The sequence below is a fragment of the Mustela putorius genome, unplaced genomic scaffold (assembly GCF_011764305.1).
Source record: "Mustela putorius furo isolate JIRA1106 unplaced genomic scaffold, ASM1176430v1.1 tig00000129_pilon_pilon_pilon, whole genome shotgun sequence".
Taxonomy (NCBI): Eukaryota; Metazoa; Chordata; class Mammalia; order Carnivora; family Mustelidae; genus Mustela; species Mustela putorius.
Genome location: NW_025421290.1, coordinates 23081032 through 23202927, shown reverse-complemented (window position 1 = coordinate 23202927; position 121896 = coordinate 23081032). Strand labels below are relative to the sequence as shown.

At 52.9% G+C, this 121896-nt stretch overlaps 1 protein-coding gene across 2 annotated transcripts; it reads left to right on the top strand.

Annotated features, from left to right (window-relative positions):
• The first annotated feature begins 733 nt into the window (after nt 1–733).
• RIN3 (Ras and Rab interactor 3) lies at nt 734–116571 on the top strand. Of its 2 annotated transcripts, XM_004739334.3 has the most exons (10): nt 743–1071; nt 36123–36330; nt 50061–50178; nt 72481–72553; nt 78634–78725; nt 85689–87248; nt 89230–89538; nt 105449–105580; nt 112515–112678; nt 115330–116563. In XM_004739334.3, exons 1-10 carry the CDS (start codon nt 1028–1030, stop codon nt 115642–115644), a joined length of 3015 nt encoding a protein of 1004 aa, XP_004739391.1. In that variant the 5' UTR covers nt 743–1027; the 3' UTR covers nt 115645–116563. The 2 variants fall into 2 exon arrangements, with proteins under 2 accessions (XP_044927016.1, XP_004739391.1); XM_045071081.1 differs by lacking the exon at nt 105449–105580 and having other exon boundaries at nt 734–1071; nt 115330–116571.
• The last annotated feature ends 5325 nt before the right edge of the window (nt 116572–121896 follow it).

The window sequence follows — 121896 nt, the reverse complement described above, 5'->3', positions numbered from 1 at the left end:
ACACTGCCAAATACCCTGCTGTGCACGGGGCAGTCCCCATAACAAAGACCGACCTGGCCCCAAATGTCAACATCACCAAGGCTGGGAAACCCTGTGTTAGACTGAGGTGGCCCTGTAAGGTCCAGTCTGTCTAGTCACTGTGAAATGCTCTGAGAGCAGTTTGGGCTAAGGAGGCATTTTTGAGTGCCCAGGCACTTAAAAGAGAGGCCTCCTGGTCCCTCCGCAGTTGCTGTGGCTCTTGTATCTATGCGAGCTCACTGGCTTTCCCACTCTGATCCCACCTAGTGTGGTAGCCAAGATAGGTGAATTGTATGCCTGGCTTGGTAGATGAACAGACTACCTGGTGAAGTAGTGAGTTCATCGTTCGTGGAGGCATCCAAGATGAAGCTCCCAGTCACCAGTCGGGGAGGTGGAGGAGGCGACCTGCCTCCGGTCTGGGGCTGCTCCTGGGTGAGTCTCCGGCTCCTGCGAGCGGGAGGCACGGCAGTGGCTCCCTGCCCAGCGACAGAGTGCTCCTTGCCCAAAGCTTTTGGCTTCCCCACCTGCCGGGCCGCGGCCGCGCGGGCGGGAGCCGTGAGCGCCTTCCTTCCCACGCGACTCTTCGCCCCGTGGGAGACTCGTCCCTAAGTTTTCCTCCCGGCCCCAGCCGGAGGAGGCGGCTCCGGGCCGCTGGACGCCCGCCGCCAGGCCCGGCCCCGGGGGCGCGGCCGCCGGGCTTCCGTGCAGCCCAGGGGGGCTCGGGGCCGTGCGCCGCCGCCGCCAGGCTTCTGACAAAACCCACTTGACCACCAAGGCCAGCCTCTTCCTGAAAGCCCCGCTCGCTCCGATACAGGAAGTGGAAGCGAGCAAGCGCCCAGAGCGCGGCGGCGGCGGCGGCGGCTTCCCACTCGGCGCGGGGCTGGCGGCGGCGCCCGGCCCGGCCCTTCCCGAGGGCCAGCGCCAGGGCAATGCGGGCGCCTGGGGCACCGCGGCCCGCGCCGCCTGGCGCCTGAGCCCCTCCGTCCACCGTCCCGGAGCTGCCGGCGGCATGATCCGACGGGCCGGCGGGCCCGCGCGCGGGGACCCCTCAGGGTAAGTCCGGGGCGAGTGCCCCTCTGCTTCCCCGCCCCCGGGCGTGCTCGGAGCTCCAGGAGCGGCCCCGGCTGCCCGGCCTCGGGGCGTCGGGGGACACCGAGCGCCTCCCCAGGGCGGGACTCCGGTTCTGCGCGGAACGGTGCCGCGCTGGGGGCTGCGGGACCCGGGGACTTGGCTAAACTTTGAAGCCCAGACGTCACTGCTCGCTGCAAAACCAACCGGCGTGTTCGGCGCCCAGGCGCCCGGGCGGGCGGGTGCTAGAAGGGCGTCTCTACCTGTCAGAGCCGGGGCGGAGGGACTGTGTGGACGCGGCCCATTCCCCTCGGCTCCTGTGCCACCCGAACTGCAGAAGCGATCACTTGGGGGTCCGGATCCCGCCGGCCTCTCGCACCCGCCGCTCAGCCTGCGCCACCGCGCGCGTCCTCGGAGGCTGACGCCCGGCAGGGCGCGGGCTGGGGGGCCAAGGTCCCCGAAACTTTGGGCGCCCGTCGCCCAGCGGCTGACAGGTCCGCCTGCACCGCGGACCCACCGGGATCCCCTTCCCTGTCCCTCAGGCGGGTCCGGGAACAGTGACCTTTGGACCGGCCTTTGTGGAGCCTGGTGCTTGGGGAGGGCCTAGGACGCACAGGCTTCGCTGAGGTCTGCGGGATCCCGGGGAGATGGCACACTGCTTGGCGGGCGTGAAGCCGAACTTGTTTGGGAACTGGCTTTCAAGCGGGGATCTCTAGTGCCTCGTTTTAGGCCCCCCACCTCCTAAGAACCCTAAGTTGTTTCTGGACGTTGCTCAGGGATGCGCACCCGGGGGGAGGATTCCCTCGCCCCGCCCAGCCCAGTGGGCGTCTCGGGAAACTTCGGGGGGTCGAAGAGGCTCGGATTCCGGAGGCAGATTCCCGGGAAAGCCTCTTGGAACCCTCTGGGTGTCAAGGTTTATGGGCGCCGCCGCCCCCACCCACCCCTCCCGGGGCTGCCATTCCTGGCTGTTTGGTCTAAAAATCCCGGGCCTACTTCTGTGATACCCAGATACTCCCTGGCCTAGCTCCCTGACCTCAGCTCCCAGGGCCTCAGTTCTCTACCTTGTAAAGCAAGAGGAATGGGCTGATCTTGTGCAGTTCTGGATTGGGGAGCAACTGGAGGTAATTGGTTCCTTCTCTGGTGGAAGGCGGGTGGCACGGAGGGGCCCTTAAACTGTTTGCATCTGAATGCCTCCCTCCTCCCTCTTCTCCCATCCCTGCCCCTCCCCGGAAATTCTGCCTGGATGCTTTCCCTTGGAAGTGACCTCTGCAAAGACAAATGTCATCCGGTGGGAAGAATTGGAAATTATGTTGGGGAAGGAGCCCCTTAGGGGCAAGTATGTACCACACCCAGTATTGCAGGGTGGAGCTAGGAGGAGTTTCCCAGGGAGGAAGGGGTGGTGGGGGGTCAGGGTCCTGACCTCTCCAGCTTCCCTTTTCCCACCCCCCCCCCCCAGGAATGACCTGGCCTCACCCACTTCCTCTTGCGTTTATTTGGTTAAACTTTTCTGCGCCTCAGTTTACTTACTCTATGAAATGGAGATGAATAATAGTAATCGCCCTCACACAGTTGTTTCAAGGATTAAATGAGATAATGCATAGAAGAGTTTTGCACATTGGAGCACCGGGGTGCCTCATTTGCTTGAGCCCCTGATTCTTGATTTGGGCTCAGGTCGTGATCTCAGGGTCCCAGGATGCAGCCCTGGGTCAGCCCCGCCTGGTGCTCTCCGCTGAGTGGGGAGTCTCTCCGCTGAGTGGGGATTCTGCTTGAGATTATTTTCCTTTTCCCCTCCCTCTGCTTGCTTATTCTTTTGCTCTCTCTCCCTAAAAATAAATAAATCTTTAAAAAAAAAAATAGGGTTTTGCACATTTGCCTGTAAACTACCCCCCCTTTTCTTTTTTAAAGATTTTATTTATTTATTTGACAGACAGAGATCACAAGTAGGCAGAGAGGGAGGCAGAGAGAGGGGGGAAGCAGGCTCCCTGCTGAGCAGAGAGCTGGATGGGAGGCTCAGTCTCAGGACCCTACGATCATGACCTGAGCCAAGGGCAGAGTCTTTAACCCGCTGAGCCACCCAGGCACCCCTCGCCTGTAAACTCTTAATAGTTATTTTTGATAATAGTAGTTATCTCTGTTTACCAGTTGTTTAGCCTTGGAAAAGAGACCTGGCCTTTGCCTTATCCGTAAGTTTGGGATAATAGTAACACCCACTTCATGGGATTGTTGTGAGGTTTGGATGACTTAGTATTTAAGCAGCTGCCTAGAGGCAGCTAAGGGTTAACATACCGGCTCAGTCCTGCTTAGAACAGTGCTGGCACATTCTAAGGAATATCAGTTTGCTGCTAAAAACATTTTATTTAAGAGGACCTCTTGTGTTGGAAGGGTTCCTAAATAGTATCTCACTGAACCTTGGACCTGGTACAGAAATCCCTTTGACAACATTTCTGGAAGGTACTCACATACCTTCAGGGACTGGGCCAGGCACAAACCTAAGAAAGGAATTTCCGAACTTGAGTGGCAGCCTGCCTCCTGCTAACTTCTACCTTATGATGACACCCTGCTCTCCCCTCAGAGAGCAGGGTGTCAAGAGCATTCCTTCTTGACTCTCAGGTCCTAAAAGGCAGTTCTTGGATGCACCCCCACACATCTCCCGTTCCCTGGGCCGTACCTCCACACTTTGGGTGGGCACCTTCCCGCCCAAAGATGACCAGGAGAAATCATCTAGGACTCCTCACCCCCAGGCCACCCCTGCAGACCCTGCAGACCACTCAGGGCTGAGACCTGAGTCCTACGCTGAGGATTCTTGGAAGCCCCCTCCTTCTCGCTGGCCAGAGATGATGTTCAGACAGCCAGGGGAATGCCTCCCACTGTCCTCCCCCTGGGAGCTAGGATGGTGTCGCTTGGGTATCAGCCCCTGGAAGAGGAGTGTGAGGATCTTGGCACACAAGCTCCATCTACTTCTTGTTGAAAATGTCAGCTGGGGCAAAAGAAAAGGCAGACGGGCTGCCCAGTATCCTTGGTGCGGACACTTCTTGTCCTTGTTGTTGGATAGATAGTGTCTGCATTGCGGGGGAGAGTGGGGAGCATGAAAGCAAGCCCCGGCCTGCTTGCAGCTCATGTTGCCAAAAGAAACAGACAATCAGGGTAAAGGGTGTGGGGACCCCAGGGAGGTGGTCCTGGAGCAGGTGGTTGGGAAGGCTCCTGCAAGGGGGTGGCGTTTGGGAGAGACCCAAAGGAAGTGGGCAAGTAAGGCAAGTCCCTGGGGGATACTCCTGGCGCGTTGGGAACCTCGGGGCTGGGGAACCTGGAGTAGAGTGTGGGAGAGGAGGACAGAAGGCGGTGTGGTCGGGTAACAGCTTTGGAGCGTGCAGGGGGCCGCAGATGGGGTTTGCACAGACAGGTGAGCTGATTTGGGATGGGGCTGGACTGTGGGCAGACTGTAGAGGGAACAAGTGAGGGAAACTGTAGGGAAGGAAGCTCTTCAGAGAGAGAGGGCTGCGGGCTGGGGGGCTGGGCAGTGAGGGGAGAAGCTGCAGCCACAGGATCTGGGGATGAATTGGAGGTGGGGGTGGGGGAGCGGGAGAGGTGTGGAGGGTGACGGGAAACTGTGACCTGCTGAGAGGCCAGGTGCCACACTGTGCAGGGGTCATAGAGGATGTGGACACTCAGAGCCCACACTTTTATGTCTGATAAATTGAGAGTCTGCTGAAGATTTTATTTGAAAAAGAATTCCACTCTTGGATCTAATCCAGTCCCCTAATTTGGCGACCAGGGAAAGGAGTCCCAGAAAGAGGAAGTGACTTAGCCAAGGTCTTAGGAGCTGGAGGTGGAGCTGGGCCTAGATATCGGGTCTCTTGAGCCTTGTGCCTGTAAGGGGTTGCCTGGGCCAAGCCCCAGGGTTTGGGAGATCCCTGGCTTTCTGCCTCATGCCTGACATAATGCAGGTGTCCTCCTGAACCCCTTGAGAGGGGTCCCTCAAGTGCTCCAGGCTCTAAGACTGGTGGCTCTTCTGGGCTGGGCCCCCCCCAGAGCAGTGATGAACTGAGTAGGGCTTCCTTGTTTCCTTGCCTTCGGGGTCTAAGGCAGCCAGGTGGTCCTGGCTGGCACTCTGCTGGGAAACCCACCCCCTTTCAGACCCCTTTCAGACCCCTTCAGAAGGGAGTGAGGGCCTGGGAGTTATCTTGTTCTTGGCAAGCTGGCTTAGAGAGAGTGAATGCTGCTCTGGCAGCCAGCTCTGGAACTTTCGGCTGTATAACTGTTCACCCAGTGACTTTTCTAAACTGTTGATCTCCCTTTGAGCTCATCCCCCCCCTCCCCGGGGGGTACCAAATGGGAATGGTTCTTTGCTGCTAGAGACAGAAGACAGCCATGCAGCCACTGTTGAGGTCACTCAGGCTGCATGGGAAAAAACAACGTAACCCCGATAACTGTTAATCACCACTGTCCTCCATACACTCTTCTAGGTCTGCATGAATTCGACACACAACTTTACTTTTTCTGTCCTCCCTGGACGGAGACAGCTGCCATAGGCTCCTGCCTTTGCCCACAATGTTCCTTCCCACCGGGATGCTGCCACCTCCCCCATGAAACCTTCTATCCACGCAGCTCTTGGACATTGTTCCTTTTTGAATACTCAAAACACGTTTGGCATGAACTACTTATTTACCGAGCAAGACACCAAAACTCCTTTAATGTCACATCTCGCTTAGATGTCAAATTTCCAAATAAAAGGATCTTTGATTTTATCCTCACTCGCTGGATTCCCCTAATTCTAGCTGTGTTCCCTTGCTTCTTGGGGAGAGAGGGTGGGGGAAGAGGCCTGTTCTGGACCCCCGATAGTGCATCCTCAGCAGAAAGAGTGGAGTTAGCTGGATAGATAACATCTGGGGGAGCCCAGGCTGGGTCACTGGGTCCCAAGTGCAGGTCTGCGGTCCTCTGAGAGACTAGGAAAATCAGCTGGTGGTGTGTGTGTGTGTGTGTGTGTGTGTATCAGCCAAGATCACCAAACACTCTCTTCTTGGGCAGAACTGTCTTTGATTCTGAGACTCAGGTTTGTTTACATGTTTGTTTTTGGCATGTAAAGCCTCCTTTCTTCTATGAAATGATGGGGTAAATGGATGGTGGTTGTTAGTCTTTCATGTCTTTTCAGCAAAATAAAAGATTGCAGAAGGAGAGGCTGAGGAATGCTGCTCTGTTTCAGTGGGATTTATCCCTCTTGTGCCCCCTTCACACCCACTTCCACCCCCCCACCCCCCACAACACACACCTGGCCATCAGAGAGCCCAGCTAACTGTATCGTCCTTTGCCGATCTCGAAGAGGCTTGGGGCCTTGCTGGCTGGAGGACATCAGTAGGGCTGGCAGATGTCTCTAGGGTCCCACCCCATGGTGATTTGGGAGCATACTCTAGGAAGCAAGTCTCTAACTCTCTCTGGGCCCCATTTTCCCCATGTGAGAAATGAACCCAGTGATCTCCAGGTCCCTGCTTGGTCTGACGTTCAGTGGTTCCCCAAATCCTGACTGAAAGGCAGCAGAAGTTGGTATCCTAGAGTAATGTTAGAGCTTACAGGATTGAAGTGCCAACTGGAGATGAGCTCACCTTTTTTTCCTTCTGATGGCTAGAAGGGCAGGCAGCCTGTGGAATAGTCTAGAAAATCGGGGTACACTTTCATAAGAAACAAAGACCCAGAAAGGAGACTCTGGGTCATCACCCTGACCAAGTGCCTGGAAGGAAATGCTTTTTCTCTTCTGTGGGTTTATTTTTGGAAAGCCATTTTTGAAAAAAACGCATCAGTTTTGGAAGCCCACTTGGGGCCTGAGCCCCTGGTACCCTATAGAGCTTGCTGGCTGTATGGTGGGTCGGGAAGGTCGTTCTGGAGTGGCGTCTCTGAGTGTGACTGGATTCATGAGGTGGTACCTGCTCTCGCCATTTTGTGTGTGAGCTGAGGAGATGCTGAGGAGGTCACAGGCAGCGTCATGAAACAGAGCTCCTGGTGGGAAGACTGTCCTGTCAGGGTTTGACAGGGATGAGGCCCAAGAGAAGGGGCTCCCTGTCGGACAGGCTGGTGTTGGGTGTCGGGAGGCTCCCTTGTAGCAGGCTTGTCCCTGTGCAGGTAGGGCTGCAGGTGACACAGTGTGCCCCCCCCCACACACACACTGTGTTATACAGTGAACCCAGACCTTTCCCTCTTGTCAGCAGGGCCTAGAAGGAGGAATAAGTGTTGGGTGGGTATAGAGGAACCCTCCCCTCTGCTTAGGTTCCACAGAGCAGTGGGGAGGGCCTTACTAACTCTGTACCTGTGTGGCTGTCTGCCTCCGTCTCTGCCTCTGATAGAAGAATCTGGAAGCCACCATCAGAGCCGCCACCTCCGGCTCACCCCACCTGCCAGTACGTCCTCTCCTCCCTCAAGCCCATCTCCTGTTCACAGGGAGTGGAGCTTAAGGAGGCTACTACCCCAGTGGCTACAATAGCTCTGGTGATCGAAACTCCTGCTGGTCAGAACCAGCTCTGGTGGTCAGCAGAGCTCCTTGCCCCCATCTTGCCAGGAATTCCTGGGAGTGTTCCTACCCCAGTCGGTACTTGTTTGAAAGACGAACCAGCCCGCTGTGAAATGTTGGTTCCATTTTAAAAGCAACAGCCTAGAGAGCGGTTGTGGTCAAGGCCTGTTGCTGCCGTGTGCACTGTGGCTGAGCGCACACTCAGGCCACATCCTATGGGCCAAGGGCACCAGCCCAGGGGCCAGGCCCCCCTGCACCCTCCATCCTGGTGCCAGGCAGAGTGACAGTTCCCACAGAACCTACACACAAACCTGGGGCCCAGGGGAGGTAAGGGTTCTAGGAGAGGGAGACCAAAGCAGGGACTTTGAGCCAGTCTGTGAGAGGCTGCCCTAGAGGAGTTCATCCTGTGGGCCATCTCCCCCCATGAAGGTGGCCCCCATTTCCTCACTGACTCTGGGATCTTTGTCAAAGCCAAGAACTTTTTGTCCCTAGTTAAGAGATGGGACCTGAGCTGTCAACACCAACCCAACTCCTTGATTGACATTTGAGAGGAGATCTCAGGGCTGATGAAAAAGCCTGTTTTCTGAAGATGGATCGAGGCGAGAGGGGGAGGGGGAGGAATAGCCCAGGAGGAGGAAAAGGGACCACATCAGTGGCAGAGAAGCCTTCTGCTTCCATACAGGTTGTCCCAGAGCTAAATTATTCCCTGGGTCTGAAGTGTGCTTTTTCACCCACCTCTGGAGACTAAAGAAATAAAGGACTCTGCATCTGAAATTCAGTCTGATGATCTCTGGCTAAAGGAGCAAGCTCTCAAGAAGAAATGCACCAGGGACTTTTCTCCCCAACCTCCATGTCTCCAGCTTCCTTAATCTCAATCAATATCTGATGGGTACTGTAGATTTCTCTAGGGATATTGCAATTCTAAGCAAGGACTTAGCTTCCTATGGATGGCATCTGATGATAGCATTTATTCATTTATTATGCTTGCTTCTTTCTGTTCTTGACATTTTTGATGGAGGATCCATCTAAAATATATTCAGAAATTCTTTTTTGGGCTACTAGCTTCTTTATCCATCGTCACCCATCTATCCATCCCTTCATCCATCCATACACTCATCCACCCCACCTCCCATCCACCCACTCATCTTCCCATCCTGCCATCCATCTATCCATGCATCTACCCATCCTCCCATCCATCCTCCCATCCTTACACTCATCCATCCATCCATCTATCCATCCATCCATCCATCCTCCATCCATCCATCCATCCTCCATCCATCTACCCATTCATCCATCCTTCATCCATCCTCCATCCATCTATCCATCCATCCATCCATCCATCCATCCATCTATCCATCCATCCATCCTCCATCCATCCATCCATCCATCCATCTATCCATCCATCCATCCTCCGTCCATCCATCTATCCATCCTCCATCCATCCATCCATCCTCCATCCATCTACCCATTCATCCATCCTTCATCCATCCTCCATCCATCTATCCATCCATCCATCCATCCATCTATCCATCCATCCATCCTCCATCCATCCATCTATCCATCCTCCATCCATCTATCCATCCATCCTCCATCCATTTATCCATCCATCCATCTATTCATCCATCCACCCTCCATCCATCCATCCATCTATCCATCCATCCATCCTCCATCCATCCATCTATCCATCCATCCTCCATCCATCCATCCATCCATCCTCCATCCATCCATCCATCCATCCATTCTCCCATCCACCTGTCCAAACACTTGTTCATTCGCCCTTCCATCTATCCGCCGATTCATTAATCTATCCATCAATCCATTTGTTGAACATCTAGGAGTTTCCAGTTTATCTGTTACAGACAATAAGAGAAATATGCACATAATTAAATCACAGGGCACTATATAAAATCATGCCTGTGTTCTGTTACACCTGCCTTATGATGAACAGGGAGGACTTTCTGGCAAAGGCGGCATCTGGATTGAGTTTTGAAGGATGAGTAGGATTTTAACAGCTAAAATAGGGCATTTGCAGAGAAGGGCATCCCAGATCGAGCAAAAGCACAAAGCAAGAAGGTGGAGAAGGACAAATTGTGTGTGGGAGCCCTCAAGAGCCTCATCTGGGGGCAGCAAGGAAGAGTTCTGTGTGTAGTGAACCTAGAAAGGGCCTTGGGGCCCGCGTGGCAACAGATGGAAGAGTTTGGATTTAACCACGGTGGGGAAAACCACCACTTAGAGCAGGGCAACCCTAGGCAAATCCTGTACCTGCCAGGACATCTTTCTCATTTTTCTGTGCCACATAGAGCAGGGAGGGATCCCTGCCTCCCAGGGTTGTTGTCACCATTCCACGAGAGGATGTTGGTTCTTAGCTATGTGGGCTGAGATTAGTTGGGAGTTATTACACGTATCCATAGAGGGGGTGTGTGCACACGTGCACTTGTGCACTATTGATTTCCCTCCCAAAGTCTGTTATATACCTAAAAATGGTCACACACCGACACACCAAAATAGCAACATTTAAAGCATCAAACATATTTCTATCTTTGAAGCTACACCCAGTCTGAGTGCCTGTTTACTTGATTTCGGTCTGTGGGCACAGTTTTGATCTGTGTGTATGTGTGTTTTAGTCTGTGTGCCTCTTTTCACACTGAGTGTTCCTTATATGCCTTTTTATATGCTGTGCTATGGACATACATTACCCACATACCATCTTGGATGGCCTTATCATATAATGACCATTTTATTGGTTGGAGTTTACTTGTGTCAGCTTCTTTCTCATTCCCTCTGTTTTAAATGAAGCTCCTGGAAACTTCTGTGGTTCTTGAGTTGGAGGAGGGTCTAGAGTTGGAGGACCATTTCCTTGAGAAGTATCACTATCCTGGAGTACTCGAATTCAAGGGTAAAGCAGAGCCTGTTGATTGGCCCCTGAATTTTAATTGGGTGAAAATTTTAGCTGAACATGTCCCAGTTTCATTGAAGCTACGTGTGGCCACATGATTAAGTTCAAGATGATGAAATTTAAGTGGGGAGTTTAATTTGCATGGAGATATCCTTAAAGAGAAGGGGCATGCCTTTCTCTCCTTTCCTCTTTCCTGTTGGCTGGAATGCAGATGTGATGGTTGGAGTTGAAGCAGCCATCTTGGACTCTGAGGTGAACTGAGAATGGAGGTTCCTAAACATGTTGGAGCATCATTCCACCCCAGACTACTGACTTGGACTTTTATATGACAGAGGAATACCCATCTGTCTTATTTAAATCACTGTTCTTTTAGATTTTCAGACACAGACAGACTTAATCTAACATAAAAAGTTTTCTTTCCTGTCACATAGTCCCAGATTATGTCAACAGTAATAAAGCTGCTTGGCAGGGCTGCCTGCAGGTCTTCATTCCTAATAGAGGTTGGAAGGAGGGAGAGGAGGAGAGAGAAAAGAGAGTTTTGTGTCGACCCAGGCTCTTATTTGGAAGACTAGATTGCAAACACTTTCTCCATCTTGGGTCTTTTGTGAGCTTTAGATTTCACCAGAAGCTGCAGACTTGTTATAGGGCAGAACTTTGCTGACCAACCGCGTCTCTTCTTTCAGTCTCAGTTTCCCCATCTCTGCCATAGAGAACCTCTCACAGGTTAACCCTCCCTGTGCTGACCCTCTGCAGCTCCTTCTGAGAAGGAGTCTTCTGTCACTCCAGCACCAGAAAGGCTGGGCCCAGTCTGAGCAGTGCCTGTGTCCTTGCTGGCTGCCACTGTCCATCCATCCATCCGTCCATTCATCCATTCCCCACCTCTTCTTTTTTTTTTTTTAAAGATTTATTTATTCACTGTAGAGAGTGTGTGCAAGCAGAGGGAGGGGCAGAGGCAGAGGAAGAAGCAGATTTTCTCCTGAGCAGGGAGCCTGACGCAGGGCTCCGTCCCAGGACCTTGAGATTCATGACCTGAGTCGAAATCAAGAGTCAGACTTTTAACCAACTGAGCCACCCAGGACCTCCCCACCCCCTCTTTCTTTTTTTAAGTAGGCTCCACACTCAGCCAGCGTGGAGCCTGCCTTGGGGCTTGAATTCAGGACCCTGAGATCAAGACCTGAGCCGAGATCAAGAGTTGGACTCCACCCAGGCGCCCTCCTCACTGCCTCTTTTTTGAGCACTTCTTGGGCACCAGGCTGGTGCCTCCCCAATCCAGCCCCTGCTTACAGATGATTCTGTGGCACAGTGAGGGGCAGGGATGGTCCTGAGGCCTCACAGCTGGACCCGGGCTCTTTCCAAGGCTCTGTGAAGGTTCCTAGGCAACACTTTTGCATGAGGCATCAGAGATGGGGGCTGAACACTGGTCACTGGAGGCCTGGAGTGATCACCTTAACCTCTCTGCCTGGCTCTGGGATAGGTTTGTCCTGAAAGGGCTTGGTTTTGACATCTCCTCCTGAGGATACCCTAGGCTTATTCGCAGCCTCTAAGAGCCTGCTCTGAGCTGCCCTGCACAACCCAGGACTGCCCCCTGGGCATGAGGAGGCACTCAGGGCTGGGTCTGGGAGGTCCTACGTGTGGCCTGGGATGGAGTGCGGTAGGCCACCTTGACAGGCAAGCAAGTGGTCCTGGAAAGGGTTTGAAAGACCGTTGGGTCTTCTTTTTACAGGCCAGAGCAGCCCCCATCCCTGCCGCTAGCATGGTCAAATGTCAGAGCTCAGTGTTTCCCTGGCACCTCCCCAATCCAGCCCCTGCTTACAGATGATTCTGTGGCACAGTGAGGGGCAGGGATGGTCCTGAGGCCTCACAGCTGGACCCGGGCTCTTTCCGAGGCTCCGTGAAGGTTCCTAGGCCACACTTTTGCATGAGGCATCAGAGATGGGGGCAGGGGAGACTGGCACATCAGTCTTCACTGGCTGCCTCTCCCTCCAGCCTCTGGAAAATGTGAGGCCTTTCCTGCCTCAGAGCACACAGGCCCCACCTCCAGCTCCTGCAAGAAATCTTCTGGGCTGTCCAGCCCCTAAGGCTGTTGCATACAGTTGTGCGGGTTGTTCACTGCACAGAGGCACCTGGCTGAGAGAGAAACCAGTGGGGGCTGAAATTTCCTTCTCTTGCCCAGGCATGTATGATGTCAAGCCATGGGTGGGTCGGGGGGGGGGGGTGCCTGCATTCATGGGGAGGAAGGACACCACATTCTAATGTGCACAGAGGAACCACACAGGCTGGCAGGAACCCTGGATGGCAGTAGACCCGTCAACACCCTTGCTCCTTGCACCTGTCACAGTGTGCTCTCAGTCCATGGCCCCAGTAGACTATAAGCTCCCAAGGGCAGAAAGAGGGATTCCCCTTGGCAGGTGTCATTGTCAGCCCAGCACACTGCTGGCCGGTACTCAGCTCCCAGAGCACAAGTGCTGAGCAAGAGTGGGGAAGAGTGTCCAGCTCTTTTTGAGTTTGTTGAGTGACTATGCGGCAGGTTAATACAAGGAGAGAGGTAAGGGGAGGTTGACCGGGGCAGAAGGTATCTGGGAGAGGGAAGGGGGCCACTGGGAAGCCAGCAGCTTGGGAAGGCGGTGAACCAGTATTATAAGGGGGTAACTGGACGAGCCATCGGGGCCCCCTTTGGGTGGGAGGCCTGAAGAGTAGAGCTGGGGCTGAAGAAACCAGAGGCCCACAGGCATGCCCGGCTTAGCCCCTGACCCCACTTTTGCAGGTCCTGGGCTGCTCTGAGCCCTTTGATGCCCTCCTAGTACCGTGTCCTGGAGCCCAGCGTTGGTCCAGCAGTGGCCCGATGGCTCATCCAGAGGGTCTTGTGGGGACACAGGAGGGATGTGCAGGGCTGTGCCTACAGGATGTGGGATGTCACCTAGAGCTCTGGGACCTCTGCTGACTGAGGGGTGTCCTGCTCAGACACAAGGGTGTCTGGGAGAGCTTTCTCAGGGAAGGCAGAGCCATGCCAAGTGATGTGTGGGAGTTTCCCAGGTAAACACGGAGGGAAGGAGCCAGCATGGCCATGCTCAGGGGGTGCCATGGGCTCAGCGTGACCCCCATTTGCACTCCGTCCAGATGGAGGGGAGTGTTTAGGAGAGAGACCAGACAGCAGGGGCCCTTTGGCTTGTCCTGAAGAGATGAGTGTGTTCCCTGTTTAAAAAACTGAACTGTGTATTCATTTCCTAGGGCTGCTGTAACAAAGTAGTGCAGGCTAGGGGGTTTAAAGCAAGAGAGATCGATTCTCTCATGATTCTGGAAGCCAGGAGTCCTACCCTGGCTTCCAGGCCCCTACGAGAGGGGCCATGCTCCCTCTGAGACTAGGTAGACCCCTTCTTGCTCTCCCCAGCTTCAGGGGCCCCAGGAAGTTCCCATTGAGTCCTGGGCTTATAAGCTGCCTGCCAGCCTCTGCTCCCTGTGTGTCTGTCCCTGTCTAGTCTCCTCTTCCAAGGAGACCGGTCCTGCTGGATTTGGTCCCAGCCTGCTCCAGGATGACCTCATCTCAACTCATTACATCTCCAACAACCTTCTTTCCAAATAAGGTCACACTTGGAGGTGCTGGCGGTAAGGACTTGAGCATATCTTTTGCGGGGACACAGTTCAACCCACAATGAACTAAAATTTATGTAGGGTAAAATTCACCTTCTTTTGTGTCCATTTCCAATGCTTTGTCACACATAGGTGGCCTGGGTCACTGCCACCCCAACCACGATATAAAATGGGCTGTCACTGTGTAAAATTCCTCGGTGCCCTTTTGTAGTCAGCCTGCTCCCCAGTCACTCATTTCTCCTGGGTCCTTACATTCTGCCTTTTCGAGAGTGTCACATGCACGCTGCCCTGTGAGTCTGGCTTCTTTCACTTAACTGAAGGCGTGTGCGATCCAGCTGTGGCTGTGTCTCAGTACCGTGTTCGTTTTCATTGCTGAGAGGATCTCATGGCTTTGGACGTGTCCCCATTATTTACCCATTCACCCACAGCAGCACATTTGGGTCGTTCCAGTTTTGGGCAATGACACATAAAGCCCCTGCCAACATAGGCATAAAGGGTATAGGTTTTGGGTAGGGAACTCCGTGGGCCAGCTTGCATATGGCAGCTGCCACGTGAAGAAGGACATGCGGGGAGACCAAAAGGAGGTGACAGCAGAGGTCTAGGCGAGCAGTGATGGTGGCCTGGACAAGTATCTTGGCAGCAGGGGTGGGGAGAAGTGGGCCCACTGGAGAGTAGAGTGGACAGTGCCTGGGGGTGGCCAGGGTGGGTGCCGTGCCATTGTAGAGGCCGCCGTGCCGGTGTGGAGGCCTGCCCTCTGCCTTCCCCGGGGCAGGACAGCTGCTGTAGCTCAGTGGGACAGTCTGGACCTGAGGAGCTGACGGGGGGGAGGGGTGCACTAGTGTAACGGGGTAGGGAGGGGTGTGGACCCTGGAGCAAACTGCCAGGACTCACGTTCTCTCCGCCTGTTTGCTCATCTGTAGAACGGGGATGCTAATGGCTCCCAGTTCACAGACCCATTGTTGGGTCGTGTGAGTTACTACCTGTCAGGAACTTGGACCAAGTCTGACCCGTAGAAGGTGTTCAAGAAACCCGAACCCTGTCAGTGGCCTTCTGAGGGGCCTCAGCTCCACACCCTCTTGTCTGCTCCACTCACCCCTTTGACAACAAGCCAGTCTGTGGTGCCTCTTGTGGCATTGTGAGGCCATGGATGACCCTGTCATCTGGGCCCTGCCCCAGGTCTGCCCTGACTTGCTGGGACAACATGAGCTGCCTCCTTTATCTCTCTGGGTGTCGCTACCTCTGCTCACCCCATGTGGAGGTGCAAAGCCCCATGGTGTGTGGGGCTCTGTGCAGAATGACGGCAGCATGGCAGCCACACACAGTAGGAACTTCGTAAAGACACACCTGTGAGGGGTGCCTGGGCGGCTCCGTCAAGCATCTGACTCTTGGTTTCAGCTCAGGCCATGATCGCAGGGTCATGGGATCAAGCCCTGTGTGGAGCCGGACACAGGGACCTGGAGCCTGCTTCAGGTTCTCTCTCTCCCTCTGCTCCTCCCCCTTCCTCTCTTAAAAAAAAAAAAAAAAAAAAAAAGATGTGCAGGTGACCTGCGAGGCCCAGGTGAGTGACTCTGGGTGCACTCCCAGGATTGCGGGCTGGCAGAGTCTCCACTGTAGTTGCCACAAATTTCATCCTCCTATTGTCCTCCCAGACCCATCCTCTGCCTTTGACAAGAGCTGACTTGGCAGCCGCGTGGGCTGTCCAGTTGGAGGTGAGCAGGTGCCTGGCTTGGGCTCCGCAGGGAGAGGTGCGGTGGGTCCTTGTCCTCTCTGTGGGAGACCCTTGCTCTGAGACCAGGGTTCACGTCCACGTCATGACCGGTGCCGGGCCTAATGAAGGAGCATTTGCAGTCAGCCGTCAGGACTCACAGAGTCCCTGTTTGTACATTCTCCCACTTAAAGTTATTCGTAACCCTCAAATCATAGCACCTCGGAAGTCATATGCAGTCGTGCTCAGAGTGGCGATAAATTGGGATTCCCCTGATGCACACATTGCCACTTGAGGCCGGATCAAGTGAGACGCTGCCTTCTTGTTTCAATGCTTACCCTTCTAACAAGCCCTTGTCGTGGTCTGTTGGGTGCCATGGTTTTCCCATTTTCTGTGCATTTTGTTGGTGATTTCACTGTTTACAGTGTCCCCCAACCACAGAGCTAAAGTGCTTTCTAGCGCTCCAAAATGCAAGAACACCGTGAGGGCCTTGCAAGAAAATGCGAGTGTTCGAGAAGCTTCTTTCAGGCGAGGTATATGCTCTGTTGGCTCTGAGTTCAATATTCGCGCGTTGAGAATATATACTAAGTGAAGTGTCTTTAAAAAGAAAGGAGCATAAGGAAGGTTATGTATTGGGGCGCCTGGGCGGCTCAGTCGTTAAGCATCTGCCTTCAGACCTGGTCATGATCGCAGAGATCTGGGAATCGAGCCCTGCCTGGGACTCTCTGCTCAGCAGGAAGCCTGCTTCCCTCTCCCACTGCCCCTGCTTGTGTTCCCTCTCTCGGTGTCTCTCTCTGTCAGACAAATGGTAAAATCTTTAATAAGAACAAAACAAAAAAACAAAAAAAGGAAGGTTACATGTTAATCAGTTGACAAAATGTTGTGACCAGCGGCTCACAGGAACCTCACCCAACCGTGCGTTTCCCCTGGACAGAGTGGTTCGGTATTCGCTAACTCAGTGCTCATGGTGACTTCATAGAACAGAACAACCACAGAAAATGAGAACTGATTATAGCTACATTGTGCAGAGAAATTGATCCCACATCTCTCCCCTGGACCGTCGGCACTCCGTGGAATTAACAAGTCCCTACTTTGTGTATGGTCTGTCCTTCAAATGCACAGGTCCTTGGGATTGGCCCTCTCCTTCTGTCCACTCCCACCCCCTTGGTCCTCTCCCCTCCAACAAAATTGAAGACTTGGAAGGTTTCCAGGAAGGGGAGTGGTCTGTGTTAGTGTTTCATATCCTGTGATTTGGATAGGATAATCTTTGTAGAGGCGCCTGGGTGGCTCAGTCGTTTAGGCGTCTGACTCTTGGTTTTTGACTGGGGTCATGATCTCAGGGTTGTGAGATGAAGCCCCGAGGTGGGCTCTGCACTTAGTGGGGAGTCTGCTGGAGATTCTCTCTCTCCCTCTCCCTCTGCCCCTCCCCACACATGGGCACGTCTGCTCTCTCTCTCTCTGTCTCTCTAAGATCAGTCAATCTTGTAAAAGAAAAGGATCTTATCAGGGAGCAGCATATCATTCAAAGCAAGTAAAAAGGGAGGATTCTTGGCATTCATAGACGCGTCCCTAATAATTATAGCCATTATGTCTGGAAGGCGTACATCAGGCCCCTTTGCTGAGAGTTTTTTTGTTTTTGTTTTTGTTTTTGTTTTTTTGAGTTCCTGATCACAGCCCTAGGAGGCTGGGGTTAGTGCCCAGTGTTCAGGACTTGAACAGTGTTCAGTGTTCAGTGACTCGATCAGAGCTCTCAGCAGTCAGTGGGAGAGCCCAGATCTGGATCCAGCACTGTCTGAGTCCAGAGCCATCATCCTGAGCCCCTGAGCTCCTTGCATCCCAAGGTTCCGGGACCTTGCTGCATCTCCTAGAGCCTGGTGTGGTGTGGACCCTCCCCTGCTTTCGGAGCCCCTCTGAAGGGTGGCCTCCCTGCCCCCTCCCTGATTCGGCCCTGTCCCCATAGGCAAGCCTGGTCCCACTGACTAGTGTCTCCCTTGTCGTCCTCTGGCACAGTCCCACCCTGGGACCCGATCCTGGAGTCATGGAGAGACAGTCTAACCTGGGTGGGTTGGCAGGTGCCTGTCAGGCCTCAGGACGGCTCCCTATAGCTCCTTGTGCACCCCGCAGCCCCTGAAGTCAAGGACCCGGCGTCTTGGGCTTCCCCCAGCCTCCTGCTCTGGAGGACTCAGCGCTGATGACTTCCCTCATGCTAAAGCATTGGGGATTGTGCACACTGTAAAGTCTGACAAGGACAGGTGGGCCCCGCTGGTTGCAGAGAACAAAAGCCTAAGTGAGGTGCCGCTGAAGGGTGGGATTTCAGGCAGGGAGCGGGGCTTCCCATTTGTGTTGCAAAGTGGGCCTGGGCCCAGGAGGCTGTAGGTGCCAAGAAGCCCCAGGATGAGTGAAACTGGCTTGTTCACATGACTTGCTCATCCCCCAGTAGAGGAAATGTGGTCACGACAACTGTTGGGTGGGTTGCAGGGTGACTCAGTGTCACCAGGGGTGGAAGGAGCGTGAGGCTGCCAGAGTTTCCTGCAAGGTGCTGTCTGGGCCCGTTGTCCGCAGCCCACAGCTGCCCCCTGCTCTGCCAGAGCCCCGAGGGAAGGCGACCATCAGCACCGTATATGGCCCCAGAGCCCTGGGTTGGCTCCATGCCAGACCCCACTTCCAGTTTAGAAATGGGGTTCACTTTGTCGAAGCATGTCCTCAAGGGTGATCACGACTCACCCTTCCAGCAACCCCCTAAAGTAGTGTAGGGCAGGGATAGTCTTCCACTTATTGCACTACTGAGTGAATGGAGGCCCAGAGAAGGACAGACACTTGTGCAAGGTCACACAGCAAGCCTGTAGGAGAGCCTAGAGCAGACCCCATCTCCCTTTCCCGGGCAAAGCATTTTCTGCACCACTGGGCTGTCCAGGATGAGTAATGTCACCAGCGACTGTTCATCGAGCCCTCATTAAGCTCCAGATAAAGTAGTCCGCCCTGTCCTCCCGGTGCGTTGTAGGACCAGTGCCGCTCTCACTGTCATTTTACCAACACTGAAAAGCCAGACTCAGAGTGGATTTTGGTCAGGCAGGGGAAAAAGAGAAATTCCTGCAGAGATCCAGCAGGAGGGGTGTGAGGGCACAGAGGCCCTTTGTCTCTCCTGGGTTGAGCCATGACCATCGTGGGCTGCTGCTGTCCCCCCTTGCCTCTCCCTCCCCAGCCCCAGTGTCAGGTGGGGGAAGGGAGCACTGCACTCTCCTTCCTTCTCCCCCCCCCCCCCCCCCCCGCAGCATGATGGGGAGCACTGAGTAAGCAGGAGGCAGGGCCAGAGGCCAGGTCACAGTGGGACACATGGGCTACCACGTGGTGCGGGTGCTCCTGGAAGTAAGAAGGCTGGCAGGGGCAAAGGACCCACCTTCCCAGAGCCATCTGAGCCCTGTTTTCTGAGCTGGGGCCTCCGCTGGGAAGGACAAGGCAGCAGAAAGGTGGGCAAGGACTCTGGGAGCTTCGTAGAAGCCTGGGGAAAGGGGGCAGGCCGTGGGGGCTGGGATCTGTGAGCAAAGCCAGACCTGCAGCCAGGTCTGTAGAGGAGGGGCCCTTAAACATGGGAACGAGGTGACCAAGAGCAGAATCTTCCCCTCGAAGAGCTTTCTGAACAGAGTAATGGCAGATGGTAATAAAACTGGACGTGCATGTAATTCTTCTTTTTAATCTTCTTTCTTCCTTCTAATTGGAAACAGATCCCCCACATGGTACACGAATTCACGTGCACTGAAAAGATTTAAACCAGGTAAAAGTCTAGACCTGTGTTGTCTAGAACCTTGGCCTCATAGAGCTATTTCACAAATTAAATTAATTAAAATAAAGTAATATGGGCGCCTGGATAGTGCCGTCGGTTGGGTGTCCGACTTTTGGTTTTGGCTCAGGCTGTGGTCTCAGGGCCGTGAGATCGAACCCCACTTCGGGCTCCGTGCTCAGTGTGGCGTCAGCTTGGGACTCTGTCTCCCTCTCTCTCTGCCCCTCCCCCTGGTGCTCATCTTCCCCCTCCCCTAACAAAATAGATAAATAAATCTTTAAAAAAAAATACATTAAAAAAAAATAAAATGAAGTAACAGTCTCACCGGCCACACTTCAGGTGCCCCCTCGTCACAGGCCACTAATGGTGACCACACTGGACAGGACAGGCACAGAACCTTCCCGTCATCTTCCACCATTCTTTGGCATAGCACTGACCACACCGGAAGCTGGGAAAACTCTCCTGGCTGGAAAATCGCTTTTGGAATCGGACTGGTTCCTTTGGACCCATTTTGAGTTACGTATGTCGGGGGATCTGCCTTTCTTCCCACTGAATTGCACCTGGCCTGCCCAGCTCCTGGGTCCTGTGGGTAGGAGGGTGACATCTCCCCTGTGTTCCGGATGAGAAGGAGGTAAGAGGGCCATGGGTAAGGGGAGGGTGGGGTCAGGTCCGTCCCTAGGAACAGTAGCCCTTCCCCTTGTTTGTCTCGGGTGGCTGAGGTGCGGCCAAGGGAGGGACTGGGGTGATCTGTCGAGTCCCCACACGTGGTGCCATCTTGTCTGTGACAGAGAGACACAGATGAGCACATGGTCTTCTGGGAAGACTCGCTCCTGGGCGTCCATTCCTGTACCTTTATTAAACCCCTGTAGTGTTTGCTTCTTGTTTTCTGAGTTTCATGAGGGTGTACAGACAGGGTAAGGAAAGAGAAAGAAGTCACCTAATCTCAGGATGAACCACCAGTGTTCGACCAGTTTATACTCTCATGGACAGAGCAGGAGGCCCTCGTTCTGCCGTATCCTCCTGGGCCTCAGTAATGCAGGTCTTCCGCATCACAGCCCTTCTTGTGGGCTCTTGGAGTTTTCTTCAAGATTCCTAGTTTCTTCATGCTGTGGGGAACCTTCCTGCACTTGTGGATGCTTGGGAAGTCCTCCGTGGGAAGTTCAAGCATCTTGTTCATTTTTTCTGTTTGCTTCTGTTTGTCTTGTCTCTTCCTTATTTGTGTGCAGAAGAAGTTCTGTGCTTAAGCTGGGTATCAGCCTGTTGCAATTCGAGTTACCAGTATCTTCTCCCACTGAGGGCTTGACTCGACTCTCTTAATGGTGTCTTGATGAACAGAAAGTCTTCATTTTAACGCAGTCAAATGTATCATTTATTTAAGGTTGGGGTGTGTGTGTGTGTGTGTGTGTGTGTGTGTGTGTGTGTGTTTGTGTACTGGTTAAGAAGTCTCTCTCTCCCATCAGATTATGAAGATACTCTTTATTTTCTTCCGAAGCTTTTGGTTTTGCTTTCCACCTTTAGGTCAGGACAGAGTCTTCCTGGAACTGATTTTTATATATGCCATGAAGAATAGTCCAGTTCCTTTTTCTGCCCACGTGGATACCCCGTTGTCTCAGCACATTTTGTTGCAAAGACTGTCCTTTCCTCGGTGTCCTATTGTGGCCGTGCATAAATCAAGGGACTGTGTATGTGTCGAACTGTTTCTGAACTCTTCTAGTCCACTGACCTTTGTGTCTATCCAGCACCAGTACCACACCATCTTAATCACTGTAGCTTTAGAATAAGTCTTGGTACCCAGCAAACGAAATCCTACCCTGTTCTTCAAGTGTGTCAGGGATACCCTTGACCCTTAGCATCTCTGCTTCCATTTTCACAGAACACCTTTGGGAATCTAACTGGAATTGCAATGATTCTTCAGATCAGTACATGTAGAAGTCATACTTTGGCATTCCATGGACAGGATCTGTCCTTCCATCTGTCCTCATCTTGTATGTTTACAATGTTCAATGTTTCATCTTCTATTACAAGCAGGAATCTGGAGGGTTTTGACAGAATGGGTTAAGAACTGGGCTATAGACTCAAACCAGCCAGGTTCAAATCCCAGCTCAGCTACTTACTAATTCCATAGCTTTAGTGAATGGCTTAACTTCTGTGCCTCAGTTTCCCCCTCTGTAAAATGGGAGGGATAACGAGTTATCTTATATGGTTATTTTAAAGGATTAATGTAGTTAATATAGAGCAATGCCTGGTGCATACATATCTCAAACATTATTAGTTTATTTTTGAGTATGTAATACATTCACAGGATTCAAAATAAAAAAATATTTTTAAAAAGATGTATAGTAGGGGTACGTGGGTGGCTCAGTGGGTTAAGTAAGTGTCTGCATTCGGCTCAGGTCATGATCCCGGGGTCCTCGGATGGAGCCCTGCATCGGCTCTCTGCTTCTCCCTCTACCCTCCCAGCCTGCTCATGATCTCTTTCTCTCTCCCTCTCTCTCAAATTTAAGGAAAATCTTTTTTAAACAATTGCTTTCTTTGTAGGTCAAAGATAATTGCGTGTTGCCAGTAGTACTAATCGTTCCTCAATCATTTCAATGGTTAATACAGTGTCATTGAGCACCTGTTCTGTGTTGATCCTGGGGCACCCAGCAGTAGATACGACCCACCCTGGAACACAGCGTGAGGGAGGAGAGTTCACGGGCAGTGACAGGCAGCATTGTTCACCGTTTGATTCTATTTTTTGATGTCTGGAAGTCACGTTGCAGTAAACATCTTTTGTTCGTGGAGCTTTATCGTACTTTTTTAAAAATATTTTTTAAGATGTATTTATTTGAGAGAGAGTGAGAGAGACCAAGTATGAGAGAGCACAAGCAAGGGGAGCGGCAAATGGGGAGAGAGAAGCAGGCTCCCGGCCGAGCAGGGAGCCCAAGGCGGGGCTCCATCCCAGGACCCTGGGAGCAGGACCTGAGCTGAAGGCAGACATTTTAACTGCCGGAGCCACCCAGGCACCCTTGTCATACTTTTAAAATATCTCTTTGAGATAGATTCTAGAAGGGAAAATGACCTATAATGGGCTATCCTAGCCAAAACAATAAAGTGGTGTTCTCTAGATCTGCTTGGACAGAACCCAGATGTGTTCAACATCTGAAATCCCCTTAATGAGAACTTTTCTTTTTGGAAGTTACAAATTGTTTTAATTATTTTTTGAATAAGTGATATAGTCCCGTGGTTCAAATTCAAAAGGTACAAAAAGGTATACAGTGACGCACCTCCCTCCCACCCCCAGCCTCCCAGTCCTTCACGCAGGGCACCAGGAGATCCCTCTCCCCTGTGTCTTTACAGAGGTGGCCTCAGCCCATCTCAGCATACATGTATCACATGTGTGAATGGGCCTGCCTACTCCTCGGTGTCCTGGGTTCTTGTGTCCCCACTGCCTCCAGCTTCAGTCCCAGGCAGGAAGTTTGTCCCCCAAATCCTGTCTTCTCCAGGAGCCATCTCCATGTTCAGTGAAGTTTCTAAGAATTTTTGGTAGGGGCGGGAGGAGGGAAATGTCAGCTGCTCTTTCACTATGTATGATTATTTTTGTAATTATTATTACGTAAGTCTAGAGTTTTGTCTGGTCCATAGTAGATGCTCAGTAAAAACCCATTGGATAAACAAATGGATGCTGATAACATCACTGAATGTTCACTGTATTCCAGGCACTATCCTGAACTCCTTACAGCAATCCCATAAGGTCGTAATGCTTGTATTTCCCATCTTAAGCATAAGAAAATTGAGGCAGAGGGAGCCTTAGACACTTGTCAAGGTCACCAAGTGGGATTCTAATCCAGATTGTCTGGTTCCCTAAGCCCATGCTTAAAGCACTAGTCACCAGGGCCCTTGTCATCACTCAGAACCTGACTGCACACAGCACTGTGGAAAGAATTGGTCTTCACGTCTGTGAGCTGGGTCCCGATGGGAGTGGACGGTCCTAACCCCGGACTGGTGTGGGGGAAGGTTGTCAGCAAGGCCAGCGGGCTGAGTCAGGTTCAGCCGCGTTCAAGGGGCTGGCTGGGATAGGGAAAGGGGCTAGGACCTGTGAGCCAGAGGAAGTTGCAGAGGGAGGCTGGAGGAATTTGACCCAGGTTCCCAGGAGGCCATGGGTGCCCAGGGCTATCAAGAACACAGATTGGCCAGGCCTCTGAGTCGGCAGTCAGAGCTTCTGAGAAACAGGGTCCGGGGGCAGGCCTGGGAGAGTGGGAGCAGCCGGCAGCGGGCTCAGCGTGGAAGGCAGGGGCCTCCTCCGGGCTCCTCCCAGGGCCCAGGAGGGGCTCCGTCTGGGCCGGTGGAAGCCTTAGGGCTCATCGGAGGAGCCAGCAGCCAGCCTGGAAGGTAGGGCTGGGAGCATGGCAGTGCTTGACACACACCGAGCAGTAGAGGTCTGCCGTACACGCAGGTGTGGAAAGTTTGAAGGCCTTTGACCTGCCAGACCCCTTGATGTGGGCTGTGACGTGCGAACTCAGCCAGCCTGACCCGTTCTCAGCGCTTCCGGGGTCCGGAAGACCTGCTTAAGCTGACTTCCCCTCTGAGAGGCTGTGGGTAGGGGCCCACAGAACCTCATCCCAGCTTCCCTGGGGCTAACCCACCAAGGGTCGGGGGTCCCAAGCTGCACCCTGCGTCCCCCCTCATCATGAAAGGCCTTTTGGTTTCTGGATGGAGAGGAGCCCAGGGAACTTTCACCCAACACGATTTCTCAGACACTGCCCTTGGAGCCCCAACCATTAGCGGGAACACACCAGAGCCTCACGTAGTTATTTAGCCTGTGAAACTGGGCTGGATGCATCTGCTGTGTGTTCGCACATTCTGTACGTGAGACATTCTGATTCTGAAACTGGATGCTAATCTCCCATCCGCCTGGGATGGCCACGGTCAGCCCGGAGCTGTGTTTTGCATCCCAGGGACACCAAGGGCTGGGCCAGAGGTGGAAGTCAGGCAGCAGCTGGGGCTCGGCTTCCGCATGTCGAGGAAAAAGCATCTGGCAGAAAGGAAGCCACAGAGAAGCTGCGCTGGCCGCCTGCATTTTCTCAGGCCATCTGTTGGGGCAGAGCCAGCCCAGCTAGGAAGAGAAGGCGTCCAGTGGCATCTAGCCAAAGGTCAGCTGAGTCCAGAATCATGGAATTTGTAGTGCTGGAAGGAACCTTAGTCCCTGGTCTGACCCATGTCAGTAAATCCCCAGCCCAGCTGCTGCGTGTCTCCCGTACAGAGCCCAGGGCAGACATCGTACTGCATCCCAGCATTCTTTCCCTGCTGAGCCTTCAGCCTACCGATCTAGGCAGCCGCTGAGTGTGGGCATCCGACCCCCTTGCCATCCCAGACCTAGTTCCGCCTTCTCATTTGACTGAAGGGGCTGCTGAGCTTCAAGAGGGGAAGGGAGTTACCCAAGGTCACGTAGTGAACAACAGGAGAAGAACGTGGTCTCCTGAGTGTGAGCTCAGGACCACTTCCTTCGTATCATACACCTGTTCTCCCCATGAATACAGCCTTTGTCGTGTCACTACTGATCTCATAAACTTGCTTTCTCCCTTCATTTCCACAATGGGATCCCAACCTCAGAACACAAAAAAATTTCCCACCATTTCCCCAGGGTGTTGCATAGGGAGCTGGAGCAAAACAGATGTCATCTCGTGTCACACTAATAGAGTAGAAGATCTAGATTGTGGAAAGTTATGGTTAGGCTTCTTTCTTGGCTGCTCAGGGCACACCTGGGGAATCAGTTCCCTGTTTGAGACTCCACATTTCAAAAATACAAAGACAGAAAAGACTCAGCATGCTCTGAAGGATAAAAATAGTGCGATGAGGGGGCTGAAAACCACTCTGTAATTTACAGTTAATTTTCAACAAGGGTGCCATGAAAATTCGAAATAACCTTTTAACAAAGGCTGCCAGGACAACAGGTTGCCCAAATATAAAAAAAAAGAGGTTAGACTCCTACCTCACTCCAAACACAAAAAATTAATTCAAAATGGAACAAAGACCTAAGTGTAAGAGATGAAACTATAGAATTCTTAGAAGATAAACCCATGATCTTGTATTAGGTCATGGTATCTTAGATATGAAACCAAAAGTATGAGCAACAAAAGAGAAAAAAGACAAATTGGACTTCACCAAATTTAAAGGCTTTCATGTTTCAAAGGACAACTTTAGCTTTTCACCAAGGAGATGAAAGACAGTCACAGAATGGAAGAAAAATATTTGCAAGTCATACATCTTATAAGGGACTTGTATAAAGCATATATAAAGAAAGTATAATTCAATAATAAAAAGACATAATGTTTTCCTAATACAGGCAAAGGATCTGAAGACATTTTTCTAAAGGATAATAATTTATAATATTATATAATATATAATACAACACTATATATATATGATATATGCAATATATATACTATATATACAATATAAGAATAATACATATATGTGTATATAGTTAGTAATTAAAAGGTGCTCAATATAATTATACATCAGGGAAATGCAAACCAAAACCACAACAAGATACCACTTCATACCCATTAGTATGGCCATAAAATAAAAAGACAGGCAAGAATAAGTGTTGATGAGCATGTGGAGAAATGGGGACCCTCACAGGCTGCCAGTGGGAATGTTAACTGGTATACCCCTCTGAAAAACAGCCTGGCAGTTCTTTAAGATGCTAAATACAGAGGGGCGCCTGGGTGGCTCAGTGGGTTGAACCGCTGCCTTCGGCTCAGGTCATGATCCCAGGGTCCTGGGATCGAGTCCCACATAGGGCTCTCTGCTCAGCAGGGAGCCTGCTTCCTCCTCTCTCTCTGTCTGCCTCTCTGCCTACTTGTAATCTCTCTCTGTCAAATAAATAAATAAAATCTTTAAAAAAAAAAAAAGATGCTAAATACAGAGTGCCCCTATGACCTGGCAATTTCTCTCCTAGATATACAAGCGAATTGAAAACAATGCCCATGCAAAAACTTGCACAGGAAAATTAGCAGCATTACTCATGGTGACCAAAGAATGGAAACAATCCAAATGTCCATCAGCTGGGGGAATAAGTATAACGGGGTGTGTCCATGCGATGGGATATTCTGTGCCAAGAAAAAAAGAAGTGAAGTACTGTACACCCTTTGAGCTATGATAATATGGTTGAGCCTTAAAAATTATGCCAAGGCGGGACGTGGGGGAGGGAGAAGACAAACGAGGAAATAGACTTAACTGTAGAAAACAAACAGAAGGTTGCCTGTGGGGAGCCGGGTGGGGAATGGGCCGGATAGGTGATGGGGGTTGGGGATATGCTTATCCTGATGAGCGCGGAGTGATCTGCGGAGTTGTTGAATTGCTCTGCTGTATACCTCAAACTAATAGAACACCGTATGTTAACTACACAGGAAATATGTATATATATGCCAAGTGAAAGAAACCAAACCTAAAAGACCACTGTGGTCTGATTCTGTATATGAAATAACCCAGAAGGCAAATCTATCAGGACAGCACGTAGGGCACTGGGTGGCTCAGTGGGTTAAAGCCTCTGCCTTCAGCTCAGGTCATGATCCCAGGATCCCGGGATCATGCCCCGCATCGGGCTTTCTGCTCGGCGGTGAGCCTGCTTCCCCCCTCTCACTCTGGCTGCCTCTCTGCCTACTTGTGATCTCTCTTGCAGATAAATAAATAAAATTAAAAAAAAAATCACTCCTGGGGTACCTGGGTGGCTCAGTGGGTTAAGCCACTGCCTTTGGCTCAGGTCATGATCTCAGGGTCCTGGGATCGAGTCCCGCATCGGGCTCTCTGCTCAGCAGGGAGCCTGCTTCCCTCTCTCTCTCTGCCTGCCTCTCAGTCTACTTGTGATTTCTCTCTGTCAAATAAATAAATAAAATCTTAAAAAAAAAAAATCACTCCTTGTGCAAATTCCCGGAGACAGTAAATATAATAAACCCAGCTCAGTGCCTGGCAGTGGGGACAGCCGCTGATGAATGTTACCTCGGGCCAGCCTTGTGGAGGCGTGGTGCTGTTCATCCCATAGAGGAGAAGACCTGGGGGAGAGCCTGTGTCAGCCCCCTTCCTACAGCTGGAGGGCTCTGGGAAGGGGGCAGGGTGAGTTGTCCTTAAGGCCCCATACGGCATGGAGAAAGCAACAAGAGAGAAGACTTCCTAGGAACACGTTTCATCTCCATAGAAACTCTAAATTGCTTCTCAGAATGGGTTGCCCGGTGAGATGGTGATGCCCTGTCCTTGGAGGTCTTCCAACAGCTATGGCAGTTCTCTCCTAGGGGGTGTACAGAGAGGGTTGTGGTGTCAGGGGATCATTGGAGGTGGAGGGCAGTGGCTTGGAAGGTCACAAAGGCCTCTGGGTAACAGTTCAGGACCTCTGCGAGCAGCTCATGGCCAGTAATGTCAGCAGTATTTGAACCACAGAAATGGCTTGCTGCACATCTGACGTCTCCAGCACTGTCCCCAAACGTCCCATCCCCTCGAGGAGTGACCACCTGTTAGGTGTCAGCTGTGGCTGAAGCCTTTCCTGATGCTGTCCCATGAGAGCCTCACACCACCGTTAGGCAGGTGTTTTCGTCTTCCCAACTACGGCTAGGGGGTGGTGCACTGAGGCTCAGACGGGCAGAGCAGCTTGGCTTTCCCCATCACACTAAGGCCTCCAGAGTGTCCTTCGCACTGGCACAAGCTGCTGCTCCCAGCGAAGTCCTATGGCTGCCAGAGAAATGAGCCAGTGACCTCTGGCTGCTTCTCTAGTGACCCTGGGGCGGCTGTCAGAGGATTCCCCCCAGAAGTCCCCTGGGGCCTGATTCTTTGGATGAATTGGTGGATGCCTAGGCTGGGTGTATCTTCATTGCCTTTCAGCACAGCCCTCAGGCTCCAGAATTGACTTTAAAACGCCAAAAAAATTTTTAAAAATTAGAAAATTTTTTTGAAAAGCTGGAGTATCCCGTATAAATTGCTCTGGCAGGAGGAATAGGCTTAGGCTTAGGTGCCTGGAGACTTCCCACCCAGTCTCTCCTCACCTTGTGACAGGTGCTAGGATATTGGGGGAAAGGCGTGTGGCAGTTTATCAGTGGTTACTGAGAGGGCTGAAGCCTCCTTCCCAGCCCTCCCTGATCCCACTGCCTGCCTCCCCCCTTCAGCAGCAACCATCACCCCGAAGTCGGTGCGTGTGCGCTCTCTACGGGGCATACAGAACTGTCATGTATGTTTCACACCGAAGTGTTTCTGTTCCTTCCGTGATTTGCTTATTGCATTCCACATCAGGTTTGTAGGATTTTATTTTATTTTTTTTAAAGATTTTATTTATTTATTGGACAGAGAGAGACACAGCGAGAGAGGGAACACAAGCAGGGGGAGTGGGAGAGAGAGAGAAGCAGCTTCCCGCTGATCAGGGAGCCCAAAGTGGGGCTCGATCCCAGGACTCTGGGATCATGACCTGAGCCGAAGGCAGACGCTTAATGATTGAGCCACCCAGGCGCCCTAGGTTTGTAGGATTTTAAAACTTTCTTTTTTTTTTTTTTTTTTTTACTGTAATTTCAGACTCCCAGAAAAGTTACAGGATGAGTATTGCAAATTTCTGTATGTACACTCTTCACCCAGAGACACTGATTACTTACATTTTGTCCCATCTGCTCGTCCTCTCTCATTTTTTTCCTGAAGCTTCTGAGAACAGCTTGCAGACATGGTGCCTCTTTACCCCCATATATCTTAGTGGGGGTTTCCCAAACACAGGGTCATTCCCTTACCTATCTATCTTCAGCAGAGGGACCGAAATCGGGGAATGAACAGGATTTTGAGATTTTACCGTGTAGCTTTGGCTCCTGCCTTTTAGCAGATGTGTGGTCGTCCAGGTGGATGGGATCACAGCCTGTGCACCCGTTCTCTTACGGATGGACAGATGGACGTTGGTCATTCCCATTTTCTGGTCACTACCAAGGCCATGGTAGGGCCATCATCATTGTCTCCTTGTGCCTATTTTCATCCTGGGAGGCCTGGGCTGCAGCATGCCTGTCTCCCTTGGATTTTGACAGTCATTTTCAGAGCAGGTGCACCTGTCTTCATTCTTAGTGGTGCTTTACCCTCTCGTGCTCCAGTGGCTTTTAGTGCACTATGGCTTCTGGCTTATCTCTGGCTGTCTCTTGCATTGCTGTCACAGCAACAGGTGTCCCTGGGAGAACCTGGGTGTGGCCGCATATGTGGCTCCCCACCCCCACCCCGCAGCTAGAATACAAACCTATTTGAAGTGCTACTATGTGCCAGGTGCTGCTTGAAATGTAGATGTTACCAGCTCCATTGCACAGATAAGAAAACTGAGGCCCGTAGAAGTTCAGTACCTTGCCCCCAGTCACTTGGCCAGGGCACGGCAGGGGTTGGGACAGAGACTGAATGAGTCACCCTTGCACTGTGCAGGGTGTGTGAAATGTCCGCTGACCCTCTAGTCGTGAGTCTAGAGAGAGATGGCACCGATGCGGGGTTGGTGTCCCTCCTTGCAATGTCTCACACCTCCCACATGCCTGTCCTTGTGTTGCTGGTCCCCTCCTGTCTGTGCAGGACTCATTTCCCGGAGGAGCAGTCTGCATGGAGGACTAGAAAATTGATGGGGTGTTGGGGGCTGCCGTGAGCAACTATCCTGTCCCACCCTGGGAGTGTTGAAGTATGGGTGCTTCTCGGGGCCTCCAGAGTCACAGGGGAACTCCCCTCTGGGACCCCTCTTCAATCCTGTCCCAGCAGGAGAAACAGGGGCTACTTCAAAAGGAAGGAAGGGGGCTTTGGGCCTCAGAAGTTTAGGGTGGGTGCTGGAATTGCTCAGCAATTCAACTGGCTTTTAGAGGTTAACTGTTAATGACTCCCATGAAAATCATGGTGCACGGAGTGCCCTCTTCTTGCCACGTGCCTGCCCACCTCATCTTTGCTCCTAAGAGAAGTCCTCTCAGCTGGTGGTGCCTACTCCCTATTTCACAGAAGAAGAAACTGAAGGTCATAGTGGTTGGATAAGGCATCCAAGCCCTACCCATAAGTCTGCAAAACCAGGGTACAAGCCAGGCCTGGAAGATCCCCAAAGCCAGCAGCTCTCCAACTCTCTGTGTTCGTTTATGTGGCAAACAGGGATATTTTCACACATTATTTAAGATGGGTTTTAAATCATATAAGTAATGCTTCATCAGTATTAAAAATGGAAACAAATCCCCTGAACGTCTCAGAGATAACTGTCTTTAATGATGTCTTACATAGCCTCCTGAAGTTATTTCTATGTATATTTTTATATGAGTCTGTGTATGTTTGTAGATATTCCAAATGATATAGCAAACATTATTGAACACTCTTTGCCGTGTACTCCAAAGGTACAGATACATGGGAAAAATTGTTTTAAATTTCTTCAAGAGCTTGAATAAGGTAGCGGTTTGAAGCACAAACTCTGAAGCCACATTGCCTGGGGTTTGAATCCCAGCTCTGCCCCCTACTGGCTGTGTGACCTTGGGTGAGCTCTTTAACCTCTCTGTGCCTCCGTGTTCTCATCTTGACATGGGACTTTTCGATGTCAGCTAGTCATTTCCCAGGACTGTGGCGGCTTACCGAAACCTTGCAGCTTGAAACAACAGACATTTATCTTCCCGCCGTTCTGGAGGCCGGAAGTCTAACACCAGGGTGTTGGCCAAGATGGTTCTATCTGCAGGCTCTGAGGGAGAATCCTTTCCATCCTCTCTCCTACCTTCTGGTGACGGCCCTCGGCCCTTGGTGCTCCTTGGCTTGAGACGTTCTAATCCAGTCTCTTCTTCTGCCGTCGGGTGGCCTGCTAGCATCTCTCCACCGCCTCTGCTTATAAGGACACCTCCCACTGGATTTAGGCCCCGTCTTCAATCTAGGATGATCTCATCCTTAATTTAGTAACATCTACAAAGAGCCCCTTTTCTAATAAGGTCACAACTTTAGGTACTGGGGGTTAAAATTTGCACAAGCCATTTTGGGGGACACAGTGCAACCCAGGTATACAGGTGGGAGGTCAGCCGAGTTAAGGGAGCACGTGGAGTACTTAGAACAGACCCACACGTGGTCGAGCTGTGGGCTCCTTGTTCATCAAACAGGCAGGCTGCTATCCTGCTTTCCCAGGACCCCCTCCCATGTCGCCCCCCACGTCACCTGGGTGCCTGTGCACCTCGTACAGAGTGATGGGGCCATCCCATAATATTATCACTGGAGCCACGTCTGGCCCCTATGGCCTAAGAGCCCGTGAGGGCAGGGACTAGGTCTCTCTGTCTTGATAGACCAGCTCGGTCTTAAAGCTGCTTGGGGTTGGGATCACGGGTGGAACCAAGATGGCCTTTTGCCAGTCCTTTCCCTCCATCCCATGTTCCGCTCAGCTTCTAGCTAAGTCTGCACAAGGGACCCTCAGTTCCCCTCACAAGGAGTCACACTGGAACTTCCCAAGCTCTTTCCCTGGGGCTGGAGCTCTCGTGAGCTGGGAAACTTCCATGGCTTCCTTCCCAACAGGCAGCATGGAGCCGGGCCCTGCCCTCCAAGCTGCCACCTTGCTCTGACCCCAAACTTAGGAGGGGCCTCCTGGGGCAGCCTCTCCACCCCAGAACAGAGCTTTTCTCTCCTCAGCAGTGACGGGGACCCAGACACCGGTCCAGCAAGTTGGGGACATGCCAATTGACTGCTCCTTCAGGAAGCTGGTGACAAAAGTCCCCCAGATAAAGCCAGTTGCTGCATCCAGGCTGGGTCCCTGCAGTGCAGGGGGAGGGTCTCCCGAGTGTCTGACCACCCCGTGCTCAGCCCAGTGTCCAGTGACACCTGGCCCAGAGTGGCGCTGTCCTCCCTACCAGCGAGCAGAAAGAAAAAGGCCATGAATGATTTCTCTTTTCTGATGAGTTGCACTAAAGTTTCTGAGGCTCCTTACTTTTTTGCTGACAGTCCTGTTCATTGCCCAAGTTTCCTGTGGCTGCCCTTATGGGACCTTCAGCTAGAGTTTGGCTGCTGAGAGCGAGGACATGGGTGTCTGGGTCACCTGCTCTGCCAGCAGATGCCAGTTAGAAAAGGAGCAGCTGAGGCTAGGGGAGCTTTGGGCCTCGCTCCGAGTCACAGGAGCACAAGAGCCCTAAAGGGACAATGTGACGAGGGCACCTGCTCTGACCAGGCCGGAGAAGGGCCATGGGGCCAGACCCTCGGATCCCTGAGTCCCTGCTGACATTGGGCATTGGGTCACTTGAGCTTCTGGGCGTCACTTGCTCTGCAAAGTGCCTGTACCATGATGGCGCTTGGGGCTGGGCCCTGGGGCTCCAGCAGAATGACAGAGGTAGAAATGCCCAGAGCTGACACCCCGTCAGGCCTTGTTTCACTGCTGTGATTAGTGGAACAGCCCAGCCACAGAAGCTGTAAACTGCTGGGGACTCTCGCTGAGCCCACACAGCACTTGAACTCTGGGTTCACATGTTGTCTTGGGTACAAGCCAGGTGCAACTCACAGACACCTACACGGTCATTCTCATCAAATGTGCTAAGTCCTAAAATCAAGGCCACAAAGTAGAAGAGTTATAATGAGAAGAATCCTAACTAGAGGGCTGAGATGATAGAAAAACAATAGTTAACTTTTATTGAGTTGTGCGAAGCACTCGACCCGTCTCTCTCTGCCTCGCTATCAGGTAAGGGTAATTTTTACCTTTTTACAGATGCTTAAACTGAAGCCCAGAGAAGTAGCATAACTGTCCAGAGGTCACACAGCCTGGATTCGAACCCAGGACTTCTAATAAAGCAGGCAGGCTTCTTCTGGATGGGTCTTAAGGGGTGGGGAGAACTTTATCCCCAGCAGTGTCCTATAAAAGATTTTAAACATGCAGAAGAGTTGAAAGAATTTTGCAGTGAACATCCATCTACGTACGGGTCTTTGCGCGGGCATTGACTTTCATCTTTCTTGGGTAGATAGATACCCAGAAGTGAGATGGTTGGATCATATGCGAGGTGTATGTTTAGGTTTACCAAAAAAAAAAAAAAAAAAAAAAAAAAAAAAAAAAAAAAAAAAAATTAAAAAAAAAATTTTTTTAAATTGTCTTTTTCCAAAGTGATTGTCCCCATTTAGAGTCTCTCCAGTAATGCCGGAGAGCTCTGGTTTCCTCCCACCCTTACCGGCGTGTGATGTTGTCTGTCTTTTTAATTTTAGCCATTCTCGTAGTTGCATCATGGTATCTCATTGTGGCTTTAATTTGCATTCCCCTACTGACTAATGATGTCAAGTAATCTTTCGCTGGCTTATTGGCCATTCAGATGTCTCTTTGGAGGTATTTTCAAATCTTTGGCCCGTTTTTAACGCGAGCGTGCTTGTTCTCCGTTTGATGTATGCTTTGCAAATATTTTTTCCCCGCCCGTGGTTTGCGTATTCCTTTTCTTCGTGAGGTGTTTTGATGGGCACAAGTTTAATTTGGTATGTTTAATTTATCCATCTTCCCTTTCATGGTTCTTGCTTTCTGGTCCAATCCACTAAACTTATGCCTGCCCATTGGAGACAATGTTGGTAACAGGGAACCTAAAGGAATCACTTTGGGCATTGGAATTACAGGTGGATAGCGCAGCCTGAGCCTCAGGAGTGCCAAGTGGGGAAATGCAGGTTTTGCTGAGGGGATGGAGGGCAGCTCTTTGTGAGGAGTTTATGGGGATGGGGGAAGGCAGGGGCACAGAATGGGAGTGCCTTTAATATTAGGAGACTGGATTGGATCCTTTAGGCAGTGCGAGCCATTGAAGGTTTTAGAGCAGGAAGTCTTTTGTGATCACAAAAGACTCATGGCATGGTCCCCATGATTCTGGAGCCTGGACGGAGTTTATCCTTGGTCATCCTGTCCTCAGGATGAAGCTGGGACTTCCAGGGAGCTGGGGGCAGGGAGCGGCCTTAGAGTCAACTCTGCCAGTCGTTCCAGCATCCTTATGGGGACACCCACCCTGCCCCCTCTGACCTCCCCTTGCCCCAACCCTCTAGCCCCAGCATCTGCCAGCACCCAGGCTTCCTTGAGGTTTCTCTGGGTCAGGTCGCTCAAAGGGCTTTGCTCTTTCCCAAATCTGCATCCTTGTTACAGCTCAGCACGACCTGACACACTCTAGGTCACTCATTCACCTTGTCTGTCACCTGGCTTCTCTCCTAGAGGTGAGGTTTGTTGATTTGGTTTGGTTTGGTTTTTACTCTTGTTCTCTGCTCTGACCCAGTTCCTAGAACAACATCTGGAGCTACAGGCCCTCGGAAAATATTCATAGTACAGGCGAATGGGAGATAGACCCCCCTCCTTCCTCCCAGAGCCTGTTTGTTTGATCATGGCTTTGGTTCTAAGGAGAAGATGAGGACCTTTGTCCCCAAAGCCCAGTCCCCGCGTAGGACCACCCAGTAAGTGGAGGAAGCTTCGGGGCTACCACCTGCCCACTGCATAGATGAGAAGACAGACTCAGAGGGAAAGGACTCAGCACGGCCTCAGCATAGATGGTGGCAGAGGGGAAGTGCGAGCTCTCACTCCCAGCTTCCATGAGAGTCCTAATGTGCCCCTGGGGGAGGCCCCTGGCCAAGTGAGGAGGTTTAAAGATGATCAGGAAGCCTTTTGGTGCCAGAAGATAGTTTTGGGTTTCGAGGGTCAGAGGAAACTAACAGGCCCCAGGGTGCTTCTTTCCAGGGTAATTCTGGCCTCCAGCCTTTTCACTTCTTTCCCAGCGGAGATGCTGTGACCGGACTTCAGGGCCTGGGAAGAGGTTACATCAGCATCAGCTGGGCTGCCCTGGACTTGAACTCCAAATGTGGCTCACTAAGCCCCAGTTCCACAGCCTGTAGCCATCCATGGGGCTGCCGCACCGCCCCTCCCGGCCCCACGGTGCCTGCAGCTGCCTCAGACACTCCTGTTCGTCCTGGGCACACTTTTCAGTGTGGACCCAGAGGGGAAATGCACAAGCGTCCCTGTGCACACAGCATCCATGAGAGGGACAGCTTCTGGGAGGATGTGGGAGTGGGCACGTCAGGAGGGAATTTTGGCCGGGGCCCCGCCCTTGCCTTTGGGAAAAGCTGTTCCCTCCTCAGGACTTCTGGATCTTGCAGCCCTTGAACCCCCTCTCCCCCACCACCCCGTTCCCCTCTTCTGTGCCTTTAGTGGGGCTCATCCTGACCCTCCCCAGAGCGGCCCCTTAGAGCAACCACTAGCCAGGGACGCAGGCAAAAGACAGGCACCAGCCACATCTTCCTACTTGTGTAACTACCCCCTCTGTCTGATGAAGGTTTTCACCCCTGCAGATACCCTGAGAGATATAGTTCCTTGGAGTCCCCTGTGTTTCCCTGAAGCTAGCCGGGGTTGGAATTAGCTGTTCCCGCCGCATGGTGTTCTGTTACATTTATCCCAATCTTCTGCTTCAGCTGGTTTCGTCTGTGTTGATCCAACCCATTTTATTATAAGCACCCCAAGGTGCGGATCATGGTTTGTCTCTTTTTTTAATTCCCCAGAGGACTGGTGGCTTCATAGATGCCTAATGAATGGGCACAGTGGAATTGACTGTCGGTCTGTTACACTCCGCTGTGTGGGCTGGCTGCAGCACGGCTGATCGTTTGATTCTGTTCTCAGTCCTGTTCCAGATGTTGGCAAAGGAGAGGGAGAGGAAGAGGAGGAGGAGGATGGCATGGGGCCTCGGCCCCCGGTCACTCCGAAGAACTGCCTTCCCCGGCGGGGTATCAGTGTCCTGGAGAAGCTCATCAAGACCTGTCCTGTGTGGCTGCAGCTGGGTCTGGGCCAGGCAGAGGCCGCCGGGATCCTGCTCCAGGAGGCGGCTGGGGTGAGTTGAGGTCTCTTCACCTCGTGGCTGGTGGTGGGCAAGCACAGCTGCCTGTTTCTGCTTTCCTTTCTTGGGTTGGTCAGCTTTTCGACTGGGGTGTTTGTTTCCAGAACTGAGGAGCGAGAGACTGGTGGGACATTTGGTTCCTGCTTTGGAGAGCAGGTGTCCCCCCACTCTGGAGAACAGGGGGCTGTGTGGCTGGCGGGGGCTGTCTGGGCACCAGGACCCCTGAGAAGCAGGACTGGCACTTGGAGAAGTCAGCCAGGCATCTGGGATGAGAGCTGGAGGCACCTGAGAGATCCTGTTTCACCCCCTTAGTTGATATAAGAGAACAGGGGCTATGTGACGCAGGCAAAAGCTTTTCTGGAGCCAGGCTCTGTGAGCTGAGCCAAGGGGCTAAGATTTTTCTGAGGCTCACTTTTCTCCCTTTGAAACAGGGCCATTCGTGAAGGTACTCTGGTCCTGTGAGCATCACAGGGGAAGATAGGGAGGTAGATAGTGAAACATGAGTCAGAACCCGTCAGGTGCCACCCACCCCACGCGCTTTCTCTTATGCACCACTTCCTTTTTAAAAAACATTTGATTTGTTTAATTGTAAAGGTGATAAACATGTGTAGTCACTGTAAAAAAAAAAAAAAAAAAAATCAAGCCGGACAGAAGTAAAGAGGCTTCTCGAAGTTTTTGCCACCTGTTCTCTGTCCCCTCACTGACTTCCCAAAAGTCTGTTTTCAGTTTTGTTTGTTATGGAAGTGAAATTCGCATCACAGAAGAGGAGCTGTTTTCAAGCACACTATGTGTGTAGTCTGTTCACAGTGCTGTGTCAGCAGCATCTCTGTCTGCTTCCAACACATTTCATTGACCCGACATAAAGCCCTGGGCCTCCTCCCCACGCCCCGGCAGCTGTCCACTGCAGAAACCATGTTTGCTCGAAGCTCATGGTCTGTCTTCACGGGCGTTATCCGCAGGGTCCCCCAGTGACCTCAGCCAGGGTCCATCGGGCACTCTGTCCTGGGCACTCAGCGAAGGTGTGCACGTGAATCAGCACCGTGTGTGCTCACGGCAGCCCTCTGACTTGGGCATGACAATCAGACCCATTTTACAGAAAAGGTAGCTGAGATGCCAAGAAGCTGTGTGACCTCCCTCAGCGAGCCAGTGCCTGAGCTGGAACTTGAACCCAGAACCCAGGCAGTCTGGCTGCTCCTGGGCTATGTTGTACCTGCGTGGAATCCCTACCTTTCAGCCGCTGGACGCTTCTGCTGGGCTCCCCTTCAGTGCGGTAGGTCGTGTTGCAAGAGTCCAGGCTCCCCTGTGGGGCTCAGTGGCTTAGTGGATTCATTCACCTTGGACTAGATAAAAATCTGTTGAGTAGCAGTTGTACCTAAAGATTGGAATTCCTGGGGCGCCTGGGTGGCTCAGTGGGTTAAGCTCTGCCTTTAGCTTGGGTCATGATCTCAGGGTCCTGGGATTGAGTCCCACATGGGGCTCTCTGCTCAGCAGGGAGCCTGCTTCCTCCTCTCTCTCTGCCTGCCTCTCTGCCTACTTGTGATCTCTGTCAAATAAATAAATAAAATCTTAAAGAAAAAAAAAAAGATTGGAATTCCTGCAACTTATGTGGCTTCCAACAAAGTTCCAACCTCTCCTTGCCACAGAGGTCCCTCCCACAGGGAGTGGGGACCATGGAGGCTCGATAGCCCAGCAGAATCCTGCTAAGACCAAGGCAGGGGGGTGTCTCTTCTGGGTATGGTGGCAGGTGCCCCCTGCCCCCAGGCCAGGCCAGCCCCACTGCGGCACCAGGGACAGCCTGGGAGTCCGTGGATCCCTCTAGAAGGATGAGTAGGGAGGGGGCTCCAGGGGCAGGCAAGCTGATGGTCATCCTCAAGTAAACAAGATCCCTTGTTTCATCCCGCCCCACCAAAAGGTTTTCTATTTTGAACTCACTGAGGGCTTCAGAGCAAATGAAGAAACTGTATGGAAAATAAAATCAGCGACTCATGCCAGCGAGTGTCCCAGTCAATGTTCCCAGCGTGTCTAGTCCACCAGCGAATCACCCACTTCCCTGTGAGGTTCGGAGGGGGTTAGCTTCCCACCCTTCCTGGGACGATGAGACTCAATGTAGACCCAAGTGCAAGGTTTTGATGCCAAGGGATGGCCATTTTCTGGGCATGGATGGACATGCAGATGGACAAGACAGCGAGGACCCATCGTGGGAAAGGCAAGCGTCTCTTTAGGGCAGGGTGGGTCGGCCCTAAGTCCAGACTGCTTTGCCTCAAGGGTCAGCCCTATCTTCAAAAAGTGAAGAAAAGCCCAAATCATTTTCAAAAAGTTGAAGATAAGCCCAAATCAAAATAACAAGAGTGGTTCAACGTGAAGATTCCTTCTCGGTGCTGGGCCAGGTACTGACGTTAATGGCAAGTCCTGTGTGATGTCCTCTCCTCGCATCTTTGTGATAATCCTGGGAGGCCTCTGAACCTGTTATTATCCCCAATTTACAGATAAGGAAACTGAGGCTAAGAGGAGCGCCCTAGTTTGGGCTTCCCTAGAAGCAAACCCCAAGACAAGGATTTGAGTTCAAGTAGTTTATTTGGGAGGTGACCCCAGGAGGCTGGCAGGGGAAATAAGACAGGGAAGGGAGGCAGCTAATGAAAGGTGTGTGGTCATGCACGTTACCACGGGCCGCAAGGGGAGCTGGATCCTGCCGGAGCATTCTGGGAACCAGTGTGGAACACACATCTTAAAGCCATCCCACCTAAGGACTAGAAAGCTGTTACTGTCCAACGACTTCTGAGAGCCCCACACCACGGTGGGGTGTGAGGATTTGTTGTGTTCCAGTACGTCCTCTCTGCCCTGAGGATGAGAAGATCTGACCATGGCCAGAAAGAGATGCCAAGCTCTGGGGCGATGTGGGCGGACTTCCTGGAGGAGGCAGACTCTGAGCCAGGTCATGCAGGGTGGATGGGACGGACTGAGAGAGCAAATAGAAAGCTGCTCCAAGGCTGGGTCCTAACGTGACACCCGCATCCAGAGAGAGGCCTGCATCCGATCCCGGGACGGAGAGAGCGCCCACGGTTAAGATGGAAGGAAGCTGCCCTAAAGGGGGTCAGCCAGGCCCACTCCCTGCTCCCACTCACTGCCCCGCCGAGGCCTCAGGGACAGGTACAGCCCTGAGCCATCAGAATTGGACCAGATGCACCTTCTCTTCCTTTCCCTGGCCCCTCCCTCTCTGCCCTTACCCGCCCCCACCCCCCTTCTCATCTCTGTTTTCAAGCAGAGGCAAAGCCCAAAGTTCATGCTCTGGTAAGAACATTGGCCAACTCTTACGCAGAGTTGGTCTTTGCACAGTCAGATCTATCCCCACCGTGATTTCCATCAGGTGCTCCATGCTGTCAGTGTCCTCCTCTCCTAGAGGAGACAGCAGAGGCTCTGACAGGTTCACTCACTTGCCTGAGGCCACGTGACAAGTGAGAGCAGAGTCTGCGAGGTGTGACCTTCAGCGAGGGCCCTTGGCCAGGTAACTTCCTCCCACAGGAGGGTGGGAAACAGCCCGCAATGCTCTCCTCATTTTCAGAGCGGCAGACCACTCAGTCAGTTAAGTGTCTGCCTTCGGCTCAGGTCATGATCCCAGGGTCCAGGGATCGAGTCCCACCTCGGGCTCCCGGCTCAGCAGAGAGCCTGCTTCTCCCTCTGTACCTTCCTTTACACAGGTGCTTTATCCTTTTCTCTCTCTCTCTCTCCCCCAAGTAAATAAATAAAATCTTTTTTTTTTTTTAAGTACTTTAAAAAAATGAAAACAAACAAACAAAAAAACCTACAGACACTACAGGTGGCCCCTAGGCTTTATGAGCTCCAAGGGTCTTCAGAGATCACCTGGATACCCGCCCCTCCAGAGGTGAACGGTCTGGAGACCAGGCTTCTGGCTCCACCAGGAGCTCCATGAGCTTGACCATGTCCCACCCCTCCAGCCCTCCAGCCCTCCCCACCTACCTTCCCAGCAGTCTGAGTCTCTGATACGTATTGGGAACATACTGGCCCATTTTTGATTTGTGTGTATCCAGCAACAAGGCAGTCGAAAAGCCATTTCTATTCTTTCTATACCCAAATGATTTTTGTTGTGTTTTTTTTTTTTTAAGTTTAATGTTAGAAATTTTGGATTTACAGAAAAGTTCCAAAGACAGTACAGGGAGTTCCCAGAGACTCCTCCCCCAGTTTAACAGCTGCTGTTAACATCAGACAGGAATAGAATACGCTTGTCACAATTAATGAAGTAATATTGATACATTCACATGCGCTAAAGCCCCCAGCTTTTACCTAATGTCCTTTACCCATGGCAGCCTCTCAAGCAGGTCTCCGCCTTACATTGGGTCCTCGTGTCTCAGGCTCTTCTAGGCTGTGACAGTTTCTGAGACTTTCTTTGTGTTTTGATGGCCTTGACAGGTTTGAGGAATACAGGTATTTCAAAGGCATTTGGTAGGGAATCCCTCCGTCGGCATTCATCTGATGCTTAGACTAGGCTTATGAGTTTGCGGGCAGAAGACCCAGTAGATTGTCTTTCTCTTGACATCATGTCAGCAGAACCTACTATCAACGTGACTTAGCACTCACTGTTGGCATTGACCTGGATCACCTGGCCGAGGTGCTTGTCAAGCTCTCGCCTCTGTAAAGTGATCCTTGCTCTCCCACCCCTTATGCTGCCCTCTTTGGAAGGAAGTCACTATGTGTGGCCCGTCCTCAGGGACTGGGGAGTCCTTGACTATCTACATTAATTATTTGGAGTTCTTCTGCACAAGAGATGTGTCTCTTCTCCATTTATTTATTTATTCCATCATTTACCTGTAGCAATATGGACTCATGGGTATTGTCTTTCTGCTTTGGGTTATAATCCAATACTACTTTAATGATTTTTTAAAAAGATTTTATTTATTTATTTGATAGACAGAGATCACAAGTAGGCAGAGAGGCAGGCAGGGAGAGGGGGTAAGCAGGCTCCCTGCTGAGCAGAGAACCTGATTCAGACCTTGATCCCAAGACCCTGAGATCATGACCAGAACTGAAGGCAGAGGCTTAACCCACTGAGCCACCCTGGCACCCCAATGATTCTTTTGCTCAGATTGTTCCAGCTTTGGCCTGAGCTCCATCAGTTGGTTCCCGTGTCCCTTTGACATACGGTCATCATCGCGCATGTGCATGTGTGTGTTTGCTGTGTGGAGCACTTCCTTCCTTTCTGACCCTGCACGCTCCAGGATTGTTTTGTGTATTTCTTGCCCACATCCTGGAATCAGCCATTTCTCCATGGGGCCCCCGTTTCTTTTATTAGAGAATAATATTAGAAAGCAAGATCTGGGTGTTTTGTATGTTTATTGAAACTGGAGTGCCATTGCTTGGAGGACAAAAGATAGTTTTTAATGAAAAAAATCTCTTGTGAGATTGCTTTTTGTAGTGGGGGGTTAGCTCAAGAGTTAGAATAGCCTGTATGGTGATACAGACCAGCCGTGTAGGTGGTTCAAGGCACCTTCCCCAGGTGTGAGCCCAAGGAATGCCAAATCCATTCAAGATTAGTTTGGCAAAAGCATCAGTGCAGCCTCTCTCTTGCCCCTTCCAGATGCTGGGGCCAGGAAAGGAGCATGGTCAGCAGTTCCCGCAGGTCTCCTGTGCCGTAAGCCCCCCTCTCTCATCTTTCCAACAGCCCTGCAGAACTGGGGGCAGGCTCCCTATTTTATAAGTGAGGAAAGTCAACTCTGGTAAGGAGCCTGCGTAAGGAGCCTGGTAAGGAGCCCATGTAATCAGCTGCTAAGTGCCGAAGTGTGATTTGAACCCATCAACTGACTGCCTTCAAAGGCTTGAAAAATGTCTCGGCCTCATTCCCAGATTTTTTTTTTTTTTTTGGTTTGGACTAGAGCTCAGGCAACAGCATGTTTTAAAAACTCCGGAGGTAGTTGAAAATCTCCCCTCCTTGCCGAGCTACCACTTCATTAGAAGTGATGTGAAGGGTGGGCCACATGAGTCCAGAGTGGGCCCTGGTCCCTGACCCACTGGACCCCCGGCCTCCAGAGGCCGAGCAGCCCCTGAGCTTCTGGCCTCTTGGAAGAACCGGCCACTTCTAAACCTGCTCTGATGGCCATGATTGGAAAGTTCCCCCCCCCAAAGCAGCTGGAAAATTGTCCTAAAATAACCAAAGTGGAAAAGCAGACCGCTCTGGATTGTCTGGGCAAAAATGGATAAAAGTTAAAATCATTATGGTGGTTTGGACTTTGGGTTTTTGTATATTTACTCAAAGAGGAGGAGGGGCCTGCAGAAGCTGTGTAATTCTCCCCCCAAGCATACTGTGTCCCAGCTGTTACGGCAATCAGTTGGTCTTTCCCAAAACACGTCCTGGCTAAGGGTGGACGGGGCGAGGCTCCTGCAGCCGGCTGTTGCAGCCTCGTGGACTGCAGTCACTTCCCCGGCAAACTCAGTGCCAGCCTCTCGGGATCTGGGAAAGAACCCCCGGTGCTGATCTGGGAGAGTATCTTCTAGAAGAAAGGAGGCCTGGGACCCTGCAGCCCCCTGCCCTCACTAGACTGGAAAAGCCAGCTCAAGAGAGGGGAAATGACTTGCCAAAGGACATGGCAAATGAGGGGCAGAGCCAGGAGGGACCCCAAGTGTCCTGCCTTTCAGCCCGGTGCTCTGACCTCCTCCCCACAGTTGTTTGGTGGGTAGGGACAGGAGAATCCCTAAAGAAAACTGGACCTCTAGAGTGGGCATGCCCCAGTCAGTCTGTGCAACTGGGGAAGAGGATTCTTTTGCTTTCTGAGAGTTCCTAATGCAGGGCACTGAGGAAGCGGACAAAAGATTGGGGAAAGAGGGAGCAGAAGGAGTGGGTTGACTTAGATGTCAGCTCAGCGTGGCACCAGACTGCATTGTTCCCACAGAGGCGAGAGGCTGAGTGGGGACACAGGGGCACATCAAGGTTTGTTGGTGGCGTGGTTAATTGGGGGAGACTTTTGGGAGCAGTGGGGGAGGAAGGGAAATGACTGAACTGTTCCACTCATTATCATCCTGGATAGTCCACAGGCAAGTGTCCTGCAGGGGGACAGAAAAGGCCCTCACGGCTACACTTGTCATCTGGTCCCTCACTCCCCACCTTGAGCTCAACAATTTACTCTGTGCAGAGGCCTGAAGTCTAGGGCTGCTGATGAGGGTATCTGTCCTTGTCCTTTGTGCCCGGTGTCTCACCAGGCTTCCTTTCTGACTCATGGAGCGGTCCATGAACCCCTGAGGGTAGGAATGCTACCTTCCTGCAGGAGGGGGTTCTGTGCCATTTGTTCTCAGGACGGGAGGCAGGTGGAGGGGCACTGGGGAAGGGAGGCACCGCTGACCTAGGGCCTCCATCAGCTGGAGGGTGGGGTCCAGGGTTAGTTTAGCAGTCAAGTGATGTCCTTAGAACCCAGGGTCTTTTCACCTTTCTGTTCCCCATCTGCAAGGTGTTGGCTTTAGTCCTCCAGTTGTCGCTTCATGGTGACAAACTGGCAGCAGGAGCTCCAGCCATCTCACCCATTCAAAGGCAGGAGGTCACAGGCAAAAGGCTTTCTTTTCCAAGCCTCGGTCTTTTTTTCACAGAACAAATTTATTTTTAGATGACTTTTTGGTCACCCCTAACTGCAAGGAGGGGGCTGGAAAGGGGGTGAATGGCAAAAAGGAGCAGAATAGCCATGATTGGCTTTTGACCAACTCCTCCTGAGGCAGGATATGTTGCACCCAGACCCAGATCAGAACTGGGGTCAGTTGTCAAGAAAGGGAAAAGACTCGTTGTCGGAGAGCTAACGGATAGCGACTGTCCCTGGCAGAAACTGTTAATGATTTCATTTTCCATATGAAGAAGCAGCTCCAGAGAGACCACACAGCTCAGAGTAGCCAAGCTAAGGACTAAACTCAGAGCATCTGGCTCCAGAGCCTGTGGGCTGAAGTCGTACATGGAAGGGCCCCAAGGCCCACGGCCCTGAGTATTCCCCTTTCCCTCTCTTTTTGCTGTTCCTCCCCCCATACTTTTTTCATCTGTGCAATGGGTAGAACACTCCCAAGCCCAGAGTACTACAAAGTATCTGTCTAAAACCTGTAGCCTGATGCCTGGCTCAGAACTCGTGCTCAGCTGACATTCAGTGAGTTGGTTGGGTTGGAGGAGGTGATCTGTAGTGGTCACACCACGGCCTGAAGGTCACTGGCCTTGCATTCTTGTCCTCGTTCGGCCACTAACAACTGATGTGGCCTCAGGAGGCCTGTTTCATCTCTGGGTCTTGGTTCCTCTGGCTGGAGAGTGGGGAACTGCCTCCCTCCCCCAGTGCCCCTGGCTTTCAAACTGCCCCCCCATTCCCTGAGCTCTGGGGATCCCTCCATAGCACCTTCTAGAAGGAAGAGAGGAGTGCGTACCTAAACGATGGGGCCCATGTCCATATACCCGATGGCTCTATCATTAGCTACTGTCACGTAACAAATCACTGACAACTTCAGTGGCTTAAAACAGTCGCCATTTGAGTTGCTTACGATTCTGTGGGTTTGCAGTTTGGGCTGGGTTCTGTGGAGCTGCCCTGTTGCTGGTCTCACCTGGGGTCAGCCATGCAGCTGCAGTCAGCCGGAGGCTCCGCTGGGGCTGGCTGGCCTGAGTTGGGCCCACTCGCTTGGCGGGCCGTTGGTGCCAGCAGCTGGCTGGCCACGTGACTCTGGCAGATTCACTCTGGGGGTCCTCACGTGACATCTGTGGTCCCAGAGGGTGAGCATGGAAGCTGACAGCCTAGCCTCAGAACCCCTCTTACAGCCTAGCCTCAGAACCCCACCGTGCCCTGTCTGCCACATTCATTTCGGTCAAAGCAAGTCCCAAGGCTACTCCTTCCAGATGTGGGGAATTTTGATGTGAGAAACTACAAGGAATTTGTGGCCATTTTTAATCTACCACATAGGAGAACATTCTGTGAGTCCCTTACTCCTATCTCTCCCTTTGGAAAAAGATACATAGTAATCATCTGGCTAATAATTATCAAAGGAGATGATGCCTCTAAAAATCTTAGCATGTGGGTTAGTGCTCGGTAAATGGGAGCAGTCTACTCTAATAATAAAAATTGTAAGTGCTTTTTATTAAGTGCACACTTGGTGTCAGGCATGTGATGTACCCAATCAACAGTTCTCAGAGCAACCCTGAAAGGTGGATATTATCATTCTCGTGCTCAGATGAAGAGATTGAGACCGAGAGAGCTAAAGGTGGCTTGTCCGTGGATCCATAGCTTGCATGTAGCAGAGCTGGGATTTTGGGTCCCCCAGCGTCTCTCGAAAGCTAGCCACAGCGGTTGGAAAGAGAAGCAAAGGGGGCTTGAAGAATTTGCACCTGGAACCCCCCAGGGTGTTGGAGCAAGAGCCCTGGGTGGCCGGTGCGGTCCTTCAGCCTGCTGTGTACTCACCTGCGGCCACCATCACCGATGAACCCCCTCTAACGGGATAAGCCAAGGCCAGCCCAAGGTGGAGCCCAGCAATTCCCCAGGACCTAGAAAGCCAGGGATCACTATGCATTTGTTCCTCACTTTGCTGCACAGCGACACTGTGTCTGGGGTGCTGTTTGTGGCTCTTTCCCAAAAGGGACCCGTGACTAGCTGAGCAGCTAATCCTCCCCAAAGGGTAGCACAGAACAGACTCTCTTGTTCCGAAGGACCGTGGTCCAGGCAGACCTTCTCAGTTTCCCCCTCCCTCGTGGCCATCTAGGCAGGAACGGGCAGAAGTCTCCTCCGGCCTCCCTCCCCATCCTTCCCCCACCCACTCACAGCCTCTGCCACCCCCACCCCACACCCCAGCTTCCCCCAGGGCCTTATCTTGGCTTTTCAGATAAGAGCCCCGGGACTTGGCCATGGTAGAAGGAAGTGCTGTGTGAGGCTTTGTGGCCGTGCAGAAAGGGTAGGTGTTGGGCATTAAGACCTGGGGACTGGTCAGAACCCAGCCTGGGGGACTTCCCATCCCTGTCCATGCCCCTACCCCGCAATGAGTCCATGACACAGGAGAGCAATAAAGAAGCAAGGTACTCCCAGTGATACCTGGGTCTCTGTCCTGCTTCTGCACGTCCCATCGGCATGGCACTGGGTCTGTGTGGCCTCTCTGTGCCCTGAGTCTTCCCTTGTCAAAGACAGATGGTCAGTATCTACCTCACCGTGAGGAGTGAATGAGGCCAAATGTAAGGAAGGAGCGTGGCCAAAGCGCAGGTGAGTGGGAGCCACTGTTCCAGTCTCCTGCTCCTCACCATCTGCTGAACCACTCTCCCAACACTCTCCCCAGTTCACCACAGAGCCTGAGACTGGGAGACTGAAGACCAAAACCCAGCCGTGGGGGGAGGGGGGCAAACGGAGAATTAAGCCCTAGGGAGCATCTGTGGAGGTCCGATTATCCCACTGGGGGCTTTCCTGTGTAACCTCCATGACTTCCAACCTGGAGGGGCAGGGCTTTGGTTCTATTCTGTTGCCTGCTGGGTGCTCTGGTGTCGTTCTCCCCTTTGACAGATGAGCACACTGAGGCTCGGGGACTACAGAATTACCCAGAGCCACCGCGCTCATAACTGGCTGCTCAGGGCCCTCTGGGAGCCCAAGAAAAATACAGATTGTGACAGATTGACCCTCCTTCCAGCCAGAGAAGTAACTGTCCAAGGGTTCCTATCTTCTTTCTTCCTCTCAGGGGCATTCGAGGGTGAAGCACAGGGCCAGTGTGTCAGCAGTGAAGAAATCTAGAAATGAGTATGTGCTGGGTAAGAAAGAGCTAATTAGTTCACAGGGCAGGGTCAAGGAGGTCCCCCGTGGAGACCAGCAACCATGCTTGGTCATCGCAGTCAACCGAGAGAGGGATCAGTGTGGGTCAAAATAGTCAAGGAAGAAGGCCAGGCCAGTAGAGTAAGAAAGAAATCTGTGTTGGACTGTGGCCCTGGCCCTTTGAGGATCTCTCTCTCTCTCTTTTTCCTCACTCTCTGACAAGGAGTCCATCCTTCTCATAGGCATGAGAAGGATGCTTTCTCATCTTCTGTTCTCCTCTGTTTTATTTTGAAAAAATAAAAATACTTAGTGGCATTTGCACTCACGGGTCGTGACCCACAGTTTGAAAAACCCAGGCCCTCCTTCCTGACACTCAAGGTCAGAGAGAGGCAGCTCTGCCTGTGCGTGGCCTCTGAATGAGGGACCCACCTGGGCAGGTGTCCCCAGACATGGGCACTAAATTGTAAAGCGTGTGCTTTCCCTGCACAGAGAGAAACCCTCCCCAGTTCGGTTTCAGTTTGGGGCACCAGCCTCATCACCCACCCGGGCTCAGCATCAAGGGTCCAGGTTTGCACTGCCGGCCTTCCTGGGGGTGCCGCTAGCTCCAGCTCAGGCCTCCCTTCCCTGTTCCCAGAGTTCCGGGTGGGAGGCCCTGGGGAAGCCCAGAGTTCACTCCTTCCGTATGCCCTATGCACACACACTCACTCACTTGTTGTGCTATGACAACAATTCTCGGACTCCAGCAAGGTGTCCCCCAATTCATCCCCATTTTGACACTACCCGGAGGCAGTGCAGGCCCCAGAAGTTAAAGGTCAGGGTCCTCAATAAGGCTGCCCTGACTTCAGGGGACAGACGGAAGGGGGGGGTCTCCAGGCTCCCCACACTCACACTTCTAACCCAGCTGCAAATACAACCCCCCTTCAGGGTTGACAGTTTATAAGAATAACTCTGGGAACTTCCTGAAAGCACTATTTCTGCTGACCCTTTTATTCTAAAGGGCCCAACTCAAGAGCAGCCAGTGTCAGGGACAAAGAAGGGTGAGGTCTGCGGTGGGCAGGGACACACACAGTCCCCCAGACCCTCCCCTGGGGGAATCCGGGCATATCTGCGTGTTCAACAACCCGGAAGCTCCTATGGCCTCCGCTGGATTTTGTCTCCTAGACCCCACGGACTAACTTGGTGGCCCTCTCAGTTCCAGCTCCTCTCTGCACCAGAGGAGGTTTGAGATAGGGATGGCTTTTCTGTGGCCACCCCCTCCTTTGACACCAGGGGCCCACTGTGAGTCACCTGTTAGTGTGAACTCAGGTCTGATAAAAAGCAGTTCATTATGAATAATAAAAGACACTTATGGCTCAGGAAATTCCAAGGGTTTTTGAAGCTCTGTGCCAGGAACCAGGGACAAAGACCAGATCTACTTTTATTAAATGGCACTCACCCACCCCACCCCCCACCCCCAGTGGAGACTTGCCCTGACGTTTCTTCATACACTGCAGGTTCCCACCCGCCTTGAGGGGCAAAAGACAGCTTGACCTTGGACCTCAGAAGGAGAGGCCAGGTGACTGCTTTTCTTTGAAGGGCAGCCTGTTCCTGGGGTCAGATCAGGTTCAGGGCAAAGCAGCAGTTCAGGGATGCCTTTGTTCCAGGTAGGGCGAGGCTGCGCCGGGGCATCAGGTGGCCTCCCTTTGTGCAGGGGCGACTAGAGGCCAGCTGACCTCCAGCTGGGCCCCTAGGGAGGACCACCTTCCAGGCTGGGGCACATTTGCAGGCAGCAACCCACCTGCATTTCTAACCCCAGAAGCCTCCCTCCCATCACCGCCCCCCGCCATCCACTCCAGGTTCTTATGCTCTCTCCATCCTGCCCTGCTCCAGGAGAGGTGCTATAAACTTTCAGCCACAGTCCAGTGACTCGTGGGCTCAAGGTGTCACTGCTCCCAAAGGAACACAGTCTCTCTGGGTCAGGTCCAGGGGTACAAGGGTGGTAGAGTGCCTAGGATCCGAGGGGAAGGACCTGAGCTCAAATCCCAGCTTTAGTACTTATGATCCTAGTAGTCTTGGGCATGGCTTGCCTCTCTTTACCTCAGTTTCCCCATCTATAAAATGGGGATAATAATGCCACCCCCCCCCATAGCTTTAATAAAAGAACTAAGTGAGATCATGGAATCTAATCACCTGGGATTAAGGCTCGAGGCAGACTAGGCAGGCAGTGTGTGTCAGCTGCTGCTAATCAATAATATTATGTTATATTAACAATTACAATAACATAGCAACAGGATAATAACAGTCACCAATAACAAGGGCAGAAAATCTGGAGCATCACAAAGCGGGTGGAGGACAGTGTGCCTTAGTGGGAAAAGGGAAGAAGCACCATCTTAGAGGTTCTCCAGAGCCTCTCACAGCTGGGGCCATGTCCGTGCGGATGACCCCTGTGGCTCCCCAGCCTTCATCCCTCAGCACCTTTGGCCAGACTCCCAGTTTCCCGGGCTCCAGCCTAGGCACTGGGGGCCTGGGTGGGAGAGGCTTAGGGCCCAGGGTGGGGATGACAATGAGGAGAGCATTCATACTGGGCTGTGAGTTCAAAATCAACATGACTCCCTGTGCCCTAGAGCTTTTCTGAGTGTGGGTGCAGGACCGCTGCCCTTATCAGAATCCCCCGATTCTGGGCCCCAGTGCTGGGGCACGGGAACCCACATGTGTAACACTCCTGCTGAACTCTGCACCTACAACACTGAGTTCTTTGGGAAGCATTGATTTAGTTGGATCCCCTCTGTGGGCGTCCGAGAAATGGACTCGAGAGCCAGGGGACCCGGGCCAGATGACACTTGGCTCTGAGGGCAGAATCCCCAGTTCTCTAAGGGGTGCTTGACTCCCCCACCCTGCCTCCTTGTTTCTGGAACATTCTGGATGACTTCTATCCCACTGTTGTCCTCCTGACCATCTCCCAAATCTTTGCTTCATGGAGCTCCCCCCCTTCTTCCATTGCAGACGTTCCTAGTCCGTCGGGACAACAGCTTGAAGCACTTGGTGCTCTGTGTCCACTTCCCTTCCCTGAACGAGGGCTCATCCGAGGTGCTCGAATACACCGTTAAAGAAGAAAAATCGAGTAAGTACCTGCCTTCCTGTGCTGGCCCCGACCACCCAGCAAGACAGCAGAAGATGCTATCCACATAACCACAGACCCCCACCACCCACACCCCCAGCAGGCCAGAGGGCTTTAAAATTAGAAGAGGGGGGAAGCTTTCAGGCCCCGGAAGTTATTTGGCCCGGTTTGTTGTGGACTCACTTTATGGCTCAAGTCAGCACGCGGTTCTGCGCACGCGTGTCACGGCATGGTGGCTTTGCTTCCTCGTGTACTTTCTTCATCTCAGCTTAGGCTGGAGAAAAGGAAGAAAAGGAGAGGAACTGTCTGGGCCCCTGGTCCTAGAGACAGCTCAGCACACACACAAACCAGGATTTCAGACGAGTCACTCAGCCTCCCTACGCCTGTTTTCTCATCCGTCAAATGCACATGATAGTCACTGTCTTGCCTGAGTCCCAGGCCTTTGTGAGGGTCCAATGGGCACATACTTTGGAAGCCAGAAATCCCGGGTGTGCACAGAGCTGCCATGAGCAGGCCTGGGCCCCAGTGGGAAAATTTTTGGGGGGCCTTTGATCAGGGGCAGGTTTGTATGGATACACAGTGAAAGGGTCCAGGCCTCTTATGGGTGTTTTAAGTATTAAGCTCCAAAAGCCTAGAAGTTAGAAGAATCTCTAGAACATTCCAGGCACCAGCTTAGGTCCTCTTATAAATCCGTGTGGCTGTGGGAACTTTTTTACCTTTAGTTAGAAGCAGAGTGAAAAGAGTTAAAGACAATAAAATACATATTAAGTATCTCATAAATATTATATATCCATATAACATACATATGATAAATACTTTAGAGACATTTGTTAAATATTTTGGACTAGTTGTTTCTCATGAAGCACTTGGCCCAGCCCTGGGAGGATACACAGTTGAGAAAGCCCCCGCCTCAAGGATCTCCCAGTCTAGCAGGGTTGGGGAACGTGATGGGGTGGAAGAGACATGGATGTCACTACTTGCTGTGCGGTGTGACAAGTGTGACTACAGAAGGACCCCTGGCTCAGGGACATGGGATGCCAGCCACCGTGGGAAGGATTCCAGGAGGGCCTCAAAGAGGAGAGAATGCAGGCTGGGTCCCGCAGGGTGACCAGCGGGTGTTTGTTCAGTGAAAAGCAAATCTTCCAGCTCCAGAGGTGGATGAGAAAGTGAAAGCAGAAACAGGTTGATTTTCTTGCTATAAGGGCCCTTTCCATAGAGACCCGGATTCACTGTGTGTTCAGCACAGGGTTATTGAGTGTCTCCCCTATGTCAGGAGCTGCAATACCGTTGGGGACACAGCAGGGGGTGAAACACAGCCCTTGCCCTTCTGAGCCCACATTCAGGTGGAAGGAGGAGACAGTAAACAAGTAACCATACAGGGTGACCTTGAGCTGAAGAGTCACGCTGTGCAGACCATGGAAGCGGGAAGATTAGCTAGTTGCCACAATAATAAAAAGTGTCATGACTTAAGTCCAGAAGAGCCTAGTGTCCTGCTCCTGGGCAAGATTCCTCATCAGTAGGGAGGACTTTTTCAGGATCCCCTGAGGAAGGCTCTGTGGCTAGAGCAGGTGGACTCCCCTAGTTCGTAGGGTGGACTCCAGCCAATAGGAAGCAGGAAGCTTGTGGGCGGGTCTTACCGAGATCTTATCCAGGAAGTACATGTGTCACCTAGGCTTGTATTCCACTGGCTAGAACTCCGTCATTTGACCACACCCAGCTGCAAGGGAGCCTGGGAAATGTGGTCCAGGCTTGTGCGCAGGCACAAGGAGAGGACTTGGATCCTGGTGAGCTGTTAGGACTCTGTAAGGGGTAGAGTGTGTGAGGTTGTTACTTTAGACAGCAAATCCCAGTGACCCCTGTCCTGCAGTGTCCTGCAGGGAAGAAAGTATAAGGATCTCAAAGAGGAAGAAGGGTCATAGGTTCCCAAACCAATACACAGCACCTCTAATGACTGCAGAGGGGTGAGGTTGTTGGGGGCACCTATGGCTCTCCAAGAACATGATGCTCTCAGCAGCTGCCTGGGGATGCACAGACCCCCGGGTGTAAGTTCGGCCATCAGCCGGGTTCAAAGACCTGCCTCCCAGGCCCTAGTTACCTACAGTCCTTTTAGAACCCAAGGGCCAGTTATGCCCTTGAATTTCAGCCCCAGCCTCTGGCATGTAGCTGAAGGTGGGCAGTGGTGATGTGCTGCACGCATCCACAGGTGCTCTAGAAGTGCGAGGAGGGAGCTTCATTCAAGGGCGGACTGGTAGGGGAGGCTTTTCGGAGGAAAAAGGAACCAAGCTGGACTGGCAGAATGTCTGGAAGATGCAATTTTCTCCTTTCCCCACTCTTCTTTCCCACTTCCCTGCCCTAGACTCCAGGGTAATCACTTGTAAGTCTTTCCAACTCAAATACAATCCCTGGCCTTTTGGGACTTGGTGAGAAAGGATGCATAGGTCCTATCCAGTGGACCCAGAATGCCCCGTTTGGTGGCAGTGTTTCATTTCCAATTAGGAGCCCGGGAGACCAACCAGGGCACCCAGTCATAGAGGCAGGTTACATCCCGGTGCATATCTTCCTCCCGGAACCATGTGGTAGAATCTCATTTCCCACTTTTAAATATTTGTTTGTTTCTTTATATTTTAAAGATTTCTACTTATTTATTTGAGAGAGGAAGCACAAGCTGGGTGAGGGGCAGAGGGAGAGAAGCAGACTCCCCGCTGAGCAGGGAGCCCCAGGCGTGGCACAATCCCAGGACCCTGAGATCATGACCTGAGCTGAAAGCAGACACTTAACCCACTGAGCCACCCAGGCACCCCTCCCAGTCTTAAACTTTGAAACATTTCAGTGCTCAACTTGCTGAAAAGACCATCAAAACAAACCAACATCCCTTCATGGAGTGTAGCTCTTCTAATCATGATTCACGTCTATTCACTGTGACTACCAGATGCCATCTATAAGTTTGTATGTATCTTTATATTATTCCACTGCTCCCCAAACCTCAGACTCCTGAACCCAGGCAACATCAAGAAAGTATCAGGTAATACGTTCTTTGCCTCAGTGATTCACTGCTCTGACCTTTTTGTTCTCTCTTCCTCATTCCGAACCTGCCTCCTTAACATGGTGACTGAACACAGACTTTGGAAGCCACATGGCTGGCCTCAGCTCTGCCTTTTCCTACCTCTCCAGGCCTTGCTTAACTTCTCGAGGCCTCTGCGATAGGGAGAGTAATGGTGTCTCTCCCTTAGGATGCTTGAAGGGGTTAGTGTATCTAAAATACGCTGGATAGGGACGCCTGCATGGCTCAGTCAGTGAAGCGTCTGCCTTCAGCTCAGGTCATGATCCCAGGGTCCTGGAATGAGCCCTGCATGGGGCTCCCTGCTCAGTTGGGAGTCTGCTTCTCCTTTTCCTTCGGCTGCTACCCCCTGCTCGTGCCCTTGCTCTCACTCTCTATCTCAAAAAAATAAAATCTTTTTTTAAAAAGTGACATACTTAGGACAGTACCTGGAGCACAATGGAGGGTTATAATCGTGTTTGTTTATTATTATTATTCTTACTATTACTATTATTATAACTATTATTAATCCTTCTGCAAGATGAAGCCAAAGGGAAGAGTAGAATGAGCCCACACAGAGGGTTCCAGGCTCTGGGTAAATCCCATCCGCCGTGTGCGCCTGATTTGTAATCCCTTATGGGAGGAGGGAGTCGCCAGCCTTCGGAGTCCCCCTGTGGCTGTGGTGGCCACAGAGGGGTCAGCCTGAGAGGAAGTGGGCAAGGGGAGGGCCCAGACCTGGAAGTGGGGCCTTTCGTTGGGATTCCCCACACACAGGCGAAGGAGGGGAACGAGGGGATCCCCCACGGGTAGTCAGCCTCATCTGTGGCCCCGCTCGTTTGCTTTCAGCAAGAACGGCTCACTTCAGCCGCCTCTGTGCTTCTGTGTGCTTAGATGGTCCTCTGGTTCCTTGTTAAGAGTTTCAAAACACCAAATCACAGGGTGGGGCTGGTGATGTTGTGGGGACCCAAAGCCCTGAACTATACGGCTGCCCTCTGTTCAAACTGGGGACTGCAGGGCCGGAGCCACCCCTTTGAATGAGCGTCACCGGCTGCTACATCGTCCGCCCTCCTCTTGCTGCACTGAGGGGAGAGGAAGGCCTTGCAGGGTCTGGGTGGCCACTTAGCTTCACTGGGACCTAAAGAGGCCCTGGGGCAGGGGACCCAGGGGACAAAGGAGCAGGACGCAGGATGGATGGAGGCTAGGCCAGCTGCCCCTTTATGGCCAAAGTTAACTCCCCAGCACAGCACAGGGACGCAAGCTACTTTTTCATTCATCTGCACCCTTGAAGATGGTGACATTGACATATTCACGTCATGGGTTTTTTTTCTGCTGGCTGCTAAAAAAGGAGAGAAAGAAAACCAGTTGTCCCCATCTCCAGAAGGGGAACCATCAGACAGTGACGCCCAGTGTGGTCTGGCCCCTACGGAAAGCAGCGGCCTGGCTCTCGGCCCCACTGTCTTCCCTGACTATTCCCTACCACCCTGGCTGAGCTGCTGGCTTTAGAAAAGCCAGCCTGGGGACACCTGGGTGGCTCAGTTGGTTAAGCAGCTGTCTTCAGCTCAGGTCATGATCCCAGCATCCTGGGATCAAGTCCCACATCGGGCTCCTGGCTCAGCTGGGAGCCTGCTTCTCCCTCTGCCTCTGCTGCCACTCGGCCTGCCTGTGCTCGCTCTCTCGCTCTCTCTCTGGCAAATAAATAAATAAAATCTTTAAAAAAAAAAAAAAAAAGAAAGAAAGAAAGAAAAAGAAAGGCCAGCCTGCCGAGCTCAGTTAGGCTCTCTTCTTGCCTTGAGCACCTTCCCCAGTCTGAGGTCTGTGGTTTTAGGCCAGGCAGTTGAAGCTAATAGACACACTTGTGATTAGGAGTAGAGCCCACCTCGTGGGTCAGTGTGGCAGATGCCGTGCTGATTGGCCCTGGTAGTTCTCACTACTGGCCTGGGGGAGCTTTTACACCAAGGCAGAAAGACGTTGTAGATGAGTTCTCCTGGGCAATAGAGATCTGTATGGATGGGCAGGTCACAGTATCATCCAGAATGCCTTTGAGGTCCACACACAGGGTTCACATTGCTGCTGCTGGGTCTGACCCCTTCTTCACAGTTGACAGTCCTAGGAAGAGCCTTCGCCTGTATTTGGACCACAGCGTATTTATTAATTCTGTAAAGAAGTAAGGAGTAGTTATTACTAACCTCGAGGTCGGAGCGGACAGGGCAAGGTTGCTATTTTATTAGGGAGGCAGTGCTAAGTTTTGGTGGGTCTTACGTGCTGGTCAAAGCAGACCTCTTGAGAGCATGTGCTTTGTTTGGGAGGGCAGAGAGTTCTACAGCGTTCTTCTGTCTCTGTCACCTTGTGACATCAGGCAAGCGACTTATCATGTGTCGGTTTCTTTGTGTGCAAGATGGGACCATCTGCAGCACCACTGTTGGAGGAGAGAAAAGCGATTATGTGTGGGGACGGGACAATATTGCCTGGAGCAGGGGAGCCACTCAGCAGCATCACAACTGTTATCATGATTAAGCATAAGAAATATATGTTTGGTCTCCATCGATTTGTGGGTGCAGAGCTCCCCAAACCCTTGGAATGTCCTACCCATTAGGAGCAGTAAAGGTGTCTTGATAACTCATAACAAGCCCTTTTTCAACTACACCAGTGTTTGTGGGGTGAGGGTTGGTTGCCATGGGAACCAACCACACAATGGGAGGTTGGGACCTTTTGGTCCCACACCCCGGCCTCCGGGGAGCAGTGAGGGGCTGGAGGGGGACTCAGTCGCCAAGGCTGATGATGTCTGTCATCAGTCATACCCATGTGCTGAAGCCTCCACGAAAACCCAAAGGACGGGGTTCAAGAGCTTTTGGGTTGGTAAGCATGTCAAGGTTGAGGGAGGGTGGGGTGCTCACAGAGAGTGGGGAAGCTCCCCTCCCCTTCCACATCCCCTGCCCCGGGCAACCCCTTCAATCCGGCTGTTCCTGGCTTACATCATTGTATAAGGAACTGGTGATCTGGTAGGTAAGACATTTCTCTGGATTCTATGAGTTGCTCTAGCAAACTAATCGAGGCTAAGACCGGAGTCATAGGAACATCCCACCTCTCTGCGTCTGATAGCCGGCACAGGTGATCACCAGAGCTGCAATTAACATCCACAGGGGCGGGGCAGAGGGCGCGCCTGGGGGACTGAGCCCTTAAGCCGTGGGGTCCAACACTACCTCCAGGTGAACAGTGCCAGGATGGAGGTGAATTGTAGGTCACCCAGCTAGTGGAGGAGAATTGCTTGGTGGTGTGGGGGGAAAAGACACATTGGGACCAACCTCAAAATTGGAGTAACTTCCTAACACCATCGTGTTACCTCCTGGATAGAATGGGGCTATTACTGGGGAAAAGCTATCACCGCATCCCTGAGAAAGAAGCACTGGGGAATGACCAGCAGTTATAATTCGCTATGGGGATTGAGTAACACCAACTTAATCCGCAGAACCATTGTTTTTTGCAATGCCTTGCTCCTGCTCCTGGAGAACTCCACTAACAAGCTGATTCAACTTGTCGAGCAGTGGTTGTTGCCCAGGGACGTTTGGGCTACGAGCTAACCACAGTTTGTTTCTTTCTGGTTTCAGCCATTCCCTTTTTGGCCTCCAGAGTTGGGGTTGGCCCAGGGGGAAAAAAAAAAATACACCATCGGATAATTTAACTCCGAGAACTTTATTGTAAAACTCTGGTGAATTTCATTTCTTTTCTTTTCTCTTTTCTTTCTTTTTTTCTATGCATTTTAAAAAATTTAATTCCAGTATAGTCCACATACGGTGTTATATTAGCTTTGGTGTACAATATCATGATTAAGCAATTCTGTGCATGACTTCTCATCACGGCAACTGGGCTCCTTGTCCCCTCCCCCACCCCAGTGTATTTTGAATCATGGTGGTACATATGGTTTTTAGCCTCCCTTTATTTATTTAAACAGTTTATTATGAGCTTTCTCTGATTTATTAAACATTTTTATAATATTGCAACCAACTGAATATGTGCCAAATGGTCCCGAAGGAAGACGCTTATGATGGGCTCTGTGAGACATGGCCCTGACGTTGGATCCGTAGGGCAGGCAGACAGACAGACACACATCCCTCCCCAGGAGTGCAGGCCACACTGTCATAAGTGCTGAATGTTAAGTGTGTACTTTGGGGGCAGCAGAGTGGATGACTTTTGACAGAAGGAAGTCCTCCAGGCCTCTTTGGGAGAGAATGAGAAACTGGAGACAAGGCCTGTTCAGCAGAAGCCATAGCCCACATCAGACTAAGGGGCAGGAAGGAGAATCTCCCTTCTGGGGGGCTCTGTTGGGGGTGAGGTGGTGGGAAGCGAGATCAAAGATGAGGCTGGGAAGGTGGGATTCAGCCGGGTCACCGAGGACCTTGACAGCCACCCCCAGGAGTCAGGGACCTCGTTTGCAGTCCACAGAAGGCCTGAACAGACTTGGAGCAGGAGGTGCGCAGACGAGACTGGTGCCTTTGAAGGGAGCGTGTGGGTGAAGGGTGTGACGGTGCACCCTCCCAGGAACAGCACAGAGCAGGAGAAGGAAAGGCACGAGAGACCTACCTGAGGGAAGGACCTTGATGGTGGTGGGGGATCTGGGACAGGCCAGCGAGGCCAAGGAAAGGGGAAAGGGAGAGAGGCCTTTTCAGTGGGTGAAACTTCCTGAGGAGCTGGGGTGCTATACCCCTTCTCTGGGACACGGGAACCCAGGGACTGCCAGGAGTTTATTTTGCCCTGAGCAAGTGGGACACAGGGGGATGTTTTATAGAGATAGAAGAGAGATCTAAAATGCAGGGTATTGGGGGGTAAGAGAAGGGGAAGATGAGGGAAATGGGTTTGTGGGGACGAGGGTTTAATGCCAGCATCAGGCCTGAGTGGGTGGCCCATGTATACAGGGAGCCTCGCTTTTGACCACAAATGGAGTGAATTATGCCTCCATTCCAACAGTGAATTGTTATGAGGAACAGACAAAACATATGTGAACATACCTGACGCCAGGCAGGAAGGCAAGAGGGACCCTCCACCCACCCATTCATGTGTGTATGAAGCTACTGTCTACAGAGGGTCATCCTAAGACCAGATTCTGCTCTTTTCTTTTTTTTTTTTTTTAAAGATTTTATTTATTTGAGAGACAGAGTAAGCGAAAGAGAGAGAGCACAAGCAGGGGGGAGAGGGAGAGGTAGAAGTAGGGAGCCCGATGTGGGACTCGATCCCAGGACCCTGGGATCATGACCTGAGCCAAAGGCAGCCACTTCCCCAGTAGAGCCACCAGGAGCCCCAGATTCTGCTCTTAAAAGGGTCACTGGGGAAGCAGAGCAGGTTGGGGCAAGAGTGGAAGAAACAAAGCAAAGTACTTTTGCAAGTGCTCTGTGGCTCACCTGTTGACCCTGTGTGGAGGCTTGGCTTGCTCTGGGAGGTTTAGCCCATGATCAGGACCTCTAAGGAGATATTCTTACAGGCTTTGGGGTTTCTCCTGAAAGAGAAAGCCAGTTGCTACCTCTGAATACCTCTAGAGCCCCTCACAGATTTGCTTTGCTCTGAAAGTTTCGAGGCGGCTTCACCCCTAGGAAGAGGGAGTGGCTGACTAGAGGGCCAGGGTGAGCTTGTGCCAAGCCATGGGTAGGTGTCATTGAACTGGGTTCTAATCTGGCTCTGCCAGTAACTGGCTGTGTGACCTTAGGCAAGTCACTCAGCGTCTCCGGGACTCCTAAGAGAAGGGACCCTTGACCTCACCTGGCCAGAGATGGAAATGAACTGCCTTGGAAGGGCAGAGCCCCACACAGAGAGGAGGCACTATTCTTTGTTTGCCTGACCCCAGACATCCTAAGCTCCTGGATTATAAAGCCTGGTCACGGGCTGAGAAAGATACATGCTACTCTGTCCAAGCAGCCGGGGTGGCCTCTTGGAAGGCCACATTATTACGCCTGTACCACCAACTTCTTCTTTCTACCCAAACTATTTAAGGAAGAAGTCAGAGGTGGGACCTTCTGGAAAGTTCTGTAGAAGTAGACTGGTGTCTTCTGAGGCTCTTTGTGTCCATCTCCCTTTATCTGTTGAGAATCAATGAATAATAGTTTACACTGCTTTTACCAGCAGTCCTGATCCTCTGGCATATGTTTTGTTGTGCTTATCACTTGTCTTGGTCTTGGTTTTCACAGTGGAAACTTTTAAGGAACTTGGCCCAGTACAACTTCCCCTGCTGGAATGTTCTTGAATGTAGTCATTGTTCCCCCGTGCAAGACTGCCCTGAGCAGCCCCCAGATGAGACCCAGTTCCCCAGTAACGAGGCCCTACCCAGGAAATCTCATACAGCTGTCAGCCCCCAGTTATTAGGGACACCGTGTGCCAGTCACTGTACCAGACTCCGGTGTGCCAGACACCGCATCAGCTTTCACAGAAGTTGTTCCTCTCAGGGGGCTCCTGGGTGGCGCAGTCGACTAAGCCTTTGATTCTTGGCATCGTGGTCTCAGGGTGCTGGGATCGAGCCCCATGACGGGCTCTGCATTCAGCGTGGCGTCTGCTTGAGATTCTCTCTGTATGCCTGTGGCTCTCCACGACAGGGGAAGTTGGAGGAGTGGGAGGGAGAGCAGACAGTCATTAAGCATACTTAGGAACTTTGGAATGACCCTCCAAATCTGAAGCCTGAGCTGAAATTTTATTCAAATGCTTCGTGTTCGTTGCACAGACCCAGAGCTGGACAGAAAGGGAGTAAACAGGGAGTAGGGGGCTTCGGCAAGGGCAGCTGTGCTGAGAACGGGTCCCTCTAGTCCTCTAGTCTGTGGGCCACCCGAGTCCCAGGTCTTTTGATGGTTTTGCTCCCTCAGGACCATCTGAGAGTGGCTTTATCTCAAAGCTGTGGCTCTGGTGGCACACGGGAGTCAGCTTGTTCTAGCCAGTGAGACGGGAGCGTGCACGTCTCATCGCAACTCAGTGCTTAAAACTAGCATGGTGGGAGCTCTTACATTATGGAAGCTGGTAAATGCGGTGAAACCGAGGTTTCTTTCCCTGGGCCGGGGGCTGGTCATTACGTGTTTACCAGCACGCTGTGGCTCAGTTTCCAAAACTGTAAATGGGGATTCCAGTGCCTCCCGTACAGAACCATGGGAAGCTGACATATATGTGTGTGTTTTGCAAACTAAAGCATGATGTGCGTGCCTGTGGATATGAAGTGTGTATTTATGGGTAATCAGTTACAATACTTACGTGAAGAGCTGTCTCTTTTCTTAAAAAGGTGGGTGCGTGTGTGCGGGATGTCTGCAGAAACAGGAAATGCATCATGACATTGACGGATTCCCAGAGAAACCGTGAATAATGTGAGACCGTCAGCTGGTCACAGGATAACCTTTAAGATTGTGAGGCACTTCCTGCTGGGAGCCGGAGAGTTTCCTTCTAATAGGTGTCAGGGTCCCAAGGACCAAAGTCCCATCGGTCATTGAGAAGACATAGTTGGGCATTTTCCATGGTTTTCTTAGCTGTAGTAGAAAGAGCCATCGGACAGGCAGACCTGGATTTGAAGCCCATCACTCACCATCTGGTTGAACTTGGACAGGCTCCTGAACCCATTTGAGCTCCGTTCCCTCATCTGGAACATGCAGGCTTGGGGGGCACCTGGGAGAGGGGCAGGTGGGCTCGGTAGCTATGCCCTCAGTTGGTGTTGGTTCTGCTCTCTCTCTCACTTCGTTTTCACGGTGCAGTCTTGGGACTCCAGGTGACCCCTGGTGTGCAGAATGTGGTTCAGCAATTGGGACAAGAAACTCGCTCTATGCCATCCAACCTAGAATGTTCTCCCTGCGCCTCTTCCTCTACTAAAGAGTGGGATACAGAATACTTACTGAGAACTTGCTGGGTACAGGGAGAGACTAAGGACAGAAGACACTGGTAGAAATCACTTGTGGAGCTTTTTATATGAATTAACTCATTTAATCTGCAGATCACCCCAAGGATAGAAACACTATCCTGTGGCAGATTCAAGATGGCGGTACTTTCTTTGACCCTCCTCCCATCAAGGGCTACAGCGCCTCCCCTTGAATCTGGGTTGGCCCGGCACTGCTTTGGCCAACAGAGTCAGGCAGTAGGGACACTCTGCCAGTTCCATGTGTAGCTTTTAAGAGAACTGGCAGCTTCTGCATGGCCTCTGGGAATCCTGGATTGCCCTGTAAGAAATCTGAGACCACCATACTGGAGAGACCACCTGGAGAGCTCTCCTGGAGACCATATAGACAGGGAGAGAAGCCAAAGAGGGCCCAGCTGAGCTTAGCCTTCAGCTTCTCCTGCCAAGGCACTGGGCCTGAGTGAAGGATCCTCTGGACCAGGACAGTCCCTAGGTGCATGCCACCAAGTGACCTAGTCAGTGCCACGAGGAGCAAAAAATTTCCCAGCAGATTTCTGCCCAAATTCCTGACCCATGAAACCATGAGTTACACAAAGAGCATTGTTTTAAGCCAGCAGAATTTGCAAGCAGTTTGTAATATAGCAATAGATAACCAGGACAGGTATAATCTTTATTTTACAGATGGAGAAACTGAGGCACAGAGAGGCTAAGTGGCTTGCTTGAGGTCATGCATCAGTAAGTGGTGGGTCTGGGGTTTAAACCCAGCAGCTTGGCCCCCTAGCATGTGTTCGTCACACTAGGCTATACTGCTCTTGAGTTGAAAACACATTCTGCTCTCAGGGAAACTTCTAGCTACTTCGGTTTGCAAAGACCACGCACACTACATAATTAGAGAATCGTATACCACGTGCACTTATGCATCTACTCCGTTTAAGGACATGGGGCTGTAGGGATACGCCCATGACAATATTAAGAAGGTGTTGGGCTTTTACTGCAATCGGGGAAGCTTCCTGACACTGGAGGGTGAGTGAGACCCCAGGGGGATGCCTCTGAGGAGTGAGGACATGTGAGCGAGTCCTGTTGGGAGAGAAGAGGAAGAGCACGAGAGGCGGTGAGACAGCATGAACAAGGACATGCGGGCTGTTGAATCCCAGGGCAGTGTGCACCTAGGGTCTCGATGCTCGGCCTTTATCTAGAAGGCCATGGGGAAGAACCCCTGACAGAGGACATTAAAAATGGGGGGGAGGGCATGATCTCATGTGCCTTTTAAACAGAAGCCCCGCTGGCTGGCTCAGTGGGTGGAGCATGTGACTCTTGATCTTGGGGTTATGGGTTCGAGCCCCACAGTGGGTTTTAGAGATTACCTAAAAATAAAATTGATCGATAGATAGACAGATGCCCCTCACTGCTGGGGGTGCAGTGCAGAGGCTGGAGTGCAGGGGAGACCCTCCACCCAGGATGAAGAGCAGAGGGGACTTGGCAGTGATGCTGGGGCAACACGGTGGGGCCTGCACCCAGCTCCTCCAGCAGGTGTGGGAGGATAAGACACACTCCCGAGATACTCCGGAGGAGGACTGACAGCACAGGTTGGCAGAAATGGCTGAGAAGGAAGAGGGATCAGTAGGCGCCCACTGTCAGGGCCCTGTGGCTGCACCACCCTCAGTCGAGGGGAAGAATGATTGGCGGGGGTGACAGCAAGGGATGGGGGAGCCACTGTACCTGGGAGAAAGAAGCCCATCGCCATCACCCCAGTGCCTAGCACAGTGCCTGGTACATAGTCGATGCTCAGCAATATTTGCTGATTGAAAATTGGATAAATTGATGGGTCCAGGGCTCAGGAGGGAGGGCAGAGCCCTAGAGCTTTGAGAGTGTCTGGAGCATGAGATGCTAACTCTCCAGAGTCCCTCTGGGGTGGTCACATCCTTTGGGGTCAAGATACCTGTTTCCATCACTGTTCTTACTGGGCTGTGGAATTGCCATCTGGTAACTAAGGGGAAATCTGAATGAGATGTTGGGCTGGAGAAACTGCCAGAGAGTTTGGAGCCCTGATCCCTGGGAGGTCACAGGAACCTCCCTGTGTCGGTGGAGACTCTTCTCTGTGCAGCAGCAGCGTGTCCCCTTTCCTGACCAGGAGCATTTATGGCGATTCAGGAGGGCACCGGCCCGATGTCTTTTGGGAGGGGGAGGTTTCACTTCTTAGCTCTGTGACCTCTGGCAAGCCACTGAACCTCTCTGGGCCTCCCGCTGCTTTTGTAAGTGGTGCTCACTTTTCTTTTGGACCTCAGATAAAGATTTGCAAACTCAGGGTTAAGATCCTGAAGTCGAACCCAGGTTGTTTTCTGAGCTGAGTTGTTTCTTGATGGGTCCTTCTCTGGAACTCGGGGCTGTTCTCGCCAGCAGGGCAATGCCGTGGGCTGCCTACTTTTTTTCCTTCAGCCCAGCAGAGCAAAGCATTTCTTTTTGACGGGGACCACCAAAGACACCTCCTGGCCCCTCAGTGTGAGCTGAGAAGCAGGCAGATGGCTTGCCCAGACTTCCAGCTCATTCTCTGTGAGTAATGAGACCCCTTGCTGGCAGACAGCCTGCCTCTGCTCGCCCTCCCCCACCCCTTCCCACCCCTGCTCCCCGAACACCTCCCGGCCTGCTTACTCTTTGGTCTCCCTGACACTTGGCAGTTCACTCCTCTGTCTAATGGGTCCCCTTCTCTTCTGGCATCTGAACCTTAACCTAGTTCCCAGGCAAAGTCCCATCTGTGTTGCGGCAGTTGATTCCGTATTCCTTTCCCAGACTTAAAGCCTCATCCACACGGTTGCTAAATATGGAAGAGCACCGTCCAGGAAAAGGAATCTTTCTTCACAGCTTGGACAGCCCAGTGGCAGCGGCTGCCGACGTGGCTGCCGGCATGGGGCTCCAAGGGAGCGCTGTTCGCAATGGGATGCTGAGGCTGCGTGGCATGCGTGGCAGGGACCTCGGAGAGGAGGACAGTTTGATAATGTGCTGGAGACAGATCCCTTTCTCTCTCCTTGCCTGGCACGGATGGTCCACCCTGGACACCCTGGTCTCTGGCTCATCGGCTGGCCCGGAGCCCCCGCACTGTCTATTTACCAGCCTGCTCGAGGCCACAGACCTTCAGACTCTACGCTGTCTGCGGTACGGGGGCTGTCGCTGTCTGTGGTACGGGGGCTGTCGTTCCTCACTCAGGGTCTGGGCGGGGCACCAGCCTCTACACAAAGAGCCAGAGGGCCAGGGAGGGCCTCAGCTACTTTCCTGCTCACTTGGCAGTTAAAGAAAGCAAGTCTCTGAGAGGGAGGGCTTTGAGCTCTGGGCCTGTGGCTGCTGGAACCAGGAGCCCATGCCTGGCCAGTATGGTCCACGTTTAGGCTTTGCCTGGAGCAGGGCCGAAAGTTTGCACCACTCTGTGTTCCAGTCCTTGTACGGTCGGGCAGAAGGGCTGCCTAGAGAACACAGGTGCTGCCCGGCGTGAGATTGTCTGCACCCTGGTCTGGCAGCTTCTCCTGCTGGAGCCAGCCATTCCAGAAGCCCCAGTCAAGCAGCACCCTTCCTTGGCAGGGAGAGGGCTGTTCTCCCATTTCACAGGTGAGGCAGCTGCCCTCTGTAGCGTCATCTGGAAGCAAGGGGATGCCGGAGCTAGGCCTGGAATGTCGGGGTCCCCCCAGACTGAGAAATTGCTGTTTTCCCCCACTTTCAGTCCTGGGAGCAGGGGAGTTCATTTTCATCTACTGCAGAAAATTGGGCCTTTGGACAGGAAACAGTCCTCTTCCCACCTCAGCCACACAAGGGCCAGGTGGGGGTTCCCATGACAACCATACTATGGCTCCCGGCAGCCAGAAGGCACCTGTGACCTCCCAAGAGGGGAAGGAGCCAAGAGGGACAGGAGGCCCCTGGATGGGTGGGCCTGGCCACACCTACCACGCCTGCTGCTGACTCTCCCTCCTGCTTCCAGCTGGGAACCACTCCCCAGCTTCTTGACGCCATGGATTTTTATTTTCAGGGTCTGCACCTCTGGCCTTTCCAGTTGGGGACCCAGGTACATTAGGAAGTGGGATGAGAATCCATTAAGATCTGTCTTCCAAGGGGAACCCTCCTACACTGTTGGTGGGAATGCAAGCTGGTGCAACCACTCTGGAAAACAGCATGGAGGTTCCTCAAAATGTTGAAAATAGAACTGCCCTATGACCCAGCAATTGCAGTACTGGGTATTTACCCTAAAGATACAAACGTAGTGATCCGAAGGGGCACGTGCACCCAAATGTTTATAGCAGCAATGTCCACAATAGCCAAACTATGGAAAGAATCTAGATGTCCATCAACAGATGAATGGATCAAGAAGATGTGGTATATATACACAATGGAATACTATGCAGCCATCAAAAGAAATGAAATCTTGCCATTTGCGACAACATGGATGGAACTAGAGCGTATCATGCTTAGCGAAATAAGTCAAGCAGAGAAAGACAACTATCATATGATCTCCCTGATATGAGGAAGTGGTGATGCAACATGGGGGCTTAAGTGGGTAGGAGAAGAATCAATGAAACAAGATGGGATTGGGAGGGAGACAAACTATAAGTGACTCTTAATCTCACAAAACAAACAGGGTTGCTGGGGGGAGAGGGGTTGGGAGAAGGGGGGTGGGGCTATGGACATTGGGGAGGGTATGTGCTTTGGTGAGTGCTGTGAAGTGTGTAAACCTGGTGATTCACAGACCTGTACCCCTGGGGATAAAAATATATGTTTATAAAAAATAAAAAATTAAAAAATATATCATAAATCATAAAATAATACTTCAATATTAAAAAAAAAATCTGTCTTCCAACCATTCTAGGTGATAGGGTTCAGGGAAGGTTGGCTCAGTGTCACATAAAGCATTGGAGTAGGGCCACTTCCTGGACCCCCCCCCCCAACAACTGGGAGTGATGGCTTTTTCTCTCCAAGGATGAGCCCTGGGAGAGTTCTATAGACTCTGCCTCTCCTACAAGCCCATGGTCCTTCCTGCATCCCTCTGGGGACCCTTTTCTCCTGGGGCAGTTCTCATCTAGACAATGCTCGTTCTATAAACACACATACTGAGGCCTTGCTTCATGCAAGATTTTCTGTAAGGTAAAATCAGTTACACCTCTCCCATCCCCACCCCCACCAAATTTTAAATCATCAAAAGAGAAGGAGCTGGTTGTTTGAATCTCTATCCTTCGGTGGGATGTCCTAGGTAGGTCCTATGGCCAGACCATTGGCAAATTCCCTGCCATCCTTCTACTGGGAGGCTTGCACTCAATTTCTATATCCATCTACCCTTTTTTATCAACATGATGAGCACAATAAATATTTGTTGATAAATGAGTACATAATGAAAATGTCCTAGCTACAGAGGAACTCTAATTGAGCCCTTTGAAACAAAACAATAAACAATCTGATTGAAAAGTGGGCCGAGAACTTAAATAGGTACTTCTCCAAAGAAGTTACACGAAAGGCTAGTAAGCACAAAGAGAAAGGCTAGCATCACCCATCATCATGGAAATGCAGACCAAAAACCATAATGAGATACCGCTTCATCCACACCAGGATGGTTGTAATCAAAAAGGATTGGAGTGGAGAAGTTGGAACCCTCGTATGCTGCAAGCAGAGAGTAAAATGGTGTAGTCACTTAGAAAACAATTGGCAGTTTCTTAAACATACGGAGTTACTGTATGACCCCGAATTCCACTGAGTCTGAGTCTGTACTAAACAGAAATGAAAGTGTATGTCCGCACAAAAACGGGTACACACATGTTTGCGGCAGTAGTATTTGTGGTAGCCAAAAAATGGAGACAGCCCAAACACCCATCAGTGATGAATGGGTGAACAAAATGTGGTCCATCCAAACAATAGAATTTTATACAGCCATAAAGAAGACTGAAGCATGGACCCATCCTACCACATGGACAATCCTTGAAAACATTGTGCTAGGTAGAAAAAGCCAGGCAACACACGGTATCAGTCCACTTACACAAAATGTCTAGAACAGGCAAATCCATAAAGACAGAACATAGATTAGTGGTTGCTGGGGGCCATGAGAGAGGAAGGGCTGGAGAGTGACTCCTGGTGGGTACAGGGTCTCTTTTCTGGGATAATGAAAAAATGTTCTAAAATTCATTGTGGTGAGGGTTGCACAACTTTTTACGTGCCTCCATGCCTAAGACCATTGAATTGTGCGCTTCAAATTGGCAAATTGGACGGTATCATTCACAAATGATCTCTTAATAAAGCAATTTAAAAAACCCTCAATATTTAAAAAAAAAAAAAAAAAAAAAAAACAGAATAAAACTGTCCAGTTAGAAAATGGGCAAAAGACATGAACAGACATTTCTCCAAAGAAGATATACAGATGGCAAATAATCACATGAAAGGATGTCTCCTCTCCTTTCGAAATTCAAATTAAAACAGCCATGAGATCTCATTCTACACCAATCAGAATGGCTAAAATAGAAAATAACGAAAACGCCATGCTGGCGAGCACGAGGAGAAACTGGGTCCCTACCACATTGCTGGGGGGATGTAAAATGGTACAGACACTCGGGAAAATGGTTTGGCAGTTTCTTTGAAACGTGATGTTAGACTTTACCATATTCCCAGTGATTGTTCTCTTGGGAAACCTAGAGAAAGGAAGATGTACATTCACATAGAAACTTGTACACAAATGTCCACAGCAGCTTTGCACCTAACAACTAAACACTGGAGGGGCTCCTCGGTGGTTCTGTGCACCTGCCTTCAGCTCAGGTCATGATCTGGGGGTCCTGGAATTGAGTCAGGCTCCCTGCTCAGCGGGAGTCTGCTTCTCCTTGTGCCGCACTCATGCACACTCACATGCTTGCTCTCTCTCTCTATCTCTCTGTCAAATAAATAAATAAAATCTTTTAAAAAACTGGAAACTGGGTGAATTGCCAAGCAAACTGGCCTGCCCGGCCCGAAAAATAGTCCTCAGCAGTGAAAAGGAGCAGGCTATTGGTTCACTCAGCAACTTGGAGGACCCTGGAGGAAATTATGCTAAGTGGAAAAAGCCAATGTCAATTGAACAGGATTTCTTTAAAGAAAGAAAGAAAGAAAAAAAGATCTACCAGTTTTCTGGTCTTTGTGACTATTTCACCTTGACATTGAGGTTGTAAATGGCAGCAGCCAGCCGGTGTGCAAGGACGTGGCATCTCTATGCTGTCCCATATCAGCATTGGTGGTGAGTCGTCAGGTAAAAGATTTCCTTTTCCTGAAGCAGAAGCGGTGTCTTGTCATCGTCACCTGTTGTCACCTCTGGGCCAGGTGTGACCAATGGGGACCCCTTCTCCTGTTTTACACTTTGAGTGAGAAATGCATTAGACAGGGCCTGACATGTGCCCACTGAGGCTGCAGCTGAGGACCCCAGAGACCGTCCAGCGGGAGGCTCACTGCTGGCGCTTGTCCAAGGTGACCGGTTGGAACCAACATCTTTGTTGGGGGGGGTTCCCTAGCTGGGCTCCGGCCACAGCTCCCTTGGGCGGCAGCCAAGGGCAGAGTGCCCACCAGGCATTCCTGAGGCTCTTTCTGAAGAGGCTCTTTCTGGCTTCGCAGAGTAAGGGAGAGCGTGGTCCCCTCAGTGTTGGAGGCCATGGGGGCCTCGTAGGCTGTGCCTGGCAGGGCTGTGAGTGGCCTCTGAAGCGGCCTCAGCTGAGAGGACACTGGCAACCAATCAGCTTTAGAAAGTATTTTACGGAGAATTTTAGAAGATTAGAGAAAAATGTAGAGACACTTGACAGTTTCTTTGCCTACTGAAATCATAGATGCCCATTATAAAAAAATCCCAGAAAAACATACTACAGGCAGTGAAATTCAGTCAACTCTTGGTGTATGGGCTTCTTTTCTTTTTTATTAAATAATGGCTTTACTGAGAGTTACTTATTATTATATTCAATATCCTACAATTCACCCACTTAGGGTGCTCTGTCCGCAGGGTTTTGGTGCCTTCATAGTGGTCCATCCCTCACCATAGGTCTGAGAATATTTGTACTTAGTGCTATGAGTTGTACCCATAAGGCAGTTAAAAAGCTAAATTGTGTCAAGAGGGATCCTTGTCCACGGAGAAAGAGCATGAGCGAGCACCTGGAGGGTGGAATGTGGACTGTGTTGATGGGACCAAGTGAGGAAAACCCCTCCCCCATCCCTCACGCACCCCCCCTCACCTCCACCAAGGGACAAGCTTTCTACTGAGGAGCCCTAGAAAATAATGCCAGGCAAAGCCACAAAAAATCCTTCCATCTCCAGCCCTACCTCACACCGTGACTAGCTTACTGTTTGTTTGTTTTTAAGATTTTATTTATTTATTTGTCAGAGAGAGAGAGAGCACAAGCTGAGGCGGAAGGCACAGGGAGAGGGAGAAGCAGGTTCCCTGCTGAGTAAGGAGCCTGACACTGGGCTCTATTCCACGCCCTTGGGATCATGACCTGAGCCAAAAGCAGACACTTCACTGACTGAGCCACCCAGTCATCCCTCAGCTTGCTTGTTTCAAGTTAGGGTTTAGTAATCCTGTACCCTCGCTGGCTGACCATGCTGTGAACCCTTCTGGAAGCTCTGGTGGATGGGTTTTGCTTATGAGCGGGCACATGAGTTTCCCAGGGCCACTGGGACAAAGTCACACAGGCTGGGTGGCCTAAAGCAACACACACTGATTCTTGCAGTTGTAGAGGCCAGAAATCTGGAATTGAGGTGTGGCGCAGGTGGGTTCTGTCTGCAGATCAGGGAGGATCCGTTCCACCCCTCTCTCCCAGGTGCTGGTGACAACCAGCACTCTGGTGTTGCTTGCCCTACAGAGGCCTCACTCCTGTGTCTTACATGGCTTCCCCTGTGTGTGTGTCTCCATGTCTTCATGTTTTTATAAGGACACCATTCATGGAATGTAGGGTTCACCCCAATCCAGTCTGACAGCACGTTCACTGGGTGACTTCTGCAAAGATCCTGTTTCCAAATGAGGTCACATTCACACGTACCAGGGGTTAGGAGTTCATCGTATCTTCTGGAGAGAATGCAGTTCAACCTGTAATAGGGGGCTACTTTATTATCCCTGTTGTACAGCTGAAGAAACCCAGGCACAGAGAGGATAAATAAAAAGACGACGGAGGCATGCCCACAGTCAGGCCACTGGGCCCGGGCACCCACACCAAGCCACTAGGCCAGAACTGCACAGAACCCAGGACAGTCCTGGGAGCACAGCCCGCCCATCACTCATGGGGACAAAGGATTGTCCCTTACCGATGTGCATTAGCCCAGGCTCCAGAATGGTGGAAGGCTGTCTGTGAGGGTTCCCCCAAGTCTGAGGGGTCCCTGTGGACTCCTGCAGGGAAGGGCTAACGATCCATGCAGTGGGAGGCCTAAGGTCCCCACCCAAGTGCCCCCAGACCTCTTATGTCTCCCTCCCAGATGGCTATTTAATAAACATGTATCAATCTCCCAAACTGCACCCCGTTGTGCTGGGTCCTGGGGGGAGACTCAGATTTGGGCCACACCCTGGCCCTGGCAAGCGCGAGCTCCCCCAGCTGGTCCGTGGGGTGATGGGAAGCCTTTGCCACCATCTGTGTATGGATAGTGTGGGAGATGTGGAAGGTACCTGGGGCTGGGGCAGAAGAGGTCAAGTTAAATAGAAACCCAGAGCTTTCACTGTGGCTCACAATTTTATAAATCCGCAAGTTTAACAGCACAAAGTTGACAATGTATACACCTGTGCTGGGTTCTGGGCCCCAAAAGGAATGAGCTCTGGTGCCTGCACCCCAGCTGCTGCCCAGCAAGAAGACGGTTGGTAAACTGAGGTTAAGGAAAATGGCTTCACAGAAAGGATCAGGAGGCACAGAAGGGGGCGTGGCTGACTTTATCTTAAAGCTGCTACTGAGCCCTCCCTCCCAGTGTGCTAGTCTTGGCTTCCTGCGGGCGTCACTTCTAACCCTGCCATCAGGGATCCCACTTTATAGACGGAGCTCTCCCTACCTCTTGAGGCTACAGGATGTCTTTTTGGTCCCAGGCTCCGTGGTCCCTCGCTTCTTGAGAAAGTCAGCGATGTACCAAATGCCAGCACTAGGTGGCGCTGTGGACTGCCCCGCCGCTATTCACAGAGAATGGTCATTCTTTGGACTGACATTTCTGACTTTTCCGAGTACCACGGGTCCTATAATCTACTTAGCATTTTTCTTTAAACTCCCTTTTAAAGTGTTTATAGCTATCCTAATGGGAAACCATTATTTCTTTGCCATAAATAGATGATGAATGTGAACTTCTTTTTAAAAAATCATGTTAACTGTTGAGCAGAGTGTCTAGTATGTTGAAAGAAGGCAAATATAAAAATAAAGCTGTTGGAACAAGACATTTCAGTTCGTGTGTGCCCCTCTCACAGAGCACCAGTGCAGCAAAACACTGTCCTGGGCTCCGAAAACAGGACAGCTTGCTGTCAGCGAGATGCGGGTGTGTTTAGGGTGGGAAAGGCTTCCTCCTTTTGCAGCTGGAGGAGCTGAGCTCCTGGTTGGATCCAGGTCCCACCTTTCCTTCTGTCGCATGGATGCGAGAAGAACCTGAGGAAACTAGAACTGAAATGTGACACACTTAGTTTTTCGGTGCTTCTGATGCCAAAGACCGTTCACTGTGGGCGTCCCCTGTTGGGCATATGGTGCCCTGGGGTGACAGGCGTCATGAGGGTGGATGGCAGCCAAGATGGGCAGTGGACCTCAACCAACTCAGGTAGCTTCTCTCGGCCCCTTGCCCTGAGGGTCCCGAGCAGAGTGTGGCACCATGTTCCCCTTTCAGGCACAGTCCAGCACCCTGCCTGCCCCTCCGACGAGCCATATCCACCATGGGATGGGACCTTGGCCAAATGCATTGGTCCCTCTTTGTTGTCAGAGCTGGAAATTATCGGGGTCACCCTCACTCTTGGGTTACCCATGCAGCCGAATCAAGGAAGGTTCTCATAGGCCCAAGCATTCTTGGGAGAAGGGCCAGTGGCCCTCGGCTGGCATTGCTGTATCTCCTGGAAGCCAAGACTGATCTGGGCAACTTGCCTCCTGTTGGTGCCTCATAGCTCCTTGTCAGGCCGAGACAACCCTGATCCATTAGATGTTTGATTCTGCTCGTACAATCTAGAGTTGTCTGTGTCATTTTGCCCCCAAATGATGACTGTAGATTAAAGACAACACCAATTGCTGTAATAATCCCCCCAAATCTCAGTGGAATAACACCTTAGAAGGTTGGTTCCTGCTCCCCTGTGGTCAGATTGGCAGCTGATATGTATGAAACTGCAGATGCCAGGCCCTGTAGCAGGTGCCGGGACCCACCGTGAAGATGGCAGTCATGGCCCCCAACCCTCAGAGAGCCTCCTCTCTGGCAGGAACATTCACCCAAGGCTTTTGTCATCTCTCCACAGTATTGTACTTGGAAGGCTCGGTTCTTGTGTTTGAGGACATCTTCAGACTGATCGCATTCTACTGTGTCAGTAGGTGAGTACGCCTGACCCACGGAGGGGCATCAGAGTGCAACAGACATCCCTGAACCCTGGGGTGGGGGTGAGGGTCCCGGGGAGGCCCCCAGAAGGAAAGGTGCAGCCCAGAGGGTGCAGAGAGAGGGGACAGTCCCTGGCTTTGCCCTGGTAACCATGAGGGGAGGAGTGGGCTCTGAGGCTCCCTTAGGCTGGCCTCGCAGGACCCCACCCCCATCACCCCCTGCCCCCTGGATCACTGCCCCTCACCCCAGCTTCCAGGATGCCCTGGAGCCCCGTGCTGACCTGACCCACCCTGTTGCAGGGGTGGCAGATGGCACTTCCTGTGGGGACAACAGGAAGGGCAGATACCCTTCAGTGGGACAGAGCCTGTGATTCTGAAGTCACTGCTGGGCGGGGTGGGTGCCTGGTCGCCACCCTCAGAGCTGCTCTGTTTACTCAGAACTGGTTTCAGGTCAATAGGAACGTAAAAATACATCTTCGCACCGTCATGGCTTAAGCTGCAGGGCCTTGACAAGATGGGCAGGACAGGGTGTCTCGGGGTTCGGGGCTCCAGGCCCACATCTCTGTGCTGCGGAGAGACCCATCCTTGCTGCCGCTCAGTGAAAACCGTGCTCATCCCAGAAGAGCCCTCCTGCCTAGCGGGCCCCTCCTGGGCTCCGGCCGGCAGGAAGGGTGATGCTGGCAATGGTCGCTGTCAGCCATGGCCACCTGTCAGGAGCTCGCGGGTACGGTAAGCGGTGCTGCGCTGTCCATTACCTTCATAAATCTGGCAGACAGTTCCCATTTCACAGATGAGAAAGCTGAGACCAAGAGAAGGAACTTGCTCAGGGGGCGCAGCTGGTTAAAGGCAGGGTGGAGATTCAAGGTACTTAAAGCTCCGAGGTCTGTGAGCTTTGCTACGACCGCCCCACTGTGTGCCTCGCACGCTAATTCAGACGACCTAGCATGTTCCTCCGGGCGTGCCAGGCAAAGCCCCTGAGGACCCCGGGGCCGTGGTGTACCTTGCAATGCCAAGCTCTCAGGCGGACAGGCCCGCTCCGGTTCTGAGAGGTTCTTATCTCGGACGGGCGTGCCTGGCATGGTGCTGGGTACAGGCCAGGTGCTTTGAATGAATAAATAAAACAATGACATAACCCCTGAGCCCACAGCTTGAGCTCATTACCTCATCTCTCTGAGGCACAACTTCCTCTCCTGTGAAATGGGGGTGCTGATGCCCGTTAGAGGGGTGCTGGAGAAGGGCAGGATAAAGACACAGCACACTGCCCATCAGCCGGAAGGTGTCCTAGTTTCATGTCCGCTAGGGGCAGTGATTTTGTCTGTCCAGGAAGATCTGGAGCCCTAGTCACCAAGCTCACACCGTCACCTCCCAACCGTCCGGCCTCCGGTGGCTGTTTCTCTGTGCCGGTACCTGTTTGCCCGCCCTCTACTGCTCTGGGAACCACAAGGAGATCACAGGGCACAGAGCCCATATGTTTGGGTGTCAACGTGCTGTATTTGGCGACAGCGCCAAGGCCATGTGTCAGGGGTGGGGTGCCATGGAAGAACCCCAGTTTAGGAGCTGGAGGCTGTCCCCTGGCTGTCACCTGGCCTATCCTGCCAGTTGTGGCCTCACCTGTCAAAGGGATGATAGAGGAGGAGCAACACAGCGCCAGAGCGTTCATTGGAGGAATTCGCTTACCCGACATCCTGCCCCACCACGCCCCCGCCCCCGCCACGCCACGCCCCCCAGCCCACAACATCCCGCCCCCCACACGCAGGAAGCTACAGGTTCCGCTTTGGGGAGCTCCCCCGAATGCTCCAGGCTGGAGGGTAGTCTGGTGTGAGGACTAGAGAGGCTTCCCAGACCAGCCTGGGTCCCATATCACCCAGGGGGGCCAGTGAAAAATATAGACACCTGCCTCCCTCCCCCAACCCCGAGACTGACTCAGCAGCTCTGGGATGGGGCACAGTAATAGCTTAGCGAGGGGTACTCTTATGGGCAAGAGTTGAGAGGACTTGCCCCCCAAGGAGAGCACAGTGGGGAGGAAGGGGGAGCAGGATGGGGCAGGCAGAGAAGCCCAGCAAGGACGCGATTGCAGGAGACATCCCAGCCTCAGCAGGACCCCAGAGGCTTTCCTGAGCATAGGCGAGACCTCGGGGTCATCTACCAATGGGGCTGGGCTTTTGTGCCCCCAAAGCGGAGGCATTTGTGGCTCCCCCTGGGGCTGATGGGACAGGCCGTGAGGCTCCAGCATGCCATGACAAGCCACTGAACGCCGCAGGTGCCAGCCCTCGGGAGCAGGCCGCCGCACCGAGGCTGCGCTGGGGGTGGGGGGCGGGGGCGGCGGGCGGGCGGAGCGGGTGACCGGCACCCATGGGTCCGCGTGGGACGGCAGCGGCGACGGTGCAGACCAGCTCCCACTGACCCGGTGTCTGTGCTGCTGAGTCGGCTTGGTCTACGCTCCAAGGGACAGATGCCTCCTGCCCCCAGGTTGTGCTGGGGGTCCAACCTGAAGATCCCTGCAAGGGCTTGCCGGAGGTCCTGGCGTGTGTTCTTACAGACAGGGAAACTGAGGCTGGGGATTTCTCTTGCACAGCTGAGTTCTCAGCCAATTTAACCTAAGCTTGTCTGGACTCCTGAGCCCCGGGTACTTCTTCCCGTCCCTCCCCCACCCCGTACAGGCTTGGGGTGAGAGGGTGTGTGTGCTGCTCCCCTTCAGTTCTCCCCTTCCATTAATGGGAGGGTCTGGGCCTTCTTGTAGAAGAGGTGACTTCAGAGGCCAGGCAAGGAAGGGCAGGAAGAGAATTCTAGGTAATGGAAATAGCACAGGCAAAAACTTGGCAGTGGGAAGCTTGGGCATGGCTGCGGGGGGGAGAACCAGACACATGGGTGGGGATGAGAGGGGAGACCTTGAATGCCATGCCCAGGAGCTGTGGTGACATCAGTATGCACTGTAGCAGAGCTGCAGAGCTGCAGTAGGTGGTGGAATAGAGGCAAGGGGAGAGGGGAGACCAGTCCGGGGCCACAGCAGCCACACAGGCACTATGAGGAGGCCCCTGCCTCAGCAACAGTTGGAGGAACTGAGCAGGGTAGGGACAGCCACTGCAGAGAGGAGTAGGGGAGCAGAGGGGCCAAGGAGATGTTGGGGCTCCTTTCCAGAGCAACAGAGGCATGAACACACTTGGTCATTTCTGGAACACTTCGTACAAACCAGGAACACTACTAAGCCCCCTTGAAGGATTGTGAGGACAAATTCTCAGCATGCCCAGGAGTCAGTAGCCTTGTGAACTGGGGGGCCGTTAGCCTCTGGGCAGGGTTGCTGAGCCCTCAGGGGAAGAGAGAACTGGCATAAACTCTAGATAGTATCATTGGTATGTGGTGTTTTTCAATCCTGGGTAAAGCCCAGGAGGGAGTGGAGTATAACATGGAAGTTATCTGGTTTGGTCTTTGTCCCCATTCCTGACACAAAGCTCCTAAAACCCTTTGGGATTTCCCAAGTGATAGGGTGGGTTTTGTTGGTCCTAATGAGCCCCCTTCAGTGCTCCCTGAGTTTGTGCTGAGAGCTGACCCAGGCAGGGCCCCTAAGTGGCCTCAGGAGGGGCTGGTGACAGGGAGACCCCGGGTTTGGAGGATTGGAACTTTCAGCCCCACCCACCGACCTCCAACTCCTATGACCCTAGAGGGGGTCATAACATCCATCTGTTGGATCATGACGGCTGTCCTTTTTTTTTTTTTTTTTCTTAAGATTTTATTTACTTATTTGAGAGGGAGCAAGAGCAAGGCTACAAAAGCAGGGGGTGTGTCAGAAGGAGAGACTATCCAAGCAGACTCCCCACTGAGCATGGAGCCTAACGTGGGGCTTGATCTCACGACCCATGAGATCAGATCTGAGCCGAAACCCAAGAGTCAGACGCCTAACCGACTGAGTCACCCAGGCGCCCCATGACTGCTGTCCTTTTAAACGAAAAATTAAACTAGACCGGTAAATATCAGAATGTGTCTCATGTACGTTGAAATAAGTCTTGTTTTGTTAAACTCTTGCTCTAGTTACGCATGATTGTGTATGAGTGTGAGAGAGCGTGTGTGCACACGTACTGCACAGGCAAGGAAGCAGGATGCCAGATGTGGTTCTAACTGGCAGTCATGGTCAAAAAAGACTCTGGTCCAAAGACACTGGCTAGAACTGAGACCTCTAGGGAAGGACATGTCCCACCCTAGGAGGTTACACAGCTGACTCACCAGCGTGCGGGGGGAACATGTTAGAACATTCATTCTGATTCCATTGGAGCATTATTCCATTTTTTAAATTTCTCTTTTTATGAATGCTTTTTAATGGACTTAGTAGTCCATTATGTCAGGAAAATACAAGAATGAGAATACATATTCTCCTGAGTATGAGAATATATATGTATGGGAATCTATGTGTGAGAATATATTTCTATATATATATGAGATTGTAAGTATGGCACACACACACACACACTCACACAGGCACACACACCTGGAGAGGTGCTTAATTTTTATGGTTACTGATAGCCCTTGCTTTTGGGGCCTCTGATTCCCAGGCTGTGTCCATCAGCATCCTCTTGAAAGCTGGTGAAAATAGGGATTCCTGGCCCATCCCCAGACCCAACCCTGGGAACCTATGTGCACAGTTCTGGGAATCTGTTTTTTTAGCAGCTCCCCTATGGGATTCTGATCTGTAATAAATTAAGTAATACAAAGGTATTAATACCTACCCATAAGGGTGCTCTGTTATAGTAATAGCTGATTACTGTATATCGGGGTGCTTGGGGGGTGCAGTCAGTTGAGCATCCGACTCTTGACTTCAGGTCAGGTCATGATCCCGGAGTCCTGGGATCGAGCCCTGTGTCGGGGCTCCCTGCTCAGCGGGGAGTCTGCTTCTCCCTCTGCCTCTGCCCCTCCCCCTGCAAAACAAATAAATAAATCTTAAGAAAAAATAGTAATACTGTCATGTGACATAAGGCCTGCAAACACCCAGCCCAGTGCCTGGGCACCTACTAGTTGCCCAGCAAACACCCCCTCCCGTGGGTACTTCTCCTTGGATCAGAAGAGGTGGCCCCTGGTTGAAGGGGTGCATTGGCTATTGTGGCAGGGAGCGGGGACAGATGAAATCCTTGCACGTAACCAGGTCACGGAGGAGGACGTGGTCCATGGTGGCACAGCCTCAGAGGCTCTGTGGAATCGAAGTAGATGCCGTCGCCTGGGATGCGAGAGGTGGGAATGAGCAAGGCACACACCCTCTAAGCAAATGAGCGCGGGAGGCCCCTGAGTGCAAAGGAAGGGTGTGTGGTGGGCAGAATGGAGGAGCTGGCGCACAAGGCCGAGTGGGGGCCAGGAAGGCCCTGGAAGGCCTTGGAAGGCCCTGGATGCGGTGGTCCCGGGTTGGCGCTGGTCCCCTGCCATCCCGGCAGCATCTTGACCAACAGAGGAGGTGGCTGAGAGAGTGTGGGAGACTGCCCTGGGGCATGGGGGGTGGACCCCAGAGGAGCTGAGGGACTCTGCTGCCCATGGCAACATACACAGAGACCGAGGAGCTGCTGGAAACCCAGCTGGTAGGCCAGACAACCACCCAGGTAAACTGAGGCAACACGGGACTGAATGGTACCATCCTGCCAAGTTAGAGATTGGGGTAGTGGTGGCCTGAGGTGGGAATGAGAGCTGAGAGCGCAGTCTGGGTCGGGGCCTCAGCGCCCCGAGGGGCTGACTGGTAGCCTTCACTGAGCAAGTCTGACTGGGTGCTCTCTGCCCATCTCTGTGTGGAGCAGCAGTGGGTAGCAGACAGGAGGGGCTAGGTTCCTCCACCCAGAAGGGCACTGTTGGAGGAAGCTACCTGGGCTTCCCACGATACAGGAAAACAAGCAACCAGGGAGAAGAGTCTCCCATTTCTGCGGGTCCCTCAGGGCTGGCCCAGGACTGCATCGGACTGGTTGCTTCCTCATCCACAGGGCTCAGCCCCTCAGCCCCAGGGAAGTTTCTAGTCTGCCTGGAGGCCCCAGCAGCCAGTGGGGGGGCCAGGGAACAGACACACGGGTCCTTCTCCCCAACATGACCTCTGGCCTTTCCTGTCTCCACAGAGACTTGTTGCCTTTCACGCTGAGGCTGCCCCAGGCCATCCTGGAGGCCAGCAGCTTCACAGACCTCGAGACCATCTCCAACCTGGGCCTGGGTAAGTCCCCTCTGAGGTTCAGGGTAGGAGCAGGGCTTTAGGATGCAACGACCAGAGGGGCACAGGGGCAGCCCCTCAGGCTGAGTCCCAGCTCCTGTGGGACCTCCCGTCCCGCTCCCCAGGCTGCCAAGGCCCCGTAGCCCAGATAGTCGCCCAGTTTTCAAAAGGGCACCTTTTACAACCGCCCAGAAGGTCTGATGCACAGCCGTGCGGGGTCCGGGGGAGCCAGGGCCGGTCAGCACAGGCTGACCCCACTGCCAGGACGAGGCTCTGGGAAAGCCTGAGCCAAACACCTGGTCCTTCATCCGCTGACCAGAGCTGGGCACCAGCATGACCCCAGCCCTGGCTCCAGGTCCACCCTTGCCAGAAGCAAGGGCGACAGGAACATGGCTATGAACAAGATATGGGGAGAGGGATGGGTCAGTAACCCGCGCAGCCCCAGTGACCTCTCCCCTCAGGTCTGAAGTGGCGTAATGACACTTCGTACTTGCGTGGCATTGTCTTTGTGTCGTCCTCGTGTCCCCATTTTCAAGATTCAAAAGCACTGAGCACCGCGGAGAAGTGTGTCCACAGAGTGGGCCAGGCGGGAAAGCACAGAGCTGGGATGTGTGCCGGCACCTTTCTGACCCCGAGCAGGGCCTCCCCGCCGGCCCTCAGCAACACTTCATGACCTTCTCCGTTGTTCTGCCGCAGTCAGGGCCCTGTTTGAGGCCAAGTCAACAGGGAGCGGGAGATGCTTGGGGTCGATCTGGGGAGGTTTACTTCTGATAGGAGGGGTCTGTGTGCCCGAGGCCTTGAACACCATGGGGTTCAGGCCATGTTGTGTGCTGGTCTCAGCCTCTCAGTGCCTGATTTGGGGTTGGACCGGCCCTCGGGGTTCTTAGGACGTTTGCAAGATGCCTGACGTTTGCAACAACCATTTGGAGACTGAACAAATAAAGGTTTATTGCTCGCATGAGTCGGAAACTACATAGCACCCCTGGGGCCCCACAGTGAGGTCATGGGAAGAACCCTCATACACGGTTTTGGAACGTGGGTGAGGCCCAGAGCCAATGGCCAAGAAAGAATTCTTGAGACGTCTTTGGTACAAAAAAGTGGTTTTATGAAAGCACGGGGACAGGGCCCTTGGGCCGATAAGGGCTGCCGCACTAGGGATGCGAGTGTAACAATTACATACTTGGGAGTTGGGGGAGGGAAGGACAAAGGGAGGCATCCCAAAGGACTTTCACATGCTGCAGAAGACTCAGGATCCTGGGGGCCCGGCTGTTATCAAGCTAAAGTTGTTTCTCCTTCTAGTAAGGCACTAACATTAAGACAGTTGGGAGTTCCCAGGAGGGATGTCACGTTCTGCCTATCTCGGGCCCTTGTCAGCGGGCTACAGGTCATAAAGAAATTTAACTTTGTTTCCGTTCCCTTCTGCCTCAGTTTCCCACATCACTCATGGAAGAGAGGGGGAGGTTAGGGCTCCAGGAAATTCTCTGGGTCTCTGGAAGTTAGGCTGTTGATAGGAATGCATTTTCCTTGTAAATATCTAAGACCTTGGTAAAGGATAGGGGGGGAGACCGTCCTGCAGGACTGTGATCTCTATCTGTGAACCTTTTGTTTTTCCCTTCCCTTAGCTTTAGGACAGCTGGGAGTGCCTGAGGAAGGTCTCACGTAGCCCACCTGGGAGTGCAGGGGTGGGTTGGTGGGGGCAGGGGTGTCAGTTTGTGCTTTGCCCTCAGTTGCCTTCTGCTCGCTCATCACGTGGGCTTGGGGTTCTGCTTTTATTGGGACTGATGGTCGGAATCTGGGGTTTCGCACGCTCACTCAGTTGAATTGAAAACACAGGGGACGGGAATTGAGTATGCTGGAAGAGAAAACAAGTGGCCCGAAGGGTCGGTTATCTAAAGCACCCAAAATCGCTAAAGCAGAGGAGCCTCTGTGGAGGAAGGCAGTTGGGATGTTTAGGGCTGTTTAATCTTGTGACAAGATATTGAAGGATGCCTCTTTGAAATGCACACCTCAGCCATCCAAGCTTAAGTCAGCACTTGCATTGCAAAAAGGAAAAAAGACTGGGAGGGATTACACAACAGGCAGGTATTCCTGGATTGACCTTCACCTATAGCACTGATATGAAATATGCAAGACAAAGAAAATGTGCCCAGCCCCTCCCTCCCCCGCCACACACACACACACACACACACACACACACACTCTAGGCATTGCACATCTCTCATTGTTGTAGACCAGGGGTTCTCCTGACAAAGAACTGAAACCCACTAGAACCAGCACAGATTAAAAGGGGCCTTAGGGAAGGGACACTGGGGAATCTCCAAGAAACAGAGCAAAAGGTCAGCGGGGCTTTGCTGCCAGCAACATCCCACCCCCCTGCCTCCCCCAACTGCCGGCGACTGCTCCCCTCCGCCTCCACCACCCCCCCTCCCCGCTCATGCTGGCCCCGCCCCACCTACTGACCTTGCCCTTGGAGTAAGTTGTGAGGCTCTGTGTCTCTCTTATCAGTAGTGTCTACTTACTCTGGCATTCTCCCCACTTATTACAAAAAAGAGCAGAATGTAATGAATAATAAATATCCAAATCGTCGCAAAGCCTGGGTGCTTGGGCAGGGATAATGTTGCTGAAATAGAGCTATATCTTTGCAGGGTCAGCACCATGTGATAACCCAGAAGGGTTGCTCATGGCCCATGAGCTGACCTCAAAAGGTCCAGGTTTGGCCTTAGACAGGCTGTAGAAGCGTCATCCTGGGGCCACAGATCTCACACAGGCAGCAACCCGGCATGAAATGACTGAAGTTACAGTTGATTTTAAGTGCCGGAGGAACACAGCGAAAACAACGGTAAATAGGGTTAGATCTGCAGAGGGTCTCGGACACGTTGGAGGTATAAATACGCTTAACATGTTTGAAACATGTTTGGAGAAAGCACCTGTTCTCTTCCAAGCTTTACCCAGTTTGCATGGAATTTATTTTTTCCTTTACATTCTATGATGAGAGTTCTCCTAGTTACTAAACACCCATGGACAACCCAAGTGTGAATGACGCTTCAGGAGTCCCAAATGCCCCTCCTTGGGATGCCACAAAAATACGAATTCACGGAACTCGTTGGACTTTCAAGCGGTTTCCATGGTATCTGGAATACTTTGCTGCATTTACTCATCCCCTCTCTGTCTGCTGCTAGTCTGGGGCTCCCCAAGCGCGAAGCCTTCATCACCTTGGCCCTCAGAGCCAATGGCCCAGTACCTGGCCTGACCCAGGTAGGCCCACTGAGGGTTATAGGAGCAGACACCCAGCAAGAGGTGTTCCCAGCCGAGTTGCTGGACACTGCCAGGCCAATGACACATCCCTCTCGGTCCAGGGGCAGCACAGAGGCAGGGAAGACATGGCTGCTCAGGGAATCTCTAGCAGCTGAGCTGAGGCTTGATGTGGTGCCCGCAGGCCTGGGTACATGCGCCCATACCACCCCCCACTCTGCTTTGCCAATCACTAGCATTGCATGACTGGGTTCCGCTTCTCCCCTGGCCTTGGCATTCTGCAGGCTGCAGAGAAAGTTACCTACTTCCCTTTTTCTTTTTTTTTCCTAGTATAAAGGCTGCCACTGTGGTTCCCTGACAAGCTGCCAGACCCTAGGATGCAGCTTCTCGGTCCCAGCTTCCCCCATCCCTCAGAGTGGCATTGGCTTTGAAGCTGCCCTAGCAGAGTGTAACCACAAGGCTTATTTTAGGGGTGGGGGAGCAGTTCCTAGTCACCCAGGCCCTGGGCCCGTTGCTCTGAACCCCTTTGTCTGTGCTGATCCTGCCAGAGTCCACATGCAAGTGGTGGAAAATGTGCTCTTTTTTTTTTTTTTCCCCTGTGCGTGATGGCCGCACCTTGCTGTGCTGAGCCAGGCTGTGGGGCCGACCGGAGCTCCTCGGCCCTCTTTTTGCCCTCCTCCTCCTATTTTCTTATCTTTTCTTGCCTATAGCTGTCCTCCCCCAGTTCAGGTCAGTCCCATGTTACCATCAAAATGAACCTTGCCTACTTGCGCCTGCTCAGAAGCCCACCTGCCTGTCCACTCTGGCAAAGCGCATGCATGCACTTATGTGAGCCCAGGGGGCTGAGCTCCTGCTCTGTGGCAGGAATGCCTCGGTTCCGCCAATATTCACACCCTGGAGGTGGCGGGAGGGAGGCAGACAGAACCCCAGAATTCCAGTCCCGGTGCTAGTCACATGGGTCAGGGTGAGCCCCAGAGCTGGGGGTGGGGACACAGAGGAGTATACGGGAGGTCTGGACGGGTCAGGAAGGCTCCACCAATCAGGTTCCATCTGATCTGGGTGGTGAGGGGTGTTAAGAGTTTGCCAGGGGGAGAGGGTAGAAAAAGGAGTCCAAGCAGAGGGAATGGCACTTGCAAGACTTTAAGGTGGGACAGCCCCGTGACATGTTCAGGAAGGAGTGAGTAGGGTAACTGCTCCGCAGGTGAAGCTGGAAAAGATGTGCAGGTCCAGATACCGCAGGCCTTGAATGCCGGGCTAAAAGGTCGGCAGTGATTCAATCCTGAACAAAGAGCAACCCAGGGTCTGCTCTGTGCGCAGCATCATCTCGCAAGGAGGAGACTGGCTGGAGGTGTGGGCAGGCTAAGTCCAGGGTCTAAGTGAGCAGTGAGAATGTCCAGGTGTAGGCGGACAGTTCCGTTCATCATCTGCCCATGACTTCATCTTTACCCAAAGGAAGGTCTTAAGAGAACCTGGAGGGGAGCGTCAGGGGCCTCGGCTCACACGTGGGGCTGCTGCCAGCTCACCTTTGAGTCGGACTGGCTTCTTGCTGGAGCGCTTCCCAGGAGACAACTTGTACTGGTCCCGTGTAGACGGGGCACACGGGGCTTCCAGTGCTCACGCCTTGGGGCCAGAACATCTGTGTGCTTAGCATGAAGCACCCGGGAGAGTGGGTCAGTCATTCAGAGGTCAGTAGCTGCCCCAGAGAGCAAATGCACGGCCCAGACTATTCTGAAAACCAGCCTGCTCTGGCCGTGAGAGAGCCTGAGGGTCCCCTCACATGCTGGGCTCCCCACGTCCGCTGGCGGTGGCTGTGAGGCACGCAGAGCTTTGTGAATGGGGAACAGTTACTGTGAACAGTTATCATCCCTGTCATTATGGAAAGAGCTGGTCAGCTGCCTCAGGCTGTCCCACAGGGTCTCTGCCCAGGCCAGGGCTGAACAGGGAGCCCCTTTCTCCTCCCTGGGAGGGACACATGCTCCGGGGTGGGGGGTGTCACACAATCACTTTCAGTCAGTGTCCCAGCAGCCTCATTGTCATGGACTGTTCCTTGCTCCCCATGACTGGAGTTGCCACCCCCTGGCCGACCAGGTGACAAAGGCCCACCTCCCTGGACGTGCCTGTCTCAGGGCAGGCACACAATGGCTGCCATCCGCCATCTTATCATGTTCCCTTTCTTTCAACGTCTAGAGCCTGTGGTGTTCTTACCACATCCCCGGTTCTGGGGTGCACACCACACTGTAGCTCCGACCCTGGGAGAGCAACTCAGATGGGAAGTGTTGCAAGTTCCTATGAAGGAAGACACAGAACCCCAGGGGCTGAGCACACAGGCTTTAGATCTAGTCTGACTGAGTTCAAATCCCGGTTCCTCCACTCACCAACCTGTGACCTTGGGCAGGTTGTTTAAGCTGTCTGGGTCTCTAATCTTCCTGTCTTCTGGGGACAAAATTAGGACTTAACATCAAAGGCCTGTGGTCAGGGGTCAATGAAATGACCCATGTAGAGCAAGTTGCCCATACAGCCAGAATGCAATGCATGTTTGCTCCTGACATTATTTTTGGCAGTTTTCTTAGTGATGAATCCCTCCCAAAAGTAAGGAGCTCAGGATGAGATGCTAGAGGCCTGGCCCCATGGTTAGCAAGGGACTCTGCGATATCAGTGTCTAAAATTAAGAGGCTGAGGAGACTGGCATCCCCACCGCTCTCCAGGGGAATCTGCTGGAGTGAGCCCACGGGGGCCTAGGCACCATCTGAAATGATTCGCAAAACTTGGCGTCCTTTTCGGAAGATGCTGAGCTAGATCCTCGATAGTACTTGATACCCAGAGGTCAGGAACTCAAGAATTCCAGAGCTAGCCAGCCGCCTGTGCCCTCACAGCTGGGATGTCCCATGCCCCTTACCCAGAACATGCCTGGCGCTGATCAACCTTGTCTGGGGAGGGACAGGCCTGCGTCAGTGGCCGTAGCTGTGGGTCGTCTATGAGGCATGGGTCAGGAGAAAGGCCTGTGCAGGAACTGAGAGCCAGCAGTGCAGCCCCCCCACACCCTCCACACACTTAAACACACACACACGCATACAAACACATGGAGGGCATGGAATGTTTGCCTGCTTTAACATAGAGATTCATAGTCCGAGGCATTTCACCTTGGGGCCAGTGTCCCCCATTTGGATGGTCAGGTCTGAGCTCACTGGCCACAATGCATACTTCATTCCTCCTACATACAGCCACCGTAGTGGCCAAAATGGGACCAAAGCACCTCCCCCATGGGGACCCCTATTCTAGAGATGACCAGAGATGGAACCCTGGAAACGTCAAGTCACCTGCCCCAGGGCACCCAGCCGGTCAGCTGCACAACCCCTTGCCTTCTGTTCCCCCAACCCGTGCCTGCACCCCAAGCCATTGGTGCCCTCCTGGTGGGCTGGGCAGAGCTGGAGCTCTGCCTGTCACCACCAGGTCCCAGCCCCACCTCCACAGAGCCCCACCTCTGCAGAGCCCGGAGACAATCAAACGGGGCTTCCCCTCTCAAGGCAGGAAGTGGTGGGAGAGGTTTAAAGCAGCTCAGGAGGGGAAACAGCCCTCAGAGCAGTGAAGCAAACACTAGGACCAGCCCTGCCCCCAGCCCGCCCACAAACGCCACCCTCCACCCCGCCCCAGCAGGCAGCATAGGGGGGGCCTGGCTTTGGGACTGATCGGCCTCTTCTTCTCTTGTCTCTACAGGCTTCTGGGACTCCTCGCTAAACCCCCGGCGAGGCGGTGGGAGCCTCGCGGAGCCCTCAAGAGACCCAGCCCCCGGAGCACCCTCAGCCTCCAGCCTCAGGTCCACGGCCCATTACGAGAACTGCTCGTGTGAAATTGAGCTGTCCATAGGAAATGACCGCCTGTGGTTTGTGAATCCGATTTTCATCGAGGACTGTGGGGGCAGTGCCCTGCCTGCCGACCAGCCACCCCCTGGAAGCTGCCCCCTGCGCCCGGTGCCTCCCACCTCCTTTGCTACCTCACCCACCTCCAAGTGGGCCCCTCGCCGCCCAGCACCCCCTCCCCCAGCACCCCCGCTCCAACCCTCCAGCCCCCTCCGGCCTCCTCCACCTCCCACTCCTGCTCTGGCCTGTCCTTTGCCCAGTCCCCCCCCAGTGACTGCTCCCCCACCTCCAGAGGCCTTTCCTCCTGCACCCCCGGCATCCGCCCCCCACCTGGCACCCCATGCCCCAGGCCCCCCCAACCACCCAAGCCAGCCACCCATGGCAGCCTGTGAGAGGCTTTCACGCCCCCCTACAGGCTTGGGCCCGCTCAGGGAGGAAGAGATGAAGCCAGGGGCAGGCCCCGGCCCCTCGAAGCAGACCCCTGCCCCTCCAGCACCCGTGAAGAAGACCCTTCCTGCCGCTCCTCCCAGACGCCGCATCTCTGAGAAGGTCTCCCTGGAGGACCAGAGCGTGGGGAAGGTGGACAGGGGGATGCCTGCAGAGGGGGACCAGTTGGGTCTTCCCAGGTCATCCCCACTCGGCCCGCCTCCCCGGGGGACCTCGGACAGTCCTGGGGACAGGCCTCAGGGGACCACAGAGCAAGGTCAGGAAGCAGCGGCCAAAACCAGTGATCCGGGCAGCATGCCAGAGCCGCCGAGAAAGATCCGACAACCCCCAATCCCGCCCCCCAGGAGGAAACGGATCTCCCGGCAGCTGGCCTCAGGCCTTCCCAGCCCCTTGGAGAGCACTGAGTCCTCCGAGAAGGAGGAAGCCCCCGAGAAGCCTGCACCGGGTCCCCCCAGAGAAGGCCAGAGCCCTGCCTCCCAAGCCAGGACTCCCAGCACCCGGCCCCAGAGCGCAGCCGAGTTCAAGGGCTCCCTGGCCTCCCTGTCAGACAGCTTGGGAGTGCCCGCCTCAGCCACAGACCAGGACTCCTACTCAACCAGCAGCACGGAGGAGGAGCTGGAGCCGTTCGGTGGCGGCTCTGGGGGGAAGAAGAAGCCGTCGGTGATCCTGGGCAAGGCACGCCACCGCCTGAGCCTGGTGAGCTTCACCAATGTCTTCCACGCGTTCCTGTCCAACAACCGCAAGCTCTACAAGAAGGTGGTGGAGCTGGCGCAGGACAAGACCTCGTACTTCGGCAGCCTGGTCCAGGACTACAAGGTGTACAGCCTGGAAATGATGGCGCGCCAGACCTCTAGCACCGAGATGCTGCAGGAGATCCGCACCATGATGACCCAGCTCAAGAGTTACCTGCTGCAGAGCACCGAGCTCAGGGCCCTAGTGGACCCCGCCCTGCATCCCGAGGAGGAGATAGGTCAGTCCTGGGCTGGGGGGAGGGATGATTCCGGATGGTCCCTCCACCCCCCACCTTCTACAAACTGACCCCTCTGCTGATAGGCTTCTTACTGACGAGTTCTGCTCCTGGGCCCATGAGCCCGTGGAAGAAACTCAAGTACAGGTGCAGCCTCCCCCCCCACCGCCCCCTTCCTGCCCAGGATGCTACTGATTTCCTTAGGGAGACAAGCACAAGGAACAAGTCAAGGCAGAAGAAGTATTACTGTGTGTAGCTGCCGAGGGCCCGAGCCATCCCTGCAGCTCCTGGGGTTCTCAGAGATGCAGACCACCACCCCCCTCATCCAGAGGGCACGGGCCACAGCCACCCCCTGCTCCTGCACTTTAGAGATGAGAAAAATGGGCCCTGCCATGGGAAAGGACTTGGTCAAGGTCATGCAGGAGTCAGAGGCATGGGAGATGCTCACCGTGAGTCCCTGCCTTCGGGTCACCACACCTCTAGCTTCCAAGGCTCCAAGGGCCAGTGGGGTCGCGCTGTGGGCCAGGGAGGAAGGGCAGGAATGGGCTAAAGCACACAAGGGCAGCTGCATGTCCTCTGTTGCAGAGGCTGGAGAAGCCAAGGGGAAGAAGGAGGGGGTAGAATGAGGACCTGGGACGGGGGTGGGGGCGGCACCAAACGCGGACATGGGTCAAGCCCAAGCCTGTATGGCAAGGGAGCGTTATCTGGATCTCTACTGAGACTCAATCATGGGAGCATGGGCCCCTCCCTTACCCCCCAGGAGTAGGGCAGCTCAGGTGTCTCCCTATATAGACAAGACATGTGTCCTCTGGGGTTGGGATAGAGCCAAAAAGACTTCCCGAGAACACTTCCCTACTGTCAACCCAAGGGTACAAGTATTGCCATGGTGTCAGGCAGGCGGGGTTCAAATTCTTGTTCAGCCCCCACCTAGCTGGAACCCACACCATCAGAGCCTGAGTTGGGATGTCCGTAGCGTGGGGATCATGGCGTGTATGTTGCAGACTTGCCATGAGATCAAAGCCAACTAAATCCCGTTCCACTAGCGGATCAGGATGCCTCTTGGATTAGATGGCATTCAAACAGCGAAGGAAGAGATCATGTATGTAAATGTAGCTGTGGAGTGACTTCTCCAGGCAAAGGGCATAGCAAGCTAAAAGGCCCTGAAGCAGGAGCAGAGCAGCAGGGAGGCCAGGATGGCTGGAACAGCATGAACACAGGGGCACAGGCAAGGCGATAAGTGAGAACAGACTATAAGGCCCCGGGTGGGAGGAGGGAGGGCGGGGGGCCAGGGTTCTTTATAAGCCACGGGGAGCAAACACTCTGGCTTCTACTGTGCATGAGGTGAGAGCCATTGGAGAGTTCTGAGCACAGGAATGTCAGAATCAAACATGCCATAACAGGCTTATGCTGGTTGCTGTTTTGAGAATAAATGAAAAAGGGCCAGGGCAAGAGACGACTCACATAATTCAGGGAAAAGATGATGGCAGCTCAGGTTAAGATGGTGGCCATGGAAATGGTAAGAAGTCAGATTCTGGTTATACTGTATTCTTGAGCCTCGAGGCACGTGGATTTGAGAATTCAGAGACACATTAAGAATAATTCTACAAAACATTTCCTAGCCCCCCCCCCCGGGCCCTCCATATACAACTGCACAGGTTGTGTACTGCACAACTCCCATGTAAATAGCACCCTTTGAAGTTATGCATTGGTAGGCAGCCCTGTGAGAGTTTCATCAGTTCCAGGCCCTGTGAAAAGCATGAGGATACAATGTTTCAGTCCCAGAGGGCTCCTGTACCCTTATCTTTGCAGTGTAGCTTTCTGCTGAATGTACTACAAGGGTCTCCTGTGTCAGAACTTCAAGGGGTAGCTGCTAGGGTACTGAGTTTGTCCTACCAGGGACCAGGAGATGAGGACAGCCACACTGTTGGGCACCAAAGCCAGGTGTCTGGGTTCCTCACCCGCCCACTCTTGCGCCCCCCTACAGAAGCTATTGTGGAGTCGGCCTTATACAAGTGTGTGTTAAAGCCCTTGAAAGAAGCCATCAACTCATGCCTGCGTGAGATCCACAGCAAGGATGGCTCGCTGCAGCAGCTCAAGGAGAACCAGCTGGTGATCCTGGCCACCACCACCACTGACCTGGGTGTGACAACCAGCGTGCCCGAGGTGCCTGTCATGGAGAAGATCCTACAGAAGTTCACCAGCTTGCACAAGGCCTACTCGCCCGAGAAGAAGATCTCCATCCTACTTAAGACCTGTAAGCTCATCTACGACTCCATGGCCCTCGGCAATCCAGGTAGGTAGGCAGCCAGAGGAGCCTGGGCTGGGGGCTCTCTCTAGGAACAGCAATACTGTATGGGCTTGGGGCCCCTCCCCAGCAAGGATTGCAGAGCCTTTGGAAGGCACAAGAGAACGCTTTCCAGGTTCCAAGTCCTGTTGGGTCAGGACGGGGCATGGTGGGGCAGAATCCCTGGGCACCTCTTAGGGGTTACCTGGGGATCAGGTGGAGAGCCATGAGTAGCTTCCACATGGGAGGAGAGCAAGGAAGCCAAGCACACTGCATTCGTTTGTGTTGATTAGGAGAAAGTTCTCTATGAGTATATTTGGGCCGCTATAACAAGTGTCACAAAGCAGGTGGCTGAAACAACATCGTCTCACACTTCTGGAGGCTGGGGGTGGGAGAGCAAGGTGTCACAGGGTCGTGCTCCCTTTGAATTTTCGAGGGGAGGCAGTGTTCTAGGCCTCTCTCCCAGATTCTGGTAGTTTCTTGGCTTGTGGCAACACTGTGGCGTTCTGTGTGTGTGTGTGTGTGTGTGTGTGTCCAAACTTCCCATTTTTTGAGGCCGTCAGGCATATTGGATGAGGGGGCCCCCCTCCCTGCTCCAGTATGACCTCATCCTAACTGATGACATCCACAGTGACCCTATTTCCAAATAAGGTCACATTCCCAGGAACCAAGAGTTCAGACTTCAACTTAAGAATTTCAGAGGGACCGGGACACCTGGGTGGCTCAGTTGGTTGGACAACTGCCTTCGGCTCAGGTCATGATCCCGGAGTCCCGGGATCGAGTCCTGCATCGGGCTCCCAGCTCCATGGGGAGTCTGCTTCTCCCTCTGACCTTCTCCTCGCTCATGCTCTCTCTCTCTGTCTCTCTCTCAAATAAATAAATAAAATCTTAAAAAAAAAAAAAAAGAATTTCAGAGAGACAGAAATCAATGTATGATGGCCACTCCAATCAGTTTACATTTTTTATTGCTCAGCAGGAAGTGTGGCAGTGATGCTGATGGGGGGTGGGGCGCATACCTGACCTTGTCTGCACCTGAACTTGCCTGGGCCTGACCTTGTCTGAGCTGTCTTATGGGGCTGTGGCCAAAGGGGCTTGTTTGGAGGCTGGCTGGGCTAGGAGGGCCTTGCTCGAATGTTGGGTGGTTACTTGGCTCTTGATGGGCCAGGGATATGGGTTACAGGGCCACACATTTCTTTTTCTCCAGCAGGTTAGCCTAGACCTGTACCCATGCCTATTGTTGGGGTCCAAGGCCTCCCTGGCACAATGCCACTCAGATGTATTTCACTGGTGTGTTTACTCACAAGACCAGCCCAGATTCGAGGGACAAGGAGCTAACCTTGCTTGATGGGAAGAGCTGCGAATTAACATAGCAAGGGGCACAGATGTAGGGAAGGGAGTTGTTGGGACCATTCATAATCAGTTTACCACAGCACTCCTGTAGGCAGACAAGAATGAGCATGACCGCACCATGGGGCACATCTTAGTGCACAACTTAGTGAACAGAATGGTGGCTGGATTTCATGCCCTGATCACCTCTTCACCTGGATGCCCTTGTTTAATGAGCAACCTATGTGACTGTACATGACAGCCATGGTAATGGAGAGTGGAAAGATTGTGACGTCTGTTGCCACACAGACTTGGGTTTCAATTCCTGATCTGTAGCTTACTATTTGTGTGACCTCAAATGATCTACTTAACCCCTTAAAGCCCAGTTTCCTCACCCAAAGAAGCTGTTTTACAAAGGGAACACTCAGACCCCTAATGGTTCAGAAGCCATACTCAGTCACTTCTGAATTTTAGAAGCAACGTATGTAAAATGTCCACCTCATTGCATAGTACATGGTAGGCCCAGCCAATGCTGGCTGTTTTAGGTTAAGGATTCTATCTGCCTTGAAGAATAGCTGGCCCGTTTGACCATAGGCCAGCAAAAAGCAATTGAGGGATGGTGCAAGGCCCCCTCCCCCAGGAAAGCTCCCTCCCAGACCTGGTACAGTCCACAATTCCAAGTGGGAGTCACCCTTCTGGGTTACACGGACCTGCATCCGGTTGCAATCTTGGAAGGAGAATTGTTCCCTGAAAGCAGATCCCATGTCAAGTTAGAACTTCTTATTCACCATTTAGCAGAATGTTGTAAATGGATTGGGAGAGAGAGCCTTGTAGTGGAGACGGGATGGGGAAGTGGAGATTTCATTATCCTGGGGCGGGTGTCAGGCTTTGAGACGCTGGGTCTTATGCAGTCTGGAGCTCAGAGAGCTGTCTAGCATGTGAACTCCACCGCCAATTATATTCCTTTGAAACCACCAAGGAAGTAAGATGAGGGGCAGCAAGAGCCTGCAGAACCCTAGGCTCTCACAACACTCTCATCCCCAGGGTGTGGAGACCTGGGGTGGCGCCTGGAGGGTCTCCCAGCAGCAGCGGGAAGCTCAAAGTTAAGACCAGGTGTGGCATGGCAGAGGGCTGGCCAGGACCTTCCCAGAACTCCTCAGAGTGAGAAGCAGGCCAGATCTGCAGCAGCTGGGTGGGGGGAGCTCGGGGTGCCCGGCACGGCGTAAGGAGGGTGCAGCAGTAGAGCTGGACTGAGCCGGACAGGAGACAGAGCCCCGAAGGACCCTTTGCTGCAAGCAGCCTCAAAGAGACACCAAGCAGGCTGGCCTGGGACCTCAGCAGAATGTGCAGGAAAAGATCCAGGTTTTCTTTCCAGCTCTGTGACTGTATTCTGGTTCCTTAGGTGCATGAAGCCTCAGTTTCCCCCCTTAAATGGCCACAGCAATACCCACCTTATTGGTGGGGGGGGAACTGTTGTGAGATTTAATTGCAAATTTGCAACTAATGCAGCAGCTGGTACTAAATCAAGACAGTTACCTTCCCTGTCTGAACTTCTAATCGGGGGAATCTTTTTCCTCTGGGGCTCAAGGTAAAATCAGGGCGAAGGGCTCTACCGACCCTGAGGCATCATCAGGGAGACAATTTGGGGCCTAAAAGAAAAATTCCATTCTCATTGAGTCCTAGTTTACTCAGAAGCATTGGGCTTCCTGCAATTCTTTTGTTCTTTTATTGTTTTAAAGATTTATTTATTTATCTGAGAGAGAGAGAGAGAGAATGTGTGTGTGAGTGGCGGCATGGCAAAGGGAGAGGGAGAGAGAATCTCAAGCAGATTCCACCCTGAGTGCATGAGTCTGACACGGCGTTTGATCCCAGGACCCTGAACCAAAGCCAGGAGTCAGATGCTTAACCCACTGAGCCACTCAGGGGCTCCTGCAGGGCTTTTAAACACCCAGGCCCTTTGCCGTGACTTCAAACACCATCATTCTTGCTGATGGTGAATTGATTTACTGAAAACTTAGCAGAGAGCAGGGAATGGTGGTGGGAATGGCTAATTTGGAGGGAAAAGGAAAGGAAAGCAAGGCCTTGGCTAGAGCAGACTGCGCAAGCGAAGCCCAGGGAAGAACAGAGATGAACAAGGGGCCTCAAGGTTTCCCTGTGCTCGTGGGAGGGAGGGAGGCTGGATTCTCTCAGCCCAGAAATTCAGGCCGGGGCCAGGGCTCAGTGGGAAGATTTCCCACGGGGAACAGATGGGTTTCTCATCAAGGAACAGTGTGTTCCCCTCCCACTGCTGGGGGAGCACTGGACTGTGAGTCCAAGGGCTTCCTATCTCACCGCTGCCATAAGCAGCAGCCGGCGGCTGCCCCCACTCAAGCCTCTGCTTCTTCATCTGAGAGGGAGCAGCTTCTGCCAAGGAGAGCAGGGGTCTTGGGGTTCCATCACATGACCTGGGCTTGAAGCTCAGCTTCAGTGCTGTAGCCTTGGACGTGAATCTCATGGGGCCTCCATGTGTGTGTCAAATGGGGATGAGAAGACGGGCTCGTGGGGAGGGTGTGGAAAACATCAGGATGGCATAGGCCTCAGGAGGTACTGATCTTCTCAACCTTGGTTCTCTCAAAATGAGCCTGGGCATGCCTCTCAGGGCTGTTTTGAGGATCAGATGCAATCAGAAAAGTGTGTGAGTGTCTAACATGTGAGGATCCAGGAACAGCTGCCTCCCCACCGCAGTGGTTTCCATGCTAGGATCCCCGGGTACCCCTCGGGCTACTAAAGGGACACAGCACAGGTAGGGCCATACCCCTGCCTGTCCCTTTTTACACATGGGGTTCAGTGTGGGATTTTGTTTGAAGTAACCAGTTCTGCCACTTTTAATTAACTAATTAATTGAGCTAGAGGGGATGGGGAGGGGTCAGAGGGGGAGAGAGAATCTGAAGCAGGCTCCATGCCCAGCGCGAATCTCAGGACGCTGAGCTCAAGACCTGTGCGGGGACCGAAAGTCAGACATTTAACTGGCTGAGCCACCCAGATGCCCCCATAAATATTTTAGCTTTTAAGCCTTCCATTTGGAAACAACTTCGGACTTCACAAACTTTAGGAATAGAAATGCTGCATTAAAATAGGAATCGCCATTGGGACGCCTGGGTGGCTCAGTTGGTTGAGCAGCTGCCTTCGGCTCAGGTCATGATCCCAGCGTCCTGGGATCGAGTCCCGCATCGGGCTCCTTGCTCGGTGGGGAGCCTGCTTCTCCCTCTGCCTCTGCCTGCCATTCTGTCTGCCTGTGCTCGCTCTCTCCCCCCCCCTCTGATAAATAAATAAAAATCTTTAATAAAAAAAAAATAGGAATCGCCACATACCATTTGTGGATTGTTAATATCTTGTTTCATTCGCTTTATCGTTTATACTCTCTCTGCATACGTAATGCTTCTCCTGAATCGTCTGAGAGTGAGGGGTGTATATCTTGGCCCTTAACCCCCTAAACACTTTTTTAAGAATGGGGATATCCTCTTGCATAGCCACAGGAACGCTGTCCACTTGGTAAATTGACAGGATTTTTTCTTTAAAGATTTTATTTATTCATTTGACTGAGACACCGCGAGAGAGGGAACACAAGCAGAGGGAGTGGGAGAGGGAGAAGCAGGCCTCCTGCCGAGCAGAGAGCCTGATGCTGGGCTCGATCCCAGGACCCTGGGTTCATGATCTCAGCCAAAAGCAGAGGCTTAACAAGACTGAGTCACCCAGGCGCCCCATAGGAGAGTTTTACCCAAGGCGTCATCCGTATTCCAGGCTGTCCCTGGAGCTAATACAGTCGTTGCTGGCGTTTTCTCCTCCTGTTCGGGAAACAGGCCAGGGTCAGGTGTGCAATTAGTTGTTAGGTGTCTTTTACCTCCTTTAACCCGGAACATTTCCACGGCTTTTTTTTTTTTTTTTAATGACATTGATCTCTTAAAGGAATACAGGTTTCCCTCCCCACCCCCCTCCTTTGGTTCTTTTTTAATGAGAGTTCCTCATTTTGTGTTTGTCAGATGTTTCCTCGTGATTAGATTGAGGTTATGCATTTTCTGCCGGATCCCGACTGACTCTTGTTTTTTCTTTTTAAAGATTTTATTTTGTTTATTTGGCAAAGAGAGATCACAAGTAGGCAGAGAGGCAGGCAGAAAGGAGCGGGAGGAAGGGAAGCAGGCTCCCTGCTGAGCAGAGAGCTCTATGCGGGGCTCGATCTCAGGACCCTGAGGTCATGACCTGAGCCCAGATAGCAGCTTAACCCACTGAGCCACCCAGGAGCCCCTCCCTACTGGCTCTTCAGGTCTCTTCTGACTTTGACGTTGCGTGATCCTAGGACCAGGCCCTCTTCCCGAGGCCTTCACCTCCCACCTCCCTTCTGCCGGAAGCTTCCAGTGACTTGCTGCTCAAAGTGTGGACTGCGGGCCAGCAGCACTGCAAAGAAGCCCTAGGAGCTCTCAGTGCCCCACCCCCACCCCCATGGAGAGGCAGAACTTGGGCTTGGGTCCTCCCTCGCTCCGCCATTGACCCACTCAAAGCTGAACACAGCCCTTCCCTCCCTCCACCACCCCTACCCCAGCGAGCTCCCTCCTTTCCAGGGCTGAGGCCCCACCGACGTGCCTCTGAGCCATTATGGGGACACTGGCCAAAGCAGCCTGTGGGGTCCCCGTGGCCTGGCTGCTGGCAGGCTCTGCTGGAGCACTAAAACCACTCATCTTGGAGACACAAGCCTGAGTTCCGTGGCCGGGGCGTCTCTCCCCAAAGGGCAGCTACTCTCTATGCCTAGGAGACAAAGGATCCAGGATTGGAAGCTAGAATTTCCTCTCTCCAAAGCCTGTGCTTTTATGACTGTACCCAGCAGCTAGCCTGGGGACTAATCTCAAGGTTCCTGAATCCCCATCAGGTGCCTCCCCCATGGCAGCAAGTTTAGGGGCCTGTGTTTAGCAGCGCGAGTGTTCACAGAGACGGGTGGCTTTGGCTAGGCACGACCCTCCCTCCTATAGCAAGGAGCAGACTGGGTTGGTTCCTTGTGGACTTCATGAGGCTTGGAGAAAGCAGTCAGAACTTCTAGAATCATTTCTCCTGCTGCGTTCACAAACGAATCGTTCCCACTTTCTAGAACGGTGTCTAAGAACAGACATTCAGGGCTAGCCACTTAGGGAGAAATAGACTCAAGTCCCGGAGCCCTGCCCTAAAATGCAAGGAGGAGGAAGAAAGGCAGGAAGGAGGAGTGGGGTGTGTACACATGCGGGCTTCTTTCTAAAAGAACATAAAGAACCGTTTGATAAAGAGCAGGCAGGAGGAGGAGGGCCGTGAGAGCCCACAGGCTGCCCTCTTTCTGTGCCTTCAAAAGTCTCTGAAAACACCGTGATGCTACACTTGACGAGATAGAACCTGGCTCCTGACTCTGGAGAGAGGGAGCCCAGCAGCCAGGTGATTAGACGAAAGAGCCAAATTGGTGGGCTCAGGGTCCTGGACCCCTGGGGACCCTCGCCATTCACCTCCCTGGCAGACATCACAGAGCCAGCTGGGACTCTACTGCTGATGCCGGTGGGGCGGAGGCTGAAAGTCAAATGGGTGGAGGACGGACCCCCAGGGGCCTGAGACATTGACCAGGGGTCCGGAGGACAGAGAGGGAAGTCAGGCTGTTGGTTTTTTAAAAAACCTATGTTAAAAAAGTCTAACCTGATTTCTGATGACACAAGTCACTAATGTTTATTGTTGGAAAAGTTCATATTTTGGTGGATTTCCTTCAGCTCTTTTTGAAATAGCTATAGATAGGTACGTAGATAATTAGTGGAAGAAATTACTTGCTGCTGTAACAGATAAACCCTCTAGTCTCGTCCAGGGAAAGTTCGTTTCCGACTCCTGTCAGTCTAGTCGAACGCAGGAGGGGTGGGGGTGGGGCTAGGCTCTGCTCCGCATTCAGGGACCAGGCTGAGGCAGGCTTGGTATTCAGTCCTCTGGACACTGACTTCCAGGTGACAGAGAGACAGAGAACATGAGGGCCAGGCCTGGAAGCAAAGCATAACCTTACTTTTTAAAATTTTTATTATTTATATTATTATTATTTTATTTATATTATATATTATTTATAATAATTTGTAATTTATTATTTCACTATTTATTTGTATTTATTTATTTGAGAGGGAACATGCACGGAGAGGGGGGAGAGGGAGGGCGACTCTTAGGCAGACTCCCCGCTGAGCTCAGAGCCCAATGTGGGGCCTGATCTCACCACCCTGAGATCATGACCTGAGATCATGAGCCGTAATCAGGTGTCAGACACTTAACTGACTGAGCCACTCAGGTGCCGCCCATAACCTTTTACATTCCACACCTGCCAGGGGTTCGGGCCCTCTGAGATGTCATGCTCTGAGGATGAGGACACCGTCCCCTTCCTGTTTCGCCTCATAGCCGTGTCTGACAGTTCTCACCTGCCGGGAGCCCGCAGGCACCACGTTCATCTCTTTCCAACCGCCTTGCCACTGACTCCTCCCAGGCACTTCGGGAGGTGAGGACACTATGGTTGTCCCCGTGGTACAGTCGAGGAAACTGAGGTTCAGTGAAATTGGCCTGCACACTCAGGGTCATACCCGAGCCGGGGAGTGGTAGAGAGCTGGAACTTGGATCCAGGTCCTGGGCTGAGCCCCTGCGCTGTCCTGCCTCTTCAGGGTGGCCAGGGGCAGGGGACAACCTCAGGGAAGTCAGACCCAAGTCACAGGTGGCCTCACGCCTTTCCCAGCCAGGCTGGGACTTCTGGCTGCCGGGCTCCAAGCCCATGGCCCATGGGGCTGGACTGGCTTGTGGGCTGAGCTGCCCGAAGAGGAACCTGGGGAGCTGGAGTGATCTCCGGGATGCAGTCTTGTTCAAAGCAGAACTGGCGCTCAGACAGCATCTGCAGACAGCCCGAGTGACCCAACAGGGTAGATGGCGGCGGGGGCGGGGGGCTTCTCCATGGGTGGACGGCTGGCTTCTCACTTCATGTCAACCACACCCTGCAAGGGTGGGGCCTCCACCCAATCGTCCTGCTCCCCGGGCTCCGGCCGGGCCTTTCGACCGCGAAGCCGGGAGCTCAGACCAGACCAGTGGTTCACAGTCTGGTCGCAGAGAGCTTCCTGGAGGCCATAGAACTAGCTGGGGGCCATTTGCAGGCCAACCCCCACTGGGAATCAACCAGAGAAGCCAAGTTCTCTATAAAATAACCCCGCATGGAAGGCTCACCCTGGAAACATACACTGAAAACCTCCTGTTATGGATGCTCTCCACTTCCTCCCAGCCTGTGTTTCTGGCAAATAAATGCATCCAGTCAGCAGTCCCAACTAACCTTTCTGGATGATATGGGTGTTACCAGGAAAACCCAGTCCTTGTTTTTGTTTTTGTTTGTTTTTTTGTTTTAACTTATTTGTGAGAGAGAGAGAGTGCAAGCAGGGGGAGCAGCAGGCAGAGGGAGGAGTAGGCTCCCCGCTGAGCAAGGAGCTGGACGTAGGACTCCATCCTGGGATCCTGGGATCATGACCTGAGCCGAAGGCAGATGCTTCACCAACTGAGCCACCCAGGTGCACCCCCCGCCCCCAGTCCCTGTTTTTAAGATGATCACGGTTCAAGAGGGAACATGGAGCACAAGCAAGTGTCTGTCACACAGGGCGGCGGATGACATCCACACATTCATTTAGCAGATAGATTTATTAAACACCAACTGCATGCCAAGCACTGGGGAAGGACTGCATTAGGAGTGGTGCACACAAGGGGCCCCTGCCCTCACATAGCTTTCATTCTGGTGAGGCCATGCAGGTAGTATATCAGGAGACAGAAGTCTAAACAACATCATCAGATGCTGAAACCTACTAGCAGGCAGGCTGAAGGGGCCAGGGGTGTCAGAGGAGCTCGCAGTTCTGCGTTAGGAGGTCCGGGGAGGCCTGAGTTAAGGGAAAGTCTCTGTTTTCCCATCCTGCAGTGACAGGCCAGGGGAAACCCATCATGAGGGCACTAACCTGGATGGTGGGAAGTGGGGGGTCTTCAGATAAAACTTCGTAGAGGAAGGAAGTGGCTTTAAGGGAGAATTATGGAGGAGGACAAAAAGCCAAGACATATCACAGTCATGAGCCTTGTCTGCCCCAGGACTATTGCATCAACCCCTGCTTTCAGTAAGAGCCAGTCAACAGGTTTGGAGGGACAATTACAGTAAGAGGATACACCTTTCATCTCTCTTGATCAGGAGTCTGCAAAACACAACCTGTGGGCCCACTCTGGCCCCCAACTTGATTTTGTAAATAAACTCATTGAAACAGCCGCATCTGCTCACTCACGCGGTGTCCGTGGCTGCTTTTGTTACAGCCGCCGAGTTGAGTAGTTGGGACGGAGATGAAGTGGCCCTCTTAAAAAAAAATCATTACTACTTAGTGCTTTCCAGAAACATACGCCAACTCCTCTTTTTAGGTAATTCCTCCCAGATGACAAAACCTGATTTTTAATCCAGCAACTCACCTGATGCTCCCCACAATCCCGCGTGACGGTCTGAGTGAATGTTATTATTATTCCTAGTTTTCAGATGAAAGCACTGAGGCGCAGAGTGAGTGGCCCCAGGTCACAGAGCTGGCGGGATTGGGGGTCCCCTAATGCAGTGCTCCCCGCAGCCTGCGTGACCCCGGTGAGCACGTTCAGCTCATTTTTTTTAAATCAGAACTCTCCTCCAAAACCTGCCCCCCAGTGAAACAGGCATACGGCGCCCAGCCAGTTCTTGAAAGTGTGATCAGCTCCCCGCCGTGCCTCCAGATGGAAAACAGATGCTATTTGGGCAAACAAGAAAGCAGGAAGTGCCGGCCGCAGCCCCTTGGGGTTTTGGAGCACAGCCTGATGGACGTGGTCTCTGATCCATGCAAGCCAGATGTCCAAACCCAGGACAGTCATTTGGAACTATGCCTCTGCATCCCAAGGGCACTGCCTGTCACCCATTATGCATGGGCTGAGCTCATGCCTTGGGCTCCTGGCTCTAGGGGAAGGAGAATGAGGCCCTAACTCCCCTGGAATATCAGGGAGGAGCTGGTGCATTTTCGAAGCTTTTGTTCGTCCTCAAGTCGCTAGCAGGTTAGAGAGCCCATGAGCCGTCATAGAGAGACCCAGATTTCCCGTCACAGCTCCACTACTGGGACACCAGCTGCGGGGCTTTGAGGAAACTTCTCTGGACCTCCGTTTGCTCACGGTGAAATGGGGCTTGGTGAATCCAAGCCCTCGGGTATGCTGAGTCAGCTGGTCATGGGACAAAGCTAATCGTGTGCCTCTCTCCCTGCCTCCGTGTTCACACTGGTAGCTTGAAATGGGCCACTGTGGCAATAGTTAAACTGTAGGAATTGGCAAACCCTGCAATCAGAGCTTATTCTCTCCCTTCAGAGAGCCGGTGGTGGGCATTTCCCAGCACCACTGCCTAAGACTCACAGCAGCTCCCTAGTCTCCTTGATCATGGCCCCGACCCGGGGCACAACTGAGTGGATGCCAGCAGGAACACACATGTGGCTCGGTTCAGTCTGCTGTCAGTGTCTAACATCCCAAGCCCTGAGCTGGGGACTGGGAAGGGCAGAGCCTCAGACAGGTTCAGAGGCTCGCACCAGCTTACCCAGCCTCCATCCCTGCCCTCAGGGAGCTCACAGTCCAAGGAAAAGGGCTCTGAACTAGTCAAGGTGTTTGGGAGCTAGAGCAGGAAGTGTCCAGTTGTGCCTGAAGATGTGGAAGAGGGCAAAGAGACGTGTGTAAGGGAGAGCTCAGGAGGGTGTCCCGGGCAGAGGGAACTGGGTGTGCAAAGGCACAAGGATTGAAAATGCCTTTGGAGTTCAGGGAGCCGCCCATGATTCAGCGCAGAGGAATGTGATGTGAGAAGGTGATGAAGGCAGAATGTCATTCTGAGTTGGAAGTTGGAAAGTAGAGCGTAGAATAAGCACCAGTAGCTGGGGCAGCCCAGGAGGGCTCCGTGGAGGAGGTGGAACTTGAAGGAGGAATGCTAAAGTAGCAGGAACATGGAATCCTGTGTAAGAAAAAGTTGCCTTCAAGTCCTGGTTCACCGCATCCTAGCCGCGTGACCTCAGGCAAGTAGCTTACCTTCCCCGCAGCTCACTTCCCCTCCTCCGTAAAGTGGGCACAATTGAATCTAATCCACCTCACAAAGTTGTTTTAGGAATTCACTGGTGCAATGTTTATAAAATATGCTTGGCATTTTTAGAGTGTCCCGCAAATGTTGGTGCTGGGTGGGAGACAGGAGGTTGAGGCCTGTGGAAGGCAAGGAGAAGCCACGTGACTGTGGCCAGTCCCAAGGGCCTGGAATGCAGGTGACCCATTCTGAAGCCATCAGCTAGATGATGTGGCTAGAAGAGAGTAGAGTCAGTCGTGTTGGAAAGGTGTTTATGGGTCTAACTGTGGAAGGCCTTGAACATCAGGCAAAGGGATCTAGACTTGATTCTCTAAGCAGTGGGGAACCATTGATGGTTCTTGAGAAATACGGAGCGCCCCAGAGTCAGGGGCTACTTCCAGGCCTTGCATCCTGGGATTGGGGGCAGGAGCCTCCTTGACAGAAATGGGAACGTTCCCAGCAAGGGCTGGTTTCTAGGACATGATGAAACACTTGGCTCGGGCCAGGTGTGGGGAGGACTCAAAGGTCTCTGGAGAGGCCCGCCGGAGCCCGGAACCCAGCTTCCCGCTCACCTCTGCTGTGCCCCTCGCTGTGTGCTGCAGGGACAGAGGGGATGCTCACGGGTAGTTGGAGGGGCAGTCAGGGGATCAGGGGAACCCAGTAACAGGGTGGCTGAACAGAATGGGCTGTGAACCAAGGATGTGCGCCCCAAAGCCCTTCCTGATCGTTGGCCAGGATTCTCGGGAAGAGCACAGGGAGAAGAAGGAAAAACTTTGCATCCCTGCAGGGCACAGAGCCACAGTCCAGAAGGCCTCTGAGTCCCAAGCCAGAGCTGGACCCTCCTTCTTGCTGAACGTCATTACCCCCTCAAGCAGAGCTTCTCGCCCTTGGCACTGTAGACCTCTGGGGCCCAGTACGTCTTTAGGATGCAGGGCTCTCCTGGGTATCATAGGCTGCTCGGCAGCATCCCTGGCCTTGGGGCCTGGAGCACCCCCGTTCTAATGTGACCCCCAAACAGCGACTCTGGACATGACCCAGTGACTCCCGAAGGGAAACTTGGGCTGATGGTGAACTGCTGCCTGTAAGCACAGGAGCTCACCTGATCATACTCCCTGGTGAGTTATTAACACGACAGCAAGCAGAAATTGGCGTTCTAGAAGCCTGGTGAAATTCCATCAGCTCTCTGCCAGCGAGGGAGTTAGAGGTGAATCCCGAAAGGCACAGGACTGTGACCCCTCAGTTCCCATCTCATAACTCAGACCAGAGAAGACTCTCCTGTGGGCCAGGATTCTAATAATTAAATTATCAATATGAAAAACAACTTCCGGCACAAAATCTTGCTCCAGGAACCTTTAAGTTGTGTCTCAGGCTTATAAAGGTTTAGGGTGAAGCTTTCTTTCTCCAAAATAGATTCTTTTGGTGCAGGGAGGGGACAGGAACCTTGCAACAAATAACCAAGAGAGCCTCCAAACACAGAGCTGGAAGGGGGAGGAATAGATTTTTTTAGCAGGCATTTTCCAGGGAGCATGTGGGAGCCCTCTGGGTACATGTTCGTAAAGAATTCTCACCAAAATCCCATAGCATGTTGTGTGATCTGTGTCACATCATGCATGACTAGAGATCGGGTTCAGAGAGGTATAGAGGTTAGCCCGGGGTCACACAGCTGAGGCTCATGGTCTGGGTCTGACTGTATGTGTTACCAACCACTCCAGCCTGTTTATTTCACGGATGGAAAAACTGAGGCCACTTGAGAAAGCAGAACAGAGATGTCAGTAACAGCTCACTTTTCTGTAGCACTTTTCAGGTCTGGGACACATTTGTATTTTCTCCTCTTTTTTTCTTGAAAACCCTGGAAGGCCATCAGGGCTGGTGTTGCTGGCCCCATTTTGCAGATGTAGGAACAGAGTGTGGCCAGGAAGCTGGCCACAAGGCACAGGGTTCTCTGGAAAAGCAAGCAAGGACAAGTTGTGAGCCGAAGGGGCACCCCTTGGACAGACATTATCGGGCACGCCAGGGCTGTCCGGGGGTCTTGGAGGACGTGGGAGGAGAGGCTGGCCTGGTGTGTACTGTAGAGGTGTTACATGGGGATCCCACCAGAGCAGTGCTCGATTGCACCCCTCAGGGGTGCCGCAGCACCACAAGAGGGTGCCCCAGTGCCCTAAGATTGCCCCAGCTCCCTAAGAGGGTGCTGCCTGCACGGACTCAGGCAGCGGAAGAGAGGGGCTGCTGAATTCAACACAGAGTTCTCCTTTCAAAACCTCTTTCACACTGTTTCTCTTACTCCCATCTTTCTGATCCCCACGAGAATCCAGAAAAATCAGATCTTATTACCTGGCGAAGTAGCACCCAAGGAATAGAGTGGTTAGTAAGAGGGCTTAAGTGAGTGAATGAATGAATGAACTTAAAAGAATGATCAGGTGGGCCTTGGCCGAGCTGTTCTGGGGCCACTCACTGGGGGCACTTTCCACTGGGGTGTGTAGCTCGAGTTCTGGAAGTGTTAGGACACAGCCCAGACTGCTGATCTCAGCAAAACGGGGTTGATTACCCTCTCGGGTACCTGTGTCTGGTGTGACTCTGCTCCTCTCGTGGCCCTTCCTCATCCTCAGGGACGGGAGGGGAGCAGACAGGATGAGTGATGAAATTCTAACTCCTTTCCCAGAAGCGCTCACCCCGAGCCACATCTTGAGGCAACACAGTGAAAATCTAGAAGTCAACCTAAGCCCCTGTGTGGGCCAAAGGAACTTACCGATCGTGTCCCCCTTGTGAAGCTACATGGGAAATGTTTATGTTAGCCCCAAGCCTTAGAGAGATGTCTTTGGGCCCCCGAGAAACTGGTGTGTTTTCTTCTCATGGTCAATGAGAAGCAGGTAACTGATTGTGCTTTCCCCTTCACTTTGGCCACCAGGAAGCTCAACCCAAATTTGAGGCACTAAACGCGCACTTGCATGGGTCCTTGCTCATTCACATCTCTGTTTTTCCTGTGGCTTACAGTTCTTCTGGTAATTTAAGTTCTCCTGACATTTACATTTTTATTCAGATTTTACTGTTTGATCCTATGTTTGCCGACAGTCGCCCAACTCCTTTGTAAAACGTGTCAAGTAGGAATACATCTTTGACAGAACTTTAATTGCTTGGCATGTATTTGGACCGATTATTAATCTCACCCAAGACAGAAAGGGCAGCAGCCATGGTATGGATCTTTCTATAGTTCTCCTGTCACCTCCAGCTGAGTCTGGGGGCTCTGTATGGCCATTCCCCACTGTGCAAAGCTGCTCAGCCAAGCTTTCCTTCTCCCCAGTGTACTCAGAGGTATGCCAAGATGCCCACTGAGGGACTCCAGCAGATTCTGTCCTTGTAGAAATTCTTCCCCTCCGTGGCCAGCCTTTGACTTTGCATTGCCAAACAGTCAGTCTCCAGAGCCAGCCCAGAACCATGGTGGGAAGGCATCCCTCAGGCCCACCATCCTTCCCTCCTCTCTTCTCCAAGGCATCTGTTACCGTCAGATGCTCTGAGCCATGTGACCGTTTTCCACAAAAGCAGAAGTGATGGGTTATTCCTTTTCCTTTTTTTTTTTTTTTTTTAAGATTTTATTCATTTATTTGAGAGAAAGAGAGAGAGAGAGAGCACGAGCAGGGGGCGGGGAGACGGAGAAGCAGGCTCCCCACTGAGCCCGACACAGGGCTCTATCTAAGGACCCCAGGATCGTGACCTGAGCAGAAGGCAGATGCTTAACTGACCGAGCCACCCAGGTGCCCTGTGTTGGGTTATTCCTTTCAGAGGTATTTACATTTTAAAAGAACGCCCTCTGGAAAGGGCCCTACTGAACCCAGTGGAGTGAAGGCTGAATGGCAGAATTTCCAACCACGTAGTACTGGTGAAGGGAGGGCTTTCTGTTTAGCAGTTGGAAGGGGAGATGTGCGGTGAAAAGGGACAAGGAAACCTTTCAGAATACATCATTACTAGAGAGACAGCTGTTTCTGGGTGGCTCCCAGAATAAGTGTGATATGGTGAATAAGTGTGATATGAACTTGACTGTTGAATAAGCAGCAAGGAGAGGAAGGGACGCCTGGCTGGCTCTGTCGCTGGAGCGTGTGATGCTTGATCTCAGGGTGGTAAGTTCGAGCCCCACATTGGGTGTTGAAATTACTTAAAAATAAAATCTTTAAAAATGAAAAAATTAAGCAGCAAAGGGCATTGAGGGGAAAGAGCTGGGCAAGGGGGAGGGACTGGCTCCTGCCCACTCCAGGGGAGGGTGTCTCTCTCGGTTCCTTCTTCCTAAATCTGGACCGTGTCTCGGACCTCCCTGAGACGGCTGATCCCAGGTCGCCCCTGTCCTGAGTCCTGAGAAAGCAGCAAGGTTCCTCTTCCAGGGGTAACCGTCACTGCCCCAGTAAACCACTGCTCTTCCTCCGGCTGGGGAACAGCTCACACCGAGACCGTCATGCTCACCACCTTCTGCGTCCTTTCTCCTCCCAGGGAAGCCCTACGGGGCAGACGACTTCTTGCCCGTGCTCATGTACGTGCTGGCCCGCAGCAACCTCACGGAGATGCTCCTCAACGTGGAGTACATGATGGAGCTCATGGACCCCGCCCTGCAACTGGGGGAGGGTGAGTCACCAGCCCTGGTCAGGCCCTGGGCCACCGGGCTGGCCACCGAGCCTGACGCATACCACCGGCCTCAGCCAAGGCCAGGGTGCCCTACACAGCCCAATAAACCCTTCTCAGATGCCAGATTCCACAGAGCCGTGGGGAAAAGACACGGGCCCCATGTAGGTGCTGTTCTTGGGGGGGGGGGGTCACAGACAAGCAGAGGAGCTGGGCCTGTCAAGAGATCTGTCACCACTTCTTGACAAATGTTGGAATGATGGGAAGCCCAGAGAGTATGGGAGCCCCTTGCCCAGGCTGTGCAGTCAGGGAAGGCTTCCAGGAGGAGGTGATACCTGAGCTGAGCATTGAAGGGTGGATAGGAGCTAGACAGTTAAAGTGGGAAAGGCATTCTTCACAGAGGGAAAGGGAACAGCACAAAAGGTAAGCCTGAAGCAGTGGGTAGACCCATGGAAGGAGTCTGAGCAGGAAATAATGATCAGTTCTTAGACAGGGGTGGCCCTGGGAGCTATCGGCCCCTTGCTCCTTCAGCCCTGGCCAGGCCCCCCTGTCCGTGAGAGAAGCTTAATGCTATGGACAAGGAGCCCTGCACTCCCCAGTCGGATGATGGCAGAGTGGTTTGCTCCACCCCACGCTCAGTTTCCCTTCCCCTTTCGCCCTTCCCACCACTTCCCCCCACCCACTTAGCCTTGGCCACTCCTCCACCGGGAATCCCTGAAGTATGGCCCACCCAGACCTCAGCTCTGAGGAAGCCCCGAGATGTCCTGTGAGATGTCCGCCCCAAAGGGCAGAGTGAAACTCTCAGGGCCTGAGTGTCCCCTTTGGGCCCTGTGGTTCTTGAGATAAGCTGGTCTTCTTTGCATCTTGTTTGCAGTTTTAGAGTGATAGTGTGAAGAGTGTGGTTCTGTGAGTTCTTGGAAACTCAGGGGAGCGTGGAAAGCCTTGAAACTGGCTGTCACGTAGAACTTGGACGAGGGCTCTGGGACTTCTGGAACTATGTATTTCTCCTCGTTAGTTAAAAATTGTCTGCAGCCGGAACAACTTGTCTTCCAGAGAATGTAGGATTTCAGCAGAAACCAGGCTTCTTTCAGTAGGGCTGATCTGTTGCCCAGGGTATCCATCCATCCATCCCTACACACCCATCACCCACCACCCATCTCTCTCCATCCATGCACCCACCCACCCACGCGCCCACATAGCTACTCACCCATCTGTCCGTCCACCCACCCATTCATCCATCCATTCAGCACCTCCTCGGTGAGTCCCTACTGTGTGCCAGGCTCTTGGGCTCCGGTGCAAGACGGGGCAGTCAAGGCTCATAGTCTCGTGAGAATGAATGGATGCTTCATTCTGAACCCCACACTTTGGAGCCTCTACGTCAGGCCTTCATGAGACTTCCTCCTTGATTTATCTGGCCCTGAGCATGCACAGGAAAGCACCACAAGGCTGAAGGGGTGGGCAGAGACCTCCAGACAACACTGATCTGTCTTTCACGAAGGGGAACAAATAGAAGGGAACGGGAGGTAGGGAGGGTCAGGGGGCTGTGAGCAGAATTGGCTTCCTGCCCCAAACCTGGAGTACCCCGGTTCTTAGGACTAGCCCTTGAGTAGTATAGCAGTCCGTCCAGAGCTCTCAGCGGGAATATTAGCTGCTATCTTCTGGCTACCTAATTACATAGAACCTCTAAAGGGTAAAACTTCTACATGTCAAAAATTACCATAATAGAATAAGATACTAACAGTAAACTAGGGGAAAGTGTTCTACAAACTAGCACACCAAAAATTAATAGCCTTAATATGTAAAAGGCTCTTACAAATCAATAAGAAAAGCACTTAGACTCAGCAGTTACCTGGGAAAAGGCCGTATACTCATTCATTCAACAGATATTGACTGAGCTTCTAATTTACACCAGGTGACAACAGGTCTTACGAAATTTTGTTCCAGTTGGTGGAGGGAGGATGTCAGACTTCAAATATTTAAATTAAACAAATAAACCAAAGAAAACATTTCTCATCTGACGCATCTGATGGATATGGAGAAGAAATGAAGGAGGCTAGTGGGATAGCGCAGTGGGGCAGGATATGGCTCAGATGACCACGGAAGGCCCAGAGCAGAGAGCAGAGAGCACTTTTTATTTCCCGATTTTCAATTTTTCCACAGTGGGCACTGCTGCTGGTCTCCCTGCGAAGAAATCACTAACAAATCCTGTTAAAGGACTGGCCCCAAGCCCCATAGATTGTTGTAGGTTCTCAGAGACAATGTCCCCAAAAGTCCTTTGAGGGATGGAGTGAGACTATGGAGCTCTGCCATGCTCCAAGCTGGCTCATTCTCCAGCGGTGGTCAGCCACGCCCTGGCCACAGTGACTCCTACTCCATCCTCAGCCTGAGTCCTTGTGGCCAGATGGGGCTGCAGGCCAACTACAGTGCTGAGCAGGGACAGGGCAGGGACATCCTTGGCCCAACAACCCTTTCCTTATGGACTTGGACTTCCCACCACCATACTGCCATGGCCTCTCGGGATCTTCTGTTCCGAAGCCCACACAGGGTTTGGGTGAGAAAGCCAAGATCCTTAAGGCAGGAGTGCTGGTCTAGCTGGATTATGTTGAGCGTTTTTGAGACAAGCCAAGTTCAAGTAAACAAGGAAAAGTTTTAGCTCACAGTTTCTGACCCAAGTCTGCCTGAATACACTACAGCCTCTTTCAAACTGAAGGAGTCTGTCTCTGGCCCCACGGGAAGATTTCTAAGGACTCCAGGAGGTGTTTACTAGGAGTAAAGATGCAGGTGGGCTGTGTCTTTTTTTTTTTTTTTTTTAAGATTTTATTTATTTATTTGATAGACAGAAATCACAAGTAGGCAGAGAGGCAGGCAGAGAGAGAGAGGAGGAAGCAGGCTCCCCACTGAGCAGAGAGCCCCGTGCTGAACTCCATCCCAGGACCCTGGGGTCATGACCTGAGCCGAAGGCAGTAGCTTTAACCCAAGGCACTGCCTGTGGCTCCTCCCAGCAGCCCTGTACCGCCCCCAAGTGGCGACAGACCCTGCCCGTGGCAGCTGAGGTCCCCAGGACACACTTGTCACGCAGCACAAACCAGGAGGCCTCTCTGCACCTCTCTCTGTTCCTGCCTTGAGAGCCAAAGTGGGAAGTCACAGCACCCAGGACAGGCCCTGGCTTACAGGTGTTGGCCGCCTGGTAGTGAGATGGTGTGGGGGTCTCCAGCTGGGGCAGGGGCTTCAACCCGTCAAGTCTGACAGCTGGCAGGCTTCCATCTAGAAGTATCTGGGCAGAGGGACAGAGACCAGCCAGGGCTGGAGGGCAGTGTCCCCAGCTTTGCCTTCTGTCCTAGCTGGCGGGTGGCACACAGGTGCTCCATCCCCAAAGCCCCTGAGGCTCCAGTAAGAAGAAGAGGCTGCCTAGAGGGGAAGAGGAGACAGAGCGCTTGCCCTTGGTCCTCTGAGGAGATCAGAGATGCCTGGAGCAAAGGCTGGCCCTTACTTCCCTGTAAGAGGAGATCACAGGTGGATAAAAAGAGAGTTTTGCAGGCTGGATTTCCATCCCGGTTTTGCCTCTGATTGGCTGAAGACCTTGGACATGTCACTTCTCTGGCATGGGAAAGTGCACATGCCGGGGTAGATTTGGGGTTTTCAAACTCTGGGCACCCCAGCATTCTCCATTCAGTGAAAGGCTTGCCAGTCTGATTCTGTGCCCTCTGAGACCCATGTCCTTTCAGCTCGTTCTGGGTGCTGCTAATTTGGTAAAAGACCAGTGATTGGGTCCTAATTTCTTTGCAGCAGACTTATCAGGCATGGGAGATCAGGGACTTCCTATAACAAGTAGAAGTGGTCTGAATGCTGGGCGGATGGGACCCAGGCTCCCGTCTAGCCTCTCTCTGCAGCTCCCACTGCTCTAGGCACTCAAGGTCAAATGGGAGACCCGGGTAGCTCTGGGCACCTGGCTGGAGCCTGCTCAAAATCCAGACCTGTCCTAGAAGCACCCTCCTGGACATCTTTGCCCACGTTCCCTCTGCACTCTGGCTGACGGCTGGCCATGCTTTACAAATATCTTAATAGGGGTCCTGAGTTTTCTCCATCCAAGGACAACACTCCCCTAAGGGAACAACCAGCTCCCAAAATCATGGTGGGGGGGTCGCCTGCCACCTAGTGGTCCTGGTGGGTACTGCATGGCATGGCCCCAAGTCAAAGGGAAGCTGGCCACAAGAGGGTGAGATTCCCACCCTGCCGCGCCCTGCCCCCCTCATCTTTCTTTCTTAGGTCCCCTAACCACCTGCGTTATTGACACCTTAAAGCCGTGCACTTGATAGTATTCATCTCACTTACTTTTCACAGCATCCTGGGAAAAGTAAATGAGGAAACAGGCATAGAGAGGACAGTAACTCGCCAGAGATCCCACGCCTGGGAGGCACGTCAGTGAGAGAGGGATGCTGGGGACAGCCAGGTCTGGCGACCCCAGGGAAGGGTTTGGGCATAATTGGCTTTAAGCTAGACTGGAAAGGGAGACACATGAGTGGTTTTGTGGCTGGCTCTTCTCTGATAAGGGATACCAACCCCGGTTCTAGGTTAGCTTTGACATGAACATCACACCTTCCCCAGCCAGGCTGTGAACTTTTTTCCCATACTGGTGTGGAATTTGTAGTCATCCAATGTAACAGGAATGCTTGGGGCTGCGGATAACTCACGATGTAACTAATAATGGTTTAAAAGTCGGGGAGGGGGCACCTGAGTGGCTCAGTGGGTTAGGCCTCTGCCTTCGGCTCGGGTCGTGGTCTCGGGGTCTCGGGATCGAGCCCTGCTCGGCAGGGAGCCTGCTTCCCTCTCTCTATCTACCTGCATCTCTGTCTACTTGTGATCTCTGTCAAATAAATAAATAAAATCTTAAATAATAAATAATAAAAGTCAGGGAGGGGGACACCTGGGTGGCTCAGGCAGTTAGGCATCTGCCTTCAGCTCAGGTCATGATCTCGGGGTCCTGGGATCACATCGGGCTCCCAACTCAGCAGGAAGTCTGCTTCTCCCTCTCCCTGTGTGATCTTTCTCACTCTCATTCTGTCTCTAATAAATAAATAAATTTTTTTTTAAAAAAGAAAAGAAATCATAGGAGAAGCAATTGATGATGATGACAGCTTTTAGTCCTGTCATCAGGAAATCCGGGACGCACCTCTTTCCATTGTTCTTTAGGATGTGAGTCTTTGTGCCTGTCACCTCCGATCTGCAGACAGCACTGTGCCCCCGGCTCACCTCTGTGTTCCAGGCAGGAGGAAGGAGAACAGGCAAAACCCAAGACCATAGCAACCCTTTCAAAAGACTTTCCTCGAAGGTCCTCCCACCACCAAGGATTTCCACTTACGTCTAAGTAACCAGAATGGGGTCCCCTACCCTCTACTCCGAGCTGCAAGAGAGTCTGGGAAGTGAGCATTTTTAGTTAATTGTTCCTTCCCTCCCAAAAGTTGAGTTCAGTTATTCAGAAAATAAGAAAAGATGGGATTTGCTTTAGTCACTACAAGAATCAGCCTCATGTCAGAAATCCATGTCCTGGGGGTGCCTGGGGGGCTCAGTCGGTTAAGCGTCCAACTCCTGATTTCAGCTCAGGTCACAATCTCAGGCTTGTAAGATCAAACTCCTCGTCCAGCTCTGTGCTCAATGCGGAGTCTACTTACCCCTCTCCTTCCCACTCTGTCCCCCCCCCCCACTCTCTTGCAAATAAACAAATAAATAAAAAACCAAGAGGAGAAATTCTTGTCTCAGCCCCTAAAGGGCTTGGGAGGGAGCCCTGGGAAGTGGTCAGGAGGCCCGTGGAAGAGCCACATGACCTTGACCAAGCCACCCTCTATCTCTCTAAAGTGACAGGGCTCAGCAAGGTCCGTGGTTTGCAAACCTTTTTACTCAAACCCCTAGCAAGCTAAAAAAAAGTGAAATTCTAAGCATCTATGTAAATGATTGTCTTTTATCTTAAAACCTCATGTAAATTTTGCTGACTGAAGTATCTCAACTCTTAAATTACCTTTGGAAACACTTGTGAATTAACTTGAGAAGTGAAAAGGAACAGAGAAATGAAGAATTTTAATTTCTTACTTCCCTTAAATCTTTAAAAATCGTGTGTAAAAGTCTAACCATAACTAAAATTTTTCGACATCTCTTGAAAAGTATTTTTTAGACGAGGACATATATGTGTGTGTCTGTCTAGACACACACACCCAGACATACACACCCACATATCACTTTATGGTGAGAAGTCTCCCAGCCACCCCTTTCCCCAACCAAAAGACATCCACGATTATCAGTTTGTCGTGTGTCCTTTAAACTTTAAAACATTCCAGGGGCGCCTGGGTGGCTCAGTGGGTTAAAGCCTCTGCCTTCAGCTCAGGTCATGATTCCTCCTCTGTCTCTGCCTACTTCTCTGCCTACTTGTGATCTCTGTCTGTCAAATAGATAAATAAAATCTTTTTTAAAAAAAAACTTTTTTTAAACATTTCAAAACTCATTTAAAAAATAAGTTCTGGGGACGCCTGGGTGGCTCAGTTGGTTAAGCAGCTGCCTTCGGCTCAGGTCATGATCCCAGCGTCCTGGGATCGAGTCCCACATCGGGCTCCTTGCTCAGCGGGGAGCCTGCTTCTCCCTCTGTCTCTGCCTGCCATTCTGTCTGCCTGTGCTCGCTCTCTCCCCTTCTCTCTCTATCTGATAAATAAATAAAATCTTTAAAAAAAAAAATAAGTTCTGTCCTGAAGGGGAGCCAAAGACCATCTTTGGTGGGGGGGCGGTGCTGGACCTCAGGAAGCTTGTGCACGCAGGGGCACAGGTGACCTAGGAGTAGGCGTGCCTAGGCAGCGGTGGTGGGTGGAGCTTGGAGGAAGACAGTGGTGGTGGGTGGAGCCTGAAGAGGCTAGCGAGGTGGTCCCAGCTCAGCTTCCCTGCCCTGTCTCCGCAGGGTCCTACTACCTGACCACCACTTACGGGGCCCTGGAGCACATCAAGAACTACGACAAGATCACGGTGACCCGGCAGCTGAGCTTGGAGGTGCAAGACTCCATCCACCGCTGGGAGCGCCGGCGCACGCTCAACAAGGCCCGAGCCTCGCGCTCCTCCGTGCAGGTGACGCGTGGGACGCGTGGGCTGGCAGGGGGGCAGGAGACGGCGGGCAGTGTGGCAGACACCAGTCCCATGGCCCCCTAGCTCAACAAGCCTGACACCGTCTGGATGCGGGGGCAGAGTTTTAGAAGAGTATCACAGCACCATCGGTGTTTGAGTTGAGCAGACAAGACCTGAAGGGGGGATGGAGAGGGAATGAGAATTTTATCCACATTCCTTAGTGCCCGCCATGCCCGGAGATATGGACCTAGTCTTGCCAGTTCCCCGTTGGGGAGCCCATGGGCAGACCTGCAGCCTTTCCTCTTTTGTCCCTGGACAAATGCAGCAGCTGCCAGGGTCCCCTGCCCGGGTCCCCTGCCCTTAGCCTGTCTCTCCAATCCAGCCACCATTCTGCCCAGCTCTCCCTAGACACACTCAGTATTCAAGCCGTGCATGGCCAGGACTGTCATCTTCCCCCACACCCCTACACGGTATTCAGTTACCCAATCCCCCATTCCCTGAATGAGCTGAACTCAAGTCCCTGGTGCTCAGCCTCTGCCAACACTCGTCAGTTTCCCTTCCTCCATTGGCTTGGAACCACCCCCCCATCTGTCCTCCCCTCCTGCGGCCCAGGTTAGAGGCCTTCCTCTGTGCTTCTTGTGTCTGCTTCCCCCCGCAGATAGCACATATCACACTGTTTCGTGACGTATCACACTATATCACGACTGTTTAAGTTTGAAGCTGTTTCTCTGGAAGGGAGGGCCCATGGCTCACGTGTCACACCCAGGGCCTGGGACAGAATGGGATTGGGCTGTGTACAGAATGGACAGAGTTAAAACATCGAGCCAAGCAGCAAGCCATAGCTGTAAATAGCTCTGCAGTCTCACTCCCTTGGCACCCAGAACACACTGGACCTGAACCCCACCCATGGCTTTCAGGATGGCCTCTATAACAGGCAAAACCCAGGTCTGGGAGGCAAACAGCTGAAGTTCTGCACCTACCTCTGTACTAACTTGCTGTGTGACCCTGAGCCATCTCTGCCCCTCTCTCGAACTCAGTTTTACCATCAGCACAGGTGGACTGGGGACCAGATGAGCTCTGCCTCCCCAATACTTGTTCTAGGCTACCGAGATGAGGTCTCCCCTCCTCTAATCAGTGGTGTCTTGATAATGTTAATAACTGGTTGTCTGGGGAGAAAAAAAAGAAGCTCGATCCCTTGTCAATTTCCATGGTGGAAATAACTCGCACTCCGGCCAATTTCAAGCTACCAACATGGCATCGGTGAACTTGAGATTAGGAAGAGATAGACCCGATTGGCTTTCTCGGGCTGGTTAGGAGCAGCCCCCAGACCACCACCACTCCCCATCCTCTCCTGAGACGCACATCTCTCCACTGTGACAACACGAGCACTCCTGATCCAAGCCTGACCACGGGACTCCTTACTTCTTGCTTCTACTTTGTATGTTCCCAATGCTAAGCCAAGCAGAGCATCAGTGCCCGTCACTGAGGAGGTCAAACTTATGAGAGAGGCCTGGGATGGGGGACGAAGAACCCCCTCAGTGCGATCTCTGGGGTCTGGGGAGGACACCACTCTGTAGCTATAATTATAATCACTCTGAAGTGGTGATTGTGGCCATCCTCATGCTCAACATGGCCCCAGACAGCTGTGCTGTTACCAGCCTTCCACAAGGGGGCAGCCCCGCGCACACGGCCTCCCACCTGCCTTCAAGGTGCGACAAGGACTTCAAAGGCACTGCTTTACTCTGTCGGCTTCCTCACAGCCAAGGTGTAAGGACTCGCATTATCCCAGTTTACAGTTGAGGAAGTGGAGGCTCAGGGAGTTCAGGATCACACAGGGGGAGCAGATTAAAGCCAGGCAAGAACTCGATGGCCCCACCTTCCGCCATACGGCCCTCCCTCTGGAGCTGATGGAGGAAGGTGGAGATGCTGTTTAGGTTTGCGCTAGTGTTCCCAGACCCAACCCCGCAGGCATCGCCTCACCCCTGCCCGCCTAGGTCCTGCAGTTCCCCTCTCCATCCACCCTAAACCCTCCTTCAGGCCCAGCGCCCCTTCCCCTTTCTCTAAGCCCCTCGCCCCTCCTCCTTGGAGCCCCCACTGCCATCCCCAAGCTTCTCCAGCCTCCAGGGCCAAACTGGTTCCGTCAGCCTTAGCACCGTGGGCTGCTGGGCCTGGGGTCTGCACATTCGATTTTACTTATGCAGCCTCAGTGCCTCAGCTCTGGGCCTGGGGTCGGGACGCGAGATTGGGGAACGTGGGGAGGAATTGTTGAGGAAGTGGGTGACGGATGAATAATGACGGCGAGGCCGCCGGCTGGCCACCAGGGGAGGTCTCGCTCCTCGTGGCTGAGACGCATCCCTGCAGACTCACCCGGCCAGGTCCAAGCGTCTAGAGGCGAGGCTCAGAGACAGAAGGACGGGGGCCGTGGGTCACACAGCGGGGTCAGCCGCAGCGTCCCCGACTGCCAACCCCACGACCGCTCCCCCAGTCCTCCTCTGTGCATAGAGAAGAGCCGGGGCTCACGGCAATGGACTTGTCCAAGGCCACTCGGCTCCAGCACCCTGTGCCAGCTCCCCAGGGTCGGGTGCGGGAGAGACGCACGCCTGGGGTCCCTGGGCCCCGCGGCTGACGCCAGCCCCCTCCGCCCCGCCCCGCAGGACTTCATCTGCGTGTCGTACCTGGAGCCCGATCGACAGTCACGGACGCTGGCGTCGCGGGCTGACACGCCGGCCGAGGCGCTGTGCGCGCAGTGCGCCGAGAAGTTCGAGGTGCTGCAGCCGCAGGACCACCGGCTCTTCGTGCTGGTGGACGGGCGCTGCTTCCAGCTGGCGGACGAGGCGCTGCCGCACCGCATCAAGGGCTACCTGCTGCGGAGCGAGCCCAAGCGTGACTTCCACTTCGTGTACCGGCCCCTCGACGGCGGCGGTGGCGGCCCGCCCTGCCTTGTGGTGCGGGAGCCCAACTTCCTGTGAGGCCCGGCGTCCCTGGCCCCTGGGGGGCAGCGTGTAAAGACTGGCCGGCGGGAAAGGGGGCAGACCTGGCTCCCCTGCCCCCCACCCCACCCCGCCAGCGCTCGCCTGCGGCGGGGGGGGGGCTCCTCCATCTGAACACACACTCCCAGGGGGGATGGGATGGATGGGATGCCCAGGTGTCACGCTTGCTTGCAGCATACTGAGTGTGCCTAGACCAACACGGCTGAAGAGTTGAGCCTATGAAGCATGAAGGCCGAGTGTTTCATGAAGAAGAGACAGAGCACGGAGAGGCCAAGTTCTTCCTTAGACAGGAAATGAGACTCAGAGAGGGAAGGGACTCTCCCGCCAGCCGCAGCAAACAGAGCCGCGCCTGACCCTGTCCCTTCTGTTGCTCCCCCGTGCCCCCCACTCGGTGGTTCCCTGGGAGGGCGTACTTTCCCCCAGGACTGCCCTTCGGAGGGGCGGCCTGGCCGTAGCTGCCCAGCGTGCCCCCTGGGGTGGAGCTGGCCTGTTTGGGACCCTCCCAGCATCTCAGGAGCATCTCTCAGGGTGTGTGTTGAGACAAGCCTCCCGTCCAGACACTGGAGACTGTCCTCAGCTGCCAGTGCCCATAGCTGCCCACCCCCCCCCCTCCCTCCGCCGTTTCTGAGCCCCTCCCGCTCCAGGACCACCCAGCGAAGCCAGCTTGGCACCTGCAGGGACAAGCCCAGCTTCAGCCACCAGGGAACACTGATGGGGCCCTCTCTTGGTGGACACACCCCCCCGGGGCTGTGGCGGTGGGGCAAGGGATGCTGTGTGTGGGGAGAATTTAATAAATGCCCTTTAAAAAAATGTCCTTTCTTTTCCTCAAAAGGTTAGATCTCTGCTCATCTAGCCAGAAGCCCCCATGAATGCCTAACTCCTTTCCAAGGTGGGGCTCAAAAGGCCTCCTCCCCACTTCTGCTGAGGGCCTTTTTTTTTTTTTTTTTAAGATTTTATTTATTTGCCAGGGAAAGAGAGAGAGAGAGTACACGCAAGCAGGCAGAGAGGCAGGCAGAGGCAGCCAGAGAAGCAGGCTCCCCACCAAGCAAGGAGCCTGATGTGGGACTCGATCCCAGGACTCTGGGATCATGACCTGATCAGAAGGCAGCCGCTTAACCACCTGAGCCACCCAGGCATCCCTGAGGGCCCTGTCTTGACAGAATCTGTATGTACTTTTAGCTCCTTTACTCAAGCCCCGGCTCCTGTCTGCCCCTCGGCCTGTCTGCACCACCCTTGGTTCCCATCATCCCCACCTCTGTGTCCTTTCAAGAATGCTCTCACACCTTCCTGCTTCTGCTGCTTATCCCAGGAATACCATTCCCTATAGTCCTTGCGCAGTCGGACTCCTAGTCATCCTTCAGAGCCCATCTCCTCCAGGGAGCCTTCTCTGACCTCCTGAGTTGGCCAGACAGTCCTTGGACACATTCCCACAGTGCCCTGAGTTCATCTCACAAGAGAACTCTCATCAAATTGCAGTTGTCGGTTGATGCTTCTGCCTTGTCCTCCAGATTCGGATCGTTCATGTCTGTGTTCTCAGCATTGATTAAACACGTGTGTGTGTCGAGTGCCTGTTAAGTGTCAGCACTCTTACAGGCCCTGGGAAACAGCAGAGAACAAAACAGGTTCAGATGGAGCCCCAATGAATGGCAAGGAGCAGGGCACCCAGGGCGGGGCGGCTGGACTTTCAGGAATGAAACCCCTGGGCGTCAACCAGCTCCCTCAGCCAGTCAACAAACAGTTGTCGGACTCTGGCTCCGGGCCAGCCCTGTGTGAGTGGGAGGGCTGGCTTCAGGGCGCAGCCAGCTAGAAGGACTTCTGAGGCTGGGGCTTAGGATAGGTGAGCAAATACCTAGAAACTGAGGGTAGCCAGCCATGATCCCAGGTTGCCCTTCCCTCCGCCACTCCCCCCCCACCCCCCAGCGATGCCACACTGTCCCCTTCCTGGGCTACCAGGGCTCCCCACAGCCCTGCGCTGAGCTTGCTCTGCAGTCTGGTACCCCCAGCTATAAGGGCAATGCCTACTGCCTCCCACGAGGCCAGAGATGGATGGGGGAAGTCAGAGGGGGCCTTTTGTCCCAGTGGAGCCCCCAGATTAGGGCAGGTTTGGGATCCAGATGATGGATCGGGCCCCGGGCCAGCCGTGGGGTTCCATGTCCAGCTCCCAAGAAGCAGGCAGAAAAAGCCAGGGGGCTGAACTGAGGAGCCACTGTAAGATCAGCCCGTGTGCGTATGTGTGTGTGCCTGTGCGTGTGCGTCCGGCCTACCATCCTCAGGCCAACACAGGGATGCTGCCGGCGGAGGCCAGAAGGCAGGAGGGGTGGGGCTACCTGCTTTCCCCCACGACCCCGCCTCGTCTGGATGTTTCTGCCCCTGGGAAGGTGGGACTGGGTGAGTACAGGCCTGTGGGCCTGACCCAGAGCCACAAAACAAGGAAACAGGGTTTCACAATCCCTGAGCCTGAGGAGGGCGTGGGAGGTGGGGGTGGGGGTTGTTGCTACGTTGCTACTGGTGAGGGATTCCCCTGCTTTATTTTATTTCATTGGCAGAACAGTCCGGTGAAAGAGGTGTTTACAGATGAAGACATCAGGGCTCAGAGAATGGGGGTGTATTAGCCCGCTGGGGTTGCCGTCCAGAAATACCACAGACAAGGGGAGGGGGCTTAAAGAGCAAATTTATTTCCTCGCAGTTCCAGAGTCTGGAAGTCTGAGACGGGGGTGTCACAGGATTGGTTTCCCATGGGCTCACAGCTGCCTCTCGCTGTGTCCTGGTATGGCCTTTTTTTCCCCTCTGCCTGAGCATCCCCAATGTCCCTGCTTAAAAGGACCCCGTCCTCCTAGATCAGGGCCCCACCCTCCTGACCTCATTTAGCCTTAATCCCCTCATTAAAGGCCCTGTGTCTCCAGGCACAGTCACATTCTGAGGTACCAGGCGTTAGAGCTTCAACATAGGAACTTCAGGGGACACACGATTCAGCTCATAACAGAGTTGGGGGACTTAACAAGTCTATGCACCAGTTAGAGGCCAAAGTGGGGTTTGAACTCAGGGCTGACCGACCCCATAATCTAAGGCTCTTTTTTTCCCATCCCCCACAGCATCCTTACTGACCTGCTTGTAGGAAACCAAGGTCTTGCCTACTTGGCCCCAGCTCTGTTGACCTTGCCGGCAGCCGGCCACAGCACACATCACAGGGCTGGCCTGGCAGACAGGGCCAAGATGTGGCTGAACCAGCCTGGCTTCTCTGTGGGCCCCGAGCAGGGGTTCAGGAGTCCAAAGCTGGGCATTGGTGCATGGATGTGTGTGTCCAAGAGTGACGAGGACAAAGGCTGGGACATATGACGGGGGCTCATCTGTGTCTCCTCCCTGAGGTCTGTGCCCTCTGCGCTTGGCAGTCTGGCGTCCTCTGCCCTCTGCTTTTACTAGCCTTCGGCCTGAGGCTGGAGCCGGGGCCAGTGGCTCATGAGAAGCCACCAGCTTTCCGCAGAGAGACTGGGTCATGCCCTGGCCCTTCTGCTCCCCCATCCCCGTGGCCTACCAGTGACAGCTGGGTGTGAGGTCCTGCCCATCAGGAAAAATCTCGCACCAGCCCTGCAGATATCAGGCCAGCTATGGCCTCATGACACCTTAATGCAGTGGGCCCACTTCGCCCTGGCTATGAGCACATTTCTCCTGGGGGCACAAGGTGGGGAGGAGGAGGGGGAGGAGAGGCAGAGGGGTGGTGGGGGGGAGCCGTCTAGGGACAGCAGAAACACACCTGCCCATCCCCACTCGCAGACAAAGCAGGCATTCAGCTGGGCAGACCAAGGGTATGTCGGGAAGGCTGCCCACACTGCCAATTGAGGTCACCAAGTCTGCTCTCTGCTGGCTGGCTTCCGGGACCGAGCCGCCCCAGGGTGGGGGCAGTGGAGAGCAGCTGTGGCAGGAGGCAGGCCCTTCCTTCACGGGCAGGCTACATGGAGCAGGGCTGCGGAGAAAAAGAGCCAACTCACAGCAGTGGTTTCCCCTTTCCCCCAGCTGTGACGCAACTTGCAGGGGGGGAACATTCTTTTCGGAGGAAGGCTCTCCAGGAATCCTCTCTTTCAACCCATGCACCCCAAAGCCAGAGGGGATCTGGGTTCCAAGTCAGGAAACCTGCTCTGCAATGCGGGGCGGGAGGGGGTGCGGGGGCAGCCTCACTAGTAGGTGGGAGACCTGGGCTCCAGACCAGGGGGAAACCCTAGCAAGTCACAGAACATCTCCGCCTCCCTGTCCCCGCTCTGAAAAGACGTGTTTCTACTCTGATTTTCCAGGCTGTGTGCAGGAACCACAAAAGCTCTTGGGTGGGGACAGGGAAGGGGAGCCTCAAATCTTTTTGAAAAGGTAAATAAATTCAGGGCTCGCACATAGGGGCAGGGAGGTCATTCACTGCCAAGGTTGCAAGTGGACTGAAATCCAGTCTCGGCTCCGCTCCTCAAGGCTGCTCCCCGGCATGGGATCGTGTCCACCCAGAAGAAGGGACACCTTTTCCAAATCTATATGAAGGCATTCTTTGCTCTAGAGGGAGAGCAGGTAAAGTCCCATCTGGGGTTTGCTGAGCTCTGCGCCTATTTTCAGCTTAGCGTGACTGGTGCAACTATAGCAGAAGCACAGGAGGTCAGGGGGCTTGAGGGAGTGGACAGTAACCGTGCGGATGAAGCAAAGAGGGCACCCTGGAGCCTGAGAATGCCTGGAGTTTCCTGAGCTGGATTCTCAAAGGATAAGGAGTCTGCCAAGAGCGGAAGGGAACAGAACACCTGCAAGACGGCCCGGAGCCGGTCCTTGGGCCCTTGTGTGTCTCATGTCTGGTGAAGAGTCATGGAGAACCTTTTATTCTAGCCGTCTGTGCAGGAATATCCAAATAGCCATAGAAGGTAGAGTTTTTCCCTCCTGGGAAGAGGGAAGATTTGTTTCTTCCTGACCAGTATAATGAAATAATAACTCTCATCTTAGAAGATTGTGTCTCCCATCAGGGCAAAAGCTGGGCACGTTTGCGAGAAGCCTCTTTAAAAAGATCCAGATTTCCTTAGGCTTGAGTTTCCCCAGACCCTAGCATCCGCCTGGGCCCGCTGCCACCTCCCCCTCCGGGCCCCTGATGGACCAGGAGACCCCCAAGCAAATGTGAAGTTTATGCATCCCAGGGGTGTTGTGTCTGTCCCCGGGGTCTCAGATCTCCTGCAAGCGCCCACACTGTAGCAGGTGACCTTGTTGGCATGCTAGTGGGGTACGGATCTTAGACCCTGGCTGTTCTTGACAAGGAAGCTAAAGAAAGTGAAAAGTCTCAGAAAAACCAAATCGAAGTGTTCTGTATGCAGGGTAACCGGTCACTTCAAGGTGGCTTGAGGAGTTAGGCTGAACGAGAAATGAGAGATGAGACCGGGCCGGGAATGATCCTGGTTGGCAGCTCACGGAGTCTGGAGAGTCTCCACTCACGTGGGATGGAACTGAATAGGGACCAGGCTGGAGGCGGGGGTCTGTGGAGGCCTGCGCAGTGACCCGGGGTGGGGGGGGGGGAAGGGAGGCGACTGACGTCTGAATTGGGAGGGTTGAGGGATGGGCAGGGGAACCCTGAGAAGCATTGAGGGGCTAGAAGCGGCAGGATATGGTGGAGGGTGTTGAAGGAGGGCACGGAGTCCTAGGTGGGCTTCTGGATTTTCGTCTTGGGCACGGTGTCAGAGGGATATGCCATCCGCTGGGGAGGCGCGGGGGCTGGAGGGGGACCGAAATGCCTCGGCCTTGGCAGAGCACAGTGGGATGAAGCCCATGAGACATGTCCACACCCATGAGTTCAAAATGATCTTCATTTTTCTTTTTTAAGATTTTATATACTTATTGGACAGAGAGAGCACAAGCAGGGGCAGGGGCAGAAGGAGAGGGAGAAGCAGGCTCCCTGCTGAGCAGAAAGCACGATGAGGGGCTCCATCCCAGGACCCCAGGATGGTGACCTGAGCCGAAGGCAGACACTTAACTCACTGAGCCACCCAGCCGCCCCCAAAATGATTTTTAGAAAGCTATCTGGGTCACCTTTTGAGCAGGAAAGGGGACCAATTCAAAAACTAGGTAAATAAGAGGACAGATGAAGTCTCTCTCCTGCCGTTCCCACATGAGCTATGCCAGGGGTAGAGCAGGCAAGGGAAATGTCTCCTTCTGAAGTTGCAGCTTGTAAACGAGAACAAGCAGATAGAACCAGAATTTCACCTGTTTGTCGTCCCTCGAATT

What these genes read in the sequence shown, in the direction of transcription:
- RIN3 (XM_004739334.3), top strand. Translation starts at nt 1,028, where the DNA reads ATGATCCGACGGGCCGGCGGGCCCGCGCGCGGGGACCCCTCAGG. An exon ending in TGCTCCAGGAGGCGGCTGGG is followed by an intron (nt 36,331 to 50,060) that starts GTGAGTTGAGGT and finishes CTTCCATTGCAG; the next exon opens with ACGTTCCTAGTCCGTCGGGA. An exon ending in GCATTCTACTGTGTCAGTAG is followed by an intron (nt 72,554 to 78,633) that starts GTGAGTACGCCT and finishes CTGTCTCCACAG; the next exon opens with AGACTTGTTGCCTTTCACGC.